General features: G+C 42.9%; 2 protein-coding genes and 1 non-coding gene across 5 annotated transcripts in view; 1 reads left to right on the forward strand and 2 right to left on the reverse strand.

Moving 5' to 3' along the window:
• Window positions 1-8257: 8257 nt before the first annotated feature.
• Window positions 8258-83042, reverse strand: USP48 (ubiquitin specific peptidase 48). Of its 3 annotated transcripts, none has more exons than XM_040229529.1 (27): window positions 82500-83042; window positions 61236-61356; window positions 60048-60204; window positions 56550-56677; window positions 56088-56212; window positions 55490-55598; window positions 53184-53317; window positions 52481-52563; window positions 47415-47594; window positions 44158-44286; window positions 43318-43467; window positions 39754-39951; window positions 38874-38988; window positions 38218-38348; window positions 34823-34894; window positions 27291-27415; window positions 27002-27124; window positions 26641-26702; window positions 26262-26372; window positions 25136-25266; window positions 24670-24776; window positions 20771-20875; window positions 17386-17541; window positions 13491-13616; window positions 11997-12045; window positions 9851-9877; window positions 8258-8804 (listed from the first exon to the last, which is right to left on the reverse strand). In XM_040229529.1, exons 1-27 carry the CDS (start codon window positions 82631-82633, stop codon window positions 8782-8784), a joined length of 3111 nt encoding a protein of 1036 aa, XP_040085463.1. In that variant the 5' UTR covers window positions 82634-83042; the 3' UTR covers window positions 8258-8781. The 3 variants fall into 3 exon arrangements, with proteins under 3 accessions (XP_040085463.1, XP_040085465.1, XP_040085464.1); XM_040229531.1 differs by having other exon boundaries at window positions 8263-8804; window positions 38218-38345; XM_040229530.1 differs by having other exon boundaries at window positions 8266-8804; window positions 44158-44283.
• LOC120855240 lies at window positions 47123-47227 on the reverse strand. Its single transcript, XR_005719205.1, has one exon. It is a non-coding gene; the product is annotated as a small nucleolar RNA U13 (small nucleolar RNA).
• A 26594-nt stretch (window positions 83043-109636) lies between the features above and the next one.
• Window positions 109637-112088, forward strand: part of LDLRAD2 (low density lipoprotein receptor class A domain containing 2) — a 7731-nt gene continuing 5279 nt past the window's right edge. The window contains exons 1-2 of the mRNA XM_040228541.1: window positions 109637-109718; window positions 111851-112037. Of these exons, the coding sequence (XP_040084475.1) occupies window positions 109637-109718; window positions 111851-112037 (269 nt within the window). The remainder of the gene's footprint in view (window positions 109719-111850; window positions 112038-112088) is intronic.

The raw sequence follows: 112088 nt of genomic DNA on the forward strand, positions 1-112088 counted from the left end.
CACTGAGCCATAAGGGAAGCCTCCAGGTCTTGTATTCACTTACTCAGTGTATTTATTGAGCACCTGCTGTGTGCTTAACAAATGACTTCCACCTACATTTCCCCAGCTATGGGGATTCCTTTCATTAAAGGCAAGACACAGGGTCTTCAGCCACACTTCCATCCGCTGCTGGACAATCTACATGTGCAGGCCTGAGTGTTGAGGACCAACCGTGCTGGGACCCGTTTCCCCGCCAAGACTCTCACCTCAGCCAAGAGAGATCAGAATTAAGGGGGAACAGCAGGCCATGCCTCACCCTCATCCCCATCTCCCCACACCCCCAGAAAACTGAAAAGGCAGAGGGGAGGTAGGGATGGGTCCATGTTCTTTCCAGTCCTTTGGGGCCTCATCTGCAGGCTCACCCCAGCCATGGGTGGGAAAGAGTTCCCAGATCAGGATGCCTTGAACTTCTAAGAGCACAAGCGTGGCCTGATCCAGATTCACCGGGTGAATTTCTAATAAAGCACTGCAGCACTGCTGGTGCTATAGGGCCACAGATGTTATATTTCTTTCAATATTTAGTTTTGGCTGTGCTGGGTCTTTGTTGCTGTGCGTGGGCCTGGCCTAGTTGAGCGTGGGCTTCTCACTGTGGTGGCGTCTCTAGATGGGGAGCGCGGGCTTTAGCACATGTGGACTCCGTAGTTGTGGTACCCAGATTTAGTTGCCCCGTGGCCTGAGGGATCTTCCCAGACCAGGGATCCAACCTGTGTCACCTGCACCGGCAGGCGGATTCTTAACTACTGGACCACCAGGGAGGTCCCCAGATACATCATTTTGAATAGTGCTGGCAGAAGAAGGCTGTCGAGGAAGAAAACTGCAGCGGCTCTGAGAGCAGCGCCTCCTCACTCTGTGCCCACCCCAACCCCTAGGGGTCATCTGACTTCCTGTCGAAGCTGTAGGCCTGAGCCTGGATCCTTCTCAGGATGCTCCAGGATGCTTTATAGTTTGGTTCAAAGCTCTAATAAGGGGGAAGGAGTCGAATGAGACTGGTCAAGGCGCTTCTGGGGATAGTGCAGGAGGGATTCTATAGTGCAGCAATTGCCTCAGATGGGCGTGTTGTGCAGGACATTGGTCCCGGGAGATGCTGGGTGAAATCAAACTGAGTCATATTTGGGAAATGATGGTTGAGAGCCTAAAGCCCTTCCCGGGCAGCATGCACTGGGCTGACCTGCCTAGAGCAAAGCTGGGCTTCTCGGGGAGGGCACACAAACTCCAGGGTTCTCCGAAGCAGCACCCCTCTTCCCATCCTCTTTTTTTGTACATGGTGCTGGAACTGCACCCTTGAATTCCATTCCCATCAAGATTCTGGTGCCTGTTCAGCTTCTCCAGCTGCTCTCCAAAAGAGCCCTCTTCCCCTCCATATGGTGAGACAGACCACGGGGTCCCAGCTGGAAAGGGCTGCTGACGGAACCGTTTCAGACCGGGCTCCAGGATGGAGCCACAGTGCCTCACGTGAGCAGCAGCCAGGGGCCCCATGGAAGCAGAGGTGTGGAAACAGAGTGAGGAGCTGCAGCTGTGATCTGGACCAGCAAACTCCAAGTTCTTCAGGGGCCCATGGTCCCCGAGGGACTGAACAGTACCCAACCTGGGCTGAGTAGCTCCTAAAACGAAGGCTCTTTTGTGCCAGGCCTCCCTTTCTTCTTTATAACCAAGGAGCTCTTCAATTACAGCACTTTCCTCTTTACAGAAAAAGCTCAGTGCAAGAGGCCTGTGATCTCTCCTGTGTCCTGGGGGCTGCGTGCGGAGACTGTCGGGGGCCCTGGGGAGCAGGCAGCAGGCACGTGCAGTAGGGGGCTGGGCACGGAGCCTGGGTACTGCAGACTGGATGAAGGCCCCAGAGCTCTGCTTTCTCTGCCCTATTTCAATCCAAACCACTCAAGACTGACCACTCACGCATGGCTGCCTCTGGGCACAAGCCTTCTCTTTTCCAAACACTTAATACATTGCGACCCAGCCACCAAGCCTGCCCTCCCAACTGCTGAAAAATGGGAACTGGCTTCAAGAAAAGAAAAAAAAAACCTGATGTCTAAGAAGGCTGGAGTGAAAACACGGGTGGTACTACAGTGAGCTGGGAATAATGCGCAAGGGAGTCAAAAAAACGGGAATGGAAGTGACTCTCCTCTCTGCCCCCTGCCCCTCCCTGGCCAGATCAGAAAGAGGAGGACGCGGACAGAGGGAGAAAATTCGGAGGGTTGGCTCCCTGAAGTGTGCTGTCCGTGGAGGAGCAAGTCAGGTTGAGGAGGGGCTGGTGGAGGGTGGGCTGCAGGGGTGGCTGGAAGAAAGTCCTGATCCAGTGAGAGCAAGACCAGATGAGGACTGGGAGTCAGCTCCGGGGCATGTCAGTCAAGAAATGTTCTGAGGCCTCTTTCTGGGGAGGGGTGGGGGGTGGGGCTGCCCTAATGCTGGACGCATGGCAGAGAGGACGCCACCCGGGAGGATCCACTCTTGGATCACAGCTAGGAAGTCCTCATTTTGAGGACAAAAAGAGTCAAGCCTAAAGGTGGGGATGGCACTGGCCACACCCAAGTAATGGAAAGCTCCCCCTCAGGGACCCTGCTGTGGCCTAACAAGAGCTTTCCAGGGGTCCGTTCTTCCTTGTGCCACGCTGTAGGGTACCGGATGAAGAAAATGACTGGACCCCCGCCCTCGGGGAGCTGGAACAGTCCAGCGCTAACTAGGTTGATCCATTTCCTGGGATTTGGAGTTGGTTTTAGGTACAGACGTAGGATCCAGCAGAGCCCTAACTCTGGTTCCCAGTTAAGACAAAAATAAATAACTCACTCTAGTTCTAGACAGTCTAGCACGGCTTGAAGCCTCCTTCACCCAGAGCCAGCGCATGCTACAGATGGGAGATGCAGCAAAAACTCCCAACAGAAAGCAAAGAATGACTCACATACAAAAGACAAGTCCCTTAGAGGTGGTCCACTGGGGCAATGTCTCAAACACGCTCCCAGGACTTGGAGGCAGTGGGTGGGGCTGGTGGTGGAGCTGAAGAGGTGAGGCCCCACTATCTTCACAATTTCTACACCCACTTCCTTTTACAGCCAACACAGGCACAAAGGGGAACACAGTTATCCAGGATCATAAAAAGGGCCGGTAGCAGTTCACTGTTCCCTCGGTTACAAACAAATACGCCAGAGAATGGGGTAAGGGGAGGCCAAGATCCAAGCCTGCAGAGGCCCGTGTGCCAGCCGGCAACATTTCAGCCCAGACGGCCGCTGCCCAGGCCTTCTGGCTTCCTCGGGGTGTGTCCCCCCACTTCCTGTGGCCCAGGGCCTCTCCTGGCAGCGCTAATGCCGATCTGGAAATCAAACTGCCGTTCCAGCTGCTGTTATGAGGCTGGGTCCCTCCCTGACCAAGAGCACTCTCACGTCAAAGGCCCTGGCCTGTGCAATCTCAGCCAAATCCTTGAAAGCAGGTTTTTTTCTTTTTAATTTTCTTAAAGCATGTGAGGGGAGAACAGATGATGCCCTCTATTTGAGATCAATACAGTAATTATGTTGGACGAGCTCTCAGAACTAACTTCAGGGGAACTGAGACAGCTTCAGGGGATGGCAAGGCGTGAAAACGCAGCACGGGAAGAGCCACCGCGTTTCTGGTGCCTGTGGATGGAGCCCATCTGGTAGCAGGCTCCACTTCTTCAGGGAATGTGGTCTTATCTCTGCTGGGGTCGGGGTGGACACAGCCATGGCTTAGTCCAGTAATGAGCTGGTGCAGCTCTCAATGCTGGAGGCAGAACAACGTCCCCTAGAAAAGGCCAGACAACTCCTGGCAAGTTACAAAGGTGACTTGATTCACAAGATCAATTCTACAACCTCTTCCCAAACTCTAACGAGCCTCAGAAAAAATACTTAACTCTTACCATATGAACAAATGTCACCAGCTTGTCTGAAACATATGCATTTTTTTAAGAGTGCTGAATGTAATATGGTAAGCAAGTAACACAGCAATCATTTGATAAAACAGGTCCTGGGGCTTATCTGTTTGGAAACTTCCCCCAGAAGCACAAGAAATACCTGTTCCCTGGACTCTACTCTTGACAAGTATTATTCCAGAAGTCTCAAGAGGTTAAATAAAGAATGAAAAAAAGATTCTCAGGTCGGGAAGGAGCCTGAAGCACCGGCCAGAGCCTTCTGCTCTGCTTCGCGCCTGCACAGCTCTGCCTCCGAGGCTCGTGGCACCTGTTACTGATGTTCTTGGCAATGACAATGAAGACACCGGAAGCTGCTGCTCTGGGGCAGAACCTGCCTGTCACAAAGGCATAAATCGTCAACACTCATTCTAAACGTGTTTTGAATTCTTTTCAACCTGACTGCAAATAAACACAGAGTTAAGGTGCCTTACTGTCTGTCCATTAGTTTCGTTTTCCTTATGGGCCAAGAGGAAATATTTATGTAGCGGAGTGACCAAGCACACCTGTCCAGCCATTATTTAAATTCCAGAGGCTTCCAGCACAAGCAATGTCCTCAAGTTCTTAGCCAGCTCCGCTCTGTGGTTAACAAGACCTCTTTTTGAAGACTTGCAGAAGGTTCCATAGCATTTCCTCACAAAGGCTAAAGTCAACTTACAAAGAATGATACAAAGTAATTTTTCCAACAAAAATGTATCATTGTGTGGTTCTCAGTGTGGAAGGATAAACAAGGCGGCAAATACTGCTCTAAGAGATAATAGGGGAAGGAAGACAAAGCAAAGCCAACTAACTTTTCTTAATTATGAGGTAAATGCTGAGATTATCTGAAGCATGGTGACCCAAATTCTCAAACGTGCCCTTCCAATGCTCGCCTACCCATGCAGGTGCGATCTGAACAGCTAGCAGACTCCTCAGCCCAATTAGCTCAAAAGCTAGACTTGGAAAAAACCCACACGTTTGGGATGGACGCGTTTTCTGTCTCCCTACCGGGATCTTTGGCCCTCAGGACTCGACATGAAGCTGTTGCTCCGTGAAATACCAGACAAAGTGTCACCCTCTTACAAAGGTCTGTGACTTGTATTTTAATGAATAAAGGACTCATGTTAATGATCGAATCCCCAGCCAAAACTGATATCTGCACATCGCCTGGGTTTTGGGGGTGGCAAGCTGCCAGCCTTCACAATCATAAACAGTTGGTGACAAACCCTGCCCTTGGGGTTACTCTAGCGCGGCACACATACCACTGGCAAAGGGGCGAGCATCTTCTTAAAATGAAAACGCTGGCTGCTCTTGAGACTGGACCCTGGTCACAGCCCCCGTAACACCGAGTAAGCCAAGAGCCAAATGCCAGAGAGAAAGGATGTGACGCGCCTTCGTGATTCTGAACAGGAAAGGCAGGCTCCGATGCTTACTTCACCTCAGCAGTTTGTTTAGACAGACATAAATCACCTCTTGGGTATTTCAAATGGGTTATTAAATCCTAGCATTCACTTCAAATATTAACCAGGGCCTGGTCAACAAGCCCATGGCTACACAGACCAGCCAACTGGACCTTTAGGGTATTAACAGATTCCGAGGAATTCCCTGGTGGTCCACTCTCACTGCCGTGGGCCTGGAATTCAATCTCTGGTCCGAGAACTAAGGTCTCCGAAGCTCTGCAGCAAGTTCCCTCACTGCCCAAAAAAGGAATTAAAAATGGAATAATAAATTGCCTCTGGATTCTGACGTCACAGAAACAAAGGGACGTTCACTTTTTTTTAACTGGGCAGAAAGGTTAACTGTAACCTTTCTAATACACTGAACTAATACACAGATACTTATTCCCCCCTAGGAATGAAGACATCCAAATGGTGACCTACATTCCAGGTAGGTCACAACTTTGTACCAGAATAGCATGTGGCACCCATTAGATTGGGATTGAGGAATGGAAAGAAATATAACAGGGGTAGGGGGTGGCAGTGACTTCAAGCTTCATTTTACCTTTCACAGGAGACTCTCATACTTAATAATAAAAGACAGAAATGAACACATGCATGACGCAAGAAACCTGATGGAAAAAGTCTTTGCACCTTACAGTACTCCTCAGCCAAGAAGACAACTGATCTATCAGTTCAGACAAGGCAAGACTGGATTTCAGGTCCCCTGCTGTACCCGTTTTCCCTATACTCAATGGTGAGGTGGTGATGCGGGCCACAAATTCATGTACACAATTCTGCGTAACTCTGGGGACCGGGGCTGGGGGAGCGAGCCCAGCCCAAGGCTTCTCAGCAGGGGTGGCCTGTGCATGCTCTGGGGCCTAAGCATTTCTAATAAAGCCTCACAGCGCTGCTGGGCCTACGGAGACCACAGACATCACTCTGAGTTGGGCACGTAGAACATGGTTGGGTTGTGGGGGCCCACCCCACTCCCACCCATTCTGCAGAGTTAACAAAGGAGCCGGTACTGGCTTATTAGCCTGAAAGACTTTTATCACAGGGTGTTATTTTGTACCAATGCACAAGGGAAAAAGACTCAAGTAACACATTTGAAACTGCGATTAACAGCAAACTGGGAAAGGGTAGATTTCTGGGAACTACTGACATGTTTATGTCAATCCTCAGAAAGAACCTTCTCTGGCCAAACAGCTTCTTAATAGGCAGAAGGAAGCAGCTGCCTCAAGTACGAAGTGAACCACACACAGGTCTTTACCCTGGGGAAGGAGCGGGGCTTGGCGTGTTGTTATTTTATGTTCAGCTTCAGAGGTGAGGGTGGGGGTGGGGCAGGGGAAATCTAAACATCACAAGAGTAGTTCACGATCTAAACCAGGAGTCCTTCTTTTCCCTTCGTCGACCTCAGGGTGGGACCCACAGGTTCCAAGGATGGATGGCTTCTGAGGGTCCTGTGTGCCGTGCACGCTCTCACACAGACTCGTTAGAACACCCCCTGCCTCCTCAGGGGCACAGGCTAACGACACCGCAAACACAGATGAAAACACAGGCAAGGAGTTGTAATTTTACCAAACAGCCACAATTTCTCTGCTAAAAAAGAGCTGTTCCAATGGGATGCTGCCAAGGGTACTGGTTCTCCAACTGAAACCTGCCTCCCCCATTCAGGATTTCAGCTTAAATTTTCAGAAAAGGGAGGGGTTAAAAAAAAAAAAGGCCTAGCAAAACCCCAGGCTAAATAAAGTGTTAGTAAGGGAGATATCTGAGTCAGCATCTCAGCCCAAAACTCTATAGAGTACGTACATACTCAGAGAAAACAGAAACAAGCTCCAGTCTTCAATTCCATCTGAAAATCTTTGAGTTTTCTCAAGAATACTGTTTTGCTTCTATGTTGCTAATCAACAATAATCCTGAATTGGATAACAGGGCACACTCCATCCACACATTTTTTTCTTTGTTAAATAATGTGATATAGAAGATCTTTTCTGGGCATTTCAGAAGAATGCTTTGAAAAAGAGAGGAAGTGAGGGAATTCCCTGGCTGTCCAGTAGTTAAAACTCCACGCTTCCAGTGCAGAGGGCGTGGGTCCAATGCAGGGGTTCCATCCCTGGTCAAGGAATAAAGATCCCACATATTGTGCAACATGGCAAGAGAGGAGAGGGGAGTGAGATCCAAGAGATGGGATCTGGAGGCTGGGAAGATGAAACTTTATATATAAAAATCTGTGTTATCATCCAAATGGACTTCAGGCCATTTTACTCTTCTTATAAGGTGGTCAGATTTCTCCAAAGGGCAAGGTGTTATTTGATTTCCCACTTCTGAATAATGGGCTTTCTTCACAGCTCAGTTGGTGAAGAATCTGCCTGCAATGCACCCTGGTTCGATTCCTGGGTCGGGAAGATCCTCTGGAGAAGAGACAGGCTACCCACTCCAGTATTCTTGGGTTTCCCTGGTGGCTCAGCTGGTAAAGAATCCATCTGCAATGCAGGAGACCTGGGTTCGATCTTCCCTGGATTGGGAAGATCCCCTGGAGAAGGGAGAGGCTACCCACTCCAGTATACTGGCCTGGAGAATTCCATGGACTGCACAGTCAATGGGGTGGCAAAGAGCTGGACAGGGCTGAGCGACTTTCACTTTCCTCTGAGTAACAGCAGCACTGGAGGATGCTGTCTCGTGCAATACACTCACCACCCCTTCTGCAAGGCATGACAGTGAACAGCCTTGGGAGACAAAAATGACACTCGAGCCCCTGGCTCACTGCAGGGGACACACAGGTGCCCCCTCCCCTTCCCAACACTGAGCGAGACCGACCGCAGGCAGCGTGAGGGGGGTGTCCTGGGGCCGACACAGGAGTCTGATCTGAAGACACTTTCCCACAATTACAGCAAGTTCTTCACTTTCATGCTTTATTGAAAGTAAAATATGAATCAAAGACAGGTACTGGTAAGCAGGTTATGTCTCTAAAGAATCACTTTTAGTTCAGAGCAGAATGTTGTCCCATCTACTGTGATACAAATTCTTCATTGACCAATGCCTCTGGTATGAAACTCGAGCAAGGAAATAGAATGGAACTTTTTTCCCTCCCGTGACTATAAATCTCATATGTAAACATGATTTACTGATACTGCTACTAAACTTGTTCAGTCTTTTACTTGCCCTTTCCCTCCCACCACCCCCCTTAAATATAAAATTTGAAACATTTCCTTCAAGTCTGATGGCCTTCAGTGCAATCTGCTTTATTTGACATAAGGCATTTTGGAACAGTCACTTTTTTGAATGGTTTTCTGCCTTTTGGAAGAGTCATGTAATGGTTTAATTCTTAAATCCACCTTTTCTTTAATGCCCTAACATGTCAAACTCCTCTTCCCTTCTGGTTACTTCTAAGCAGTCAGCAAGTGTTCAAAAAGATTAATGTCCAAGTAGACCAGTACCTGGGGAAAGAAACACATGTGGAGGCACAGTTGTAAGCTGCAAGGTTAAGGGTTCACGTATCCCATTTGCATCACCAACAGGGAATATTCAACTCAATGAGTAAGCAAAGAAGCCCTTTGACATTGAAAATAAGAAAATATATCACCATCTCCAGGCTTTCAGCTAAAGCACATTTCTGTTGAAAGCCACACGGCTCGTATGCGTTATCTTCACACAAGGTAATCAAATTTTATTGAAGCTTTCATTTGATGGCCGTTTTTCATTAAAAAAAAAAAAAAGTTCTGCTTTGTTTGTTTTGTTTGAACCACTTTGGGAGTGTCTTTGCAGTGGGAATATGTACTCAGAAAGCTGCACTGAGAGGGAGGCTTTATTGAGGCCAGGAGCTTGGCTCACTTGTTTGCAAGGAACCCCTGGTATTTGATTCTAACTCATTCTCTGGCAAAAATCACAACCCGTCATGGACCTCTGGACTAGGCCACAAAGGATCAAAATGGCAACAGTTAAATCTGTGAAAGTCAAAGGTCTGAATTCAACTGTGTGCAGAACCCTAGTGGCCAGGATGCAGGAGAAGGCATCGCCGTTTATCCATTTAAAGCAATAATCCAAGAGATGCCTTAATCCTACGTGGAGAAATGAAACCTTTTCATTGAACCTGATGTAGTTCGGCAGATTCTTCTCCTCTAATTCTTATCAGTTACCAACTGTTTTGCTCCAAGATGGGACTGATAAGAGGAACTGGAAAAAGGTTAAGTATAAAAATGAAAATGCCACTAGCTAAGTGCCCAACTTCCCCCCAAAACGAGATAGAAAAAGCACAGTGGACATGTGGCAGTGGATATGTCTAACGCACAGGCCCGATCCGAGGCTTGAGTGCTGATACAGATAATGAAGAAGCTTGAATAAAAAATGCATTTAACTAAAATTAATTTCAGTCATGAGACTCAGATTGAATTAAATTTTAAAATCAAATTATAGGCTTCACATTAATAGAAAATTACAGTATGACTGTGACACTCATGAGCAAAACATGACAAATGTAACTTACCTTTAAACCCTTCTTCTGGCATACACACTGGAAGGAAAAAAAAAAAAGAATTCCAAACTGGAAAGACTGTTGCTACAGACAGCAATAAGTTCACTTCAATGCCAAAGGATGAAAAGTTCAAAATAGCTTTTAATAACCTTACTCACCTATAAAGGTTACCTTTGAAGTTACGGATAATACCAAACGGCAATCTTTGTTTTCATTTTTATAAAAGCAATACATATGCATCATTGAAAAAGACAAATACTGGAAGAACAAGGGCTGTGACTGGAGCCAACATTCTGCACGACTCGGGAGGGGCGGGAGCCCTGCTGGAGAAATCCTTGGGGCCCCCGCCTCCTGGCCCCCTCCTCCCGTGCCCACACTCTACAGGGAACAGCTTTTGGCCCTTGCAGCCACGTCTTCTGGCCCAACCTCAACATTTCTAGATGCTTATGTTGCTAATTCACAATTTTTGGTAATACCTAATAGTTTCCTCAAAGACAGAACCACCTCTAACATAACACATGGCCCCTGCCCATCCTCCTGACACACTGCTATTTTTTGTCGTTAAGCCAATCTCCAGCGTTACACTCCTTTTTTACTCCTTAGCAGCGGCCATGGCTGAATGCTCTGGGGTGCCTGGGTGATCGTTCTTGTCTGGCATGACTGTATCTCTGGGGTTGGTAGCTGCTGCATTACTTATGCGTTTCATTTTCTCTGTACCATCTCTGATTCAAGGGTAAACTCCTCAGGACAGTCATCTGTCACTTCAACTTTCCCCAGGGAGTGTGCTCCAATCTGGAGCGGGCGTGCTCAACACCTACTGCAGCGCTTCGTGCTGGAAGCACTGGAACTGCCCCCTTGCCTTCTTCTAGGGCATCTAATCTACTCCTGTGTTGGATCCCTGTTTTCAGGTTCCGCTGTTGACATCTTTCTTCTTACTCTTGTTTAGCAGAATACACCCTCCCAGAGTAAACGGTAGGTGAGAAAGAAATTTTTTGAGGCCTTATATTCACACAGCCACCAAATGCGTGTAACAGAGTAGTCTAGTCAGAGAATTCTAGACTGAAGCTCACACTTCCTCATTCTCTTGTGGGCACTGGCCCATTGGTTTGTCCTTGACTCTTCATCTCAGGAATGACTGGTTTTTCCTTCCATACCTCTAGATGTTTTTAGGATCTTAATCTCTAGATCTGCACTAAATTGTACCCGGGCCTTGGTGCACCCGTTTTTATTTTCATGAATTGTCTTCTGTTCTCTGAATGTTCCTTACATACAGACGATTTGCTCTTTCTCTCGTATTGTTTAGTTACTTTTAAAGCTTTCTTGTGCTTCCCGCATCATCTACTTCCTGTCCAGCCTGTTGACTGATGTCTTTCGGTTCCATGCTGTTCTCTGCCCTACTGTCTGGAGTTCTCTGGCTGTCCGCTCCCACCTACAGAAGTGTGAGGGACTAAAAAGATGTCTGAAAACTGTCTGGTTTGGCTTCACCCAAAGGTACCTGGGAGATGAACTACTTTAAAAATAACTGTTGGCTATTTCTTTGAATTGCTCTGGTTTCCCTAGAGGAGAATCTCTTCCCTCCACTGTGGGAGGGAAGAGATGGGCTGCCAGTGTTTGAACAAAGGGCTGGTCTCCTTATTTGGTAGGTAACACGTCTCATTCTCACCTTTCTAGTTTAATTTCTTCAAAGAAACACAAACTCTACAGGTCAAGAAGGGGCACTGAATGGATGTAAAGGGAAGGGCTGTGAGGATGTGTGCGGTGGTGAGCCAGTTTAGGTTGGGACCTCACTCCTATGTTCAAAGGCACCCGGGGCATCTAATTCCTGTGTGCCTGCCACATGCTCTGCAATCTGAATTAGCTCTGCTTTTTGTTGACCTCATCTATCTGCAGGCTTACATCTGTTTCAGTTTCCTACAGTAAACTAACTACTACTACACTTTCCTCCATTTTCCCAATTTTCACAGATATCATTCTTTTTTTTTTTTTTTTTCACAGATATCATTCTTTAAAAAGAGGACTAATGGTAAGACTACCTTAGCATGCAGAAGCCTACTCAAGCTTAAAAGAAAGAACACTGTAGACTAAAGATTCAATAACTAAAACCCCACCATCGTTGAGCAAGTTCCTCAACAATTCCCCAAACAAACTGGTCCTTTACCTTGCATGACATCGTCCATTGCAGCATAATCTGCAATTGGTTCATCAGCCTAGAAAACAAATGAAGACAATTCACAACCACACGGGAATGGAAGCCAGGACGAGGAGAGTGCCCAACCTCCTAACAGAAAAGGCTGGCCATGGAGTTGACCAGCATGTTGCTCCTGGACACAAACACTGTCCAGTGGAAAACAGCGTTCAAGCCAGAGCTGGCGACATCCAGGATGAACAAACGGCACCCTGTCAAGTGGGCCAAGACTCATCACCCCCGTAACTGCACAGACTGCACACTGGATGTGGCACTGCTTTCCTGTTCCTCAGACACTTTTTAGATGTAGCAAGGTTCAGATATCCTCATTTAATGGATATGATTTCAGGTGCCAATGATGACAGCGTGAGTTGCGAGAAGTAAAATCAGGATGGTCCTTGAAAAATGCCAATTAGGTTAAAAGTACATTTTCACCTTTCCCCACCATCAAGAACGAAAATACCCATGTTCTTTTAAAGGCAAGAAGTGAGTGCTGAGTCTGAGCTTGTGGTAGGGTTAGCTGCAAGGGCAAAGAGGACAACGACCCGTACAGACTCCAGGTGCCCACCTGAAGTGCAAACCCATCAGTGACACGAGCTGCTTCTAGGATTTTAGACCGGGCTCTTCTGATTCAGCAAACCAAACAGGTTTTCAGAGTTGATTCCACAGAACCTACAGTTCCAAGAAAACCAAGCGGAGGGAGGGGGTGGGGAGCGGGATGAGGGGCGTGTGTGTGCGCGCGTGTGAAGGGCCAGATATGGACCTGCATCACCACTTCCAGGGCCTAACTTTATCTGGCCAGAATTGAGGCTCTGCCTATGAACAACATGCTCCCCAGTTCAGAAACCTGCAGAATATTCTAACACATCACGCAGGGGGCATGCGTCTAGCCACTCAGAAACAAGAGGCAGAGGAAAAGTGATGAAATCAGGCCCTGCCTGAGGGAGAGTAGGCCTGGGCTAAGCAGGCTGGCTCAACCAATCTTCATCCGTGATAGTCGCAGAAGCCCCAGTTTTCCAAAACACACCTGCCTCTTTTAAACCTTTTCTCCCCAAGGTCAATTTTCATATCCTGGATAAGAATCTCACTAAGCCAACCATAAGTATTTTGACTACTGTGGTCAAGCCTTGATTCTTATGTTTCTTTCCGAGTTTAACTGGCTGGTACTTCTGAGTGGCGGGGGGAGGATGTTTTAATAGGTAGAAGTATGGTTAAGTAATTCACCAATCCAGACTTTAGAGAGGAGGTTAAATCTAGATTATTTTAAACAAGAATTATGAAAAGCCCACAGACCAAGTGACTGTCTGACCTGCTCTAAGTCTCTGGTGGCTCATCCAGAGATGCAGTTGACTCACAGCAGTAGCTTGTTGCCACATCCTGCCGAGGACCTGGGAACCTTCACCACCACCGCATCCAGTCTACACATGAGAACCCCCTGAATCCTGCAGGCGCAGAGCCGCTACTCACCTTTAACAAAATCACAGATTCAGGAATGACGCCTAGAGTTCCGAGGGTGGCACAGTCATCACTTAAAATCTTTCCATCAATTGACAGGTTCTGGTCGAAAGGAGCAACTGAAAACGCATGCATGATCTGTGCCAATATAAAAGAAACAAAGGTTTGTACAAAACAAAATACTGAGACTTAATACCCTGTGTGAATAAATAATTCTAAGGAAGAAATAAAAGACTTCAGAATACAAAAGATACTACGGTTTGCAATCAGCCCACTTGCTTCATTCCTATTGAAACTGTAATCCCAATGTATCTGGGAACATCCTTAGGAGGCCTGTTAGAGAATCAGGAGACAGTTGTACCCCCAGGTCCTTTTGTTCTGCATCTTACAACCCCTCGGTGGGTGGGGGTGCGGAGAAATCAAAGAAGTGGAAGGTGGCACTGGGCTGACAGTCACTCTGGTTACAAGGCTTGGGCACGGCTGTTATGGTTGCTCCCACTGTGCCCAGGTCCCACATCCTTTTAATAATCAAATCTATTCTAAATTCTTTCATAAAACCATCTCTAAATTAACCAGCAGGCTATCTGGACTCTTTGATTCCCTTCTGTGAGCAGCCTGGAATACAAACTTTAGCAGTTAGGACTGCCACATATTCTTAGATTGAGTCTTGTCTCTAGGAGCCAAATATGAATTTCTTAAGGGTAGGGACCATGTACTCCACCCCAGTTTTAGCCAAGTGTTAAATACATTCAGAAAGACTATTGTGCATATTAAACATTATTTTCAAAATCAGAAAAATGAAAAAAAAAAAAAAAAAGTTTTAAAATCACATCCAGGTAGTAAATACCAGAGAGAAACGAGGAGTTGGGCTCAGGGAGGTACACATAGATACCTTCAGCGATACATTCTAATTCTTCATTTGGGTGTGTTCCGAAGTATTCATTTTATTACGCTGCACAGCTGAATTACATAGTCAACAGAATGCGTTCTACTACACATATCTTTTGTTATACCAATATCCATGATGCTATGGGGAAATCATTCTACCCTTTTATGCACTTGATTCTGCTCTTTGAAAAAATCCAGAAAAACAAAACAGGCAGCCCTGAACCACGTCTGCATAGAATTGGGCCCAAGAGTTTTATAAGCTGGGAAGACCCTGACCAGAAAAGTGATTTTCATAACAGCGCACAAGTAAATAAGAGGGATAACAACAGTGGCCTCCTCCCTGTTAGGCCAGATTCATAACCGGACTTCTCCAAAGGACCTCAGGCCCTGAGTGGCAAGCAGAGGCTGCTTAAACAGGGATCAGCACTGATCCTTCTATGGAACAACTGAGCTTATTTCTGGTGAGAAAGGACAGTTCTACCAAAGCCAGCCCAGCACATGGGCATCAGGCAGAGCCAACAGCTCTGGGTTCATAAACATGACCCAGGAAGAAGAAAGCACAGCGATGGAGAAGGTGTTCTGGTATCAACTTTAACAAAGGCATTGTCACAGCTGCTGGACTGCACGAATGCTAGTTCACAGGGCCTAAATGGGATGCACAGGGATGCACCATCGCAGAGAACGGATGAACAGCAAATACTTCGAGACACGAGCACCATCACTCAGGGGTGGAGGCTCACACATTGTATTTTGAGCCCACAGACAAGGACATCTCAATTTATTCAACTAATGAAAAGACCCTGATGCTGGGAAAGACTGAAGGCAGGAGGAGAAGGGGCTGACAGAGGATGAGATGGTTGGATGGCATCACCGACTCAACGGACATGAGTTTGGGTAGACTCCGGGAGCTAGTGATGGACAGGGAGGCCTGGTGTGCTGCAGTCCATGGGGTTGCAAAGAGTCACAACTTCCAAAGACACAACTGAGTGACTGAACTGAACAGAATGAAGATTTATTACACCATGTGTTGAATATTGTGCTAGGTATTAGAACTATAAAGGTGAGTAGTAATCCCACCCCAGAGAGGTCCAGAAAAAAACCAAGCAGTGAAGCTGGTGGCAGAAAGCACACACAGAGCTGGCGGAGCACACAGAAGGGAGGAGTGTGCTGTGTAACTGAAGGCCAAGACAGGTTTTGCAGAAGAGGTGTTGTCAAAGATGAACCGTGCTTCCTAGTGAGGAGAAAATGATATTTCAGAGTGAGAGAACAGGCCGAGGGCATGGAATTCTACGGCCTACAGTGTGATAATCCATAAACCGTTAAGTGCATGGAGAATTAATGTTCTCCAGGTCTGTGTGACGAGCGAGTGCAGCACAGTCACTCTAGGAAGCCTAACAGGAACAATGAAAGCTCTGCTCCTACAGCTTCATGCTGCTTGCCATGACGTGCATGTGTGCAGGTGTATTTATTGGCTGAAATGAGGAAATGCTATAAGCAAATTAGGAAAATTTCCTCCTTCTTAAGGCAGGCAATACCACCTGCTCAAAATCCATCTTAGGGAAAATGGAATAAGACAATTAAATACTGAACATGTTTTGAGAAAAGGGATGAATTTGTACTTCATTTACATTATGGCCTCATAGGTGGATGAATTAAGCGACTATAAATGCGTATGGTGGCCATCCTATTAACCTGGAAATGTGGTCTACGCCAGCGAAGAGGTGCCGTGAAACATAAAAACATGCACTACGTGCTTGAAAACTCACCCACCACCACCAGCTGAGGGTCACATGCATGCCCACCAAACTGTCACAGCGCTCAGGCGGGGTGGCAAAAACCCGTCTACTGGGAGGTTCTGAAAGCACGCCACGGAGCACTGAGGGGGAATTACGCTTCACCGCCCTTTCTTTTGACTGTTTGGATCACAGTGGTCCTCCACGTAAGGAAAGGAGAGGAGAGGAAGGGCACGGCAGAGGAGCCATCTGGGGCGTGTGCATCAGGGGGGCTTCCTGTCCAGAGCTGCTGCCTTCTAACAACTGTCTGCAGGTGACATGCTCCAAGATGGAGGCTCTTTCTGCTGACTTTTGATTTACTCTTTTAAAAGGGCGAGTCCACAATAAAAGCAGCGCAGGCTCTGACAATGTCTTGATCCACAGGGGCTGTTTCTGTAATTTAAAGGTTTTGAATGTTTCGAGGTTTACCACTGGCAAGCAGAAAGCCGGTGATAGAAACAAGCTTTCTCAGATGTAAAAGCTACAATAACAGAATCAAGATATTACGCCAACACATTTATTTTCAGAGCCATGGGTTCAACCAAGGGAAATAATGTTCCCGGGACAATCTGGAAAAGAACACCCTCAAAGGAAGCCTATATTTTTGCCTCAATTACAATGATAAATATCAGCAGAAGGAAAAATGCATAACCAGTAAACTACGCCACATGAAAGTAGCAAAGAGGAAAACTGGGTCAACGTTTGGGATCTGTATCAGTGACTAACACAGATAAGGCGCCAGATTTTTTTTTTTCATGGACATCTTGAATATATCAGCCTCTCTTTTCTGGGTTTTGGGATGTACCGTTGGCATCCTCATTTATAGTACTTTCGCGTTCCTACCAGGAAACAATGCCATGAGGCATTTTCATCACTAATCCACTGTGTAGATGTGCAAAAGCAATGGGGGGTGAAGAGGGGTGGAGTGGGAAGAGTCTGGGAATGATCTAAAATGAACCATTAAATGGCTGTCAATATTTCTCCTTATTATTGGAAAGCTACTCAGAACTGGCTCAAGGTTTCAGAATCCCCCAAAAACTTTCCCTCTTCACAGACCCTTGGCTAATTTTGAAAACTCTGAAGCTCTTTCTAAAGGAAGAGTTATTTGAATTTGGGGACCCGACAAGTATTATTCTAAACTCAACAATGCCCTCTCCCAACAGCTCAATACTTAGGTGCAGAGCAGAAACTCATGAAGGTCCCGTAAGCTCAGAGCATGATTAAACAGATGTTAATACTTTCCTCACCTGGATTTTCAATTCTTTCAATGTTTGATTAGCAGAAACGAGAAGAGCTTTTTCACCACGAACTTTTCTGTGTCGCATACTCCGCCGAATAACTTGCTTCTGATAGGCTATATAATTTTGATGGGAGATCTTTTGCCGCTTTGTTCCTCCATTGCTCTATAAAGATCCAGAAAAGAGCACTGAAATTCCCACACCATGACCCTGCTCAAACTTCACAACACAAGGAAAAGCAGTTTATCAGAATGTTAACCATTTGAAATTCAGTTTCAACAGTGAGTAGGAACTCACTGAAGGTTCTTAGAAGGCAATTAAAGTCCTTGAACTGCACACAAGCTCCAGGGTTTTAAAATGTATGTATTATAAAAAGGACATTTAAAAGCAGTGGGGCGGGGGGAAAGGCCAGAAAAAGAAAAAAAAAAAAAAAAAGGGCAGAAGGGAAGGCTTGACTTTAAGTCGGAAAAACACAGTTATGATACACTGAATCCTAATCTGTGTATTAAACATTTCCTTCTTTTAGGGAATGACACAGACACTAACTATAAACTGCTGAGAACTTTAAAAAGGGCTTCCCTAGTAGCTCAGACGGTAAAGCGTCTGCCTACAATGTGGGAGACCCAGGTTCGATCCCTGGGTCGGGAAGATCCCCTGGAGAAGGGAATGGCAACCCACTCCAGTACTCCTGCCTGGAAAATCCCATGGACTGAGGAGCCTGGTAGGCTACAGTCCATGGGGTCGCAAAGAGTTGGACATGACTGAGCGACTTCACTTCACTTCACTTTAAAAAACTTACAAAGGTTTGCCTTTAAAATTGCAAAAATGTTTTGACTTGAAACTTATCAGATATTTAGATCTAGCTCGTAAACCACAGAAAATACAGGGGCGAGAAGTAAGTTAAAACGAGTAACATTAAAGAGGCAATCAGCTGAATCTAGAATGTGAGACAATCTGCTCAATACAAGAAAAGGAACTGGTCTCTAGTCAACGTCAAAAAGGAAAAGAAAAAGGGGGCAGAGGCCAGGTAACTATTCTGGAAAGAAGTCTAAAGTGATATAAAACAATGTGTATCTTGGTTGCATGCTGGTTTGAGGAGAAAAAATTGTTTAAGGCACATTTGGGATAGCTGAAGAAATCTGATTACAGGTAAACAGGATATTGCCTTTTTTGATAAGAAATAGTTTAAGAACTTAGAGGTGAAATGCCATGATGTGCATAATTTAAAGATGGTTCGGCAAAAAGTACAGGCATATGTAATATATATTGTACTAGTTTTAAGAAAAAAATAATAGATGAAAACCAAATATTTCTCTAAAATACTCTAATAAATGCCTCATCAATAGGTTAACAACCAGACAAGATTCTTCTGCTAACCAAGCCACGGAATGAATGAAACAAGATTTTAAAAATACTCTTTTCCCCGGGTTTAATTAAATCTGGGTGAGGTAAACCCCCAGGCTCTGGTTTCCACAGTTGTCACTGAGTGTCAGCCGTGCACAATCAGAGCAGTTTAGCGGTCATTATGGACACAGATGCCACACAGTCATTATCAATGGAGCGCCAGGGATTCACAAAGCAGAGAGGGTCAGGAAGTAAACGGAGCAGCATTTGCTGAAGGCGAGAGCCCACTGGCTGGTGCTGCACAAGGCTCGACTCAGCTCTCGTCCTGAATCTAAAGGGGCACACAGGCGGTTCCAACAGAAGAAAACACTGAACGTGGGGGTTGACACAGCTTTCTCAATCTCAACAATTCAAAACAATGCAAAAATGTGGGAGCTGGTAACATTTTTCTCAAGCTCAACTATTAAAAAAAAAAAAAAAAAAAAAAACCTCAAGTATTTTTCAATTGTGAAATAGGACCTAAATTTCACAGTTAGAAATATAAGGGAAAGTATCTGTAACAACCTACAATTTTACTTTGGAAATATAAAACACAACCAAATAACAGAGCCCTGAGCATTAAGCGAGATATGTTTTTAAATGAGTCTAAAAGCCTTCCCTAGAATTATATTTTTAAAACATCCATAGAATTTAAATCCAACTTATCTGACAAAAACCAGTCCACTGGTTTTAGAAGGCTTTCAATTACCTAAGTAACATCCAATACTGGGTGCATTATTAACCTAAATGGTAGATAAGGTCAAAGTCAAAGGAACTGGGTTGATCTAGCTTAGAGAAAAGAGGAAAGGGGATTTGTTTCTGTCCATTAAGGACAAACACAAATGCACCATTTTATATTACAGGATTTAAAACAGCAATTACAGACGCTTTGTATGAGATACTGCAACGTATTACAAAGAAAAGGTTTGAGGAGTCTGAAATTCTGAAAACACTTGACATTCTTCTGGGACCACCTACTCTTTTCAAAAAGGAAGGTTACACTTTCTTTTGCAAGGTGAAATATTTAAAACATTAGTCAAGAGTATTACAACATCCAAAGAATGAGAGGAAAGACAGAAGAAAATTCAAAGTATAAAGATAACTATGGCATAAAAAACAATGTCCTCCAACAAACATTCTCTATCGTATTTGTAAAGGGAGATCCGTTGCCACGTGCCACTGAGGTACAGAAGCAACTTTAAAACTGCTGCGGCTGTGACAGCAACGGATACAACTAGCCATTCAAGAAAGTTAGCTTCTCAAAAATCTAATCACTTGAAAATATTTTTACAAGTCTTCTAGGCAACCCTTGGGCTGAAAAGGAAAGCCTGAAATGACATAAATAAGAACACTATATTATATATATATATATAGTATATTGTATATATTATATATATATAAATAAAACTTTACAAACTGATTTACAAAGTTCACTGAAAGAACAGATTCCAAACTGATTATTAAACCATCCTCCCAAACAAGAGGGGTAGAAATACCATAAAGAAATCTGCAAAATAGGTAACTTTAATAGAAGAATTTAAGGTCATCACAATGAAAAATCAAAGACTAATGTTGCTTCTAGTCACCTGAATAACAACTTTAGAGACCTGAAAGTCTCTTCTATAACCTTCAGTATTACAAATGCTATTATGTGTTTTGTTTGTAATGAAAGAAGTTGAGGTTAGTAATTTTTTCATACATAAATATTCCATGATGAAGCAGCAAACCAGGATTATGGTTAGTTTAAGTCTTTTTTCCAGGTAAAAATTTAATCATTACAGTATATTTTAGCACTTCTTCTTTAATAGCAATTAATTCTGGAGTATCATAGTCCATGACTTTTCATGAGAAATCGGGACAGCTATAGCATGCTAGCCAATGAAGAAAAGAAGGGGAAAGGGTCCTGAGGACCAACCCCGCATACAGGCCACAGAGAGATGTCCAGGAGCTCGGAGCGACTGCTTTCAGAGAAGTGGAGGGTGTAACAGTGAAAAGCAGCTTCAACACATACTTGATTAAAGTCTGGATCTTTTTCTCCATCCAGTTTAGCTTCTTCCTTATCCTCCTCTGTTTCAGAACTACTCACATTTAGCTCTGGAGCTGAATCCTTCATCACCTGAATGCGCCAGGAAAAGAGAGAAGTAGGTCAGACCCTAGGGAGGCTAGCTATGGAGACAGTGGATCTTTGACGGCACAACTTCATCAACGATGGGGTAAGATATCAGACAGGATCAAGACACGGCGGCGCTCTTGTTTTCTGTGCTCTGTGAACACGTTAGTTTTATCCTAACACAGGATAAAGAGAACGGATGAAATACCACTACCAAACTTAAAAAATAATAAGACATCCTTTCCTAAATTGGATATTTCACACTAGATATCAATATACACATGTACTAAGAGGTACAAAAGATACAAGAAAATACTAGGGGAAAAACAGACATTTTTACTCAGCCATTTTCCCAGCAAACAAGGTAATGAGGCCTCCTTAATTCAGTTTCTGAGGCAGAACCCTACATCATCAGTGAATAATCTGTAAGGTACCCTTCTAAAATTCATGTCAAGTTTGGGAAATATCATCAAATATAATGCATCTATTTTGTCTTCAATTCCAAAAACCTTGGAATCAAATTAATGAGGTGTCCAGAGAACTGGGTCAGGATCTACCTAAGAGCCATACTTAATATAGTGACAATGCTCCAAAACAGTCCACAGTGACACCCTGTTCCCAAAATATACCCAAACCTATGTTTCACCTACCCTTTAGGTCAACCAATGCAAGACGCTCTACAGCAGTCTTTCTTTTTTCTGTTCTGTCCATATCAACTCCAAATACAATGGCCAGGGTGACTTTTTGAAAACGTAAGTGAGATCACACCATGACCTCCCTTGAAACTTCAGTGGCTTACACCTAGGCTTCGAACAAAATCCCAAATCCCTGGTATGACGTACAAAATTCAATTAAAATTTGATCCCTCGTCACACGTCACCTTCCTTCCTTAGGAGAAACTTCTCTCTAGATCAATGCCGCCCACTATGGGAGTGAGAGGTGACACAGCCTGTTGAAGTTAAAACTACATAAAAGCCCGGTTCCTCAAGTCAGCCCAGTCGCATTTCAGATGGCCCAGTCAAGGGTGGCTGGTGGCTAAAACGCAGATGACGAACGCCTCCGTCACCGCGGAAGCGCCCACTGGGCACTGCTGCTCTAGACACGACACAGACTACTGCTGGAGGGCGCCAGGCTTACGCTCCCGCCTGGTCTCCATGTCACAGGCAGGGTCTCCAACAGCTAATGCTCAGGTAAAACAACTCCTCCTCCAAGGCCTCTTGCCCACCCCCTCCCTATTTAACAGGGCACCTCCACCTCTGTCAGTCAAATGCTCTACTCTGTACATTTCCTTCAAGATGCTTGTTCTTGTATGAGACCATCTTATGCATCTATGGCTTATTCTTGATCTACCTCACTAGGTAAAAATACTCTCGAAGGTACAGCGATTTGTGTGAGTACAGCGATCTTCTGCACCAACTGTATCCCAAGACAGCTCCTAGCACACAGCCGGCATTCAATCAATATCGTGTATCAAAATCAACAACTGACTAGACCCACAAAAGGCTGCCCTTGTGGCTCAGCTGTTAAAGAACCCGCCCACAATGCAGGAGACCTGGGTTCGATCCCTGGGTTGGGAAAATCCCCTGGAGAAGAGAACGGCTACCCACTCCAGTATTCTGGCCTGGAGAATTCCATGGACTGTGCCCATGGGGTCTCAAAGAGCTGGGCACGGCTGAGTGACTTTCACTTCACTTCACTTCAGACCCACGTAAGAAAAGTCTTCTTAAGTGAACGATGCAAACAAATAGAAGAAAACAATAGAATGGGAAAGACTAGATACACCAAGGGAACATTTCAAGCAAAGATGGGCACAATAAGGGACAAAAGGTCAAGCACCTAACAGAAGCAGAAGAGATTAAGAAGAGATGGCAAGAATACATAGAGGAACTTTACAAAAATGTTTAATATTCTGGATAACCATGATGGTGTGGTCACTCACCTAGAGCCAGATACCCTGGAGTGTGAAGTCAAGTGAACCTTAGGAAGCATTACTATGAACAAACCTAGAGAAGGTGATGGAACTCCAGCTGAGCTATTTCAGATCCTAAAAAATGATGCTATTAAAGTGCTACACTCAATATGCCAGTTAACTTCCCTGGTGGCTTAGACGGTAAAGCGTCCGCCTACAATGAGGGAGACCTGGGTTCGATCCCTGGGTCAGGAAGATCCTCTGGAGAAGGAAATGGCAACCTACTCCAGTATCCTTGCCTGGAAAAATCCCCCATGGATGGAGGAACCTGGTAGGCTACAGTCCACAGGACCACAAAGAGTCGGACACGACTGAGCAACTTCACTTCATGTCACTTCAGCAGTGGCCACAGGACTGGAAAAGGTCAGTTTTCATTTCGTTCCCAAAGAAAAGTAATGACAAAGAATGTCCAAATTACTGTACATTGCACTCATTTCACACACTAGCCAAGGTAATGTTCAAACTCCTTCAAGCTAGGCTTCAAAGTATATGAACTGAGAACTTTCAGATGTACAAGCTGGATTTAGAAAAGGCAGAGGAACCAAACTGCCAACATCTGCTAGATCAAATAAAAAGCGAGACTTCCAGAAAAACATCCACTTCTGTTCTACTGACTACACCACACTGTTTTAGACTACACCTTTGACCTTGTGGATCACAACAAACTGTGGACAATTCTTCAGGAGATGGGAATACCAGATCACCTTACCTAACTCTTGACAAACTTGTATGCAGGACAAGAAGCAACAGTTAGAACAGGATATGGAACAACAGAATGGTTCAAAATTGAGAAAGGAGTACGTCAAAGCTATATACTGTCACCCTGCTTATTTAACTTATATGCAGAGTACATCATGGAAATGATGGGCTGGATGAATCACAAGCTGGAATCAAGATTGCCAGGAGAAATAACCACAACCTCAGATATGCAGATGATACCACTCTAAAGGCAGAAAGCAAAGAGTAACTAAAGAACCTCTTGATGAGAATGAAAGAGGAGAGTGAAAAAGCTGGCTTAAAACTCAACATTCAGAAAACGAAGATCATGGCATCTGGTCTAATCACTTCATGGCAAACAGGTGGGGAAAATGTGGAAACAATGAGATTTTATTTTCTTGGGCTCCAGAATCACTGCAGATGGCGACCGCAGCCATGAAATTAAAAGACACTGGGTCCTTGGAAGAAAAGCTATGGCAAACCTAGACACTGTATTAAAAAGCAGAGACATCACTCTGCCAACAAAGATCCATATAGTCAAAGCTATGGTTTTTCCAGTAGTCATGTATAGATTTGAGAGTTGGACCATAAAGAAGAATTGATGTTTTTGAACTGTGGTGCTGGAGAAGACTCTTGAGAGTCCCCTGGACTACAAAGAGATCAAACCTGTCAACCCTAAAGGAAATCAATCCTGAATATTCACTGGAAGGACTGATGCTAAAGCTCCAATACTTTGCCCACCTGATGCTAAGAGCTGACTCATTGGAAAAGACCCTGATGCTGGGAAAGATTAAGGGCAAGAGGAGAAGGGGAGGACAGAGGATGAGATGGTTGGATGGCATCACCGACTCAATGGATATGGCTTTGATCAAATTCTGGGAGAGAGTGAAGGACAGGGAAGCCTGGCGTGCTGCAGTCCATGGGGCCACAAAGAGTTGAACGTGACTTAGTGACCGAACAACAGATCCACATAAATTTATGTAACTATTCCTCTTCCATTCCAGTCCAATGGCTCCACCCTTCAAAGGAACTCCAGGCAATATTCAGTGAAAATCAAACAAGTCAAAAAGCAAGCTTAATCATTACTAGTCACGGCCTCAAGAGGGACTGGTACCTTCTTATTATCCACAACTTTATGGACGTAGATGGTGGCTTGAGTGTATTCACGCAGGTCCCTCTGCTGTTGACACAATAAGCCTTCTCGACATTCTGGACAGAGTTCTAAGAAAAAAGGTTTTATTATTATTATTTTTTTTAAAAAAAGGTAAAATAGCAGTGGCTGAGGAATTACTACCAAAAGAATGAACGATCTAAAGGAACATTTCAAAGTTACCAGAGAGTATTTATCAAACTACTACTCTTATTTTTTAACGGCTGTATTTTATTATATGCAAATAAGTAAATTTTTACTGTCAAAAAACATACAAATACAGTCATTATATGATACTTTCCAGCTAAGGAATATAGAATGGACCACCACGAGATCTTTAAGTAAAGAATACAATAATGACATACTCTTTCCCTCCCAGTTAAAATTGTAACTTTTAACTACATAAACCAAGAGCGATTTGAATACTTACTAGGCTCAGAAGTATACTGTGTTTCTGAAGGGTCTGCATCACCTCCTTCAGTTCTGGTAATTTTAATTACATGATCCACGACAAAGAGCTTTTGTATCATTTGCCACTCACTGGGCCATATAAGAGCTATACTGTGCAAAAAAACACAACATGCTTTAAGACACAAGGACATAATCCACCCATCTGTAAACCAAAACTATCAAAACCACTATTTAATACAAAGAAATTGAGAAGGAAAAGATACACCAACAGGTAGTTTTTCAAATTAAAGAATGCTATGACTTTCTTTTGTATGAAAAAAAGTAGAGAAACTAAATGTACTGGAGTCACACGAATCAACACATCAACATCGCTAAACCTCAAAAACCAAAGTTGGGCCAAGAAATTAGCTACAGAGGGTAACGACGTAACCTAGAGACACTGCCCTGGGTACTAGCAATTTCTAAGGAGAAAGCGGGGCTCCATGAAGGAGAGGGGAGAAATAAGAGCAAGTAGCCTCAGGTAGCCTCCTGACTTTTACGGAGAAGCAGTGTTTCTTTTCAGTATATGTGCTGCCAAAGTGAGCACAAGAAGCAGCCTTTAAAAAAAAAGACAAGCCAACCTCTGGTTATACCAGAGGAAATAATCCCACAGCAAGCACAAGAAGCAGTCTTAAAAAAAAAAAAAAAAAGACAAGCCAACCTCTGGTTATACCAGAGAAAATAATCCCACAGCCAGCACAAGAAGCAGCTTTTAAAAAAAAAAAGACAAGCCAACCTCTGGTTACAACAGAGGAAATAATCCCACAGCGAGCACAAGAAGCAGCCTTTAAAAAAAAAGGACAAGCCAACCTCTGGTTATACCGGAGGAAATAATCCCACAGCGAGCACAAGAAGCAGTCTTTAAAAAAAAAAACAGAAGATAAGCCAACCTCTGGTTACACCAGAGGAAATAATCCCACAGTGAGCACAAGAAGCAGTCTTTAAAAAAAAAAAGAGACAAGCCAACCTCTGGTTACACCAGAGGAAATAATCCCATAATTCAAGAAAAGACTGGTTCTTAAAATAGACTGTGTCAGACGAGACATTTCCTAAACACATTCTATTAACCATCGGAAACAAACATCGCATGAAGAGAAGAAACTCACAGTTTAGAATCTTCTTTGGTCATGGAAGCAAATGTAAACATGAGGCCCCCGTGGGGACACAGGAGAGCGCTGTTTCCGACCGATGACACAGGACTGCACCTGGTAGGTTTCCTACTCAAATGAGCAAAGGACGATCAATATACTTCACTATGGCATGACTAAAGAGAAGATTTTTTATGATTATTTAAAAATTAGAGACATTTTTCAAGGATATTAATAACTAAATGTACTTCTTAGGATTATTCATTAAATTCTCAGGAAAAAAGCTTTCAGTATAGGCTATTATAGTAAAAGGTAAGGTACCATGATTACGATTCATGAATTAAAAATACTGTAATCAAAAATAAAAAAAGGGAAATAGGTAACCTTTGGTATTTACCTGACAAATTTTCGCCACTCTTCTACAAAGAACTGTGACACAATGTAGAGAACATCTGTTTCCTGGAACAGAAAAATCAGACAAAAGTATCTCTTAATTCACTGCATTCTTAATCTAAATCCTATAGAGAAAATGTCTCCATATACTGTGGGTTTTCCCTTTCAAGTCTCATAAATAAAATGGAAATAGAGCCCTCTACCAAGCAACCACGAGCAAGAGTCAAATCTTCCAGATTAAAAAACTATACAAATGTAAGAAAGAGAGATGATCTCATTATTCTGAAAGCACTGTTCACTCAGGAACTTGGCAAGGGCCTTACAAAAGTGAGATGGATTCTACCCCTTTGTGGGAATCATGATACCTCCGGCCAGTCACTGAGACACGGTCTGTTTTTGTCCTGGAACAAATTTGGAAGAGAAGTTTTCTGCTCGTTTGCAATCATCTTATGTAAGGCTTCGTTTTCTTCCCCTTCTCTTTCTAGAATCTGAAAGAGAATTAAGCAGGAAGCGATCAGTCATCCCCAGCTGCCAGCACAGGACATGCCGCGTCCCTGCACCTCCACTCAAAGCACAACACCAGTCCTCCTGGCAAATCAGTCCAGGGAGGAGACTCGTGGCTCCCCAGCTGCCAGGGCCGTGGGCGGCACCTACCTTGCACTGCGAACAGCACTCCCTGGAGCTTGGGAATTCGGGAGCCTTCGGAAAGTACTGCTGCAGTTTGCTCCAAGCCTCTTTAGAAACAAGCCTTCTTTCATTTTCTGATATGCATAACTCGCCTAGGTCAAAAAGAAAAAAAAAGGGAGGGGAGTTTGGAAAAAAAAGTTAATATATATCTTGCCAAAATCTACTTAATACAAATTGGTAGCGCTTCTTATCCTTCTGTTCCAAAGTGCTGTAATTTTCTCTCTCTCTCCAATTTCAAAATCTCTAAATTTTAAATTTCATCTAATTCTAAAGGAGCTAGCCATTCCTTTGTCCTTAACCTAGGTCTTTCTTCCTGCCAGTGAAGGAAGCAATATAAACGGGCTTCCAGAGGTTCTGGGGTGCCACCGTGGAGGCTGTCCAACAGCATTTCATCTCTGCCTACATTCAAACGGCACAATTTCCTGCAGAATGCATTTTCTCCCATTTTGTCTTATTACTTTACTAAATTCACCCTGAACCAAAATGCTATTTTCAGTGTTGTGTGACCGTCACAGTTAAATAGTAAAGCAATCTACTGTTAAGTTGGGAGACCATCTCCAGTCAATACCCAATTGGTTTGCTGTTACTACTGCAAACATCTGAACCCTGTGGATCTTCAGAAACCCGAGAAGAGAAGAAATAAGCAGAGGACCAGGCACCACCACCACCTTCCTTTCCTCAGATCACAGGAACGTCTGCATGGCAGTGACCCTGGGCCTCAGCAGCCCCTCCTCGCTCTGCTGCTCACATGGGTGCTTCCAGCATTCCAGGGCCATTCTCCCCACTCTATCCCTCATTCTGTTTGTCGTTCTAGTTCTACTCCTTCAGCTGTTCCCAGCAGAGAGCGAGGTGCGTACATGGACCTGTGTGGTTCATTACCCCAAAAAAGTCTTTAAGTTTCCAAAGGAAACTGTGTTTCTACTGCCACTGGCAAGATACCTACATGTTTAATAAGAGATAGAAAGCCAGGGGCTTTCTAAATGTACTATCTTAATTCTTTGCTTTATGTATTTTACATAATAAATAAATCAAGAATCAAGAGAAATTAATACACGAAGGGTCACCACAATTGGTGAATAACAAAGCTGGGATATAAAAACCAGATCTGTCTCATCTAAACTCCATAGTTTCTAATGCCTCAAAATTCATCTTCTTAACTTCCATGCACCACTTCCTCTTAGGGAGCTTTGATTAATCCTAAGAAAAGATTACTTTGCTTTAATATATTTACTACTAGAGAAAACAGGTCATAATGTAAAAATTAACTTTATTTCTGAAGAGGAGGTTCACAAACTTCCTCTGAGGTTATGAAAACTTACTTTAAAATGCTTACCCTCAGACACAATTATAGAATTTATTATTTTTTTAATTTAATTTTTTAATTATTTTTTCTTTTATGGAATTTATTATTATTATTTTAAACACTAACTGGATAATCAGACTTCAATTTAGTACACCTTTATGGTGAAATATAATGCAGCTATTCTATAACTAATTTAAAAATAATTCCAAGGCAATCACACTTTTTAAAACGGTTTCTTTTTTATTAAAAGGGCCCTTCCTCTGCATATATGTGGTATAAACAAATCTGGTTCAGAAAGGGAGAGAGAATGAAGGAAACAATAATACAAACACATGTTTTAAATAGGATTCCATAGGCTCTGGAGTCTACACTGCCTCTCTTTTGGGTAAGGGTGCTTTTACTTTATGATTGGCTATAATGTTGGCTGTCCATTTCTCAGGTAATAAAAAAAACACTCAAGTTTATTTAAAAAGTCAGCAAAGTATTCTAATATACTACAGTCAGAAATTGGTTAATAAAGTGCTTTGCTCTACTCCTAGCTATGCTTCTAAATTTAGGTTCACATCAACATATCATGATTTAATATATCTGGATATTGTTTAACCTAACAATGAACTTTTACTCAAGACTAACAATGAACTTTTACTCAAGACATATGAATTTTTAGAAATCAGACTTGTATCCTGCAATATGTAACACTCTCTTAAATCTTAAGAGAAAGCCAATAAATTAAACTCATTTTGTAAGCAACATCTCTGAATACAAGGATCAAATGAGTCATGAGAGATTTAATACACCAAACATATCAGGATAATGTAATCCCCAAAGATTCTTCGGGTAAAAATAGAAATCTAGTTAACAATGAGTTTAGATTCTGGATAAATCTCCTCCCTGACAAAATCCAGTTCAAACCCTAATATTTTGGGTCACAGAACATCCAAAGAATTTGCAAAAAAAAAAAAAAAGATTAATTAAAAAACTGCTCAGCTCCTTAGTAAACCAGTGTAATAAACAACATAAGTTAACAAGGAAGGTTAACTGTTAAATAAATGTAGAATGAAATGGATAAGACAGCCTGATGGATCTGGAATATCCGCAGTAAATGCTGAACTCTGTGACAGCATAAACTACCTAACAGAATGTAATCCGTGATTAGTTCACATAAAATCCGTGATAAATATACAAGCTTTAGAACATGAAAATTCAAACAAGGATTTCTAGATAAAAATGATGTTTTAAAAATGACATTAAAACCACAGTAACAGGGATATTTACTGAAAGACATAAAATCATAGTGAAGGATAAAAAAGAACAGAGGCAACAGCAACAGATATTATAGGAGGTTAGAAAGTGGATGGATGAGATGCAAGAAAAATGAACTCTAAATTGACAAAAGTCAAGAAGCAAATAGAGTTACTACACTACAGAATTGCCCCCACAAACCCAGGAAATTGGGGTACCCGAAGGGAACGGATTACAGTCTATTTAAGAGACAGTTAAAATAGATGGGGAAACAGTGGAAACAGTGTCAGACCTTATTTGGGGGAGCTCCAAAATCACTGCAGATGGTGACTGCAGCCATGAAATTAAAAGATGCTTACTCCTTGGAAGGAAAGCTATGACCAACCTAGATAGCATATTCAAAAGCAGAGACATTACTTTGCCAACAAAGGTCCATCTAGTCAAGGTTATGGTTTTTCCAGTAGTCATGTATGGATGTGAGAGTTGGACTGTGAAGAAAGCTGAGTGCTGAAGAATTGATGCTTTTGAACTGTGGTGTTGGAGAAGACTCTTGAGAGTCCCTTGGACTGCAAGGAGATCCAACCAGTCCATTCTGAAGGAGATCAGCCCTGGGATTTCTTTGGAAGGAATGATGCTAAACCTGAAACTCCAGTACTTTGGCCACCTCATGCGAAGAGTTGACTCATTGGAAAAGACTCTGATGCTGGGAGGGATTGGGGGCAGGAGGAGAAGGGGACGACAGAGGATGAGATGGCTGAATGGCATCACGGACTCGATGGACGTGAGTCTGAGTGAACTCCGGGAGTTGGTGATGGACAGGGAGGCCTGGTGTGCTGCGATTCATGGGGTCGCAAAGAGTCGGACAGGACTGAGCGACTGAACTGAACTGAAAATTCTGGCTCCCTCTTCTATACATTTTACAGATACCTGGCCCCCTCTACTCACAAAAGACACAAACTGCTCTGATGACACAAAACCTCGGGCCTCTGACTGGGGACGCAAAGCAGAAATGTGAGGCAGCGTGCTGAGATGCATGCAGCTAAGTGAAGGCTTCTGTACAGAAGTTAGAGGTTCCAAGCCCTCTTCTCTATAACCCTGAAGTGATAGTCAGCTCTGCAGTTTCCAGGCAGAAGAAGGAAAGATGCTCATGGAGAAATCTGAGCAGCCGGAGAGGAAATAATGAAATTGAGAATTCTGCAGTGAAATAGCCCCGTGGGGACACCAAACGAGGAAACCTGTGGTCCCTCACACTGCACATATGGGAGGCGCCCACAGAGCACCTCACACGGTACATACGCTGGGACCTGTACTGGGGGAAGGGGCCCAGGGCTGTGGACAGAGATCTCATCAGCGGCCAAAAGTAGAAGGGACAAAAACTGGCTATGAAGGGCTTTGGACAAACAGGACATTGAAAGATCCGTTAAGTCCTTGAAATTTTCAAAGAAACAGAATTTCTGACGATTACACAACTAGGGGGAAAGTAACCATCAAGTATGGTGACCTTTAGCGAATGACTCACCTCTCTATGCCTCAGTTTGTTTCTTCATCAGCAGAATCAGTATAATAATAATACAGCAGTGAGTTAATAGCTACACACTTAGAAAACTCCTGGGCACAACACTCAACAAATGCCCAACCATCACCTGACTGCTTGCAGTACTATGAGGACCATGGCCACAGTGCAGACATAAGTTTGGATGCGACTCCAGTGAGGGTGGGCTTTCAGCAAGGCTCTACACCCTGCGCCTGGAAACCCTGCTGCCATGGACACGGTACACTGAGGGGTGATATTCCCCAAAACAAGAGCTAAGATGATGCTTTCTACACTCGAGATAACTCGGTGCAGCAACCAAATGGCACTGGGTTGCAGATCAAGCTAGAAGATCTAAAAAAAAGCTCATGTACTGTTTCTGACAAGCTGAGGGGCATGGCACAAGTCCTGAAATCACATTCAGCTCTGCCATGCTTTCTAGTCAAAGCTGTAAAACTGAAATGACAAGATGAGAGAGGTGGGCTGAGAGCAAATGTCAGCGTGAGACGGAGGAAGACAATCAGTGTTCTGGCACTGTTTCACCCTGCTAAGCAGCATCAAGCACGGAAACTTAGTATTTAACTACAGATTCCTCAAGACTCAAAATGGAAGCACTTATGCTGTGTGCAAATCTACAGCAAAAGGTTAAAAAAAAAAGAGAGTTGATATGAAAGCATCAGGAGAAAAGCTAATTTACTTCTGGCTGTTCACATCACCTTCCTCTTAGTTCAGTTCAGTCGCTCAGTCGTGTCCGACTCTTTGTGACTCCATGAATCGAAGCACGCCAGGCCTCCCTGTCCATCACCAACTCTCTGAGTTCACTCAGACTCACGTCCATTGAGTCAGTGATGCCATCCAGCCATCTCATCCTCTGTCGTCCCCTTCTTCTCCTGCCCCCAATCCCTCCCAGCATCAGAGTCTTTTCCAATGAGTCAACACTTCTCATGAAGTAGCCAAAGTACTGGAGTTTCAGCTTTAGCATCATTCCTTCCCAAGAACACCCAGGGCTGATCTCCTTCAGAATGGACTGGTTAGATCTCCTTGCAGTCCAAGGGACTCCCAAGAGTCTTCTCCAACACCACAGTTCAAAAGCATCAATTTTTCAGTGCTCAGCTTTCTTCACAGTCCAACTTTCACATCCATACATGACCATAGGAAAAACCACAGCCTTGACTAGACGGACCTTAGTCGGCAAAGTAATGTCTCTGCTTTTGAATATGCTATCTAGGTTGGTCATAACTTTTCTTCCAAGGAGTAAGCGTCTTTTAATTTCATGGCTGCAGCCACCATCTGCAGTGATTTTGGAGCCCCCCAAACTAAAGTCTGACACTGTTTCCACCGTTTCCCCATCTATTTCCCCTGGAGTGATGGGACCGGATGCCATCTGTCTACCACTCAGGGTTACACATCGCCTTCAAACTTGTGCTCCTGCTGTGCTCTAGTGATGCACCAACTGTGTCTGACTCTTTGCCACCTCATGCACTGTAACCTGCCAGGCTCCTCTGTCCACGGAATTCCCCAGGCAAGAGTACTGGAGTGGGTTGCCATTTCTTCCTCCAGGGGATTTCCCACACCCAGGGAACAAACCTGCACCTCCTGCCAGGCAGGCAGTGAGTTTGTGTCTAGAAAGACAGGCATGGAAGTATCACTCATGTGACAACCACTATCGCCATTACCAAGGACTCTTTATTAACAAAGTCAGTGATTTAGGGACTTGCCTGGTGGTCCACTGATTAAGACTCTGTGAATCCAGCGCAGGGGGCAAGGGTTTCATCCTTGGTCGGGGAACTAAGACTGTGCACGCTGCACAGTGCAGTCAAAAAAGAAAAAATAAGGTGTGAATGATGGGTTCCTAATGAGGCAATGAAGAACTAAGGAACTGATCAGGACTGACAAGAATTCAGACCATTAGTCCCAGTCATAAAAAAAAGATGAAATAGGACTTCTCTAATGGTGCAGTGGATCAGAATCCACTGCCAGTGCAGGAGATGTGGGTTCGATCCGTGGTTCAGGAAGATTCCATATACCTTGGAGCAATGAAGCCCATTTGCCAAAACTACTGGGCCTGTGATCTAGAGCCCGAGAGCCACAACTACTTAAGCCTGTGTGCCCACAGCCTGTGCTCCTAAGGAGACAAGCCACTGCAATGGGGACCCAAGCACCACAGTGGAGACCCAGCACAGCCAGACGTGAAGCGGGAAATAAGGCCCCTGGTAGCAACACGGACGGACCCAAGGTTATCGTATTAAGGGAAGTCAGACAGACAGATATTACATGATACCACTCATATGTGGAATATAAGAAAAAATTATACAAACGAACTTATGTAACAAACAGACGCACCGACACAGGAAATAAAACTTATGGTTACCAAAGGGGAGGGCAGAGGGAGGATAAATAAGGAGTTTCAGACCAGCAGATACATGCTACTATGTATAAACTGGATAAACTCTAAGCGCAGGGAACTATACTCAGTGTCTTACAGTCACCTACAATGAAAAAGAACCTGAAGAAGAATAGATATGGGCATGTTCACATACGCAGCACCAGTCTGCCGTAGACATAAAAGTATCACAGCACAATAAATTAACTATACTTCTATTAAAAAAAAAAATTCTGAGTATTCTCAGTATGTTAGCACACAACCAGAAATGCCAACAGGGGTTAAGAGACCCACCACTGACATCCGAGTGTCTCTGCGGCCGGTTCTTCCCCGGGGAGAGGAAAGACGGAAGGCAGGGTCAGTGGGGAGCTTATTCAGTAGAAGGCTTTGAGAAGGAGATACCTTTCTGGCTTTCAGAGTGCTGACAACGGAAAACCATACGATATATATAAGGAGTCCCTCTCCAAAGGAAAAAAAACAAACAAACTCACCTATTACAAGTGAGCTCTCACTAAAACCAACACACATGAACAAATACACAGGATTAATAAAGATCTGGAAACTAAGAGTATACAGAGTACACAGTAGCTAGTCAATCAATGTCTAAGAAACTAAACCACAAACAGTCCTGAGAAGAATATAAAAATGCTGCCTTCAAAGTGTTCAAATCTGGATAATGACATAGACACAGAAATGGGAAATAACTGAAATCCTCCTTCAAGCTCAGAAAGCCCTTCAATGTGACAAGTGACAAATTTTCCTCTCTAAAATATGGGGAAATTCTATCTTGTACTATTTACAATTTTTCTTGTGAGGAGAAAGGAAAAGGTGTGAGAAGCACTGGCGTGAAGGCAGGCCGCAGAAGCTAGTCGCTGAAGAGAGCGAGAGAACAGAACCATCAGGTCACGGCCAGTTCAGAAAGCCACTTACTCTACCATGCCTTCCACATTACGGCCTAATCTCTGAGCATGAAATATTGTTAACAAAATATTTATGATATGCTAAACACTAACAAAGGAAGTCTGACACTTTTGGCTTACCATGTGGGCACAGAATGTCTTCATTGAAATTCAATTCCTCCTCGTCCTCCTTTCTTTCTTCCTTTGATTCATCTAATCAAAAGATATCACATAGTAACTCCTCTAGCTGCTACATTTAAAGTTCAAAGGAGCAAAGACACTACTCTACACAGCTTCAAACACAGAAAACTTTAAAACATTCTAAAAATTAGACCCAGCTGATTCTGACACAGTTGAGCTAAGAAGTGTTTCATCTTTCCCTTAAAAGGAAAGAACAATTTCTGAATGGCAGTTTTACTTTTTAAAGATTTGGGTTATGTAAGAAAATATGCATTTTTTTTTAAACTGAAAAACAGTTCATCTATCTTTCCATTAATTCTAATCTAGGTACTTAGAATACTGTGTCATAAACCAGGATAATCATATACACGTCATGTTACTTTCATCCATCGATTCTTTAGGGCAACAAGAGAAAGCTTTAGAAGGCTAATGAAATAAAGATTCAACCTTTAATGTTAAATATACATAATTAAAACACTCCTTTTCCTATTACCAGTTCTCTTACAAAGGCTGCTTTTCCTACTTGTCTACACTGTGACAACTGTCAATTTGTAGCTGTGTATACAAGGGAACAGGATTACGTAAAGTAAGTCCTAAGCACCAACAGATTAGAATAGTGATCCATGGATTTTCCAGGTTAAGCACATAACACACTTTTGATACTTAACATATATAAGAACATTTACTTAAAATTAAATTAATAAATTTAAATTAAAATTTATTAATTAGTCATTAAAAAGCTCAAGTAGGAAAAAAAAAAAGTTCAAGTGGAATAAATGGGCAAAAACACATGACCCGGTAACTCTGTCTCCTGTCTGTTTCTCAATCTGGGTCACACAAAGTGAAAATTAGGCAAAGAAGCAGGTACTGCATCTGTGTTTACAAACTAATTGTAAAAAGCTGAAATAAGTTAAATAAATATATACATTCTATATACATACACACTTTCAATGTATATTATATATATACATTCAATATATATGTTCAGTGTATATTATATACATTCAATTTATATTATATATACACATGCAATGTATATTTTATATATACACATATATATTCAATGTATAAATATATGCATTCAATGAAATTTAGTCGCTAGATTTTAAAACACTGAATATCTTGGTAAAGGAAGATCTACAACTGTGCCAATGGAAGCATCATTCTGAAAACCCACTATTTACAGGGATATCTGGTAGAAAGACTTAGTTACTTCTACCTAGCTTCAAGCTTTTAAAATTTTTGAATGGAGTAAGGGGGAGATGAGAAGCATTTTATTACTCTGAAAGCAACATGAACATGTTTTTAATCTAGGACACCAAGGCATTTTCTATTATGGCATCAAACTTTACTTAAAATGAAGGTTCACTGGAACCCGAACGTGGACACCAATGTATGAAACAGAAAGGGAATTAGGGACCTAGAGAATAGATGGTGGTTGCCAAAGGGAAGAAAGGCAGGAGAGGGATGGGCCTAGGAGTCTGGGTTATCAGACCAAACTTATATATGAAATGGATAAACAACTAATTCCTACTGTTTAGTATAGGGAACTATATTCAACATCCTGTGATAAACCACAATGGAAAATAATATGAAAAAGAATATTGCATGTGTATATAGCTGAATCACTTTGCTGTACCCAAGAAACTAACACAAGACAGTAAATCAACTATACTTTAAATGAAAAAAAAAAAGGAAAGATCACTGATATATATAAAAAGGCTTGAAAGAACACAAGATATTTAATACCCTGGGTCACATGACACATTAAAAGTCATGTTTTCAATCTTTGTTTTTAGTGAAGTAGTTGATGTACAACATTATGGAAGTTTCAAGTATACAGCATAGTGATATACAATGTAAAAGTCATATACCATATATAATTGCTATAATACATTAACTATATTTAAAAGTATCTTTTCAAAAACAATACAAAATAAAATTGAAACTAATGTTAACTTCATGAAGTATACAGCACAATAAAATACATTAACCAAAAGAAAAACATTCTTCAAATTTTTAAATATTAAAAAAAATAAATAAATCACAGTTTAAAGTTAATAGTGGCTTTGGGCTTCCCTGATAGCTCAGTTGGTAAATAACCCACCTGCAACACGGGAGACCCCGGTTTGATTCCTGGGTTTGGAAGACCCGCTGGAGAAGGGATAGGCTCCAGTATTCCTGGGCTTCCCTTGTGGCTCAGCTGGTAAAGAATCCACTTGCAATGTGGGAGACCTGGCTTCGAAAGATCCCCTGGAAAAGGGAAAGGCTACCCACTCCAGTATTCTGGCCTGGAGAATTCCATGGGGACGCAAAAAGTCAGATAAGACTGAGTCATTTTCACTTTCTAGTGTTTTTACATTCTTAAAAAGAAAAAGCAGTGACATGAGAAGTCCTGTACCAAATAAAATGATACAAATATTCAAATGCAGTAAATACAGAATAATTCAGTAAGAGGTTAAGAATATTAAAATAGTAAAAATATATGTAGGTAAATACTAATAGCTGGAGATAAAAGTTAAATGAAATAATTTCTTATGGATCACTAATTGTATCTCTCAATTAATAAACTGTTCAAACAATTTCTGTTTTAAAGTTAAAAGGTTTTAATGCTTTAACTTCCCGTGATCTTATAAAATACTGATTACAAAACTGAACTGAGTCGTTGACTGACATTAATGTCTTTTCCTATTTACAACCATAACTTCAGAAATCTCCAAAGAATTTATAAGTAAAATGCTATTCAAAACCTGCTTTTGCTCCTGGATGAAAACTGCAGAAGTTCAAGATCATTCACTTAACAAACTCCGTCTTTCAGTATGGCTAATAAGCTATACATTGGGCAATTCGCAACAGACAGACTTTTCTTAAAAACTTTAGCTGGAGCTAAATTTAAAATAATTTTTCTTGGGACTAATTAGAGAGACCCAAAGCCCAAAGCAGGTCCTAGGTTATGAGGAATGCCCCTTGCTCACTTTCAATAGCTTGCAAATCTTGTATTTTTTCTGAGACATCTTTGAGCATTTTAGGCATTACACGGAAGGAATTAAAACAATTTTGAAGGTGTGTAAGTGTCAGTCGCTCAGTCGTGTCTGACTCTTTGCAACCCCATGGACTGTATAGTCTGCCAGGCTCCTCTGTCCATGTGATTCTCCAGGCAAGAATACTGGTGTGGGTAGCCATTCCCTTCTCCAGGGGATCTTTCCGACCCAGGGATCGAACCCAGGACTCTGTATTGCAGACATATTCTTTACTGTCATCAGGGAAGCCCCAAAACAATTTTACCACAAACAAGTGCTTACAATTGTGGTATAATTCACAGCCACCTACAAACAGGTTTTATTGACAAATATTACCTTTATTCAAGGTGTTGCCATTCATTTTCCCATTGCTTTGGTCTGCATCGCCATCTTGCTCATCAAGCTGTTCAAGAGCCAGCTGGCGCCAACTGCGTAAGGAGGACTTCCCCACCCAAAATCCATCATTGCTGTGGAATAAAGAGAGAATGCAAAATTATGCAAGCAACATTCTTAATATCCTTCTCCCTCCTTTCCTTATAAAGATCACAAGAAAACTGAATCAAAAGTTCAATATCTGCTTCTGGCATTTATGCTTTCTTAACCTATTTTGGCCATTTTTACTCCTCACTACTCAACTGCAGGTAGTCAGACGTGCAGTTTGTTAACATTCTTACTTCACCCTAAGGCCTGCTAGACTGGTTTTCCAACATCAGCATTTCCCGATTCCTTGACACAGGCGAGCACCCGGCCTTGGGTTGTTTAGGCCTCAGATCCACATCTCTGCTTCTACCTTTATAATGGATGGAATACAGCCAGGAGGGCTGCCACTCAGCTCTATCTTTGCCTCAGTGGCAATCAATGCAAAATTTAATCTGACGTGGCTAATCACTCATTACCTTCTTTCTTCAGAAGATCCCAAGTCTCTATTATTCATAAATGATAAGCTACTTGGTTTTCTAGCCTATGAAATAATACACACCATGTTAACATACCTCTTTACTGTTGCTTTAAGCAGATTATTTACAGTTTTATAATCTTCGTTTAGTTGGTTCTTCAGACGCAACACACGACAGCGTTCTACTACACATTCCTTACACAGGGCTTTCACTGAGACAGAGGAAACGAAAGAAAAGACTGTATTCACAGACAGATTTTCTGTGATGAAAATGTTTTCAGCACTTCATGAAGCAATGAAGAATTTTAACCCAAAGTCACTAATGCTGACAGTTCAGCAAACTGGTATACGTCCTAAATTATTTTAGTGACATAAACATCAAGACAGCAATAGGGCTATCCTGCATAAGGAACCATTGGTAACAAAACGTTATAATGTGCTTTGACTGTCACCAAGTAAAACCTTTTACAAGATTTTGATGCAAGTTTTGCCAGACCATCATCAAATAATAGAGGCTGTAGAAGAGAGGAGAGTGTATCTGAATATCATGTTAATTGTTTAAGACCTTCATGTGGGTATCAACCAGACCAATACTGTGAAGGGTACTGAATAAAATCATGAAACACTACTAGATGGCTTTCTTAAATGTGTCCTATTTTGTCTGCTTTGTCAGAAAACAAAACAAAACCGAATAAGCAGTATCGGTTTCTTTTCTGATGTTGTAAATATACCATGTATAATGCTTCTTAACTTCTACTTGAGGTAGCAGATCCTTTTTGCAAAGTACATGGAAGATGAGGTCTAAGCACAATTTGAGTCAAATGATCATGGAGACCATATGAGGAGCAGTGACGCTCCCACATGCCACAACTGAGACCCAGCACCGAAAATAAACAAACACTTGAAAAAAAAAGATCATACGATGACGACTTAATGCAGCACTCCTTTCTTAAAGCAGAGAAGACAGCCTGAGTTACCAGTTAGTCTTGGTCCTCCTCCGTATCTACTGTAGAAAATGTCAGCCGCATATTCAGATATTCTCTTCATAATCGATATTTTATCGGGATGAAGCTTGTCGTGGGAACACAGGCAAGCATGATTATCAATAGGCTTGGTAGGTGTTGACTCATCCAACCACTTCTGCAGCCACTCAAGAGAGACGAATTCATAGGGCTCTGAGGAAGAAAGTAAGGGAAAGAGCCTATGTATTTTTACAGCCTTTTGACGGAATGACACATTCATTTTCCTCAAAAGGCAATGCAAACTCTTTCCAAAGTTAGCAGAATCAAGAAGACTCATTGTTCAGGGAAGATGTCTGATGAGTACAGCACAGAGCACCATTTAACTACCGATCAGCTGAGTTCCAGGAGCTGTGCACACTGCCCTGTAAGATCGGCTGGTATTATTAACCACATTCTACAAAAGAGGCTTCCACAGAGAGAAGTGTCTTGCTTGATAGCACAGCAGAGCTCTGATCAGGACACCCAAGCTTGGTGACAAGCCACACTCGAAGCTAGCTCGCAAATCACATAGCCTCACTCCCATAGTGATTTTCATAAACATTTATCATCCATGTGTGATACACAACTGAAAGTTAAAATGAGAAGTCTGACTAGGTCTTAAGTTAAAAAATTAACCTCACTCAGCTACAACTGCACAAGTCCGTTTCAACACCGGAACTTTTCTTCATCCAAGATGATAGTGACATTGATTAAAAGGTAGTTGACTTCCCCACACAAATCTATATTATGTATTTCAAGAAATTAAGCTATGTTAAGCAACTTCTAGGATGAAGTGCACCAGAGTCAAATGTATTGATTCCAGAGTCGGAAAAATTAAGATACAGCCAGACACCTCAAAATGAGTTTTAATTTGGGAAAACACAGCCCCAGAGTTCCATAAAAGCCAAAATTAAAGATAAAGGGCCAGCTTTGATTACTTACAAAGATCTCCAGTGAGTCCCAGCATAAAACATAGAAGAAAACATACAGAGGTTGAATTTATATATTTGTATTATGATACTATTTCTGATGAGATCTGAGGGATAGACAATTCAACTCAAAAGCCCATTTTGACCAATTTCATACTTCCCTGAAATTTACAAGTCTGAAAACTAACTTCCATTTTAAGTTCAGTGCAAAACATTTAATTTTTAAAAAAACAAAATTCAGAACTGTTGGATCCCTTATTTGTGCTAAAACTGTATATCATAAACTGAGAGCCTCACAACTGATTGGTCGGCTCTGACATAGCTGCAGAAGAAGAGCCTGGGACCACAAGCTGAGTCCAAGTTCTGCCACCAAGAAACTGAACTTGAGCAAGTCACTTGAACCCTCTATGCTTCAGATCTTTTACTTGTAAAATGAAGGTAATAATACCTGCCTTCCACCTACCTCACAGGGATGCTGCTGAATGTAAAAGATAAGATATGTGAAGCATTTTGAGCTTTGTTGGAGGAAAAGAGATACAGAAAAGTTAATCGTATATTTGCACAATTATATAAAAGTGGAGACCTTAAGACTCAGCACAGGTAACATGACTGGGGCATTTTACACTACATAATGGTAATGAATGATCTCTATCCAAAAGAGCAAAAAAGAAGTCTTAGCATAGCTAATCTTTTCCCAAGAAGAGTTCCCATAGGTTAAACTTTTAGCCATCCCAAGGCTATCAATATAAGATATGAAGATCAGAAAAACCTTGAAAGAGCTGTATCAGTTTCTATCAAGAGTCTCCTTAACAACTGGGGTCTCCACTAAACAAACACTCCTGGCAGTTTCTCAAAGATGTTCTCTATTATTGGGATTCCAAAGCATGGATAATCAACTAACAAACAGGAGGAAGAACTCTGTCAAGTTGGGATAACACACTGTATAAAATTCTCAGCATCTGATGAAGCGAGAAAACTATCAAAATATTTACCAAAGGAAAAATGTATACTATGCTTCAAGGTTATTTATATGCAGTTTTAAATGCCTGGATTTTAAACAGGAACTTTTCTTTCAAAAAGGGATGACGTCTAGAAAGATCATGGCATCAAAAATATCTGAAAGAACTTACCTAGAGATAATTTAGGATTATTAAAAAATAATTTATTTCAATTTAAATAAAAAGGGCCAAAAGCGTTCTGGTTCCTGGTGAGGTTCATATTTTATAGTAAATGACCCTTCTTTTAATATGTTCACAAAAATTTAGGAAAAAAAAGTAACAAGATTTGATTGGCAGCATAAAACCACGGTCATTAACTTTGAGACCGACAATATTTTAGGAAAACATGGACTTTCTACCACGTATGGTTACTGTAAATATGAAAAATAATAAGCACATAACTGCAAGAGTGCTGATGACATATATACATACTCCGAGAGCATGACTACAGGTTCTTATAGGTGGAATGAAAACAGCCAAGAGCACAGTGTAAATTTGAAACATAACATCTTTGGACCACGAGGTTTTAAAGCGTGACTCAAAAATAGCATTCTAGTTTATAGACCCAGTAAGTCCTTTCTCTTGTCCTGTGAATCCAGGAAGCTATCAACAAAGTCCAGAAAATAGATTTTGAGGTACCAATTCTTTTCAATAAATTTAGAGATTTTAATTACATGTTCACTTCCAAACTATTTCCAGTAAAATTAAGGTCAGTCTAGTTCTTTATGATAATCCCAACTCTTGAAACAGAGTGAGAATAACAAATTACAAAGAAAGCTGAGAGTCAAATTAAGGTACAGTTCAGAGAGAACTTTTGAGAGATATTTTTACAGATGTAGCAATTGATATTCATTTTTTGCTTAAAGTTATACCAGTCATGGAAAACTGAGATATGGAAACAACAAAACCACAAGTACAATTATGCTCGAGTATTTATTCTCTAAAATTAGTTAAAACTGTCTTTTTTAAGTAGGAGTTGGGTATGGGGAATTGCCTATGAAATGACAGAAAACATATTATTACAAATGGCATATCAGCCTTAAAAAGTTGAGGTTCCCTTTATGAGGCATTAAACTTGAATAAATATACAGAGTAAAAGAATGAGCTGGACTGTGTGGGATAATTCTTAAGAAATTAGATGTCAGCAGAAAGCTTTCCTATTCTTAGACTATTTGATATTCAATTTCAGAATAATCTAACAGTCTCATAAAAAGAGCACTCATATGAAAGAACGTCTGCTAATACTGTTGGCGCATGAAGCATGCAAGGAAACAAAGCTGCTTCCACTGTAGCCTGATCAGATTTCTTTCTTTAAAAATAAGCTAATGTCTCACAAATTAGAAATACCTGTAAGAGTTATATATGCAGAGTGTTGACCTAAACCTTGTAATTTATTAAGAGCTTCCCATTTTTAAAAGTACATGATAAGAATTATACGGAATGCTACACATTAAATTAACGCTGGTTTACATAGTAAGTGTATAGGGCATAAGCTGGCATTAATGGGTTATAAGTAAGGAAGGGCAGGGAAACGTTTGTTCATATACATTTGTGGATATAAAAGAAATAAGGCACTTAATGGCAACAGTGCTGTCCCAGAATATCTTACAGACCAGCTCCAGCAGGTAACCTTTGGTACAGCTCCTTAACTTCTTCGTGCTTTGCTTTTCCTTTATCCACACTCTGCTTACGCATCTCGGCCATTTCCACACACCACTCCTCAAATTTGGAATTATCTCGATCCACCAGCTCCTGAAGAAAGGCTACTCAGAACAGAAAAGACACAATAACCTTTATGCTGTTTTCCAAAGACCATGAACCGTGTCAAACTCTAAATTACAGCAAATACTGGCTGAGATTTTGGCAGCAACTTCATACTGCGGTTGCCCTCCAACCTGCAGGCAGAAGCAAAGCTGAAGACAGCCCCTAATAATACCAGGGGGTTCCTCGACCTGGTTCTCCATAATATCAGCCAACTGGAAACATCCTTGGCTCAGAAACACCATTCACAACAAATGGTGCCATGGAGCACAGCACAGGATTAGGTAAGATGGCAACTAAAGACTGCCTTCAAGCAAGCAGTGGCTCTTCCTTTTTTTAAAAAATTAAACCTAGAAGATTTATAAATGGCTAAACCCACAACTGCTTTACAAGCTGAACAAAACAGAATGGAACTGCTCTTTAAATTCGTCTTTATTATCCAAAGGCATTTCTTTAATTGCTTTTGTTTTTCTTTAGGGAGGTCCGTGGAATAGCTCTGTGAAAGCCTTCTTTATTTTAAAAATTCATCACTTTAAATCAAATTTATGATTATATGCACTTTTACCACTTACCATATACACAGTCAAACTATCATAATAGATAAAAGTCACCTGTTCTAATCACTGATCTTGGAGCAAGGTATTCAGGTATTCAAAAATCTTTGCCTTCAGTGACACTGAAAAATTGCATACCTGGTACCTGAATAGTCGTGCTGGGTCTTTCTTGAGTTTGTAGTCTATAAACCAACATGTATGCATTTCGAGAACAGTGAGTTCCTTTGCCACACTTAGGTTTACGTGTCTGGGACTTGGAAGGTTCTGCTGAGGTAAGAGAAATCAAAAGATGATTAAATTAGAATTACTATCATTTGTTCATTCTTTTGTAGGGGAGGGAAAGCGGTGGGGGTGGGGGTGGTCATAGATAACAATTCCTAAAATACAAACTAAAGATATGTTGAAAGGCAATGTAAATTTTGCAGGCTGGATACGTTTTTGAATGTTTATTAACCCCCAATGCCTGCCATATTCCATTTTTAAAAGCTGCAGAGAAGGTACTGTTTCTCACAATGACTAAGCTGAACCGAATATATAGATTTTATTTTCCTGTTGGTCTTAAATTACAAAAATAAAGCTAGGCTTAACTGCACAAAGAAATAAAATGAAATGTTTCCTCCCCGCTCCCCAAATGAAATGAAATGCTAAGATGAGCCACTAACCTCTATGAATTCAGAAGTAGAAAACGTTCGTGTTTTACGTGGCCTGTGTATCACATGAAGGTGACCTTCAAACTGAGTCTGACTCTCCCAGGGTAACTTTCTAATGGGGAGGAGGGCACGGGCAGTTCTGAGGAAATCAAGAACCAGACCCCCAGCTGCCAGTGTGCTTTTCTAAAACTGCTGAGGTTCCACTGATGGTTTCCACTTCTCCTTTCAGGCATCTGTCTCCCACTTGACAAAAGGGTATAAGCTCCTATCCTGGGACAAGTCTTATCTCATCAAAAGATGTATTCACAGTAAAATTTTGTTGTGTTCAATCCTTTTAAAACCTGTATTGGTTTTATGGAATATATAGGAATATTTATTTAAAATGAAACAAAAACAAAAACAAAAAACAAACTCAGAACACTTTCTAACTTTTTGGAGCTTTACAGTTACAGAAAACTTATTATATTCCATCATAACAAAATTCTCTAGGGTCAGTGTGATGGAAACACTAGTACAGGACAAAGAGGAAGTATTAAAAAAAAATACTGTCGTTTTAAAAAAACATCAGTTCATGTAACTTTGAAAAGAATGATGGCGATGTATGGAATCTCTATGTTACATAATTTCATTTGGATACAAGAGTAATAATGCTGCAGTTTGTTTCAGTATTTATAATTTGTCAGAAGTTACATTATTGGGAGCTACTTAAATTTACAATGAAAAATCCTGGATTTTGAAGTATGCAGTGAAACACAAAAGTTGTTCAATATTTCTCAGAGAATCAGGAGCAAAAAATCTTAAAGACTACAGTAGTAGGGAATTAAAAATCTCAGCATGTAAAAGGAAAAGCTGTTGGTCATTTCTAACTAAAAACTATTAAGATTTAAGATGTTCATTAACTTGTGTGAGGTGGAATATAAAATGATTCATAAACGTTCACAAGAGAATATAAGAATGAATGACTAATGGAATTTAATAAGGATTTTCTATTTTTGATAAAACAGATAAAAGCAGCAATGTAAGTTGCATATAATGAGGCATTAAAATACTGGAATGGGATCCTAACATGTAGAGTCTCTTCCTCTTGAAATGTTCTAAAATTTAAGACTACCTATATGGAGAGCCTTAACAATGCTTTTAATCCTACGATTTTCTTACTAAAAATGAAACAGATCAAAAAACTTCAGTAAAGAACAGTTAAATAAAACTAAAGTTTAATTATTCACAATTTAAAGCTAAATGTTAATTTTGTTCCTATTAAGAATATCACAATAAGAAAAAATATAAGCAAATGTTACTTAAGAGCCTGAGTATTACATAGGTAAACTGGGAGCGACATTGCTATATATCTAGCATGTGACTTAAAATTAGAAAATACTTGTAGCATCACACCTGGGTGGAGCACTACTGATGACTGGTTAAGTCCAGCACACCTCCCACTTTCACTTTTCAAGCTCTATGGAGGTACAACTGATGAACAAAAATAGTGTACATAAAATAAAAAGAAAATCTCCCTTCAGATTACAATATAGCCACTACATGAGCAGCTGCAGCAAACCCCCGATGCCTTCCTTGAAGGCCAGCGCCCACTGCCGTGGCCCTCCACCTGGGCGAGTGGGGTCGACCCTTAAGGAAGGACAGTGGCAGGAGACACCCACCCACTCCCACTCCTTTTCCCTTTTTGCATCTCAGAGGCCAAGTGACAAACAGAAAGAAAGTGATTGAAGCTTCAGCCAAGATGGCTCCTATCGGAAGAACTGTCCACTCCGTTAGACAGTAAACAGGTACTCAGCCCACGAAAACCAAGGTGATGAGAACTATATACTAGAAACTATTCCAGGAAGCACCCTTTATAGCACACCTCATTACCATGGGACAATGAGCAGCTTAATCCCCACAGAGGCATGGCTCCACACTCTAGGGTTGGGGTAAGACGCTTAACAGTGAAGGGGAGACGCTGCTCAGAGAACAAAGTTCCCCTACTATTACTTCTCAAAAATATACGTCCTGACCCAGAGAAATCTACAGTCCCAATCCTACTATATTAAATCTACTGCTGCTGCTGCTGCTGCTGCCAACTCGCTTCAGTCCTGCCTGACTCTGTGAGACCCCATAGACGGCCGCCCACCAGGCTCCCCCATCCCTGGGATTCTCCAGGCAAGAACACTGGAGTGGGTTGCCATTTCCTTCTCCAATGCATGAAAGTGAAAAGTGAAAGGGAAGTCGCTTCAGTCGTGTCCGACTCTGTGCGACCCCACAGACAGAAGCCCACCAGGCTCCTCCGTCCAAGGGATTTTCCCATAGTTTTTAGCTTAATACTTACCACCCTCTTTCCTAGCTGCCCACAATTAACCTGTTAATTGAAAATGAAACATATGCCTTCACACTGTGCTAAAAACAGGACAGTATGGAACCATCCCTGGAGCAAAGTGTCACTTTTTTCTTTTTTGTCACGTCCAATGGGTAATGTGCTGGTGTCGTGACAAGGTCTAGAGGGAGGCATAAATCACGCAATAGCATGAACACCCAATCATCACCCTCATGAACTACAAAAGGATCCAAAACCACTTTTTGAAAAAATATCCAAGCATTGCTAAGAAAGTTCAGAGATTTCACGTGTTTAAGAAATGAAAATAGCATTGATAGTCCATAACAATCTTGGGCCATAATAATTTCTCACAGACATTTTTGTTTAAAAAAATAAAATTATATTTTAAAAGGGCACTCACAACTTAAAGGTTTTACCTAGATCTTCCTCAATCCCTAGCTGTAATTTCTTCCCTTCCATCTTTTCTATGTCTTCATCATTAAACTTATACCATTCGCCAGACTGTGGATCTTTCACGTGGGCAATGTAGTGGCCAGAATAAGCACTCACTCCTCTGTGTATGAGGACCGCGCTGAGTTCATACACATAGGACCCACCTAAAGAAGGAAAAGGGGAAAAAGTGAAAGAAATTTTAGATGACATTATTTCTTCTTATATCCTGAGCCTGCACTGTAATGATTACAATTCTTTATGCACCCAGTTGAACCCAAAACATGTCACCTTAGATTTAAAAAATTTAGTCTCATAAAATAACGTGGCAGTCATTGTTTTTATCACCTCTCTGTGTCGACTCTCTATTCCCTCTGCAATATGTACAGATGCAAAGCTACAGCATTCTGTGCACTTAAGGGTCACAAAGTTATTCTGCAGTATACTTCCCCTTATGCACTAACAGACTGAGCCATATGCTTACCAAGAATCAGATTGTTCATATTTTCTAACTTCTTACAAAAATTAACTACACACAAACTAGTAAGATTTGAATGCAAAAATCGAAAAGCTATTACTTCTAGAAAAAAAAAAGAATTTTTTAAAAATTAGATATATCATTAAGGAAAAGTGCTTTCAAAATAGGTGTAGATAAGGGAATTCCCCGGCAGTCCAGTGGTCAGGACTCTGCGCTCTCACTGCCGAAGGTGAGGTTTGGATCACTGGTCAGGGGACGGAGGTCCCACAAGCCATGGAGCAGCTGAGCTCACGTGTGCCACGACTACAGAGCCCCTGCCCCACGACACAGACCCAGTGCAACGCTCCCCCCAAAAGTCCTGAAATAACGCATGAACTAGTCGTGGGATAGCTGAGCTCACGTGTGCCACAACCATAGAGCCCCTGCCCCACGACAGAGACCCAGCGCAACGCCCCCCCAAAAGTCCTGAAATAACCCATGGAACTAGTCGTGGATGTCTCCACTAAAAATAAACTGGCCAGGTTCTTACAGCATGAGTGAGCAAGGGAACCTTAAGCACTGAACTTGATCTGCAATGATACCTAACCTGTAGGGACCCCGGGAGCCTGGCAGAAACAAAGCTAAGGTCTCTCTCGAGGAGGTGGCTTCATCTCAGCCCTAAGTGAATCTCCACAAAAAATTTTACAGGGACTTCCCTGTTGGTCCAATGGTTAAGACTCTGCTTCCACTGTGGGGGTGGGGTGCACGCTCAGATTCAACCCCTGGTGGGGGAACAAAGATCCCACATGTCACACACTGCAAAAAGTAAAAAATAAAAATACCATAAAAAGTTTTCCAGAGATAACCCCAAGTACAGAAGACCTGGTAACATTAAAATAACCAAATGGGACAGCAAAAAGAAACTTACATAAATACTCCAACAATGTCAGTCATGGATTATAAAATTAGGCTTTTATGTTTAGAGAAATGAGAAACTTGAAAATATAGGCAAGTGACAGGAAAAAGTGATGCAAATTTTAATTAGAGAAACTTGAGTGTAAATTAACAAGAGTGTAAACAGATTAACTGATCCAGTTAAAAGAACAAATTGTTTAATTAGATTCTGTTCATAAAAATTTGGAATTCTTCAAAATACAGGCAGACACACCAATGATGTTTTTCTGCAGCCACCAATAGCCCAGATGAACAAGCAGAGGAGGCAGACTGAGATTAAACAATGGGTTAGGCTTCACCTGGCAATATCCCAGGAGGCAGAACTAAACTCTTAACTAATACACTATACTATACTACACTAGAACTACACTATAATGTTTAGGGGTACAAGTTTATATAGCAAAATGCTAAAGCCAAATCATAAAAGAAGCAGTGACTGCCAACAACTCAGACTAATGGCTCTATTTCAGGAGGAAGGAGACTGCAACCAGGCAGGTCACACAGAAAGCTTTGGAGTGGGTGGTACTCAGGAAGATATTCACTGCGTGATAATTCTCCGAACCGTTTATTTCTGTATTTTAATTTTTATGGATGTCTTCTATTTTATCATTTTTAAAAGAAGAGGAAAATAGAGTGGAACAAAATATACGGTATTTATAGAAAGACAAGGTAGGTTATGACCTTCAGAAGGGCTGAGGAAGGGTGGAAGACAAAATCACTGAAGGAGAGAAGCCGTTATCAGGTCAGCTGTCTACAACAGTGGCACCTAGCAGTATCCTCAAATTATTAATGAAGACAATAAATCACGGAAGTATTAGCAGTAACTATGACTATTACCAATAGATACAAGTTTTTATTATCATATTATCACTGTTGCAGATAACCTGAAAGAGTACAGAACTAAAATTCCAACTTTATGAAAATCCTTATGCTGTGGGTTTCTCAGGCAAACAATTTAAAAGATCATTTATTCCTTCTGAGTTTTTTTGTATGGTATGAGAACAGAAAAGGCCCTGATGTTTGTCTGGTATATCTATTCCCATTTAAAGGGCTTCTCTGGTAGCTCAGCTGGTAAAGAATTCACCTGCAATGAAGGAGATCCTGGTTTGACTCCTGGGTCAGGAAGATGTGCTGGAGAAGAGATAGCCTACCCACTCCAGTATTCTTGGGCTTCCCTTGTGGCTCAGCTGGTAGAGAATCCGCCTGCAATGTGGGAGACCTGGATTCGATCCCTGGGTTGGGAAGATCCCCTGAAAAAGGGAAAAGCTACCCACTCCAGTATTCTGGCCTTGAGAGTTCCATGGACTATACAGTCCATGGGGTTGCAAAGAGTCAGACATGACTGAGCGACTCTGACTTCATTTCTATTATGGTATTACAAATCTGTCTTAGTATTTTGATAACTACATTTAAGTGGCAAAATCTATGAATTTTATTTAGACTTCATGTCGTCTATAGGGATATTAAAACCCCCAAGTTATAAGGCAGGAGTTGAGTTAAGATAGTAAGCTGCTAAATATTCAAGGTATGAGAATCCCTCAGTCTACACATCTTGTATCTACAGGTTCACTATTTAAAAAAATAAGTTCTCCTTTTAAAAACAGATCACCTTTTTAGATCTATCTTTTCTGTTCTGTGCGGATATACGTACGCCGACACATAGGAATAAAAATACATAAAAAAAAAGAATATGAAAGTGGAAGCGTTATTCTTTACAGTATGAATTGGAAAAAAATATATAATAAATTGAATCATGATAAGAACTATTCGAAATCATACACTGGAGTCAAGGAAAGGAATAATGTGGGAATTCCCTGACAGTCCAGTGGTTAGGATTCAGTGCTTTCACTGCAGTAGCCCAGAGTTCAATTCCCGAATCCACTGTGAAGGAACTAAGGTCCTGCAAGCGGCAAGGAAAAAAAAAAAAAAGGAAAGGAATAATTTGTACATTTCCTACATTCCTAACCCCCAAGAAACCACTAAGCAACCAGGCTTCTCTAATTTCAAATAACTGACTATGCAAAGGAGGCAGGAAGCAAACTACTATAGACAGTGAACGACTGTGAAGTTCATTCAATCAGGCAAGCATAACAATAACACACCCCCCGGGCGCAGCGGCTTTCCTCTCCCAGCTGTGAGTGTGGTGTGGGGGCGGCGTGGGGGCAGCGCGGGGGGGGGGGGGGGCTTCCGGCGCGGCCCACGGGCTTTCTCTGGCTGTGGCGGGCGGGGGCTGCTCTTGGTGTGCCAGCTTCTCATGGCAGTGGCGCCCTTGTGGAGCGTGAGCTCTGGGCGCACAAGCTTCAGGAGTTGTGGTACATAGGCTTGGCTGCTCCACAGCATGTGGGATCTTCCCAGACCTGGGATCGAACTGATGTCCCTTGTATTGCAAGGCGGATTCTTAACCACTGGACCACCAGGGAAACCCCACAGGTATACATTTTAACCTCCCTATACTGATTAGAGAGTACCATGCATTTAAAGCTTAAATATCACTTCCCTACCTTCCCAATCATTGCTTTGGAAGGTTTTAGATTATGGCTTGCCACCAGAACTGTTTTATGGAGACAGAGGTTATGATATAATTTCTGTATTAAAAATTTCACGAACATTAATGTCAATCTTTAAAGAGAAGTAAAACAGTCCATCCAGTAAGGGCAGGAGAGAAACAAAGGGCAAGATGCTTCTTTTCTCTAACAAGGATCATCCTGTTTAGTAAGATGACGACTACCAAAGAAGAAAGTAATTACGTTACAGCATAAATATTGCAACCAGGCCATCTAATGTTTCTGATAAAATCTTTTTTAAAACCATGAATGGAGGCAATGTGGAGACCCTTAATTTTATGAGGAATTACAGATATAGTAGTGAGGCTAACAAAGGTTTACTTTGCCAACAAAGGTCCGTTAGTCAAGGCTATGGTTTTTCCAGTAGTCATGTATGGATGTGAGAGTTGGACTATAAAGAAAGCTGAGCGCCAAAGAATTGATGCCTTTGAACTGTGGTTGGAGAAGACTCTTGAGAGTCCCTTGGACTGCAAGGAGATCCAACCAGTCCATCCTGAAGGAGATCAGTCCTGGGTGTTCATTGGCAGGACTGATGCTGAAGCTGAAACTCCAATTCTTTGGCTGCCTGATGTGAAGAACTGACTCATTGGAAAAGACCCTGATGCTGGGAAAGATTGAAGGCGGGAGGAGAAGGGGACAACAGGGGGTGAGATGGTTGGATGGCATCACTGACTCTATGGACATGAGTCTGAGTAAACTCCGGGAGTTGGTGATGGACAGGGAGGCCTGGCGTGCTGCAGTCCATGGGGTCACAAAGAGTCAGACATGACCGAGTGACTGAACTGAACTGAACTGAAATAAGGCTAAGGCAACAAGAGTGAGTTCAGGAATAGCAAAGTAGTTTATTCTTCATTCTTTTATATCCTTAATTATATAGATATTGATGAACCATCTAATCTTTGTTATGTACTCACTTATAGAAAATAAAAATAACCGTTCAACTCACCTAAAATGCCTTTGTTCTCAGAGACTGGCAAATAAAATTTAGTGGTAAACTCCTATTCTGTACTCAACGCAAGTGGATCACAAGTTACAGTCTCTGAACACTGTAATTATCACTGCTTGGTAAAAATATTACCTTTGTGTTCCACATACGGCTCCATATCCAAAATTTCTGAGAAGCCAATGTAGGTATTCAGCTTTTTCTTATGTCCAGTTTGCCTAACCAAGAAGAAAGCTAATTGTAATTATATTTAGAACAACCATAAAACAATGTGTAAGTTCTACTGGCTTCTTTAAATAAACTGGGGAGTAGCTAGCTAGATTTCTTTTTACAATCTTGCTCAAAACATGTCATTGAATTGGACAATAAATAATCAACAAGCTAAAAAGTATGAATTTAAAGAGCTAATTCCAAACAGCACATTTCCAGACATTTTAATTTTAATACAAAAGAAAACACACATGTTCCAGCTATACAGAAGAAATGCACATGTTAAAAAAAAAATCGTCTGATTTCAATTATAAAAGATCTATTTCCATGGGAATGGGGGTTGCACTGTTGTGAATAGAAAATTTACTCAACTTCTTATACAATAATATAAAATATTAAGGTAACTGATACATAAATGTCTGCTTTTCCTTTGCAGTTTTAAGTAATTTTACAGGAAAATAAGGATTCTCTATTTCTCTAGTTCTTAATTATGACAGGCTCCATCTGTAACTTTCATCCCCAAATCCAAGGTTTCAAGTTAAAAGCATTTTGCTATCATATCTATGGTAGAATCTGTACATATCAGTCCACAGTGAGCAGCCAAACACTATGACTTGCACACATTTACCTGTCAAAGACAAAGCGCATTAGCTGCAAGTTCAGAGTGCAAGGGAGGCTAAGGAGTCGGATCTTCCGTGTTGCGTTCTGTTTGCTTTGACAGTTTTCGCAGAAGTATCGATTGTCTCCTTCTAACTTTTCTTCCTGATCAGGAATAAGGCACATTAGTTTAGAAAAAAAAAAAAAAAAAAAAGATTTTTTTAATGATCAAACTCTGATGCAAATTACAATTTCACTTCAGCTAACAGTGTTTTTACTCAAGCTGTTAAGATCAAGTCATTATAAATAATGAAGGACACACAAGATTAAGTTAGATTAGCAATGACATTATTAACTTGTATACAATGATTTAAAACTGATGTTTCTTTCTGAAATGTATGATTTTAAAAATGCTTGGGTTTTAGGTCTTTTTTTCCTGACAATGCCGTTGCTGGGAATTGAAGGAAACAGGTTTAAAAAAGAAATCATATGTACTTTAATGCAGCAAAATTAATTTTAAAACAGTGAAAATGGGTGGAAAATACCTACGGGCACCAAATATGAAACTGCATATGCAAATTTCACCCGCACACACAGTTAAAATTACTAAACCGCATTCATGACACAAAACTGACAGTGCAGAAGAACTCAATGCGAGAGCGAACGGTGGTTCACTGCTAACTGTTTCCTGTTTCTGCACCAGCTTCTTGTTCCAGACTGCGCTTCAGGACAGTGAAACAGCACTAGCACTACCGCTTCCTGCCTTTGCTCCTCTGACACTCTCCCCTGTCCTCTTCACTTACATCCCCCTCAGTGCCTCTGACTAGCTGCGCCCCGTCCCCTCTCTTCATGTCTGAATGTCCCAGGGTCGTCTCGGTCTTCACCTCTCTCATGCCCCTGGTGATTTTACCTGACGTTTTCACCCTGAACCCTATCAGGTCTAACATGCCCCAGTGCAGACTCCTACTTCCTCTCCCAAACCTGCTCCTCCCACCCTCCTTCACATCTCAGTCACGACAACTCCATTCTTCTAGTGCTTAAGGACAAAACCTTAGTAATCCTTGACTCCTCTTTTTCTCCGTATCCAGTCAGCAAATTTCTTCAGCTCTACTTTGAAAAATCCGAACACTTCTTATCCTCTCTTCAGTTAACCCGTGGTCCAAGTCACCATCAACTCCTTCTGTCTGCTCTTGCCTAACTGTTAGCCTTTTCTTAAGTCAATACTCAAAGTTTTCCTGTTGAAACAGATTACATTGCGTATACACCCCTTGAGGGCACTGTATTTCACTCAAACTTCTGACAAAGGTCTACCAAGCCCTCTCTGATATGGCCCTTAGTTATCTCTACTATGATGTCTTCTATCATTTCCCCCTTGTCTATTTATTTCAACCACACTGATCTCCTTGCTGCTCCTCAAGCCTGCAGACATATTCCTGTCTTATGCTCTGAACCTGTTATTTCATCTTCTCCCCAGTTCTTGGCCTACTCACTACTCCACTTTATCACCCTTCCACATTGTCCATGCCCTGCTTCAGTTTTCTTCATTGCACTTATTACAGTTGACACATTAGATATTTTTCTATTCATTTTATTGTTTCTTGTTGCTCCCCATACCACTACATTATAAGCTTTCTTAAAGGCAAAAGATGTTTGTCTGCCTCATTCACTATGGTTATTCCCAACAGCGGAAACACTGCCTGAACACTGCAAACAGTCAGTATTTAGCTGAATGAATCCAATAAATGAGTACTTCAAGCATGCTGATGGCTGTGCCAAAAAAAAAAGTTAAGAAAAGTACAAAAATATTTCAAGAAAGTAAGCTATATAATAAGCTTATCTTCTATGCCATGTGCCTGTTCCTACATGATTACAAAGGTTTCTGATTAGCAACTTTTCCACTCTGAACAAAAGAGAACCATTTCCTTGTCTCTACATAAATCTAAACACACAAAGAGAGAAACATGGAGTGTAAGGGCTGAAGAGTGGTTATATTTTGATGTAAAAAATTACATTCAACACTTTCTATTTCTCATTAAGTGAAAAAGTAAATTAATCTTATGTTAACATAGCTTACACTTTCTTATTCTACTATACCCCAATCACACAAGCTTTTATACATACATAATTCTACATATAAAATAACCTGAAATAGCCAAAAATTATGTTAAGGTGCTTCTGTACTTTTTAATTTACAAAGTTTCTTCTAAATCATTACATAAACAGTTCATATGGAGAAAAAGTTAAAATAATGAATTTATCCATTAAATCAAAAGGACATTCAGAGCAGTATTTAACTGTTAAGGAGCAGAAATGACAAATATGCCAAAATCTGAATACCTTCAAAAATTCCGAGATACAATCTGTTAACTGCTTGTGGCCTTGGATATTTAACTCCAGTTCATAAAATTTTGATAAAAGCTTAGATTCTCTGCCACACTGGTTGCAGCTATAATAAAACAGAGCGAGAACATTATGATCAGAGTGGGAAAAGCAATAAGGTTTTACTGTACTATAACCTGAAGATACAGAAAGAAACATTACCTTAATTCTTTCACTGACATTTTCTACACTATGTATACTCAAAAAATAAAACAAAGTGATTGATGCGGCCATGCATTTTATGATTAGGAAAATGTTCAAGAGTTATTTTACTTTTGGTATCAAGTAGGCTCCAATTTTACTCTCGTTAGCTCACACCACAGCCATAAAATAAACAGCAAGAGCTCAACCAGACAGTGTCCAACACCTGCATCGGTTCAATTGCAATTATCAGGTCAGCTGTTTACCTGTTCCCATAGAAACATATTACTATAAATATCTCAGGTCCCATGATAAGCCACTAAAGCCATAACGTGGACCTGAAGTTAAAATTACAAAACACATAAGCAACCACCTCAGAATAAAATATAGCATGAAAAAGTGGAAACACACTTACACAGTTACATAAGCATACTCCCCACAGAACTGCTGTTGGACAATGTTCCTCACATCGGGATTCTTTTGTTTAGACAAAGTATCTTCCAAAAGAGACATAAAGAGCTTTGAAAATTCTTGGGCATCCTACAATACAGGTTTGAGTTAATTAAAAAAAAAACATACCTTGCTTTTCAATTTCTGTTACAAACAGTAGTAAGTAAAATAACCCAGAAGCTGTCTGTACTTAGAACTTAAAATTTCTGAAAAAGGACTACAGCAATGTTGAATCCATTTTGTGCCCACATATGAATTTTCAGAAATGGAATCAAGGAAAATGTGTAATATACTAAGCAGTAAATAAACGCTCTAATTCAAAACAGAGGAAAATTAATTTTTAAAAATTCCTTCATTTCTTTCTATAATGATTAAAAGGAGTGCTTTTATATTAAAAAAAAATAATAATTAAAAGAAAGGTTCTTACCTGCTGTTGCCCTGTGTCCAAGCCCAAGGCTTTCACAAATCCTGATGGATCGATGTATCGCCTATTACTATTTTGTAACAAGGCAAATAAGTACTGGAGATGCTCACAAATCGTTTGAGGCTCATAATCTATTAAAGAAATGTTTGTTTTTTAAAAACTGCTATTAAAAAAAAATATGTACACCTTGTCACATGAGGACATAATTAAAAAACCTTATATCCAAACTAAATTAGTGTTTTATTACATTTTTTAAAAACTTTCAAAGAAATTAGTAACCACATCTTTTGGAAGTAATGAGGCGACATTGGCTGTCCATATACATCCCCTAAAAGCAAGGGCCTACCCTCCTCACAACAACAATAATGATCATGACTACAGTTTCTAGAGTATCAAATCCCACCAAAACTTCCAATCCAATAAAAGCCATATACCATATTTACTATTTGCCAAATACTTTAATATAACCCCCATTCATGTGAACTTGCCACAGAGCAAATGATACATTGATTCAAATCTGAATGAACAACAGAACAATTTACTGGTAAGAATCCTAAAATTTAGTTTCATGTTTTAATGAGTTGTGGAAAGAAAGTGAAGTTGCTCAGTTGTGTCCGACTATTTGCGACCCCACGGATTGTAGCCTACCAGGCTTCTCCGTCCATGGGATTTTCTAGGCAACAGTACGGAGTGGGTTGCCATTTCCTTCTCCAGGGGATCTTCTTGACCCTGCATGGCACACAGATGCTTTTACCATATGAGCCACCAGGTAGGTCATCAGTTGGGGGAAGGTGCCTGGAGAATCCCAGGGACAGGGGAGCCTGGTGGGCTGCCGTCTATGGGGTCACAGAGAGTTGGACATGACTGAAGTGACTTGGCGGCAGCAGCAGCATGCAAATAGGAAGCATGGATCAAAAGCCCTAAAAGATCTGAATTTTCCCTTCTGTGCTGCCGTTATCAATTAATTGACTTTCAGCTCCAAATCTACCCTTCTTTGCCTGCTCTGTGCCAACAAAGATGAGCTCTGCAAAGATTCCTCCTTCGCCAGCTAGTGCAAGGTTGACTCTTGTCAGTAGAGGGCGCTGGAGGGCTCCGCTGTGCCTCTTGTCAGGCTCTGCCCACTCAGCCAGCAGTGGTCAACACACACTCTCTTAATTCATTAAACAGCAACTCCTCTAGTAGTTTCAGTGGGATGCCTCTGGTGGGATACTTCCTCTTGAATGACTCCCCTGTGAATGACCCGGACACTCTGTGCAGGGGATTCCAAGGCCCAGTAACTCCCTGAGGACCGTTTCCGGCAAGGAAACCCACTGAGGTATCGGTTTCTTTTTGGCCATCCAGTGATGCGAGAGCTGACTTATTCAAAAAGACCCTGATCCTGGGAGAAGATTGAGGGCTGGAGAAGAAGGGGACGACAGAGGATGAGACTGGATGGCATCACCGACTTGATGGGCATGAATTTGAGCAAACTCTGGAAAATAGTGAAGGACAAGGAAGCCTGGCGTGCTGCAGTCCACAAGGCTGCAGAGGGTCAGATGTGCCTTAGCAACTGAACAACAAAAGTGAGCTTGGGCAGCACCATCTCCAGTGAGGTTTGGACCTCAAAGCTGGTCAGGGGGCCCAACGGCTCTTCCTTGTGTGTTCTTTTTCAGCCCTAGAGTTGGTGGCTGCGCCCCTATCTGCTATGTCTGTGTTTTTCAAGTCACCCTGAATTCTTGCTAACCATTTCCCTATTACTGTGATTTCCTGTTAATAATTCTTTGTTTAAGTCTTTGTGTAGTTTCTGTCTCCTGACTGGTCTGAAGGGTCTCTTACTACTGATTGTGATTCATCCATTGTGAAAAGGAAGTCAACATTTCATCTGTAAAATAAAGATAGAAATCTTACTTCCTGGGGGTGCAGGGACTTTACAGGATATTAAAAGCTATTCAAGTAAGTCTTTATCAGCTCCAAATGTCTTATTTTAGAGGTTATATCCTACCTGAGATCTTAAATACTTATCGTGTGATGGTTTTCCTATGTGTAAAATAAGGCAAGAATGGGGCTGGGACTAGAACTCAGGTCCCATCGTTTCCAACCCAAAGCTTTCTCACTACATTGCACTGAGTCTGTTAACAGGACCCGGAAATGCACTCTTATCAGAGAACAAGGTTAAGGACTTTGATGGAATATTAAAATCTAAGTGTTTAGAAATTAAAAAAAAAAAAAACCCAGACAGTCCTAAAGGAAATCAACTCTGAATATTTATTGGAAGGACTGATGATGAAGCTCCAACACTGGTCATCTGGCCATCTGATGAGGAGAGCCAACTCACTGGAAAAGACCCTGATGCTGGGAAAGAGTGAAGGCAAGAGGACAAGGGGACAACAGAGGACGAGATGGTTGGATGGCATATCACTGACACTCAGTGGACATGAGCAAACTCTGGGAGATGGTGAAGGACGGGCAAGCCTGGCGCGCTGCAGTGCATGGGGCTGTAAAGCGTCGCACATGACTGAAGCCCTAAACAGCAAGTACTTAGAAATTACAAAAAAAAAAAAAATCACATCCTTCGAAGACACATATTAAAACCACAATTCCCAAAGGAATCTGTGGTACATTATTCTACAAAATAGAAATTTAGTGTCCACTTGTTATTAGCAAATTTATATTTACCAATATAAGTTTCTCATTGGTAAATTTACATTTCAGCAAAAACAATGCTAAAAATTAAAAAGGATCCATTTTCCATTACTCAGCCTTTACATACACTCATTCTTTACCTTCTGTACTATTAATCTAGATTTACATATTCAGAACTATAGCTTTAGGGAAACAAACTTAAGAATTTTTAAGCACTGTTTTGAAGCAAAGATTACTATTAACAAGGACTAAAACTATTACTGTTGTCTAAAGAGCAGCAAGGAGGAAGATGTGGGGCTTAGGAATTCTATTTTTTCTCTTTCAGAGTCAAAGGCAAGGGCCACGAGCCCAAATCAGATCACATAAACGAGAGTACCGGATTTACAGAGAGTCAAAAAAGTTCCCAACTTGGAGCTCTTACACTGTATCATCTCAGAGAAAAACCTCTAAATAGACATATTAATTAGGAATAACAATCCACATATTATGCAGGAAAAAAAACTAAATAATTCCAGTAGGAACAGTTTGAAACTGGTTTCTAAATTTGCAACAAGTGTACTCACATTATTAGTGTCTTGCTTTGCCAAGGTTGGTTAATCTTAATTTTAGAGGGTATTTTGTAAGTCAGCCTATTTGAGAATCAAAACAAAAGGCTGTGGTTACACTGAAGTATTTATTAAGCCTCTCAAACCAGGCAGAAGAGCAACCCTGTCTGTTTTATTGACTGATTTCTATCAAGCACTAGAATTTAATGGACTGCAATCACAGTGTATTACAGCGAAAACCGGTAGCTCAGGTTTCCTCTCGATGGTTGGCTCAAAGCGGTCTAGCTGGCAATCAGCTCAGGGGTGAGGCCTGCCCACACCCATCCCCACTCACCTTTTTCTTCTTGGATGCCATCTCCCATCATGTAGTCAGTACAGGTGCTTGGACATAAGTAGAGCGCCTGCCGAAGCTCCAGGTTAAGAAACCACACTTGGAGAAAAGTGTTGACGTAACAAGTGGCTCCAAGGTTAGTGAGGCCCACAAACGAGTTCTATGGATACGAAAAGTTTACAGTCATAAAATGAACTTTCTCCTGAAATAAAAAAATTATGCCAAATGCTTTTAAAATTTCATCTAAAATGTGTTGAACTGTCTCAATCCCATAAGGCTCTCTCGGGAAAGGTTAAGGGATAGTGGTCTTGAAAGCCCACGTGGGCTGACTACAGGAGTGGGAAAAGACTCAGGACAGCACCACTGCTCATCACCAGCCTCCAGCCACTTAAACCTGTAACTCGGAGAACCGTGAGCTCCAGGAAACATCAGTGTGAAGATGCGTTACACAGGTTTTTCCTAAGAGGTCAGAAGGACAGAAGTGAAACTTTCAGATAAATTATTTTGTATCCTGCCAGGCTCCTCTGTCCATGGGATTTTTCCAGGGAAGAATACTGGAGTGAATTGCCATTTCTTTCTCCAGGGAATCCTCCCAACCCAGCGATCAAACCATGTCTTTGGCATTGCAGGCGGATTCTTTACTGAGCCACCTGGGAAGCCTCTAGAAGAAGGTAGTTACAACTTTTTTCAAAGATAAGGCTGAGAATTCTGAAACTTACAAAGAATCATTCTTTTTAAGAAGTCACCCTATATGGGTGACTGTATTGTAAATGCCAGGCTTTATGATAATATTAATGTATATTACAAAAAAAGTAAAACTATCTGTTGTATAACATGTAAAAATATAAGCCCAAGGAGGCCAAATCATATCACTATGGGAGCTTGTTCTCCGGACTTACCACCTTCTTTAAAGAGACTGAAAAGAGCTCTGCTCTAAGTAAAACAAGCTACACTAAAGCAAACACAGAATCAGCACTGAACTAAAACTATTCTTAAAAAGTTTACTGTATTACATAGCTACCTGCACATCATTAAGAACTGCTCCAATTCGAGTGATTCCGAGTCTGAAATTCCACTACTGATCCTAAAGCTGCACAGGTTACCTGAAATCAGTAATGGTTTTTGACCACAGGCACCGAACAAAGCACACAGGAATACCATATGGAAATCTCTTACAAAGCGCTGGCTTACCTTTTTTCTCCTCTCACAGTTGGGGTCATCAATGTTATGAAAACTATTTTCATCTATTTCTCCTAACCAAATGTGTTCACCAATCCCAACCAAGCAATTTGGATTTCCTTTGCAGTTTCGTCTATGAAAAAAAAATTGTATAATTAAAAATACCACAGTTTCATGATAAGATACATGCAAATTAAAACTATATAATTTGAAAAAGAAAAACTATAATGATACTATTTTTAAAAATATTCTATTTCTCATCCATTAGATTAGCAAAACGAAAAAGCATAGTATCACATCTGGTTTGTGACGCTCTGGGGAAAGAGAATCCATTCACTCTGATGAGAATGCAAACTGGCAGACTCTTACAGAGGGGAATTTCACAACTGCTAACAAATGCGCTACACACACCCCAACTTACCGTCCTGTCCATTTCATTTCTAAGACTTCACCTGAAGACGCATCTCCAGCAGTGCAGAAACACGTGCACTAGCTTATTCATCACAACACTGTTTTTAAACGACCAAACACAGGCAATGTGGCACACCCACATGGCGGAGCGCAACGCAACCACGATAGCAAAACCACGTGGCGGTCTCCATGAAACGAGGCAGAGGGGCTTCCAGGTACCGAGCAAGTAAAGAGCGTTTGCAAAAGAGTTACCTACATCACATTGCTCTGTAGTGTAAGGAAGATGGGGAACTAAAACATTTATATAACTGCTCACTGGAACACAAAAGAAAACACAAATGTATATATATGCATAACTGAATCACTCTGTTGTACAGCAATAATCAACACATTTTATATCAACTGTAGCTCAATTTAAAAAAAATAATAGTAAATCAGAGACTAGTGAAAGTGGTTACCTAAAGAGCATGAGTGGAATTAAGACGGAAAAAAAAAAACAGGTGTGTGATCCTTTCCTGAACATACTGTTTCATACATTGCTGGAATCTGGGGGGCATGTGAATGTTATACACAAATCAGGAAGGCTGGAAGGAACTCTAAGATTAGCACCAACAGTAACATATTTCAGTGGAGTAACATATGCTGAAAGGAAGAAGATGGGGCACTGTCCAAGTAACTTGAACTCAAGTCATCAGCGAGTTCATCTAGCAGTGTCAGGGTCAAGACAAAGGGAAGGAAACAGTGAACAACGGTTTTCAAGATACACAGCTTAACAAATCTGAAACTTTCTATGCACTCTGCAGTTGAACAAATAAGGAAATATATACTGAGGATGAAGGGAATCAAGTTTCGGAGAGGAAAGTTACAAATGAGAGGAAGACTAAAATGAACCCTACAGTGTCTAGGAATAATAGGTTTAAATCTAAATCCATATGGGTCCTAACACATATGAACAGGTAGATTAGTGCCGCGAGATAAAATACAAGACAGCAGTGATCTGAATTCAGATAAATTATATATTCATATTTTTTAAAGTATTTTTTATTTATCAGAAATTTAGATTTAATTGGGCAGCCTAAACTAGACAGCCTTTTTGTCAGCCGAGGACTTAAGAGCAATAACATGAACACAGCCAGCAACCAGATCTTAACTTCTAAATATTCTCCAATGGAAGAACCCAGGGCTCCTGGGAGAAATAGTCAATTTGAAGGCTGGGCAGGGAAAGTACAAGATATACATGGACATATTGCAGTGGCCCCTAAGTAAGGATGTATACTCAAAGAATGAGGGAGACACGTTAAAAGGAAGAGCTTGGATGGGGCTCCCAGTGCCCAAATCTGGAACAACTTGAGCAACAAAATGACTGGATTACAATCTGCTCTGTAATACTGCATCTTGCTGCAGATGGTGACTGCAATCATGAAATTAAAAGACGCTTGCTCCTTGGAAGAAAATCTATGACCAACCTAGACAGCATATTAAAAAGCAGAGACATTACTTTGCCAGCAAAGATCCATCTAGTGAAAGCTATGGTTTTTCCAGTAGTCATGTATGGATGTGAGAGTTGGACTGTAAAGAAAGCTGAGTGCCAAAGAATTGATGCTTTTCACCTGTGGTTGCAGAAGACTCTTGAGAGTCCCTTGGACTGCAAGGAGATCCAACCAGTCCATCCTGAAGGAGATCAGTCCTGGGTGTTCATTGGCAGGACTGATGCTGAAGCTGAAACTCCAATACTTTGGCCACCTGATGTGAAGAGCTGACTCATTGGAAAAGACCCTAATGCTGGGAAAGATTGAGGGCAGGAGGAGAAGGGGACAACAGACGATGAGATGGTTGGATGGCATCACAGACTCAATGGACATGAATTTGAGGAACCTCCGGGAGTTGGTGGCGGACAAGGAAGCCTGGCGTGCTGCAGACCATGGGGTCGCAAAGAGTCGGACACGACTGAGCGACTGAACTGAAACAAGCAGCACAGCAGGTGCCAAGTACAGACGGCTGGATGAAACTCCCTGTAGAAGAAAATCTCTCCCAGTTAGTCTCCAGTGCCCCTAAGCTCCTTTTACCCCCATCAGCTGCAGGCTACAGGTATGCAGGCAGTTGTTGCTATTCAGTCATCCAGTCGTGTCCGACTCTTTCCGACCCCATGGGGTGCAGCACACCAGGTCACTCTGTCCCTCACCATCTTCAGAAGTTTGCCCAAGTTCATGTCCGTTACATCAGTGATGCCATCCGGACATCTCATCCTCTGATGTCCCCTTTTCCTTCTGCCCTCAATCTTCCCCAGCATCAGGGACTTTTCCAATGAGTCAGCTATTCCCATCAGATGACCAAAACACTGCAGTTTCAGCTTCAGCATCAGTCCTTCCATCAAGTAGGTTGATTTCCCAAGATGGACTAGTTTGATCTCCTTGCTCTTCAAGGGACTCTCAGGAGTCTTCTCCAATACCACAGTTCAAAAGCATCAAATCTTTGGCGCTCCACCTTCTTTACAGTCCAGGTCTCACAACCGTACGTGACCACTGGGAAGACTATAACATTGAGTATACAGATCTTTGTCGGCAGAGTAGTATCTCTGCTTTTCAACACACTAAGTTTGTCATAGCTTTCCTGCCAAGAAGCAAACGTCTTCTGAGTTCATGGCTGCAGTCTCCATCCACAGTGATTTTAGAGCCCAAGAAGAGGATATCTGTCACTGCTTACACATTTCCCCCTCCATTTGCCATGAAGTAACAAGGCCGGATGCCACGATCTTAGTTTTTTTAATGTTTAGTTTTACGCTGGCTCTTTCACACTCTTCCTTCACCCTCATCAAGAGGCTCTTTAGTTCTTCTTCACTTTCTGCCATAAGAGTAGTGTCATCCACATATCGGAGGTTGTTGATGTTTCTCCCACCTGTCTTGATTCCAGCTTGTGACCCACCCAGCCCAGCACTTCTCATGATGTGCTCAGCGTGTAGATTAAACAAGCAGGGTGGCAGCAGACAGCCCTGTCACACTCCTTTCTCAACTCTGAACCAACCAGTTGCTCCACACAGGGTTCTGTTTCTTCTTGACCTGAACGCATACAGATTTCTTAGGAGACAGGTAAGTGGTATGGTATTCCCATTTCTAACAGCTTTCCACAGTTTATTATGATCCACATAGTCAAAGGCTTTGGCGTAGTCAATGAAACAGAGGTAGATGCTTTTCTAAAATTCCCTAGCTTTCTCTGTGATCCAGTGAATGTTGGGAATTTGACCTCTGGCTCCTCTTCCTTTTCTAAAGCCAGCTTGGACATCTGGAAGTTCTTGGTTCGCATAATGCTGAAGCCTAGCATGCCACATTTTAAGTGTGATCTTACTAGCTTGAGAGATGGATGCAACTGTCCGATGGTTAGCACATCCTCTTCACGGATCACGGCCTTGTTGTGGTGCAGGGGCCTGTGTAACTTGAAACTATGAGCCATGCCATGCAGGACCACCCAAGACGGACGGGTAACAGAGGAGAGTTCTGACAAAACGTGATCCACTGGAGGAGGGAATGGCAAACCACCCCAGTATACTTGCCATTGAGAACCTCACCAACTGTACAAAAGCAGAAAAAGATATGCAGGCAGACGCCAGTTCAATCCCTGGGTTGGGAAGATCCTCGGAGGAGGAAATTGCAACCCACTCCAGTATTCTTGCCTGAAACATCCCATGGACAGAGGAGCGTGCCGGGCTACTGTTCATGGGGTCGCAAGAGTTGGACACGACTAAGCGTGTGCGCAGAAGCGGCGGGGGCGTCAAGTAGCATCTATCATCCTGTTTGTACCAACTGTCTTATAGCAGAAAAACAGCCCGCTCTTCTTTTTATCGGCGTACAGGAGGCAGATTAAGGAGCCTGAGACACGCGTGTGACCTAGGCACACACGTTTGCATGCTTGATGTGTACATACCCTAGCCAGTTGACTCAAAGTTTATAACTTACTAGGACCCTAGAAAGCATCTGGATTTGCTAATCCTGGCCTAAACAGTAAATTTTTCAAGGTCACAAGCATTTCTGATTTAACCTAGGTAGAGCAGTGCCACTCATCTTCTCTGAAACAGTATGTTCTTACAACTCTACAACTATGCCCAGTTATCCTTCTTCCCAGACATCCTTCACTTTGCCTACAGGGGAATCAGGGAAAACAGAATCACAAAAACCAGGCGTGTAGAGCAGTCACTCTGGCTCCCTCGGCTCTCTCCCTCTCCACCACCTCACGCACTCGCCTGTCAGCGGGCTTCGAGGCTGGGTTTTGCTCTGTGTGCCTGGTGTCTGCGGCTTCCCCCATCTTCCTTTTTTTTTTTTTTTAATTTGGGGCTAACTGTTCCTCCACCTCTGTGGTTCCAGCAAGAGCTGCTGAGATGCAGCTCCCATCCAGAACCTAAAAACAACCTCACAAAATATTTAAAAGAAGAACTGAGGGAAGGGAAAAAAACAAAACAATCTCTCTTCAGTGGCAGGCCTTATGGGATGCGTGGGACTTTGGAAGCTTAGTTGTTCCAACATTAAGAAGGAAATCAACATGCTGATTTGCATGAGGAATAGGTGAAAGAGGTTCCCAAATCCTTCCTTAATTAGCTCTTTAGCCCAAGCGTTTCCCTGCCCTTTACTGTTGTTCTGTCTCTAAGTCACGTCTGACTCTTTGTGACCCCATGGACAGCGGCAAGTCAGGCTTCCCTGTCCTTCACCATCTCCTAGAGTTTGCTCAAAGTCACAAACATTGAGTCAGTGATGCCATCCAACCATCTCATCCTCTGTCATCCCCTCATCCTCCTGCCTTCAGTCTTTCCCAGCATCAGGGTCTTTTCCAATGAGTTAGCTCTTCGCATCAGGTGGCCAAAGTATTGGAGCTTGAGCTTGAGCTTGAGCATCAGCATCAGCCCTTTCAATGAATACTCAGGGTTGATTTCCTTCAGGATTGACTGGTTTGATCTCCTTGCATTCCAAGGGATTTTCAAGATGTCTCCTCCAGCTCCAGAGTTCAAAAGCATCAGTTCTTCCGTGCCTAGCCTTCTCTATGGTCCACCTCTCACATCCATACATGACTACTGGAAAAACCATAGCTTTGACCAGACAGATTTTTGTCAGCAAAGTGATAGGTCTACTTTTTAATATGCTGTCTAGGTTTGTCATAGCTTTTTCTCCAAGGGCCAAGTGTCTTTAAATTTCATGGCTACAGTCACCGTCTGCAGTGATTTTGGAACCCAGGAAAATAAAGTCTGTCCCTGTTTCCCTTTTTTCCCCCGACCTATTTGCCATGACGTGATGGACCTGGATGCCATCATCATAGTTTTTTGAATGTTGAATTTTAAGCTAGCTGTTTCACTCTCCTCTTTCACTTTTATCACGAGGCTCTTTAGTTCTTCTTCACTTTCTGCCATAAGGATGGTGTATCTGAGGTTATTGATATTTCTCCTGGCAATCTTGATTCCAGCGTGTGCTTCATCCAGCTCAGCATTTCTCATGATGTACTCTGCATATAAGTTAAATAAGCAGGGTGACAATACGCAACCTTGACATACTTCTTTCCCAATCTGGAACCAGTCTGTTGTTCCATGTCCGGTTCTAAGTGTTGCTTCTTGACCTGCATACAGATTTCTCAGGAGGCAGGTAAGGTTGTCTGGTATTCCCATCCCCATCTCTTTTTAAAAGTTTCCCAGTTTGTTGTGATCCACACAAAGACTTTAGCATAGTCAATGAAGCAGAAGTAGACGTCTTTCCTGCTTTTTCTATGATCCAGTAGACGTTAGCAATCTAAGCTCTGGTTCCTCTGCCTTTTCTAAATCCAGCTTGTGCATCTGGAAGTCCTCGGTTCACATACTGTTGAAGCCTGGCTTGGAGGATTTTGAGTGCCACCTTGCTAGCCTCTGAAAGGAGCACAATTGTACAGCAGTTCTTCAGCGTTGTCTTTCTTTGGGATTGGAATGAAGCTGACCTTTTCCAGTCCTGTGGCCACTGCTGAGTTTTCCAAATTTGCTGGCATACTGACTGCAGCATTTAACATCATCTTTAAGGACGTTAAATAACTCAGCTGGAATTCCATTACCTCCACCAGCTTTGTTCTGCCCTGGCGTTGATTTGTTTGTTCAAATCTTTCCTGAATTAAAACAAACACCTCCTTAAATTTAACTGAGGCACTTCCCTTACACGAGGTTAGTTTGAAGTTTCCGGCACCTGTATCTAAAAGCCCCAATAAATACAGAATAACTAAATAAAGCCTTTTCTGTTATTAACTTCAAGAGCCAATGTCCATTTCAGCCTGACAGACCCCCTAGTTCTTTTTTTCTAAGTAAGCACATCACGCAGCTTGCAGGATCTTAGTTCCTCTACCAGGGATTGACTCTACGGCCACAGCAGTACAAATGAGTCCTAACCACTGGACTACCAGGGAATTCCCAAATCTCCCAATTCTTAAAAAGAGCCTCCTCTAAGCTTTCCTATAAGGCCAGTTAACAAACACAGGGGAAACATCTCAGCTCTGGAAAAATGCAAACGTAAAACAGCCATGAAAAATGTTTTCACTTATAGAATTAGCAAAAAAAAAAAAATGGTGATGAATCAGGGTAAAGTGAGAGTCACTATCCGTCGTGGTTAAACATGACCCTTTTGGGAAAACATGAGAACATATCTCAAAATGTTAAATGACACCAACATTTTGTTTCAATACCTTTAGGCACATGTCCACAGAATGTCTGACACTGTGGCAATGAAACAAAATGAAGAATTCTAACAGCTACTTTCTTTCTGGGGCTACGGATACCAGAACACCAAGTGGTTGCAGGAGCAGGCAGGTGGCAGGTTCCCCAAATGATTGGTCTGATATCCTCAGCAACTGGGACATCACCTGCTGTGGTTTTGGCCAATAAACACTTTGGCAGCAACGTAAATGATGGACTGAAGGTGAACAGAGAAACACAACGCTTTTCCTGGTGAGAGATGAAGTCCTAAACCTATTTGGTGGCAATGCAAGCAAGGGAAGAAAGCTGAATTCAAGCATAGCAATGCAATGAAATCAACAGGACTTGGGAACAGACTAGATGGTGCAGGCAAGAAGGAAAAGGAGACATCTGCAGTGATGTCCAAAACTTTAAAAAAAGGAAACAATTTCTCACAAGTCAAACTGTCTGTGAGGGATAGTTAGGGAGTTTGTGATAGACATGTACAGACTGCGAGAGTCATAATGGATAACCAAGGATCTACTGTTCAGCACAGGGAACTCTCCTCAATGTCATGTGGCAAGCCTAGATGGGAGGGGAGTTTGGAGGAGAATGGACACATTGCATATATATGGTTGAATGTATACATGTATATGTATCCCTTTGCTGTCTACCTGAAACTATCACAATATTTTTAATCAGCTATATCCCATTACAAAATAAAAAGTGTAAAAAATAAGTAAAGTTGAGTTATATAATTTAAAAAAACAACTGTAAAGTGGTAAAAAACAAACAAAAAAGTAGGCTAAGAATCTAGGGGTACAAATGATTTAAGCTCCTTCTACACTCACCGCAGGTTAAGAGTGGTAGTTTGGGTTGTTTTCACAGATCTCCAACAATCTGTCATTTAGAAGTACACCTTCTAAATGGTGGCAGAGTGGACAGAGATCAGTAGTCAATGAACCCCCAGTTGCTGTGCAGTTCAGAGAAAATTCATTATCTGGATGGGAGTGGAGGGTGGAGATCTTACTCTCTGCATGATCACTTAAAGAGTTATTGTCGCTGTTTTTTGCCCTCAACACCTTTTAGTTTCTTGGCTCTTTGGCTTTGTTTCAAACCCAGCCCAGGGAGAAATCAATGAAGAACGGCAACAAGCCAACTCTGCTTCTGGGGGAGAACCCTGACTATACTAAAGCTTTGCCTAACGCAGCACCAGATTCTGGAAAGTGATTTGTGTGTGTGTACACATACACACACATGCAGAGAACAGGTTAGACAAATATTACTGAAATGGTTCCAATAATAACCACTGACTGAATTGTCCTTGAAAATTTCAAATCGTCTCTAACTGTGAATGTCTCCACTCTTACCAGAATGGTGGTTGCTTAGGATTAGTTAGTTCCAGGAACTCCCTTCCAAACTAGTCCTCTCTAACCAAGAACATTCTTGTCCCTCTTTCATTTTATTTCATAATCACAAAACAGTCTCTCACCAGATGTCAACAAGGAAGGAGGAATTCAGAAGCCTCCCCATCTTTTGACAGGTGGGCGAGGGGAAAGGCTACAGCAGGTCACTGCCTAACTTCAAGCCCTTTCCAGAACTCTGGTGGCTGACTCAACATTCCCTGGCTCCTCGCATCCTATGTGCTAGTTGAAAGAAGACAAAACCAACCCCTTGCCATGATTCTGCTCAGAGAAAAAAGTCCCCATTTCCTCATTTATAAAACAAGGGGGATGGGATTAGGTGAACACTAAAATTTTCTAATCTTTTTAATTTGGATCTCCTTAGAAGCCCACGTTTATAAAAACACTTAAGTACACGAGACAGTAAGACTATTCTGCCCTTTCTGCCTCTAGCCAGGAAGAGAAGATGATGAAAACAAGGGTAGACGTGGTGCTGGGTAAGAGGCAGTGGTTGTGATCAGTCTGGGTGATCTGTGCTCAAAGAGTGCTGCTGCGGGGACTGTTTCAAGTTGCTATCAATCAATGCTACCAGCATCAGATATGTCACAGTGCACTGAGTGAAAGGCAACAATGTCACTCCGTAGCCAAAACCCATCATCTTCTAAAAGAAACTAGGCTCTACAGGTCCACACATTCTGTCAAGTTGATATGCTCGGATAAGAATTACAGGACCTGCTGCTAAGTCGCTTCAGTCGTGTCTGACCAGCCCAGGATATACCAAAATAAAAGACAAAGTCCCAGGCAGCAAAGAAGCGCTCACAACTCACGATGCGACAGCGAGGTAAAAGGACAGCGTCGGAGAAGGTAGCACAGGATGCTCAGCAGGAACCTCACAGGAGGGGGCTGCTGCCACGCTGGGAGTCTCCAGCGGCACACAGGAACTCCCTACATGTGAGAGGAGGGCCAAAGAGCCTTCCAGGCCGAGGAGAGCCTATGGAGAGAGGCTGGAGAGGCAGAACCAACGGAGGCTTACAAGCAAGTCTTCCTGCAGATGCAGTTTATCACAGCTGGAGGCTTGGGGACACAGGGGGCTGGGAAAGCCCCTGCGGCTGCAGAGAAGTTGGGGCTGGATCAGATCACAGAAGCCCTCGAACACTCCGCGTGGCCAGAGCTCGGACTTTATTCCAGAAGCAACAAGGAGCCAATACACAATTTTACGAAGAAAAAGAACTGGACCGGAACTTTGAAAGATCCTCTAAATGGATACATGTGTAGGTATGGCTAAGTCCCTTCGCTGCTCACCTGAAACTATCAGAGCGTTGTAAATCGGTTACACCCCAAAATAAAAAGCTCAACAGGAAAAAGAAAAGAAAAAGACCAAGGCATTACCAGCCATTTGACAAAAAAATAAAGGTTCTCTAGTTACACTTCTCAAGCAAGGTGGCTTTAGAAACCTGAAGATTTCACAAGTTTTGCTTTTCAGATCATTGCCATTCTCACCAAGCTCCTCCTATTTTTACTAAGTTTAAAGCTTCTAATTTTTTTTTAAACGGGAAATTTTCAAAGTCTAAATCTTGGCTCTTGGTGGGGAGCGGCAGCAAAGCAGAGAAGCAACACAGACACTGGAGCTGAGAGATGGGAAACAAGACCTGACGCGCAAGGAAGCGGCCAACGCGAGGTTCAGGCAGCAGCACTCGGTCCTGACTGTTTTAGTGGAGGGAGGGCTGGGGGCAGGAACAGGGTTGGATACACGTGGCTTCATTTCAAATGTTTATTAGAGGCAGGATGGGAACCACTAGCAGTGGCTGCTTAATGACCTGGAAATTAAGTCTACACTCACCTGACAGCCTGATCTTATTTAAAACTCTGAATTCTAACCAAAAGGACACAAGAGAAAGCAAACACACAGCCCAGAGGACAGACGAGGCATCAGGATCCTAGTGAAGCCTCGTTCGTACACGCAGCCACAGTCCCGAAGCAGGTTTCCCAGCCCTGCAGTTGCTCTTTTTCATGAGAAAGAGTCCTAGGGTTAGATCATTTAACACCAAAAAGGCTTCTCTTATCCTTCACCTAAACGTTTACAATTTTTCAAGGCTTGGTGCTGGCTTTCCAGGTGGCACTAGTGGTCAAGAACCCACTGGCCAATACAGGAGACTTGAGAGATACAGGTTCAACCCCTGGGTCGGGAGGAGTCCCTGGAGAAGGGCATGGCAACCCACTCCAGAATTCTTGCCTGGGAATCCCACGGACAGAGGAGCCTGGTGGGCCACAATCCATAGGGACGCAAAGAGTCGGACAAGATTGCCCACACACGGAAGGCAAGTTTAAAAAAATCCCCAAAGCAAAGTAACTATTAAAACAATATTAGTAAGTCCTCTGTTAGGAAAGGAAACAAAAAGAGAACACAGCTCAGTGCCCAAGCAGCCTTTCAAAGGTCACCATAGGGCACCCCACCAGACCCCTAAGGAGAGTCCCTCCTCCTTCCATCAGCACGATTTCAAACTGAAAAAAGAAAAAAAAAAAAAATTAAATCTACTCACTCCTGCTTGGGTTTTTTTTTTTAAAGCATTTTATGACACACTGCTCAAACTCAGACATGGAGTGAACATGGCGCAGCTTCATCTTCCTGGATTATAAGTTGTCCAAAAAAAATTAGAAGATTTTTTTATTATTATTAAATCAAGCAGACAAATTATGGAACAGAACACAAATTTAAAAGCCAAAACAAAACAACTCCTGAAAAGAACAATCAGGAAGGATTAAGTCCTACAAGATACTGAATCAGGAAGACCCCCAAACTAAAACAATGTAATAAAATAAAAAGTTCAGAAACACAGGGTAACTTAGCATGCAACAAAGGTATCCACATCAGTGGAGTAAAGACATAATCTTTAATAAACAGGGATAGGGCAACCAGGCAGCTTACCTGCAAAAAGATACAATTGGATTCATTTCACAATATCACTTCAGTACAAATTCCAAGTGGATCAAAGATTTAAACATTAATTAAAAGCACAATAACATTAAAAAAAAATCAGCAAATTTCTTTTAAACACTGGTACGAAAAAGGATCGAGTCAATGATTCAATGTTTAGAAGTCACAAAATATCCACTCATTTAACCTCATAAAAACTTTTCGCATGGCAAACCAACCCATAAGTCAAAAGACAATGGTATAGGCACTTCTCTGGTGGTCCAGTGGTTAAGACTCTGTGCTTCCACTGCAGGGGGCATGGGTTCAATCCCTGGTAGGGAAGTTCCACATGCCACATGGCACAGCCACAAGAGGAAAAAAAAAAGACAACGATGCAATAAAAAAATTTTTACAAAAACTCATGTCACAGAAATAATCTCTTAATACATGAAGAACTCCTACTGGACTTCCCTGGTGATCAGTGGATAAGAATCCTCCTGCCAACGCACAGGACATGGGTTTGATCCCTGGTCCAGGAAGATTCCACAGGACAAGGAGCAACTAATCCCGAGAGCTGCAGCTGCTGAGCCTGTGCTCAAGGTTGAGTCTCTGCTCGGCAGCAAGAGAAGCCGCTGCCAGCAGAAGCCTGCACACCCCCAACTAGAGAGCAGCCCCCACTTGCCACAACAAGAGAAAGTCTGCGCACAGCCCACTGAGAAGACTCAGTGCAGGAAAGAATAGTTAAAAACTGTAAGTATTTTAAAAAAGAATTCCTACAAACTGATGAGGACTGATAACCCAAAATAAAAATGGGCAAAGGACACAAGAAGCTGTTGAAAGAGGCATACAAATGGCCCCTAAGCATGAAAAGTTGTCATATAAGGAATGCGAAACACAGCAAGACAGACACCTTGAGTGGTAACCTATAGTGACGTTTGCCAAGTAACCTTCTAGATACTTTCTGGATTGGCAGAACCAATGAAATAAGTTCTGGCCAAAGAGTTGTGAACAGAAACATTGAATGTAGGGACTTCCCTGGCGTTCCAGCGGTTAAGACTCCATCTTGCAATGCAGGGGGCTCTGGTTTGATCCCTGGCCAAAGAACTAAGATCCCTCATGCGTGTGTATGAAATAGCACAAGGGAATTCTGCAAATGACTAAGAATGAAGATCCTGCTGCTACTCACCATGTGAATGAATCTCAGTGCTGAGCAAAAGAGGCCAGACACAGAGGAAATACAATGTAAAATTAACTGTATACAAAGTTCAAAACAAGGTAGATAATCTGTGGTGTTCAAAGTAAGGGGACTGTGTTGTCTTTTTTTTTTTTAAGTTTTCTATTTATTTTAATTTTGGCTGTGCTGGGTCTTCCTTTCTGTGCAGGCTTTTCTATAGCTGCGGTATCAGGGCTTCTCACCGCAGCATGCGGGATCTTCCCGGACCAGGGATCAGACCTGTGTCCCCTGCATTGGTAAGCGGATTCTTAACCATTGGACCACCAATACTGCCTGCAGTGCAAGCGCGGCATCTTAACCACTGGGCCACTAGATAAGTCCCTGTGTGATAATTCAACCAGTGTAAATCTCGTGACTTTGTGCACTTTTCTGTACATAAAATATAAATTTTAGTTGAATAAGAACCACTAGAAAAAATGTGATGAGCATTTTTTAGAGCTGCGACTGTCGGGCTGCCACATGGGCCCTCTAGTTCCCCAGTCAGAGGTGGAACCTGGGCCCCCTGCATGGGGAACTCAGTCTTAAAACACTAGACCACTGGGGAAGTCCTTCACAGAGAAATTTAAGAAGGATCCTGCCTTATCAGATATTTAAAAAATACTGGCAAGTAACTGGAACTGTTATCCTAGTACAGGGATATTGAGTAGAATCAGTGGAAGGGAATAGAGCCAGGAAATAAACCCAAATATGTATAGTAATTTTTCATATAATAGAAGTGGCCTTTTAGTCTTCCCTGGTGGTCCACCAGTTAAGACTCAGTGCTTCCACTGAAGGTACATGAGTTCTATCCCTAGCTGGGGAACCAAGATCCCACATGCCCTGTGGCAGGACCACTAAGTAAATAAATAAAGACGGCCTCTCAACTAGTGGTGGTGAAGATTAGATTATTCAATAAATGGTTTAAGAAAACTGAGTGTCCATTTAGTAAAAAGCGAAAATAAAGATGGATCCATACCTCATTCTCTGAATCAAAAGGGAAAAAACCCACAAAGTGTTAAAAACAACAACAACTACTGGGTCGTCCGGTGGTTAAGAGTCCGCCTTGCTGTGCAGAAGACATGAGTTTGGTCCCGATTAGGGAAGTAAGATCCCATGTGGAGCGGAGCAACTAAGCCACACGCCACAGCTACTGTGTCAAGCACTCTGGAGATCCCAAGCCACAACCAGAGTCCATCAGCTACAACAGAAAGGTCCTCAGGACACAAGGCTTTCAGACCCTGAGAGCCACAACTAAGATCCGAGGCACCTTTTTTTTAATTGGGAGGACTTGCCTGGCGGTCCAGTGGCTAAGAATCCATCTGCTAATGCCGGAGGCAGGGGCTCGACCCCTGGCCCAGGAAGATCCCACATGCTATGGGGCAACTAAACCCTCGTGCCACAAGTACTTAAGCCTGCAACCCCTAGAGCTCTACAAGAAGCCACAGCGATGAGAAGCCCCGCACTGCAAAAAGAGAGCAGCCCCTGCTAACCGCCAGCTACAGAAAAGGCCACACAGCAACAGAGACCCGTACAGCAAAGATACATTAAGAAAATTTAAAGCAATTTCTAGTTGTGGCATTAGCCTTAACTGGGAGAAAAAAAAACCCAACTGACCCAGGACTCTAAAGGACATTGCTGAGGTCCATCTTCAAATGGAGGATGAGGAAACTAAAAGCTTTAGAAGAGGTTCTAGAGACCTGCAGTGGCAACTAGAGAAAACCCTTATAGCAACAGAGACCCAGCAGAGCCAAAAATAAATTCATCAATTAAAATTCTTAGAAAACAAGAGAACTGGTTAAATTATAACACACCTATCTCTACACAGTGAAACAGCACACTGCTATTAAAAACAGTAAGACAGATCTATATGGACCAATATATGCAGAAAGACAACTCATCAAATAAAAACAACTTGCAAAAGTATGTTATGTAATACCTGTCTCCTTTGAAAGTAACATTATGTTGTTTATATCTTATCTCTAAAATAAATGACAAATGAAGGAACTTTAACCTTAGCTGGCTCTATTTCAGAGCTACCCTAGACCACAGATGCCAGAAAAAAATTTTTTTTGAATAAAGAATGACTACTCTGCATGGCATATAATAAATATTTGTTGAATTTAATAGATACACAGAAAGAAAATGAAAAAATTCAAATAACAGCTGAGCCTGAGATTAAGGAGAGGTTTCTTACTTTCATTCAAAGCTTGGTTATACTAAGTAATCCTGCAAGTGTTAGTGGAGAACAGCAGAAAGACACATAATGAACAAAACCCCACAAAGACACAGGTTTCACAGGACACAGAGCACTTACTAAACCAGTAACATGCACCATACTGGAAATTTTAAAGTTGTGTTAAGTAATGAGAGTCCATCATGCAATGAGAATGAAACTGACACGCTGCAGGGTCCTCTTGGGCCCCTGGGGACAAGATCTTTCTGTGCCCCCCATTTCTGTGACTCCAGGAAATAGCCTTCCTTCAGTCTCCTTGACCTTCCCTGCATTCTGAAGGGCAGACTGGAGCAGTCCTTAATTAGGGAAGGGCGGGGCTGTCAGAGAAACAGTCAAGAGCAGCCCTGGGGCAAGGTCCTGTTTTACCATCAAGGTCCTGTTTTACCATCAAGGTCCTGTTTTACCATCAATGGATATACACAACAATACCTTTGAGTTATCTTGCAGAGCCCCAAAGCCCCTCCAGGTGGGAGAAGCTACCAATTAACTTTGGTATACTGCCCACAAGGCTTTCCAGGTGGCGAAGTGGTAAACAATTCACCTGCCAACTTTGGAGAGAGATGAGAGGATTTCATCCTTGGCTGGGGAAGATCCCCTTGGAGTAGGAACTGGCAACCCACTCCAGTATTCTTGCCTGGAAAACTCCATGGACAGAAGAGCCTGGTGGGGTTGCAGAGTCAGACACAGCTCTGACATGCATGCTGCCCACAGGCATGCAGGCCTCGGATCAGCTGGACCTGAAGGGGACTCTTCCTTATCTCACCACTAACCCCTCAGAAGACTGTCCACAAGGTGAGCACACCCTTTTTGAATAATTACGATAAAACTTCTCACTATCTTCCCCAAGAACTAGACTATAAAGACTTGACTATATGAATTGACTATGTGAGAGTCAAACTATAAAGTTGAGCGCCGAAGAATTGATGCTATTGACCTGTGGTGTTGGAGAAGACTCTTGAGAGTCCCTTGCACTGCAAGGAGATCCAACCAGTCCATTCTAAAGGGAATCAGTCCTGAATATTCACTGGAAGGACTGAAGCTGAAACTCCCAATATTTTGACCACCTGATTCGAAGAACTGACTCACTGGAAAAGACCCTGAAGCTGGAAAAGATTGAAGGCAGAAGGGGACGGCAGAGGAAGAGATCCTCAAGAGACAATACTTTAAGAGAGAGCCACAACTAAGATCCGGCATCACCGACTCGATGAACCTGAGTTTGAGCAAGCTCTGGGAGTTGGTGATGGACAGGGAAGCCTGGCGTCCTGCAGTCCGTGGGGTCGCAGAGTCGGACGGACATGACTGAGTGACTGAACTGAACTGATCTTCCCCAAGCTAGGACACGAGGTTCGCTGTGGCCCCCTTTGCCTGGCAAAGTAATAAAGCTATTCTTTTCTACTTCACCCCAAACGGCCTCTGAAATTCAATTTGGCACAGGTGTACAAAGAGCTGAGCTTTCAGCAACAAAACAACTGATCATCCCGGGTCAATAACTGATAAAGCTGTATGGGATCGTGGGGTGTCATTATACCATCTCTCTCTTTTTTCCCCCCACATCACATGGCATAGGGATCTTAGTTCTCTGACCAGGGATTGAAACCACACCCTATGCAGTGCAAAAATGGAGTCTTAACCATTGGAACAGCAGGGAAATCCTACTTCAGTGTATGTTTAAATTTTGCCATAATTAAGATTTTTTTAATTTAAAAAAAAATCTGTTCCCTGACCTCTTCTGAGAATCAGGGACAGGTTAGCAAGGCAAAAGTGGTAAAGTGAGAGAGAAAGTGCACCAACAGAGAAAAGGTATCACTGGCACATCAAAGAGGAAAGGCTCAATAGAAACTTAAGCATCTGATCCAACAGTCCTTATTAAGGGGTTTAGACTAGAGCCAGGGGCAGTCACTTCAGTGTTTCTTAAACTGGCCTAACAAGGGATTCCCTGGCGGTTGGTGGTTCAGACTCAGTGCTTTCAATGCAGGGACCCAGGCTCCATCCCTGATTGTGGAACTAAGATCCCACTAGCCATGAGGCGCAGTTAAAATTAGTGGCATAACACTGACTTTCTTGAATGCATTACATCTCTGAAATGTTTTGGTTTCTCTGATGAAAACAAAACATAAATACACTCCTATATGCAACTAGAAGTGTAAGTTCAGATTTTAAAAATTCAAATCAAGATCTTAACTGTCACAAAAAGAAATTAACAAGACACCATATCCCACCTATCAGATGAAAAAGTATGACTAACATATTGTGTTGATTATGGAAACAAGACATTCTTACACACTGGTAGTAGGAATGCAAAGTGAAACCATCACTCTAATGGGAAATCTAGCAAAATGGGTCAAAATGAAAACTGCATATCCCTTACCAAATAATTTTACTGCAAGGAACTTGAAAGTGAAAGTGTTAGTCACTCAATCGTGTCTGACTCTTTGCAACCCCCCATGGACTGTAGCCCACCAGGCTCCTCTGTCCATGGGATTCTCCAGGCAAGATTACTGAAGTGGGTTGCCATTTCCTACTCCAAGGGATCTTCCTGATCCAGGGAACGAACCCAGGTTTCCTCCGTTGCAGGCAGATTCACAGTCTGAGCCACCGGAGAAACCACGGGAAAGGGACTTGATTTGACTACAATCCTCACCGGTTTTAAGAATTAAGACAAAACATTTGCAGAATTCTTCGTGCCTAAGATTTAGTAGAGATTGCTTTCATGCTGATTGTACTAAGCAGTTTCAGAAGGTAAACAGTCCTGAGTCATCTTGTCTCTGTGGCTACACACTTCTTCAGCTCTGGCATCTCATTAAAAATTTTTCTGTAAAGTATTTAAAAGATATTGATAATATCTTAATTATTTAATCTCATCTTAAGAGTCAGAAGAAATGCTTAAACAAAAGGGTAGGAGAAATCTTTCTGGTATTTAAATAAAAACTGCTTGGACTTCAGATCAGGCCTGGTTTCCAAAGTACAAGTGACCAAACCAAAACATAAATAAAACTACCGTGTTGTTATTGCTGTTTAGGAGCTAAGTCGAGTGGGACTGTTTGTGACCCCATGGACTGTAGCCCACCAGACTCCTCCATGGGATTCTCCAGACAAGAATACTGGAGTGGGTTGCCATTTCTTTCTCCAGCGGACCTTCCCGACCCAAGGACTGAACCCATCTCCTGCCTGGCAGGTGGATTCTTTAGCACTGAGCCATCAGAGAAGCCCCAGAATTAACGGTACATTAAAGTAAAAGCTTTTTTGTCGCAAAGGGTACTAACTAGAAAGGGAAATAGAGAACCTACAGAATGAGAAAATATATGCAAATACATGGGACTTATATTGAGAATATATGAAGAACTCTAACTCAAAAGTAAAGACAATCTAATTTTAAAACTGGGCAAGGGACGTGAAAAGACCTCTCCAAAGATCTGCAAATGGTCGATAAGCACAAGGAAAGATGCTCAACCTTATTAGTCATCAGGAAAATGCAAATCAAAACCATGAGACCCAATTCACATCCAATAGGAGGGCTATAAGGAAAAAAACAAACTGTGAGGATGAGGGGAAACTGAAATCCTCATACATTATATGCAAACTACTGCAGCCACTTTGGAAAACAATTAGTTCCTCAAAATGTTAAACACAGTTATTAAATGATCCAGCAATTCCTCTCCCAGGTAAATACTCAAAGGAACAAAAAAACAGGTGTTCCAACAAAAACATGCACACAAATATTCATACCAAAGCTATTCACAACAGCCAAAAAGTGGAAACAACCAAAATACCCATCAATTTAACTATGTTGTGAGGTGTTAGTTGCCTTGATTCTGGTCATCACTCCACAATGGCTATCAAATTATCATGTTGTCCACTTTGGTTTTTAAATATTGATTTGGCTGCACCCGGTCTTAGTTGAGGCACATGGGATCTTTAGTTGGGGCATGTGGGATCTAGTTCCACAACAGGGATCAAACCTGGGCTCCGTGCATTGGAAGCATGGAATCTTAGCCACTGGAGCACCAGAAAAGTCCCTTTTGTTGTACATTCTAAATATGTACAACTGTATTTGTCAATTATCCCTCATGAAGTTGTGGGAAACTCTTTTAGATCGATCAACTGATGAACAGACAGAATGTGTTATATCCAACAATGGAATACTATTCAACCACAAAAAGGAATAAAGCACTGACATGGGTGTAACATGCATGACCTTTGAAAACATTATGCTAAGTGAACACCAGACAAAAAAAGGCCACGTATTTTAAGATTCCACTTAATATATAATATCCAGAATAAAGAAATCTATAGAGACAAAAAGATGAGTGCTTGTCAGGGGATGGAGGAAAGGAAAATGGGATGTGACTAGGTTAATGGAGTTTCCTTTTAGGGTGATGAAGAAGTCTGGAAGGAGACAATGGTGATGTTTGTACAATATGTAAGGAAACTTAATGCAGTGTAATTGTATACTTTAAAAACGGTAAATTTCATTGTGCATTTTACACAACTTTTACAATTTTTTGAAATGAAATGGAAACCTGACAGACGCTACGACATGGGTGATTCTTGAAAACGTTACGCTGTCCAGTTCAGTTCAGCCGCTCAGGCGTGTCCGACTCTCTGCGACCCCATGAATCGCAGCACGCCAGGCCTCCCTGTCCATCACCAACTCTCAGAGTCCACTCAGACTCACGGCCATCGACTCAGTGATGCCATCCAGCCATCTCATCCTCTGTCGTCCCCTTCTCCTCCTGCCCCCAATCCCTCCCAGCATCAGAGTCTTTTCCATGAGTCAACTCTTCGCATGAGGTGGCCAAAGTACTGGAGTTTCAGCTTTAGCATCAGTCCTTCCAATGAACACCCAGGACGGATCTCCTTTAGAATAGACTGGTTGGATCTCCTTGCAGTCCAAGGGACTCTCAACAGTCTTCTCCAACACCACAGTTCAAAAGCATACTGAGAACCCCAACAGTATGCTGTCAAAGAAGTCACTAAAGTCGACACACTGTATGATTCCATTTACACGAAATGTTCAGAAAAGGCCAATTTAGAGGCAGAAAGTAGATCAGTGATTACTTGCATACTTGGGGAGGGGGAGGTGGTTTACAAGTGCCAAACTAATGGATACAGGGCTTTTTGGGGGGCGCGGGGGGTGAGGTCAGATTGAGTTGTGAACAACTTTGTCAATATACAAACTAAAAACCACTGGATTGTACATTTTAAATGAGTGACGTTGTTTAAGGAAAAAAAAAAAAAGCTTGGATATAAACCTTGCTACTGTTGCAGGTTAAAACTCACCTCTGTGACATTTCCCTCATAGTGATCTCAGCCAATTTCTACTCCTTTCTATTAAAATCAAAACTATTATAGTGAAACAGTTTCTATTTTTTGGTTACTCTGGAAACTAGGTGGAGAAACTGACGGAAGCTTATCCATTACACAGGCTATGTCATTCCAGTACTGCCTGTTGCCCTCCTAGTGAACCAGATGCCCAGAACTTGGAATTATTCGTTTGCCTTATGGAAGATCCCTAACTCGTTTCACTTCCCACACTAGACTTTAAAGCTTCAGATCTGAGACCTTGACTTCCATTCCTCCGGGGTCCTGCCTCGAAATATAACAACTCCAAAAAGTCTTTACTGAATACTTTCTAAAAGGCTACTGAGCATGCCCGCCTTGGCTAAGTCAATTCGACAACACTCCGGAACACACTATAGTTCCCGCGTTAAAACGTGGAAAAAACAGCTAAGGATTCGATCTAAAAGGAAAGGCAAAGAAGGTTCGAAGGCTAGGCAGAAGTGAAGGAGAACACCAACACACCTCACACTGTGTACTTGGCAAAACGGTACTGGGTCAGAGACGACCCCTCCCCCCCGGGGGGGGCGGTAAAAAAAAAAAAAAAGCTAAAAAAAATACTAAATTAGTCAAAGAGGGGATGTCAGCTGGACATGAAGGGTACCGATGACGCAGGCTAACTATATACGTTTTCCTAAAGCCGCCCTAACCCAAAAATATGACCCAGCCTTCAGCGTCGACACTAACACAAGACAATGATGAAATGCACTTCCAAGTTCCCAGTTTTCTAAAACCAAACGCCGAGCCGCGGCCAGGATGGAACGACCACCAACGTTTGCGAAGCTCTCCAGTTCCTGCTTTCAACCATCCCCACCGCCATCTTCGAGGTAAGAACTCAGAACCTTTTCTGAAGAGCTTCCAGCATCATCACCTCCGTGCACAGCCCTGCAAGGCTGTGCCTTTCCCGGGTCGCCCAGAAGGCGGAGAGGAGGAAGCCCTCCACCGGGTTGTCTCCAAGCCGGAGAGAGGCACGCAGTGGGCCGCCGTCTTCCTTCCCCACCCCAACCGGAGCCCCCAGCCCCGCCCCCACCACTGCCCCACGGTCTGGTTTTCCAAGGTCCGGCGCGAGGAAGGGCGCGAGTCCCTTTGCGCGGGCCTCACCTGCACACGCCGCGGATGCAGGGCTCCAGCCAGATGCGGTAGGCGGTCTCGATGTGCTCCTGCGACACCTCCTCGGGCCGCACCGTCTCCGCCCAGCGCCAGGCCGCCTTCTCCAGCTGCAGCCGCGGTGCCATGGCCTTGGCCCAGGGAGTGCCTCCTGAGCCCGGCCACCGCTGCCGCCGCCGCCTCCACCGCCGCCCAAATGGATCCCGCCACCTGCCAGCAATGAGGACCAGGCGGTGCCTCAGCCAGCTGGCCAGTCAATCACCTGTGCGCGCCTCAGCCGCCGTGCCTGCCCGCCCGCGCCCGACCCGCACGACCGGCCGCAAAGCGCCGCCGCCGCCGCCGACACCCGACGCCCGCAGCGTCCGCAGACGTTGAGGGTGTACTCCCCGCTGCGGCGTGCGCATGCGCGCGCTCCCAGCGGCCTTTGCGCCGCCCGCGCCTCTCTCTCGCCCTTCTATCACCCCTCTCTTTTTCGCCTGTCGGGCAGAGGAAGGGGAAGCGGCTATTCGAGGCTCTGTCTGGCCACGTCCTCACCGGCGCCGCGGGGGAAGCGACGTCTCAACCACTCTCCAGAATAGCGTCCTGCACACCACTAGTCTCACAAGCCGGCGCCTGGAGGCTTGAAAGCTGCCTGTTCTTGCCCTCTGGTACTTCTTTAACCGTGAAGTAGTTAGGCGAGAGGCCACTCAAGGCACACCATAGGTCCGCTGGATTATGGGGTGGGACCTGAAACTTGGGTCACCAAAGAAAACCAGGGTCAACTCTCTGGAAGATTTTAAAACTTGATCCTGGACCGCTTTCTGACTCCCCTTTCCCGAGTCCTCCTGACGTCATGGCACGTTCTGGCCTTCTCGGCGAGAACTGGACTACGTGTCCCGGCATACATTGCGTGCTGCCCTTGGGCGCGAGGCATGCTGGGATTCGTAGTCTTCGGAGGCATGGGTTTCTTGTGCCTTGGACTGTGCTGGAGTGCACGCGGCGCCCTGGGGGGCGGGGTTTCTCTACCCTGGAAGGTCATCCTCGCAGGTGGCCAACCCTCCTCACTGTTGATATTTCCATATGCTGATTTCGCCTTTCTTTAGGAACATTCCTTTTTAAACCTTCCCTTTATTCCATCTCTCCCTCTGGTTATAAAGAGGAACCTTATCAGAGTGTTTTGCAAACTGTACAGAATACTGCCTGAGTAAGGATTTGGAGGACTTTACATTTGAGTAAGAGCCCTGGGGCAGGCTAACCACTAATTTCTGACTCAATAGCTAGCCAGGTGGGTAACCTTGAACTAGATGCCTTTTTTTTTTTTTGCCACACTTTGCTGCCCCTGGGATTTTGGTTTCCCCACCAAAGATCCACCCTGTAGAGTGGGAGTGCGGAGTCCTAACCATTGGTGGTGGTGGTGGTGGTCAGTAGCTCAGTCCTGTCGAACTCTTCACGACCCCATGGACTGCAGCACGCCAGGCCTCCCTGTCCATCACCAGCTCCCGGAGTTTACTCAAACTCATGTCCATTGAGTCGGTGACGTCATCCAACCATCTCGTCTTCTGTCATCCCCTTCTCCTCCTGCCTTCATTCTTTACCAGCATCAGGGTCTTTTAAGTGGGTTGGCTCTTCCCATCAGGTGGCCAAAGTACTGGAGTTTAGTTTCAGCATCAGTCTTTCCAATGAATATTCAGGACTGATTTCCTTTAGGATTGACTGGTTGGATCTCCTTGTAGTTCAAGGGACTCTCAAGAGTCTTTTCCAACACCACAGTTCAAAAGCATCAATTCTTAAGCACTCTCCTTTATGGTCCAGCTGTAACATCTATACATGACTACTGGAAAAACCAGACCTTTGACTGTACGGACCTTTGTCAGCAAACTAATGTCTCTGCTTTTTAATATGCTGTCTAGGTTGGTCACAGCTTTACTCCCACGGATCAAGCGTCTTTTAATTTCATGGCTGCAATTACCATCAGCAGTGATTTTGGAGCCCCCCCAAAATAAAGTCTGTCAGTTTCCATTGTATCCCCATCTATTTTTGCCATGAAGTGATGGAACCAGATGCCATGATCTTCATTTTTTGAATGTTGAGTTTTAAGCCAGCTTTTTCACTCTCCTCTTTCAGTTTCATCAAGAAAGTGCTTATGCTTTCTGCCATAAGAATGGTATCATCTGCATATCTGAGGTTATTGATATTTCTTCCAGCAATCTTGTGTCAGGAGAGTGTAATTTCCTTGGTTCTATCTTACTGAAACAAAGATTTGGAACGGCAGACCAGTGTTACAGCACAGTTACAGCTCAGAGTTTTTTTTTGCAAACAAAGGATAGTACCCTGTGGAGATATGAGGGTGGGCGGACCCCAAAAGAGAGGCCTCAACCCATCTTGGCTCCCTCTTTTTATACGTTATGTCTTCCCCGCCTCCCCAACCCCACCCCCCAGCTTCCCCTATCCAAATTAGGGCTAGCCAGGAAGGGAGTGTGTTTGTTTCACCTGCGGTTCTCACTCCAGTCCACGGATATTTCCTTTGTTCCCTTTTTGTGGGCTTCTCCCGTTCTTTGTCTTTTAGCACTTTACCTTGTGCTTCATCCAGCCCAGCATGTCACATGATGTACTCTGCATGTTGTACTTCACACTTAGGGCAGAAGGTGAGGAAGAACTAAAGGGCCTCTTGATGCAAGTGAAAGAGGAGAGTGAAAAAGTTGACTTAAAACTCAACATTCAGGAAACTAAGATCATGGCATCTGGTCCCATCACTTCCTGGAAAATAGACGGGGAACTGGTGGAAACAGTGACAGACTTTATTTTGGGGGGCTCCAAAATCACTGCAGATGGTGACTGCAGCCATGAAGTTAAAAGACACTTGGTCCTTAGAAGAAAACCTATGACCAATCTAGACAGCATATTAAAAAGCAGAGACATTAGTTTGCTGACAAAGGTCCATACAGTCAAAGGTCTGGTTTTTCCAGTAGTCATGTAGAGATGTTACAGCTGGACCATAAAGAAGGGAGAGTTCCAAAGAACTGATGCTTTTGAACTGTGGTGCTGGAGAAGACTCTCCCTGGGACAGCAAGGAGATCCAACCAGTCAGTCCTAAAGGAAATCAGTCCTGAATGTCCACTGGAAAGACTGATGCTGAAGCTGAAATTCCAATACTTTGGCCACCTGATACGAAGAACTAACTCATTGGAAAAGACCCTGATGCTGGGAAATGATTGAAGGCAGGAAGAGAAGGGGACGACAGAGGATGAGATGGTTGGATGGCATCACCGACTCTTTGGACATACGTTTGAGTAAGCTCGGGGAGTTGGTGATGGACAGGGAAGCCTGGCATGCTGCACTCCATGGGGTCCCAAAGAGTCAGACACGACTGAGAGGCTGAACTGAACTGAACTCTGCATATAAGTTAAATGAGCAGGGTGACGATATACAGCCTTGATGTACTCCTTTCTCAATTTGTATCAGTCCGTTGTTCCGTGTCTGGTTCTAACTATTGCTTCTTAACCTGCATACAGGTTTTTCAGGAGGCAAGTAATGTGCTCTGGTATTCCCATCTCTTTAAGAAATTTCCCAGTTTGTTGTGATCCACACAATCAAAGGCTTTAGTGTAGTCAGTGAAGCAGAACTAGATGTTTTTCCAAATTCTCTTGCTTTTTCTATGATCCAGCAGATGTCGGCAATTTGATCGATGGTTCCTCTGCCTTTTCTAAGTCCAGCTTGAACTTCTGGAAGTTCTCAGTTCACGCACTCTTGATTTGAAGCCTATCTTGGAGAATTTGGGGCATTACTTTGCTGGCATATGACATGTAGTTTGAACATTCTTTGGCATTGCCTTTCTTTGGGATTGAAATGAAAACAGACTTTTTCCAGTCCTGTGGCCACTGCTGAGTTTCCCAAATTTATTGGCATATTGAGTGCAGCACTTTCACAGCATCATCTTTTAGGATTTGAAATAGCTCAACTAGAATTCCATCACCTCCACTAGCTTTGTTCTTAGTGATGCTTCCTAAGGCCCACTTGACTTCACGTTCCAGGATGTCTGACTCTAGGTGAGGTATATGCTATCACACTCTAGGTGTGGTAATTACACCATCATGGTTATCTGGGACATGCTCTTTTTGTATAGTTCTGTGTATTCTTGCCACTTCTTAATATCTTCTGGTTCTGTTAGGTCCATACCATTCCTGTCCTTTATCATGCCCATCTTTGCATGAAAAGTTCCCTTGGTATCTCTAATTTTCTTGGAGAGGTCTCTAGTCTTTCCCATTCTATTGTTTTCCTCTATTTCTTTGCATTGATTACCTAGGAAGACTTCCTTATGTTTCCTTGCTATTCTTTGGAACTCTGCATTCAGATGGGTATATCTTTCCTTTTCTACTTTGCTTTTCACTTGTCTTCTTTTCATAGCTATTTGTAAGGCCTCCTCAGACAACCATTTTGCCTTTTTGCATTTCTTTTTCTTGGAGATGGTTTTGATCACCGCCTCCTGTACAGTGTCACGAACCTCTGTCCATAGTTCTTCAGGCACTCTGTCTATCTGATCTAGTCCCTTCAATCTGTTTGTCACTTCCACTTTGTAATTTTAAGGGATTTCATTTAGGTCATACCTGAATGGCCTAGTGGTTTTCCCTACTTCAATTTAAGTCTGAATTTTGCAATAAGGAGTTCATGATCTGAGCCAAAGTCAGCTCACAGTCTTGTTTTTGCTGACTGTATAGAGCTTCTCCATCTTCAGCTGCAAAGAATATGATCAATCTGATTTCGGTGTTGACCGTCTGGTGATGTCCATGTGTAGAGTCTCTTGTGTTATTGGAAGAGGGTGTTTGCTATGATCAGTGCATTCTCTTTGCAAAACTCTGTTAGCCTTTGCCCTGCTTCATTTTATACTCCAAGACCAAACTTGCCTGTTGCTCCAGGTATCTCTTGACTTCCTACTTTTGCATTCCATCCCCTATGATGAAAAGGACATCTTTTGTTTTGGTGTTAGTTGTAGAAGGTCTTGTAGGTCTTCTTTGAACCGTTCAGCTTCAGCTTCTTCAGCATTACCGGTTGGGGCAAAGACTTAGATTACTGTGATATTGAATGATTTGCCTTGGAAATGAACAGAGATCTTTCTGTTGTTTTTGAAATTGCACCCAAGTATTGCATTTTGGACTCTTATTGACTGTGAGAGCTACTCCGTTTCTTCTAAGGGATTGTTGCCCACAGTAGTAGATATAATGGTCATCTGAATTAAATTCGCCCATTCTGGTCTATTTTAGTTCACTGACTCCTAAAATGTTGACGTTCACTCTTGTCATCTCCTCTTTGACCACTTCCAATTTACCTTGATTCATGGACCTAACATTCCATTTTCTTATGCGATGTTTTTTTTTTTGTTTTTGTTTTTTTTTTTTACAGCATCGGAGTTTACTTTCACCATCAGACACGTCCACAGCTGGGCATTGTTTTCACTTTGGCTCAGGCTCTTCGTTCCTCTGGAGCTATTTCTCCGCTCTTCCCCTGTGGCATATTGGGCACCTATTGACTTGGGCAGTTCATCTTTCAGTGTCATATCTTTTTGCCTTTTCATACTGTTCATGAGGTTCTTAAGGTAAGAATGGCCCATTGGACTGCCAAGGAAGTCTCCAAATTGGACCCTTAATGTGTGCAGTTCTTTATAGACAAATGTTTGCTGAAGGAATGATGAAAATGAGACATGGTCCTTGCACTTGGGCATGGGTGAGGGAAGAACAGTAGAAACTCAAAGTAAGGTCCCGTTCCTTGGAAGGTTTGAAGTACTTGGGCAACATCTTCCCAGGAGGGATAACTCTTAAACCTATTCTTCATAGATAAATAGAACTTAGCCAGGTTAGAAGAAATGTACCATTCTAGACAAAGGGAACGACAAGGAAGACAAAGACGGAAGAGAGAACTGTCTTAGTATGAGGCCACAGCTCTGAGCAGGGGAGGTGAGCCTTTGAGAGACTAACCAAGGCTTTGCCTTTATTTGAGGGACTCACTGAAACACTTAAAGCTGGTGCATGATATAAGGGGGATTTGCATTTTTTGTAACTTCCTCAGTCCAAGTCAAGGACAGAGGCTGAGAAACTGCTTATAAAACTATAGAAGTAAAGAAGCCAGGGATAATGAATGAATGGGGCAGGGTAATGTGTATGGAATGAGGAGACAAACTTGAAAGATATTTAGGACATGGAATCCCTAAACATGATGGGTTGGTCTAAGCAAAGCCTGTTTAGCTTTCTGTTATTTGACCTTCAGGTCCAGGTCATAACCCTTTCCTAGGTGCTTACAGCTCCCTGTGTGATGGCCTCACTTAGCACATGGTGAAACTGTGGACACTGTTCACTATGCTATCACTGCTACATGCCAGTTTTCTAACTGGGTAGTTAAACAAATAGAGTTTCTACCAAGTGAGATTAAAAAGTACAGAAAAGGAAAGTTTAGAAGGGAGATGATTTCCATTTTCAATCCATTGCATTTTAAGTGCATCAGGGGCATCCATGTAGAGATAGCAGACGCGAGTCTGAATCTTACAGGACGTATTGCTCCTGGGGCTTTTCAGTCTCCACTGGATGAGTCTCATCAGCATTCAAATATGCTGTAATTTCCCCCAGGTTTAACAAACCCTGCTCTTGACTTCACATCCTCTGCCAATTACCATCCTGCTTCTTTGTTCTTCTTTATAGCAAAACTTCTGGAAATAGTGGTCTAGAGTCTTCTCCAGTTCCATAATTCCCCATCCTCCTTAAATCTATTCTAAATCAGGCCCTCCCCCTCCAAACCAACCACATTAAGGTCATCAAAGTCCTCCACATTGTGAAATTCAGTGGTTAGCTCACACTCTATTTTACTTGACCTGTCTGCAGCATTTGACCTAGTTTTTCACCCTGTTCTCTCGGGACTTTTTTTTTTTTTGGCTGCTCTGGGTCTTCGTTGCTGCGCGGGCTGTCTAGTGGCTGCGAGCAGAGGCTGCTCTCTGACTGCAGTGTGTGGGCTTATTGCAATGGCTTCTCTTGCTGCAGAGCACAGGCTGTAGGCCCTCAGGCTTCGTCACTGGCACACATGGGCTCGGTAGTTGAGGCACGTGCACTCTAGAGCACTGGCTTAGCAGGGCTGCCGGGCCTGGCTGCCCTGCCGCCTGTGGTGTCTTCCTGGATTAGGGATCAAACGCATGTGCCACTGGATTCTCAACCACTGGACCACCAGGGAAGCCCCAACACTTTCTTAACTTGCAGTGTTCCTGAACACAACTCACATGCCTGATGCACAGTGAGTACAAACAACCTGAAATGTTGGCGTTTGGAGCAAAGAACAGTTTATTGCAGGGCCAACTGAGGAGACCTATGGCTCTTCTTCAAAAAACCTGAACTCCCTCATAGTTTGGGGGAGATGTTTTATAGGTGAAATTTGGGGTGAGAGTTGCAGAGTGTGTGACTTTCTTTTGATTGTTTGGTGGTGAGATAAGAGGGTGCCAGGAATCTCCTGCTCAGCTTGAAGTTACCGTCCCCCATCCGGGTAGGGGCCTTCGTTCCAGTAGAAGAACGCAGATATTTTTATGTCTGTTCCTTGAGGAGGAGCCAGGACCCTGCCCAAGGCTGCACTATGATTTCCTGACTGTACTTCCCCTGTTTCTGCACTCCCTGCCCTCTGCAATTAGTAACTGTTTGAACCAGCCATGAAATTAAAAGACGCTTGCTCCTTGGAGGAAAAGTTATGACCAACCTAGACAGCATATTAAAAAGCAGAGACATTACTTTGCCAACACCGGTGCATCTAGTCAAGGCTGTGGCTTTTCCAGTAGTCATGTATGGATGTGAGAGTTGGACTATAAAGAAAGCTGAGTGCCGAAGAATTGATGCTTTTGAACTGTGGTGTTGGAGAAGACTCTTGAGAGTCCCTTGCACTGCAAGGAGATCCAACCAGTCCATCCTGAAGGAGATCAGTCCTGAATATTCATTGGAAGGACTGATGCTGAAGCTGAAGCTCCAATACTTTGGCCACCTGATGCGAAGAGCTGACTCATTTGAAAAGACCCTGATGCTGGGAAAGATTGAGGGCAGGAGGAGAAGGGGATGACAGAGGATGAGATGGTTGGATGGCATCACAGATTTGATGGACATGAATTTGAGTAAACTCCGGGAGTTCGTGATGGACAGGAAGCCCTGGCATGCTGCAGTCCATGAGGCTGCAAAGAGTCAGATATGACTGAGTGACTGAACTGAACTGAACCTGCCATTTGGAACACAGGGAAAAGTCATGGAGGCTGAATGAAGCCTGTTTTCTACCAACAGGAAATGAGAGACAGAGAAAGTGTTTATACCAGAGAGCCCCACAGGGTCCTCCTCGGTTTCAGTAGGACACCATACTCTCCTGGTTTTTCTGTCACTTTTTCCAGGGCCCTTGGCTGATTCTTTCTTGTCTGTCTAACCTGTAATCCTGAGTGGCCTAGGGTTGTGCTTGGACCTCTTCTCGAACTACGGTTACTCCCTGGGTGATCTGATCTCATGGCTTTAAATACCACCTGTTGTTCAGTCGCTCAGTTGTGTCCAACTCTCTGTGACCCCATGGACTGCAGCACGCCAGGCCTCCCTGTCCATCACCAACTCCCGGAGTTTACTCAGACTCAGGTCCATCGAATCTGTGATGCCATCCAACCATCTCTTCCTCTGTCATCCCCTTCTCCTGCCCTCAGTCTTTCCCAGCATCAGGGTCTTTTCCAGTAAGTCGGCTCTTCACATCAGGTGGCCAAAGTATTGGAGCTTCAGCATCAGTCCTTCCAATGAATATAGAGTTGATTTCCTTTAGGATTGACTGGTTTGATCTCCTTACTGTCCAAGGGACTCTCAAAAGTCTTCTCCAACACAATTCAAAGGCATCAATTCTTCGGTGCTCAGCCTTCCTTATGGTCCAACTCTCACATCCATACATGACTACTGGGAAAAAACATAGCTTTACTATATAGACCTTTGTCAGCAAAGTGATATCTCTGCTTATCACTTCTTTAATTTACTGCCCCAAGCCCAAACTGCGTATTTATTTATTATATTTTATCGTTAGCTGTCCTGGGGCTTCCTTGCTGTGCGTGGGCTTTCTCTAGTTGCTCTGCGTGTGCCTCTTGTGGTGGCTTCTCTTCTTTCAGAGCACTGGCTCTAGGGCACGTGGGCTCAGCCATTGTGGTGCTCGGACTTAGTTGCCCTGTGGCATGTTAAGTCTTCCCAGACCAGGGAGCAAACCTGTGTTCCCTGCATCGCAAAGCAAACTGTTTACCACTGGGCCACCAGGAAGTCCCCACTCTCTGCTTAGATTCTTCACTAATTGGACATCCAAACCCTTTGCTTCTTCATCCTGTCAGTTTCTTACAAATGTATTATTTCTTTGTCTAAAAACTAAAACCTGCCTGCTTTGGCCATTTCTTAGGTCCCATTTCTACGGTACTCCCACACACATAAATTAAAATTGGCTTCTTTTTCTCTTTTTAAACTGTCTTGTGTCAATTTTATTAGTAGTCCAGCCAGAAGAACTCAAGATGGGGTGGGGGTGGGGGTATTTTCCCCTCCCCAACACCTCTTTATAGTCTGATCTTGGCTTAGCATGGAAACCAGATGAACATTCCTCTGTTCAAAAACCTCCAAAAAATTACCACTTCATTCAGTGTCTGTGACAAAGGGCCTCCCGCCCCATATTGCCCGGAGCTCTTTCCCTACCACTGTTCCTTCCTGCAGCTTTGTTCCAAAAGCACTCTCTCCTAGTTCCAGAACTACGCAAGCGGACTCCTGCTTCTTTTATCTGGAGCTTTCTTCCCCTGCACAGCCACAGGGCTTCTCTTTCATGTGATGTTTTGGGAACAGGGAGGACCCTAGGAAGAAGGTCCAGAAGAACAATTGTTAGATATAAGGAGAATCAGAGGAATTGAATACCTCAAGCTTAGGGAGGAAAGTTTCAAGAAGATGGGAATGGTCAGCTATGTTAAATTCCTCTTAATTTTCCTTCTAATTTCTTGGCTCCCTTCACAAAATTATTAAAATAATTATCTACCCCAACACTGTCAAATATAAATATGAGTCACATATGCAGTTTTAAATTTCCTAGTAGCCACATCTAAAAAGTAAAAAGAAACAAGTGAAATTAATTTTAATAATATATTTAACCCAATACAGCCAAAATGTTTACATTTGCACATGAAGTCAATCTTTTAAAAACTTTAATGTGATATTCTTTCCACACTGCATTTTGGAGATTTGGTATGCATTTTACACTTACTTCTCATCTCATCAGAGACTTGCCACATTTACATTCACAAAAGCCACATGTGGTGAGTGGCTACCATGGCAGACAGCACTTAACTTCATCTCCTGTTGTACAGCAGAAAGGGTAGGGGGTTCCCAGAGAAAGAGGACCAGCGTGGCTTCCTTGATATAAGTGAAAATATTTTAGGCTAAGCCATTTTGTGATCCAAACCTGACCACAATGCTTGCCCTTGAGTGGGTCTCAGTAATTAATCAGTCAGTTCAGTTCCTCATTCATGTCTGACTCTGCAACCCCATGGACTATAGCACGCCAGGCCTCCCTGTCCATCACCAACTCCCGGACTTTACTCAAACTCATGTCAATGGAGTCTGTGATGCCATCCAACCATCTCATCCTCTGTCGTCCCCTTCTCCTCTTGCCTTAAATCTTTCCCAGCATCAGGGTCTTTTCAAATGACTCAGCTCTTTACATCAAAAGAGCTGATGACTTCGTCATCTTCCAAAGTATTGGTGTTTCAGCTTCAGCATCAGTCCTTTCAATGAACATTCAGGACTGATTTCCTTTAGGATGGACTGGTTGGATCTCCTTGAAATCTAAGGGACTCTCAAGAGTCTTCTCCAACACCACAGTTCAAAAGCATCAATTCTTCTGCACTCAGCTTTCTTCACAGTCCAACTCTCACATCCATACATGACTACTGGAAAAACCATAGCCTTGACTAGACAGAGCTTTGTTGACAAAGTAATGTCTCTGCTTTTTAATATACTGTCTAGGTTGGTCATAACTTTTCTTCCAAGGAATAAGCATCTTTTTATTTAATGGCTGCAGTCAGCATCTGCAGTGATTTTGGAGCCCAAGAAAATAAAGTCGGCCACTGTTTCCACTGTTTCTCCATCTATTTGCCATGAAGTGATGGGACCAGATACTATGATCTTAGCTTTCTGAATGTTGAGCTTTAAGCCAACTTTTTCACTCTCCTCTTTCACTTTCATCAAGAGGTTCTTTAGTTCTTTCTCACTTTCTGCCATAAGTGTGGTGTCATCTGCATATCTGAGGTTATTGATATTTCTCTTAGCAATCATGATTCCAGTTTGTGCTTCATCCAGCTCACTAATTAATAATCGTAAGGAAATTGAGGGAATGCAGGAGCACAGGAAAAGCACTCAAGAAAGATCAATAGTTTAGCAATGAAGTAGAGTCCTAGTTCTTCCTCAAGGGATATATATAATTGGGTTTTGCTAGAACTAAGGCCCCCACCCAGGTGGAGGACAGTAGCTACATGCTGAGATCCCAGAACCTAAGGAGTGATGATGCTGACCTTTGCCGACCTTCGTGACTTGAATCAACTGAAGTTGGATTCTGTCAACCTGTACCCCAGTTCTATGCTGAATTCTCCTCTGCTCAAGCCCCTTCATGAACATGCATGTACCCTTAGCCGAGAAGAGAAGAAAGCTAAAGGCAAAGGAGAAAAGGAAAGATATGCTCATTTGAATGCAGAGTTCCAAAGAATAGCAAAGAGAGATAAGAAAGCCTTCCTCAATGATCAATGCAAAGAAATAGAGGAAAACAATAGAATGGGAAAGACACATCTCTTCAAGAAATGAGAGATACCAAGGGAACATTTCATGCAAAGATGGGCTCAATAAAGGACAGAAATGGTATGGACCTAACAGAAGCAGAAGATATTAAGAGGTGGTAAGAATACATAGAACTATACAAAAAGATCTTCATGACCCAGATAACCATGATGGTGTGATTATCACACCTAGAGTGTGATAACGTATAACTCACCTAGAGCCAGACACCCTGGAATGGGAAGTCAAGTGGGCATTAAGAAGCATCACTACGAACAAAGCTAGTGGAGATGATGGAATTCCCGTTGAGTTATTTCAAATCCTAAAAGATGATGCTGTGAAAGTGCTGCACTCAATATGCCAGCAAATTTGGAAAACTCAGCAGTGGCCACAGGACTAGAAAAAGTCAGTTTTCATTCCAATCTCAAAGAAAGGCAATGCCAAAAAAATGTTCAAACTACTGCACAATTGCACTCACTTCACATGCTAGCAAAGTAATGCTCAAAATTCTCTAAGCCAGGCTTCAACAGTACGTGAACTGTGAACTTCCAGATGTTCAATGTGGATTTAAAAAAGCAGAGGAACCAGAGATCAAATTGCCAACATCCATTGGATCATTGAAAAAGCAAGAGAGTTCCAGGAAAACATCTGGTTTACTGATTACGCCAAAGTCTTTGACTATGTGGATCACAACAAACTGTGGAAAATTCTGAAAGACATGGGAATACCAGACCACCTTACCTGCTTCCTGAGAAATCTGTATTCAGGTCAAGAAGAAATAGTTAGAAGTGGACATGGAATAACAGACTGGTTCCAAACCAGGAAAGGAATATGTCAAGGCTGTATACTGTCACCCTGCTTATTTAACTTCTATGCAGAATACATCATGCAAAATGCTGAGCTGGATGAAACACAAACTGGAATTAAGATTGCTGGGAGAAATATCAATAACCTCAGATATGCAGATGACACCACCCTTATGGCAGAAGACAAAGAAGAACTAAAGAGCCTCTTGATGAAACTGGAAGAAGATACTGGAAAAGTTGGCTTAAAACTCAACATTCAGGAAACTGAAGATCATGACATCCAGTCCCATCACTTCATGGCAAATAGATGGGGAAACAGTGGAAACAGTGACAGACTTTATTTTGGGGGGATCCAAAATCACTGCAGATGGTGGCTGTGGCCATAAAATTTAAAGATGCTTGCTCCTTGGAAGAAAAGCTGTGACCAACCTAGACAGCATATTAAAAAGCAGAGACATTACTTTGCCAACAGTCAAAGCTATGGTTTTTCCAGTAGTCATGTGTGGATGTGAGAGTTGGACTAGAAAGAGACCTGAGCACCGAAGAATTGATGCTTTTGAACTGTGGTGTTGGAGCAGACTCTTGAGAGTCCCTTGGACTGCAAGGAGATCCAACCAGTCCATCCTAAAGGAAATCAGTCCTGAATATTCATTGGAAAGACTAATGCTGAAGCTGAAACTCCAACACTTTGGCCACCAGATGCGAAGAACTAACTCATTGGAAAAGACTCTGATGCTGGGCAAGATTGAAGGCACGAGGAGAAGGGGACAACAGAGGATGAGATGATTGGATGGCATCACCAACTCTATGGACGTGAGTTTGAGTAAACTCTGGGAGTTGGTAATGGACAGGAAAGCTTGGCGTGCTACAGTCCGTGGGGTCACAAAGAGTTGGACACGACTAAGTGACTGAACTGAACTTCACTTGAAAATTCCCCAATTTTGCTGTTTGGGGAGACACTGCTTTGGGAAAGATCCCCAGTGTTCTCCTTACTTGTTGCAAGTAATAAATCCTTCCTTCCCTGGTGACTCAGTGGGTAAAGCGTCTCCCTACAATGCGGGAGACCCAGGTTGGATCCCTGGGTTGGGAAGATCCCCTGGAGAAGGAAATGGCACCCCACTCCAGTGCTCTTGCCTGGAAAATCCCATGGGCTGAGAAGCCTGGGGGGCTACAGTCCATGGGGTCGCCAAGAGTGGGACACGACTGAGCGACTTTGCCTCTCCCTCTCCCTTTCCTCCCTCTCTGTGCCTGGTTGTGTCTTTTGACTCCACACAGCAAAAGGAGAACCCAGTTTTCTGGTAACACTATTCCCTCTTCAACCAACTGCAATCTGGCCTATGACCTTATCACTCCTCTACAGCTGCTTGTTACCAGTTCAGGACAGTGCCTGGCGTACAGTAGGTACTTAGGAAATGCTTGAAAAAATGAATGAATGTATATCAGTCTGACTACGGATTAATGTTCTAATTCCAGAGTTGTGGTTAGAAGTAGATTCTTTTTACCACATGAAGGAGGCTTGAAACCTGTACAGACTCACAAATTATATATAAAGCACAAGAAAATTTTTCATGTCATTGGTCATTCTTCCAAGACTCAGTGGGGAAGAAAGGCAAAAATCCCAAGCCAAAAATGGAATTTAAGAAAATTCCCTGGTGGTCCCGCAGTTTCGACTTGATGCTTTCACTGCTGGGGGGAAGGTTCAATTCCTGGTTGGGAAACTAAGATCCTGCAAACTGTGGCATCAGTTCAGTTCAGTTGCTCAGTCGTGTCCAACTCTTTGTGACCCTGTGGACTGCAGCACACCAGGTCTCCCTGTCCATCACCAACTCCCGGACTTTACTCAAACTCACGTCCATCAAGTCAGTGATGCCCTCCAACCATCTCATCCTCTGCCATCCCCTTCTCCTTCTGCTCTCACTCTTTCCCAGCATCAGGGTCTTTTCCAATGAGTCTGCTCTTTGCATCAGTTGGCCAAAGTTTTGGAGCTTCAGCATCCGTCCTCCCAATGAATATTCAGGGTTGATTTCCTTTAGGATTGACTTGTTTGTTCTCCTTTCTGTCCAAGGGACTCTTAAGTGTCTTCTCCAGCACCACAATTGGAAAGCATCACTTCCTCGGCGCTCAGCCTTATTTATGGCCCAACTCTCATATCTGTACATGACTACTGGGAAAGCCATAGTTTTGACTATAAGAAACTTTGTTGATAAAGTGATAAACTTTGTCAATAAAGTCTCTGCTTTTTAATACAGTCAAGATACTCCCTTTTATAATTTTATGGTGGACAACTATTCATCCTGTTAAATCTAAACATTTTATGATTTTTATCTGTTCAAGTTATTGTGAACAATTTGTCTTCTGTCTCTCTATGAGGTGTACGTAGTCATGTTTAAGAAAATTTAACATTCTTGAATCCTTGCATATACTAGTCAATGTGTACATGCCTGGGATAGTTTCTGAATGTCTATTGTTTTCCTTGTTCAGTTAGTGCAAATTGGGCTTAGTGATCTGGTGATATGTAGATATTAGTATTTCAAAAAAAAAGAAGATATTACTAGTATTTATGATAGACATAATTTTGTTGGATATATAGAGATCTTTTCTGGGATTTCCAGTGTGTTAGATAAGAACTCATTACACTTTCTGTACACTTTATTTTTACATTATATTTTACATTTGTCTTCATTTCTCTTGTCAGTCTTCATTTCTCATCTGGCTAGTCTAATGACTTGTAAGAGCTTCAGTTCATCCAATGATGCCTTCTTTCTCTAGTTCAGTAAAAATGACTGTGATCTCATTATTTCATCTCATTATTTCATGTGATTGCATTCATTTCATTTATTGACTTTCGTATTGTGGGGTATTAACAACCTTTGGCAATATACGGATAGTGGAAAGGGAAGAACTATTTCCCCACGTGACTTAGTGCTGACAAACCTTCCTTAAGATGGTTGTCATGGAGAACTTCCTTGGTGGTCTAGTAGTTAAGACTCCTTGTTTCCAATGCAGGGGGCACAGATTTGATCCCTGGTCAGGGAAGTTCCACATGCCTCAAAGGGTGTGGCAAAAAGGAAAAAAAAGATTGTTATCATAGAAAGAGTGTGGATGTGGAAGTCAGAAAGACCTGGAGTTCAAACTCTGGCTCTGCCCAGTTTGGCTGTGAAATAGGTATTAACACCATGTTCGGCCTGTGTGGGAAGTGGGTCCACTGCAACCAGAAGGGGGCGCTGTCAGGTAAAACTACAAAAGCGGGCTCTCCTGAGCCTTCTCAACTTTGGGCACATTTCTGCCTGGAACTCTGCTGACCCTCTCCTCATCCAGCGAGATCCATCCATGCTTCACCTTTCAGCTCAGACAATTCCTCCTCTGGGAAGCTAGACTGCTTCCCCACTTCCTAGTTATATTTAACACCTCTGTTCCTCAACTTCTCCATCTGTAAAATGGGGATGATAATACCTACTTCATGGCAGTATTTTGAAGAGAAAATGTTCCAATACATGACAACAGTCCATGCAAACAGAAAGCATTCAATAAATTCTTGATTGGTTTATCATTAATTATATATATATGTATATATATTTTTTCTGTACAGTGCAACAGGCGGAATCTTAGTTCCCCCACTAGAGATTGAACCCATGCCTCCTGCATTAGAAGCATGGAATCTTAACCCCTGGACTGCCAGGGATGTCCCAATAATAGTGTTGTTAATAGTTACTATTATTTATTCATTTTATTAATGCTTGTTAATCTTCCTGTTCTCTGGCTTCTCTCCAGCAGAGAAGGCTGTGGTCCCACTTCTGTTTCCATGGCCCGGTCTCTAATAATGCTGAAGTGTAGTTTTGTTTTGCGTGTCTACTAGCTCTGAGCTACTTAAGGGCAGATGTGTGTCCTTTACCTCTTTAACTCAGCAACTAGTGCAAGACCAGGTACTTGGTACTTTGGGTCAACGTGGAATGATATGTTAGGAGGAGAATGGGGTCTGGAGCCCCTGGAAAATGAGCATGTAACTTTGCCTCTCATTTCTGGGACTACATTTTTCTTCCTATTTTTTTTTCCCCAGGTGGTTCCCCAACCATGGATCAGACCCATGCCCCCTGCAGTAGAAGCAAGAAGTCTTAACCACTGGACCACCAGGAAAATTCTGGGGCTACTTTGAACAAGGCCTCTAATCTGGCTAGACTTGGCTTCCTCATCTGTAAAAGATAATTATCCCTGCTTCAGGGCTTTTATAGAGTAAAGATATTCAAAGCACCAGGCTTGGAGTTGGCATCAAGGAATAGTTACTTACTAGTAGCTTATCAAACTGTAAGTTGCATAAAAATGTGACAGATGAGATGTGACTGCCTTGATGTAGGAATAATAGCCCGTATTCAGGACTCAAAGAAAGTCTGAGGGGAGAGAGTCCTTGGAGATGACCCAGTCTGACTGACTCACTGTACATAATAAAGGCAAGGTGATTGGGTGGGACAGTGGCCCTTCTATAGAGATACCTGCTCCAGTGCTCTTTCCCTGGAAGATTCCATGGGCGGAGGAGCCTGGCGGGCTACAGTCCATCGGGTCACAAAGACACAAAGAGCACACACCCATGCACGCACACAAGATACCTGAACATGTAGTGAAGAGATCAAAGCCTCAGTTTTAAGATGCTGAACGTTTGGTTTCTTGGTGAGTTGCCACCATCCCCAGACAGGAAGCTGAATGGTGTCCTGCAGCCTTCCAGGGGCAGTTCCTAGGGGGCACAAGTTTCTTCATCCTCATCCTGGTGTTGACTGCCCTCTAGTGGGCATTTTCTCCAGCATCTTGGGTACCAGCTGAATTCCCCAGAAGTAACTCTGTGGCTCTCATGCCCTGTCTTGCAGCTTTACCGTTATCCAAGTGCTGACTCCTCCCCCAAATTATATCCGCCCTCCACTTTTCCTCTCCTCTGGAACGTATAATGAGCATCTCAATTTCAGTGTGTCCAAAACTGAGCTCCTCCCCACTCCACTACCCCTCATCCCACTTATGGCCAACTCCCTCCTTCCAGATGCTCAGGTTAAATTCCAGGGTGCCCTCCATGACTTCTTTCTTTTCTTCACACCCCAAGTCCCATCTTTCCAAAAATCCTACTGGCTGTGCCTTCAAAATATGTCCAGAATCTGACCACTTCTTGCTACCACTATCCTCATCCAGTATACCATCATTTCTAGACTTTTTATTAAAATAGTCTCCTATCTGGTCCTGCAGATCTGGCCTTGACCAGTGGCTCTCATCAGAGGAAAGGCCAAAGGCCTTACAACGACCTCTAGGGCCCCTACATGTCTGCCTTATTTCCTGTCACTCCCCAATGGTGCATTCATTCCACACTGTTGTTGCTTGTACCAGACATGCTCCTGCCTCAGGGCCTTTGCACTTGCTATTTCCTCTACCTAGTATATTCTTCAAAGAACTGCATGGCTGTACTCCCTTCAGATCTTTACTTACAAACCCTTCTCTGTGAGGACTTCCTGAATTATCTTATCAAAATTCCAACATCTCTCTGACATTTCACATCATCCAGCTTTGCTTTATGTTTTTGCTTCTTAATATTTATCACTATTCAAAGCATCATATACCTTACTCCTCTGTCCTTCTCTAAGGGTAGAGTTTTTGTTTATTTTGCTCCCTAAAGTATCTCCAATGCCTAACAGAAAGGTCAGAGACATTTGAAAAATGAATTTACATTCTTCTTTTAATTTAAGCTTCCCGACAATCCAGTAGAATACTACAGTCTTGTCCCATTTTGTAGATGAGAAAACCGAGGCACAGAGAGGTGGAGTCACTTGCTTAAGGGTCACACAGCTAAGAGTTGGGACCTGGGGGAATACTTTACCCCCCTTACCTGCAAACACTATTTAATACCATTATCTATACTCAGAGATTTCTCATCATTTAAATGAGGCTCATAAGAGTGCCCTCTTTATAGGTTCATTGTGACAATAATGTGTGATAAAGCATGAAAGAAGCTTACAGCCAGTGACTGGCATGTTGCAAGCACTTAAGAAATGATTGCTAGAAATACGACAAAGTCTACATTAGTTCATGAAAGGTAGGGATGCTTCAGGCACAGAGCCCAGTCAAGGAACCTGGAAGTATTATTATTACATTTAATACAGTTTCTGTATGGAAACGCCTATGCATCCTTTAGGGCCCAATTCAGAAATGCCCTTCGCGGGGACTTCCCTGATGGTCCAGTGGTTAACACTCCATGCAGGGCCCTGGGTTCAATCCCTGGTCAGAGAGCTGAGATCCCACATGCTGCAAGGAAGGTCGCGTGTGCCGCAACCAAGACACAGCACAGCTGAATTAAAAAAATAAATGCCCTTCTCTGGGAAGGCTTTCCTGACTTCCCATGGTACTTCATTTTCCTGGTAAGGTTGGAATTTCTTTAATTTTCTTTGTTTGTTTGATCTGAAGCCCCTCGAAGGCTATGAGCTCCTTAAAGGCCAGGTTTTTTTTGGTCTTGAAGTATGGACAATTTGAGGGCCCTCTTTAAAAATATAAAATTATAAAACCAGTTTTGAAAGTAAGTATTTACTTAGGATGAGAAAAAATTAGTGTGTTGAATAATAGATGTGTGTTATAATTTTTAAGGCAGGTGGTAAACCTTCCTATATGTCTTGTGAGGTTTCATCTTGTGGGACAAACACTGTTTTACAAATGCTATTTGCTTCATTTTTTAAAGCTGAGGTTATGAACTTGAGTGACTAAATAGCAAAGCTGCGTGTGCAGTGAAATGTGACTTCATGCTCTGATTATGCTCTCTGCCTTTCTACCTGCTACAGTGGAAAACAGGAACTGCCCTAGAGCCCCAAAATAAAATGTTCTAAACCCAAATCCCAGAGCATTTTAGTGGGCTTAGCATTTTTGAGAAAGGTACTAACTCCCCAACTACTCAAAACCCTTCCAAGGAAAAGTTTTGCCTTTTCATAAGACTTGTCCCATTCACATCTTTTGCTAGCTAGGGTGAAAGAGCTTTAGACCAAACCTCACTTTTATTAATACCATTTCTCTGAAAGAAAGTTCTTCATGCTGACATTTCCAGTGTCAGGAAGCCCAAATGCTCTATATTCATAAGCTTTTATTTTTCTAAACTTTACTTCGTTGAAGTGTGGTTGATTCAGTGTTGTGTTAGTTTCTGCTCTACAGCAAAGTGATTCCTTTCCATTGAGACTTATCACAGGGCATTGAATATAGTTCCCTGTACTCTAGGGTAGGATCTTGTCTGTCCATTCTACATGTAATAGTTGGCATCTGCTAACGCCAGAACCCCAGTCCATCCTTCTCTCCCCGTGCCCGTGGGCAGCCACAAGTTCCTTCTCCATGTCTGTGAGTCTCTGTTTCCAAGCTGAGTTTGTTTGTGTCATGTTTTGGGTCCCACATGTTGAGTAATACCCCATGGTGCTTGTCTCTTTCTCTCTGCCTCACTTAGTGTGGTCCTCTCCAGGTCCATCTGTGTTGCTGCAGAAGGCATCATTTCACTCTTTTTTATGGCTGAGTAATACTCCATTGTATATATACACCACATCTTCTTTACCCATCCATCTGTTCATGGACGTTTAGGTGGTTTCCATGTCGTGGCTGCTGTGAATAGAAGCATAAATACTCTTAGTCATCTTCATTCTTCTCATTACCAATGAGGTCTTTCTCCATCTTGTTCTGAAGGATGAACGAAAGTTTGAGGAGCATTTTTCAGAGGTTAAACCACAGCAAGAAGAAGACCCTCTATGTCCTCCAGACACTAGACACCTTCTGCCATACATGTCCCGTTCTGGGTAATGTCTGGGTGAAGCAGCTCTTTGGGCTCCCCAGGTCTTGTCCTGTGCAAGCATACAGCTCAGCCTGTCCCCAGTCTGTAGACACAGGCCATAGGGAAGTTCAGAAAAGGTGCCAGTTTCTCTTCTTGAAGACCATCCTTTTTCCAAATGGCATGTCTGTTACAATAACATCCACAGAGCCAGGTTTTCATGGAAGTTTGCAGCTATCGCATAGAATAGTATTTGTGGGCAGGCCCCAGCATTGTTGAACCCAGCTTGCCATCTGCTTGCCCTCGAGCGGTAAAGCTAATCTACTGACACAGGTGGTAGTGAAGGAAAGTGCATTGCTGATTTGCTTATTTATTTTCGGCTGCTGCACGTGGCCTGTAGGATTTTAGTTCCCCACCCAGGGCTTGAACCTGTGCCTCCTGCAGTGGAAGAGGGGAGTTTTAACCACTGGGGGAAGTCTCCGTACATCGCTTATCGTAGGGCGCCAAGCAAGCAGTCCAGGTGGCCAGTGCACAAAAGGCCGGAGCTCCCTAACAGCTTTTAAAGATAGGCAGCACGGGGATGTTTTGTGCGGTGAGTGATCAGCTCACGGATATTCTTCTGACTGGCTGTTGGTGAGGTAATCAGGAGTCAGCTTCATCAGCCTTCTGGTTCCACAGTCTGGGGTCTGTGAGTTTGTGGGCAGCATAGAGTTAACTTCTCCCACCTGGTGGAGGTTTCAGTGTCTGAAAAACAGCTCAAAGGACATAGCTCAGACTATTATCCATACCCCTTGAGCAGGAAGCAAATTTCTTGACTTTGTTTAATGACTAAATTTATTTTGTCTTGCTTGACTGTTCTCCTTTCTTTTGGCATTTTCTTAGTTCTCTGATTAAACTTATCCTTTGGAACTCAAGGAAGGCCTAGGAGTGTTGCTGAAAGCGGGGTCCAGATGCTTGGCGCTCAAAAGCCAATAAACAGGCCAGGGTGGTGAAAAGGAAAATTCGCTGTATTTCGGATGCGGCGGACATCTATCTAAAGGCGATCTATCTAAAGGCGATCGCTCCCACCCCTGACAATTGAGGGTAAGAGCCTTTATAGCCAGAAGGAAAGGGCTACATGCAGAAATAGTACACTCAGCTGTGACAGTCATCTTGCAATTGGTCATCGGTGGTCTGACCAGGGTCATCTTGATTGTTTTAGGCACAGTTAATCTTCAGTTGTGATCCACACAGTCAAAAGCTTTAGCATAGTCACTGAAGCAGAAGTAGATGTTTTTCTGGAATTCTCCTGCTTTTTCTCTGATCCAGTGGATGTTGGCAGTTTAATCTCTGGTTCCCAGTAGTCATGTACAAATGTGAAAGTTGGACCATAAAGAAGGCTGAGCACTGAAGAATTGATGCTTTTGAATCGTGGTGTTGGAGAAGACTCTAGAGAGTCTCTTGGACTGTAGCAAGATCAAACCAGGCAGTCCTAAGGAAATCAACCCTATTCATTGGAAGGTCTGATGTGGAAACTGAAGCGAAGCTCCAGTACTTTGCCACATGATGTGAAGAGACAGCTCTTTGGAAAAGACCCTGATGCAGGGGAAGATTGAAGGCAGGAGGGGAATAGGGTAACAGATAGCTGGATGGCATCACTGACTCAATGGACACAAATTTGGGCAAACTCAGGGAGATGGTGAAGGACAGGGAAGCCTGGCGTGCTGCAGTGCACGGGGTTGCAAAAGAGTTGGACACGACTGAGAGACTTAACAACAACAGATCTTCATTTCCAGGGTTGGCTTGTTTCCACGAGGCCAATTCTCAGAATTGTGGCAGCTTATGTTGTAGGTGCAGTCTAGTCATCATGTAGTTAACTTCATCATGTAGTTAATTTCAGTATTTATAAAACAGGATATGGTCAGAATATTGTCTACAGCCCTTGAGGAGGAACGAAAGACCCTTGACTTTGCTTAATGACTGCATTATTTTTTTAATGACTACATTATTACTATCATCTGGTCTCCTTTGACTGTTTTCCTCTCTTTCTGCATTTTCTCACTTCTCTGATTAAACTTATTCTTTGGCTAAAGTTTTTCCATGACAAAAGGCAGGCTGAGGGCACGGGGAGCAAGGACCACAGGGTCCAGTTCTGTTTCAGGAGGTTCTGTTTCTACAGACAAGAGGCAGGTGGAGGACGTGAGGGGGGTCTGTCCTTGGAAAGCCCTACAGGGTCCTGCTTGGCTAAACCTGGATACTTTGCCTTCTTTAACCTGGCTCTCGGTCACTAAAGATGAAATGTTATTTGCCGCTCTACTCACAGCCAACGAAATCTGACAACTTAAAAAGAAATTTTTATTGCAGGACTTCCTTATCAGTCCAGCAGTTAATACTGATGATTCCAACACAGGGGACACGGATTTGACCCCTGGTCTAGGAACTAAGGTCCTGCATGCCACAGAGCATATGTTTTTATTGAAACATAGTTGACTTCCAATGTTGTGTTAGTTTTGGGTGTACAGCAAAATGATTCAGTTCAGTTATGCACATCTATATAAATATATTCTTTTTTTTTTAACAATCTCTTCCGTTATAGGTTATTACAAGATATTGAGTATAGTTCCCTGTGCTCTGCAGTAGGTCCTTGTTGGTTCTTTAATTTGTATATATAGTAGTGTGTATATTTCAATCCCAAACTTCTAACATATCCCTTTCCTCCTTCTCCTTTAATAACCACAGGTTTGCTTTCTATGTCTGTGAGAGTATTTCTGCTTTGTAAATAAGTTCATTTGTATTGTCTTTCCATGTATAAGTGATATCATATAATATTTGTCTTTTTTTAAAAAAAGAATTGTTTATTTATTTGCCTGGGCCAGGTCTTAGCTGTGGCATGTGGGATCTAGTTCCCTGACCAGGGACTGAACCTGGGCCTTTTGCATTGGGAGCATGGAGTCTTAGCCACTGGACCACCAGGGAAGTCCCTAATATTTGTCTTTCTTTGTCTGGTTTACTTCACTTAGTATGATAATCCATAGGCCTATTCATGTTGTTGCAGATTATATGATTTCATTCTTTTTTATGGCTGAAGAATGGTCCCTGTGTGTGCGTGTGGGTATGTAGACATCACATCTTTTTTTTTTTCTTTACAGCTTTTTTTCAGTTCATTTCAGTTCAGTTCAGTTCAGTCACTCAGTCGTGTCTGACTCTTTGCAATCCCATGAACTGCAGCACGCCAGGCCTCCCTGTCCATCACCAACTCCTGGAGTTCACCCAAACCCATGTCCATTGAGTTGGTGATGCCATCCAACCATCTTATCCTCTGTCATCCCCTTTTCCTCCTGCCTTCAACCTTTCCCAGCATCAGGGTCTTTTCAAATGACTCAGCTCTCCATATCAGGTGGCCAAAGTATTGGAGTTTCAGCTTCAACATCAGTCCCTCCAATGAACACCCAGGACTGATCTCCTTTAGGATGGACTGGTTGGATCTCCTTGCAGTCCAAGGGACTCTCAAGAGTCTTCTCCAACACCACAGTTCAAAAGCATCAATTCTTTGGCACTCAGCTTTCTTTATAGTCCAACTCTCACATCCATACATGACTACTGGAAAAACCACAGCCTTGACTAGAAGGACCTTTGTTGGCAAAGTGATGTCTCTGATTTTCAATATGCTATCTAGGTTGGTCATAACTTTCCTTCCAAGGAGCAAGTGTCTTTTAATTTCATGGCTGCAGTCACCATCTGCAGTGATTTTGGAGCCCAGAAAAATAAAGTCTGACACTGTTTCCACTGTTTCCCCATCTATTCAATATTGTGTTAGTTTCTGCTGTACGACAATGTGGATCAGCCATAAATATACATATCTCCTCTCCCTCTTGAGCCTCCCTCCTACGCACCATCCCAGCCCTCCAGGTCATCGCAGGGCCCCGAGCTGAGCTCCCTGCGCTGGCAGCAGCTTCCCGCCCGCTGTCCGTTTCACACATGGTGGTGGGTATATGTCAGTGCTGTGCTCGCAGCTCGTCCCTTTCCTTCCCCCGCACTCTGTCTGCATGCCCATTCTCTGCATCTGCGCCTCTATTCCTGTCCTACGAATACTTTCATCTGTACCATTTTTCTAGGTTCCATATTGATGCATTAAGATATATTTGTTTTTCTCCTTCTGACTTACTTCACGCTGTATAATAGGCTGTAGGTTCATCTACATCAGTACAACTGACGCAGTTGGGTTTTTTTTCTATGGCTGAGTAGTTTTCCATAGTGTATACATATATATATATATATATATATATATATATATATACCACGTCTTCTTTATCCATTCATCTGTCAATGGACATCTGGCTTGCTTCCATGTCCAACATCTTTTAAAGTTTAAAAGCTGACAAATACTGTGGACAATACAAAGTCAACACAATAGCATGTTTTTATCAATCAACTGCCTAACGTCCTTCTATAATACTGTCTCCCTTACTTTTTTTGGCGGCATATCCTTTTATCCCTTCTATGACAACACTGTATGAGATTTTCCACGACAGGACTAGAAAGATAATTCAGTCTTTCCTTTAGCATGACTGATTAAAATTAGTTTTTTAATTTTTAATTAGTGATGATTTAGACTTTTTCCCTCAACTTTGCAGTTCATTATTATTAGTAAGATTATTCATTCTCCTAAGGATTATTGTCAAACTTGAGATAACCTCTATCAAAGTTCTTACATATGTGAGCTTTAAGATTGGCTGCATACAGTTCAAACCTCATTTCCCCTTCAATCCCCTCATACCACGAGGCCAGGCACAGTCATGACCTCTGGTTCTGTACCTTCATATCACAGCACTGGGACAGACAGCATACAGGGCATGAGGAAGATTCCTAGAAGGCATTCTGGGACATTCAGAAATAATAAAATGACACCTGGAAGGAGCCAGAACCCCTAATTATACCCTCTGCAAACCCAAGTTCAAAGCCACCTCCCTTAGCCAGATTTCAAAAATGCCCATGGCCATCTGAAGAGAGGTGTGATGGAGGAGACTGGGGTGGAAAGAGACAGTGATCTGAATTGGTTGTGGTTAAAATATCTCACTTTTGCAAATTTTATGAAATTATGAAATAATCCCACGCAAGGAATATGTCCTGATGCTCAAGCCTCATGCGTTTCATGATAGATCCACTCCTGCCTAAGGAGTTCCCACGGCCTAGCCTTGGCGACACACACAGCAGGGTATCAAGGTGACGTCGAATGTCATTCTCAAAAGGAGAGCATTAGAGAGCAGTAGGGCCAACAGTTTTAACCTTCCCATAGGGTCCTTAGACTCTGAGGTGGTGTCTCAAAGTCTGAGGTGGGGACATCTTGAAACACAGATCTGTTTAAATAATAATGATGGGAGTCATCGTCCAGCCTGACAAGTGTTGGGCACTTCACTATAGAGACAGACACTATTCTAAGTCCCCTACTTGTATCAAGTTACTTATCCTTTACAATACACCTGCAAAGTTAGATCTACCATTATTCCATTTCTCAGATCAGGAAACTGAGACCTGAGAAGTTTCAGTTTCATATATTAAGGTTCTATATATGATGCCTTTTGGAAAAAAAAAAAAAACAACACTGTTCCACTAATTACAGTTTTTGAAAAAGCCTGAAATGGTCCAAGCCCTTCCTTTTACACATGAAGAAGTAAAACCCAGAAAAAAGGAAGGTCATTTGCTCAATGCCACATATTAGTTCTTTCTTCCTGGATTTTTGCTCTGTGCCAGGCACTGTGTTATGACCCAGGGCTTCAGAGAACAATAAGACGTGGAATTTTAGTTGGTGGGGTCAATGGACAATACATACAACAAGATAGATATAAATAAGCAAAGTAATTCCTTTTGTGGCTCAGTCGGTAAAGAACCCGCCTGCAATGCAGGAGACCTGGGTTTGATTCCTGGGTCAGGAAGATCCCCTGGAGAAGGAAATGGCAGCCCACTCCAGTATTCTGCCTGGAGAATCCCATGGACATAGGAGCCTGGCGGGCTACAGTCCATTGGGTTGCCGGAGTCGAACATGACTGAGCAACTCAACGACCACCACCACCAAAACAATTTCAGTGAGCACTGAGATAAATTCAGGGACATGTGACTGAGTGACAAGGAGGGAAAGCACTAATTTAGACTGAGAAATGGTCAGGGAAATGTGGTCTGAGCAGGTGACATGTGAGCTTGAAATCTGAGTGACCCAGAGAAGTCAGCCATGGACCACCATGTGGAGGAGGGCCAGTCCCAGCCCAAGAGCAGCAAGGGCAAAGGCCCTGAGGCAGGAGCCCTGTGTAACAGAGCTGAGTCCTGGGCCACTGCTCCTTCACCACTTGCTGCGCCTCTAAGGCCCTCGGAGAGGCCTGTTTGGTGTCTTGGGCGTCTTCCTTAAGTTCAGCCCTAAGATGCCAACTTCTCCAGGAAGGCGGCAGTTCTCTGAGGCTGTAGGACCCCACTCCCTGAAGCCCTGTGGCTGAACCGGATCTGAGTTTCCTGGTTCCTGTCTGGCAAGGGATGAGCAGGCATCCTCCCCGCCTTCTCTCCCCAGGCTCCTGCCCCAGCCCCAAATCTCCATGGCAACCCTAGACACAATCCTGATCTGAAGAAGAGTCTGGAACCGGGAGTGCAAACATCTCTGGAGAGACCAGAGGAGGTGGTGTACTTGCCTCCTCTTGCTCCCCGCGTCCTGCCAACCCCTCCACTGCAGTCTCCCCCTAAGACCCCAAACTGCGGATTCTGCCGGTCTGCCCCACTGCTGGGCACAGGACGGCTGGGATGGAAGTCTGTCCTCCGCAGCTGGCCCAGAGGCTGCTCCTGCTGGGGGCAGCCACGCTGACTGCATCGGCTCTGCACACCGGTGAGTCCACGGGGGCTTGGCTGGGCAGGCAGGAGACTCAGGCCCACCACCCTTAGAGTCTGTTTCCCCAGTCAGCATTCACCCTGATGGGCTGGGATCCCTTGGGTTGGAGGACACTGGGAAACTCTGAGTCTGCTCTTGCCTGGCACCCTCAAATCCACCCCAATCCCTCTGGGTGGCTGGAGCTCCAAGTCACCCAGAAGCAAGGGCCTGGGGGCAGGTGGGGCAGCCCTCAGGTCTGCAACTGGGAAACACTATGGACTTTGGAGTCAGATGACCCTGCATTCACACACTCACTCTACCCTTGACATCATTTTTTTTTTTTTTGGCCTCACTGTATGGCATGTGGGATCTTAGTTCCCCAACCAGGGATCAAACCTGTGGCCCCCTGCATTGGAGGCACAGAGTCTTAACCACTGGATCACCAGGGGAGTCCTGACTTCACTGTTTCTAAGTCTTCGTTTCCTCAGCAGTAAAATGGGAAGAACGATAGAGCCTTGCTCCTTAAGGGACTGTTGATATTATCCATGTGAGATCAACCATGCAAGACACACAGACAGCACCCTGCACACAGGAGGTGCTCGTCCACTGACTCTCTGAAACTCCCCCTGTCCCGTGTGCCTCCAAGACAGGTTCCGGCTTTAGTAGACCTGCACAGATATGAGAAGATGCTCCTACATCCTGAGCCCTAAAGGGGAATTTCTCCCCCAAAGACCCAGATCCTGGCTTGTCCTCAGGCACCCCTAGTGCCCTTACCATGCACCAGAAAAGCCACCTCCTGTTCTCTCTCTCTCCTTACAAAAATCAGAGATGGTTTGAATACTTACACATTATCTCATTAATCTTCGTAACAATTCTGTATCAGTGAGGAAGTTTGGGGCTGGAACAGATACCAAACTAAAGGGAATGTTTAACATAAGGACATTTATTATTTCACTTAAGCAGAGAGGCCTTAGGTGAGACCAGAATGGTTTTCAGCAGTTCAACTGTGCCAAGGCTCCTCCATAATTCTCATGACCTCATCCTTGCAAGATGGCTGCTGCAGCTCCGGGCATCACATCCTCAGTCAATGACTTTCAAAAGCAGGAAGAAAAGGGGGCTCCTCATCCCATAGCTCTCCCTCCTTTTTTTTTTTTTTTTTTTTTCGTTAAATTAAGGAGGAAAATCTTTCTCAGGAACCCTCAGCAAGCCTCTCCTTAAATCTCATTGGCCAGAATCAGGTCACATGCCAACGCCTAAACCTGGCAAATAGAATTCGGATTACAAGACTTGGATTAGGCTAATGACCAGGGGGCTAGCATGTTGCTCCCTGACAGCTGAGGGGAAGTGAGTTTCTTTAGCAAGGAGAAACAGGGAATGGCTGCTGTCTGGGCAGGGGCCCAACTGTGTCTCTCCCATCCTTCCTTACATAAGATCAAACTAACACTTCTGCAATGCTCATTAGGTGCTCTCCCAAGCACTGCACCATAGCCATACATGCCCACAATCCTTTAGTTTCCACTCCAAAATATGGAAAGGTCTGACAACCAATATTTGTTTTTTAACTAACTGGCAACCGCTTGACCTGAACTGACAGGAGTCTGTGTATTGTCTTTATTTGTCCTCCTTAGGGCAAATGTTCTGTACAACTGCTCTAGAAAATGTGTTTGATCACAGAGGGCTGCGGCAGATTCTGTTTGAGGCTGTGTCATATTATCTTTCTAAAATCTGGGAAATCGTGAAACCACATCCGAAGGTTTTTTTTTTTTTTTAGATTTTTTTTTTAATGTGGACTCTTCTTATTGAGTATGTTACAATAATTATTTCTATTTTATGTTTTGTTTTTTGGGCCACCTGGCAGGTGGCATCTTAGCTCACTTGCCAGGGGTGGAACCCTGGAACCTGCCCCGCCCCCCCAGCTCTATCCCCTGCAGCTCCCCACCCCCCAACCCCCCACCTCCATTGGAGGGGGAAGTCTACCACCTGGCCCCAGGGAAGTCCCCATCCTCGGATTTCTGAATAAGAGACTGAGGACTTGACTTAAATTTTGTAGCCCTCATAAATATTCTGAGATGGATAAATCATCTGCCCCTGGGCAGACGGCAGGGGCCAGGCCGGGCACCTCGGTTTCAGGGCCGTGCTCTCCGTTGCAGCTGACCTGGTGGACCTGTGCGGCCGGATCTGGCCGGCGGACGGGCTGCTGCTGCGCTCGCACTCCGCGTCGCGCCGCTTTTACTTCGTGGCCCCGGACACGGACTGCGGGCTATGGGTGCGGGCGGCCGCCGCGGGCGACAGGATCCGCCTCCAGTTCCGCTTCTTCCTGGTCTACAGCCTGGCCCCGCCGTCCATGCCGCCCCCGGCGCTCAACGCCTCCATGCCGCCCCCGGCGCT

Source organism: Oryx dammah, unplaced genomic scaffold, assembly GCF_014754425.2.
Source record: "Oryx dammah isolate SB20612 unplaced genomic scaffold, SCBI_Odam_1.1 HiC_scaffold_27, whole genome shotgun sequence".
Classification (NCBI taxonomy): Eukaryota; Metazoa; Chordata; class Mammalia; order Artiodactyla; family Bovidae; genus Oryx; species Oryx dammah.

Bases quoted from the DNA above. Each gene is read 5' to 3' on its own strand.
- USP48 (XM_040229529.1), bottom strand. From the start codon at position 82,633: ATGGCACCGCGGCTGCAGCTGGAGAAGGCGGCCTGGCGCTGGGCGGAG. The intron at 17,542-20,770 runs GTATGTGTTGAA...GGATCTTTATAG, and splicing joins AAGATCCAGACTTTAATCAA to AGCAATGGAGGAACAAAGCG. The intron at 8,805-9,850 runs GTAAGTTACATT...TTCTTTCCCCAG, and splicing joins GCCAGAAGAAGGGTTTAAAG to GTACTGGTCTACTTGGACAT.